Source organism: Chiloscyllium plagiosum, unplaced genomic scaffold (genome assembly GCF_037043375.1).
Source record: "Chiloscyllium plagiosum isolate Xiang-an unplaced genomic scaffold, Cpla_swu_hap1 HiC_scaffold_4, whole genome shotgun sequence".
In the NCBI taxonomy this organism is placed as follows: domain Eukaryota; kingdom Metazoa; phylum Chordata; class Chondrichthyes; order Orectolobiformes; family Hemiscylliidae; genus Chiloscyllium; species Chiloscyllium plagiosum.
This window is the reverse complement of record NW_028270142.1, coordinates 113,413,943-113,553,105: the sequence shown is the minus strand read 5'-3', so window position 1 is coordinate 113,553,105 and position 139,163 is coordinate 113,413,943. Positions and strand designations below refer to the sequence as shown.

General features: G+C 43.3%; 2 long non-coding RNA genes across 2 annotated transcripts in view; both read right to left on the bottom strand.

The window, feature by feature from the left end:
- The window catches only part of LOC148150469 (uncharacterized), a 15,773-nt gene extending 8,616 nt beyond the window's left edge, over window positions 1–7,157 (bottom strand). Inside the window, exons 1-2 of the long non-coding RNA XR_015757030.1 lie at window positions 6,958–7,157; window positions 1,397–1,487 (exon numbers count right to left, since the gene is read on the bottom strand). This is a non-coding gene — a long non-coding RNA (uncharacterized LOC148150469). The remainder of the gene's footprint in view (window positions 1–1,396; window positions 1,488–6,957) is intronic.
- Window positions 7,158–17,527: 10,370 nt separating this feature from the next.
- On the bottom strand, window positions 17,528–127,597 carry LOC122548930 (uncharacterized). The gene is made up of 4 exons (XR_015757029.1): window positions 127,509–127,597; window positions 108,685–108,819; window positions 54,228–54,346; window positions 17,528–18,330 (listed from the first exon to the last, which is right to left on the bottom strand). It is a non-coding gene; the product is annotated as an uncharacterized LOC122548930 (long non-coding RNA).
- Window positions 127,598–139,163: the final 11,566 nt, after the last annotated feature.

Here is a 139,163-nt window from a genome sequence, read left to right as displayed (position 1 = left end):
AGTGAAGTCAATGTTGATGCCTTGTGTTTGAAGCGTCCCAAGGAGGAAGATGAGGCGTCTTTCCTCCTGTCTGCCGGTGGCTTAGATTTGTCAGTGGAGGAGGACCAGGATTTTCATGTCCTTGGTGGAGTGGGAGGTGGAGTTGAAGTGGTCAGCCACAGGGCAGTGGGGTTGTTGGGTGTGTGCATCCCAGAAATGTTCCCTGAAATGCTCTGTGAGTTGGCGTCCTAAACAAGAATGAGAGAGGACATGTTTAAAGTGATCTACAGTTGAAGAAAGAGTGAGGTGAGAAACATTTCTTCCACACAGCAAGTTTTTATGGTATAGAATGAGCTGCCTGGAAATGTGGTGGAGGCAGGTACATTTGTGGCAATCAAGGGGACATTGGACTTTTTTGGGGTTTGAATGTTGATCTGGGAATATAAGGGAAAGGTAGGAGATTGGCACTACGTACTAGAACTGGACAAGGTAACACGGCTAGTACAAGAATGATGGCCTGAATGACCACCAATGCATGATAATAATTCTGATTCTGTGAAGTGGATTATGATCCATACAGTGTTCTCCATGATCATTGTCATGGAGAATGTAGCAGTCAATGATGACTGGCAGTTACCAACCCACATGTCTCCCTACATTAAATTTTAAACAAGGTAGGTTGACTCTGAATGGTCATAGCATTGCCCTGAGATTTTGTAATTGGACACCATTTGCAACATAATCCTGAAAAAGAATTATGCCGTCAATTGATTTCGGCTTGTCAGATGGTCTGACACTATGTAGCGACATTTAGTAATATACAGTGTTCTGTATTTTAAAAGCAGAAAGAAAATATACACACAATGAGCCTGTTTTAACTTACCAAAATAGGTGACAGCTATTCCCTGGTTAATTTATCAGGACAATGGTTTGACCGATCAAAGTTGGTTGGCATGCAGGATGTAAAGGGCAATGAGAGATGAGTGGAGGTCATGATGAGGCAGAGGGGTAGGGCATGGAGACTGCAATGGTGGAGTGACATCCAGGATGTCAGAGGTGGAATCTAGAGGACTGCTGTTTGTTTTATTGCTCTTTTTAATAAGTGTGACTAAACCCCACAGCACCAAGGGGCAGCCTTTGAAATATCTCACTTCCACAGCCAGCAGTCCTGAGGGTAGCTGTCTGGGTCCAGTTATCACACCTCTTCACCACACCCCTGGAATGAACAACTGCCTAATTCTCACCAATTATCCCTGAGCTCCACTGGGATTTACTGGTGGCTCAGGGATTTAATGGGTGTAACACAGATTTCCCATGCCTTTCATACACGCAGATGACCCCGTCAGGTTTGCCAGTGACCAACTAGGTCAGGGTTTGAGTGTGGAGGTGGCACAGGTGTGGGTGGCATAGGTCCTACCTTGTCAGTTGTTCTGTGCCCAATCGAGCTGGCATCTCCTGAGTTTCTCCTGAGTTGAGTTTGCGGAACCGGGGATATTCCTGAATGTGCTCTGAAATCAGTCGCAAAATTTCAGGCCAAGTTTTAACTTTCAACCAATCGCCAATAACATGGCTGCCATGCTAGTTATGTTTGAATAACATCAATTCCTTTAAACATTTCACTGACTCTGAAATGCATAATGATATAATCATACGGCTGTGAAAGATCCTATTCATTATGTCCAAAACTGTATGACACTATGGTATGGATTGAGTTACACCAGGGCACTAAACAACTCTGGACATGCAAGTTTGTTTTGTAGCTTTACTAATGGCCTTGCCCATCACTGTATCGCTAATTCCTCAAATTCCCAGTATTTACATATCACAACTTTAAAAGCGAGAAGAAATCAATCCAATTGCTGCTATTCTGGAAAATAAGTAAGGGTGTTACAGTAAATACTTGATAGAACTGATGGGAATGAAGCAGTCATGAGAGGTAGTAAGAGAAATGGAAGGATTGGACTGAATTGATATTCCTAAAAGAAAAGTTGGGAGCAAAATAAAGGGAGGATGCTGGGTATTGTTAAAATGTTATGTGGCCTCATTCTTTTGTATACAGTTCTGTGCCACATGACTATATTCCAGCACGGATGCAGAGAAGGAGGGAATCCATTTTCTACTTGATGCTGAGGCTCAGATTATGGTGCGAATTGGTTACCTTTAATAGGGACTGCCTGATTTTCATTTTGATTAAGGAGAGGAAAAGGAACAATTACAATTTGAACTGTGTGCGTGTGTGTCCAAATCCAAATTAAACTGAATCTATTTGAGCAAGATCACTTGATGTCACATTTTGCTCCTGGATCACTGCCCACTCCTTCAACAGATGGGCTCCTTGTCCAGCCCAGGCTACACATTTTCATGTAAAATGAATCCATTCATGCAGTTATGTTGTACTGGAGTTTCCCTACAGCTTGGATGAACATTTTGGCTTTGTCGGAATGCTTGTTAGCCTGCTTTCACACGCCTGTTTAAAAAATAAATAAATATAGTTGCTGAGAAAACAGGACTATAATATTTTGAAGGGAAGAAATTGATGACAGCTTCCTTTACTGGGCCTCTTAGTTAATGCAACTAATCCAACTGGGAGGTCCTCAAATTCAATTTTCTTATCTGTGCTGTCAGCTAATCATGGTAATGAGCTACCTTGTCACCAATTATCCCTGAGCCCCCCTGGGATTTAGTGGGGGCTCAGGGGTTTAATGGGTGTCACACAGATTTCCCATACCACTCATACACTCAGACTACCCTGTCAGGTTTGCCAGTGACCAACCAGGTCAGGGTTTGGGGATGAGGGGGCATGAGTCTTCTTTGTCAAGCACACTGTGTATAATCTAGAGAAGTGGCATCAATAAATGTTATGAGGAAGGGGAATGGGACACTTACCATCACGTTCCCAAACCTTGCCTACAATTCCTCTTCTGTCCCTCCTGCAAAGCCCAGCCACTCACTCAATCACTCACTCACTCAGAATCATAGAACATAGAACATAGAAAAATACAACGCAGTACAGGCCCTCGATGTTGCGCCGATCCAAGCCCACCTAACCTACACTAGCCCACTATCCTCCATATGCCTATCCAATGCCCGTTTAAATGCCCATAAAGAGGGAGAGTCCACCACTGCTACTGGCAGGGCATTCCATGAACTCACGACTCGCTGAGTAAAGAATCTACCCCTAACATCTGTCCTATACCTACCACCCCTTAATTTAAAGCTATGCCCCCTCGTAATAGCTGACTCCATACGTGGAAAAAGGTTCTCATGGTCAACCCTATCTAAACCCCTAATCATCTTGTACACCTCTATCAAGTCACCCCTAAACCTTCTTTTCTCCAATGAAAACAGCCCCAAGTGCCTCAGCCTTTCCTCATACGATCTTCCTACCATACCAGGTAACATCCTAGTAAACCTCCTCTGTTCCCTGTTCTCCTGTTCCCTGGATGCTGCCTGACCTGCTGTGCTGTTCCAGCAATAAAGTTTCAACTTAAACCTCCTCTGCACCCATTCCAGTGCCTCCACATCCTTCCTATAGTATGGCGACCAAAACTGCACACAATACTCCAGATGTGGCCGCACCAGAGTCTTATACAACTGCAACATGACCTCAGGACTCCGGAACTCAATTCCTCTACCAATAAAAGCCAGTACGCCATATGCCTTCATTACCGCACTATTTACCTGGGTGGCAACTTTCAGAGATCTGTGTACATGGACACCAAGATCCCTCTGCTCATCCACACTACCAAGTATCCGACCATTAGCCCAGTACCCCATCTTTTTGTTACTCTTACCAAAGTGAATCACCTCACACTTACCTACATTGAACTCCATTTGCCAGCTTTCTGCCCAGCTCTGCAACTTATCTATATCTCGCTGTATCCTGACACATCCTTCCTCACTGTCAACAACTCCACCGACTTTCGTATCATCTAAAAACTTGCTCACCCAACCTTCTAGCCTCTCCTCAAGATCATTTATAAAAATGACAACAGCAATGGTCCCAAAACAGATCCTTGTGGAACACCGCTAGTAATTGCACTCCAAGTTGAACCTTTACCATCAACTACTACCCTCTGTCTTCTTCCAGCCAGCCAATTCCTAATCCAAACCTCCAACTCACCCTCAATGCCATATCTCCGTATTTTTTGCAGTAGCCTACCATGGGGAACCTTATCAAATGCCTTACTAAAATCCATATACACCACATCTACCCCTTTACCCTCGTCTACCTCCTTAGTCACCTTCTCAAAGAATTCAATAAGGTTTGTGAGGCACAACCTGCCCTTCACAAAACCATGCTGACTATCCTTGATCACATTATTCCTATCCAGATGTTCATAAATCCTATCCCTTACAATTCTCTCTAAGACTTTGCTCACAACAGAAGTGAGACTCACCAGCCTATAGTTACTAGGGTTATCCCTACTCCCCTTCTTGAACAAGGGAACGACATTTGCTATCCTCCAGTCTTCTGGCACTATTCCTGTAGACAACGAGGACATAAAAATCAAGGAGGAGAAAAAATAAAGGCCAATGGCTCTGCAATCTCATCCCTTACTTCCCAGAGAATCCTAGGATAAATGCTTTCAGGCCCAAGGGACTTATCTATTTTCACCCTTTCCAGAATTTCCAACACCTCTTCCTTAGATACCTCAAAGCCATCCATTCTAATTCATTGTGACTCAATATTCACACCGGCAACAATGTCCTGTTCCTGAGTGAATACTGACGAAAAGTATTCATTCAGTGTCTCCCCAATCTCTTCAGCCTCCACACGCAACTTCCCACTACGATCCTTGACTGGACCTATTTCTACCCTAGTCATTCTTTTATTCCTGAAGAATCCTTGAAGAATTTCTGCTCCAAGTGACACTGTTGGCAATGGAGGGCAGGTGACCTCTGATTGGCTGCCAGCTCCTGCAAACTGGGATTGTAAATCCCAGAGGAGACCCAATGTTGGTCAGTTAAATGCCTAACACTTTGGTTCAGCTTCACCCATGCACACAAAGTGAGGTTCCCATTCATTCTCTGACTTGTGGTGAAGGCCTGTATTGACCACATTAAACCTGGCCCCATGTCTACGGTCAAATGATGTGTTTAGCATTCCAACCATGTATCTGATTGTTGATGGAATGGAGTCATGGAGGAAGAGTCAGTATTCCTTTGAGAACATTCTACCTAAAGGACAATGTTGCGGTAAATCTGGAAAGGCATACAGACACTGGAGGCACTGTAGTTCTGTATACTCACCGACAGTATTGGTAGAATAGTGCATGTTAGGTACAAGTTTCCCTGCAGCAGACAGCACAGTACAATATCATATTGTCTTCTGTCTGCAACCCATTACTGCATAGATCATTCAACACCACTGCCCAGTGTTCAGAAACTCAACAGACATCAATAGTAAGTAGTTGGAGGGAACTTTGATTCTCAATAACTGCAAATTGTTCTTGTGCCAGCACAAAATTGGAGTTATGTGATAGATTGAGATGTTGTTAAAATAGCTTCAGTAAATACAATGGTTTGGTGGTTAGCACTGCTACCTCACAGTGCTAAGGACCTGGGTTCAATTCCAGCCTTGGGTAACTATCTGTATAGAGTTTACACATTTTCCCCCGTGGCTGCATTTCCTTGATGTGCTCCGATTTCCTCCCATAGTCTAAAGATGTGCAGGCTAGGTGGGTCAGCCATGGCAAAAAATATGGGTAGGATACTCTTCAGAGGGTCAGTACAGACTCAATGGGCCAAATGGCCTCTTCTTGTACTATAGGGATTCTAAGTCATCACTGTATATTTTATTGACTATAATTATGACAAATGCAGCACACTAAGATGGTGACCGTTATGTCTAGGAGCATGTGTACATGAATAAAATGTCCTTTATTTTAATATTTTTCAACATAGATATAACTAACCAGATCCTCAAATCCATGTGAATGGGACAATGGGAAATGGAAGTCAGAGTAGACCACTGAAATAAACAAAAACAGACATTGCTGGGGAAACTCAGCAAATATGTCAGCAACTGTGGAGAGAAGACATAGTTAACATTTTGAGGCCAATGACCGACTGAACTGAAAACAGCTAGGAAAAGGGAAGATTTATGCTGATGATGGGTGGAAAGCTGAGACTGAACAGATAGGAGGAGACAGAGCCCAGAGAGAGAGAAAGGTAGAGGGTAGGCAAACAAAGTGGTTGTTGATTGTAAGCCAGAAAAGGAGAAGCTAGGTAGGTGATCATGGGAATTATTTGTAGTTGAAAATGGGTTGGCTGTCCTGAAAGCACAAGACTTGGGTTGTGGGAGTACACTATCAGGCAACTTCACCTTCACCAATCCACCTAACCTGCACATCTTTGGACTGTGGGAGGAAACCAGAGCACATCAAGGAAATGCAAACATGGGGAGAATGTGTAAAGTCCATGGAGACAATCACCCAAGGCTGGAATCAACCCCAGATCTCTGGCATTGTGAGGCAGCAGTGCTAACCACTGGCTACTTTGTTTACTGAAGTTGTCTTAACTACATCTCAATCTATCACATGTAAGCACAGAAGGGGGTATTCATGCTCTGAATTGGTAAACTCAGTGTTTTATCCTGAAAACTGCAAGATATCTAAGTGGAAGATGAGGTGTTGATCCTTCAGCTGTGGACCTCTTACCACTTTCCTAGCTGTGCCCATAAGCACTGGAAGCAGATGAACAGCTCATTGGTCCATTACAAATCAAGATCGATGATTTACAGTTGTACACTCCCTCAGGTCAAAATACAGGAAGCATTTCCATAAAAAGAGTCTTATAAGAATTGCTCTGAAAATTGAGAACTTTAGATACATGTTGTGTGGCCATGCAGAGATGAGCAGTGGCAGGGATATTAAACAATCGATCAGTAAAGTATAAATCTGTCAGCTTTATCCATAGTCACCTGCCCTCCTGTATTTTTTTTTAATCAACCTGTTCAGGGATGTATTCACACACCTTTAGAGTACACCAAGGTCTTTCTGATGTGGAGGTGCTGGTGTTGATCCGGAGTGGACAAAGTCAGAAGTCCCACAATACCAGAGATAATCCAGTAGGTTTATCTGAAATCATAAGATATCAGAGCCCTGCCACACGGTCAGGTGAAGGTCTTTCTCGTCCGGGGTTTGGACACTATAATTGCACCACAACAACCCCTCCTGCTAAACTGTATACAATGAATGTGAGTGATTAGTCATGGACATAAGGAAAAATCATAAGGAAAAGTGACAAAATTAATATCAATAAAACATTAGTTTTAAAAATGGGAGCTGAAAGGAGCAGATGAGTGACTAATGGAAACAGTTGTCCAATCAGCCTGTCAGCAGTATTCATAGAAATGTGACTGCAGTGAGCCACTGATTAAGTCGATCAGATTCTACTCCATCAGGAACTGCATGTGATATTACCCTGATTATCATTGCAAGCACATCATGGTATCTGCTGTTTCTGCCAGTATATGAATCAGAGTAATCACTGTTTGAAGTGGTGCACTGCCACCAAACCTCCTTCATCTTGGGCCTGACTGATGGTCAATGGTGGAGGATACACCACCACAGAGTCTTCACAGAAGGAACACTGTTCTTAGTTTATTAGCATGATAGCCTAAAGGTACAACCGTATTACAGGTCAGGCATAATTACCAAGACTCTCAGGAGTTGCACAGAATGCATCTTCTTCCTAAAAAGGTTACTGTAAAACCACCGTCTCCAGGCACAGACAGTATGTGATATCAACAGAATGGGTGGAGCCTAAGGCAACATCAACGTTAAATTCCTTCAGATTATTTACGTTATCATACCTCAGAGCATAGGGACATTGGCCTTGACTGCTTTAGCAGGAAAACATTGGCCATGCAGCTGTGTGGCTGGAGGGAAAATTGAAGGGCTATGTCAAAAAAGACACGCATAATTGGGCATTATTTAAATTTGGGACAACTCACACAGCAAGTTGGAGTGTCAGAGCTATTAATGTTTGAAGCCACTGTGCTCATTACACCAACATTTTGTTTCAAGTCAGCACTTCTGAAGCTCAGAAATGCCATCATCGAAACTGGTAGATATAAAACAACAGACGCACACAGAGAACTGCCTGAAGCCTTTAAGCTCCTCACTCATTGGTGCTGTTTTGCATACAGCTGGGTGTCAGTTTTGATATATATGTTACATTGCGTTTCTACACAATGAGCAGTGCCTAGCTGAACAGTGGAGACACGCAGGCTGATTTCAGAGAGAGAAAAATACTTTACTTCAGGAAACCTTTGTAAGCTGCAAGCCAACAGGCTCATCTGGAAATATCCCACATCCGGTCAATATTTTTTCAATCACCTCACCGGCTTTTGGGATGAAAAACTATTCTCATTCACTTCCTCTTCTATTTTTAACTTTGTTTCTTAGTACTGTGACTCTCACTGAAGCCAGTTAAACACTCTGAAGCTTTTGCTGTAATGTAAGAAGCAGTAGTCAGGTTGTATACTGTGAGATCCCACAAACAGCAATATGGTAATGCCCCGGATAATCTATTTTAGTGATGGCTGGTTGAAGGTTAAGTCTCAGTCTGTGGTTAGTACTGCTGCCTCATAATGCCAGGGACCTGGGTTCAATTCCACCCTTTTGAGTAACTGCTGGTGCCATTTGCATGCTCTCCCTGTGTTTGCATGGATTTCCCCCCATAGTCCAAACATGCGAAGGTGTAATGGCCATACTAAATTGCCCATAATGTGCAGGCTAGCTAGATTATCCTTGGGAAATGCAGGATTTTTGGGTAGACTGAGCTTTACAGGGTTGGTGTGGACTCAATGGAACAAATGGTCTGCTTCCACAGTGTAGGGATTCCAAGATACTTTCTTCAGTGTTCTGCAAAATATTTGTAATGGCAAGTTTTCCATCCACCTGAGATGACAATTGGCCATGGGTTTAACATCCCATCCAAAGGACAGTAATTTCAACGAGGCAGAATTCCTTGAGTAGTGATATGTCACATCTAGATTATGTGTTCAAATCTCTGACCTGGGACTTGAATCTATAGCCTTTATTGGGAGATGAGAATGCTGATGCAAGTGAGGAACTGTGCTATCTTCTCACACATTTATCTCTTATTTTGTTCTGCTCTGTATAAGACTATCACGGGAATGCAGACCTTAAAAAATGTACACTGTATTTACCCTGTATACCCTAATATTGGCCCTGCATTATTCAATTCCATGTTTTACCTCAGCCCTTAATAATAAAGATCCGATCTGACTTTCTGACTCTGGAGCAGTCTTCCCATCAATTATCAGAGGGGAATTACACTAAAAAAAATTACACTAGTAACACTGTGGTAGATCTTTCAACTAGTTTGTGTGATATTCTCTTCCATAATTCATACTGAAGGTTTAATTAGCTGCTGGACATAAAATAGATATTGTGAAGTATGCACCTGTAGAAAATACTGACTGGTTTTCACAACAATGACTTTATGACCAGAGGCCATGCTTGAAATCTATTCCAAAAGAGTTCTAAGATTTCATTTCCTGTAATCTCTTAAACAATGTTTAGTCAGAGAAGAATATATAGGAAAAAAAAACCATGTCAGTCCATCTACAAAGATCTAACATTCAAAAAGAGAAAATAAAGTTCATTACCAATGTTGCCTTAATTGATAGTCTTGTCAAATAATTGCCCACTTCATACATCTTCCTGGCTTGGATATGTTGCCAAGTTACAACTTGCCTTTGGGATACAGGTGCAAGTACTGCCAAGGGTTTTCACTCATGATCATTATTTCCTGTCTATAGTCCCTTGTGGAAAATGGCTCATTAAACAAATTATTTGTGGACAAGTGGAACTATTTTAATGTAGCAATTTTAACTAACCCGTACAGTTACACTATAACAAATACCTGGAGCAAGTGGGACTTAAACCCAGGCCTCCTGACCCAGAGGTAGGGTCACTACCTCTGCACCATCCTAGTTTTACTACAGGCTAGCATGAATTAGCCACTTTAAGGGAGGTGAGGAAAAAAATCAGAAAAGGAATAATTAGAGAACAATGTAATAATTATTTAGTTGGATTGTCATTCCATTTCCCAAACCATTTAATTTTATGTATCATTAAGGTGGGTCAAGTTTAATGGGGCATTATTAAATCAATAGTAGTAATCCTACAGTGTCTAAAAAGAAGTAGATTCCTCTCAGATATAACACCTTTGATGCACTGTTTCAAAACCGTCCTCTCTCATTATCAGGGCTGATCATTAATTACATTCTTAGCCAGATAACCACAAATGACACCCACTCTTATAATAAATAACATTCTGCATGAGGAAACACATTCTACTCATTTAAATATAATGAAATGCTTATTCACCAACAGTATTTTCTAAAAATCATTCTATGAAATCTAAAGGCTACTTTCTGCAGTCTGCCAGCCAGCTACACAGAGAGGCAAGTAACAAATGCACAGAAGAAAGAGGAAGACAAGTGAACACATGTCACACCAATTTGCTGAGGAAACAGCCTCTGGGGTTTGAGTTGGTACTGGGCAATGAATTGCAGGAAGTCCCTCCTCTGCCAGATGTATAAACCTAAATTCCATTTCCCGACCCTGGATGAAAACAATTCAGTTCACAGAGCACAGTACTGAATGTACTTCCTCAATTCAGTAAGAATATATTGAGACTAATCCAATGATCAAATTTCCACATACCATTGAGAGGACTCCCTCAGTCCTTTAAGTGTGCTCTCACCTGTATACAATACTTTGTATAAGTGTTTCCTAATACAAATGGGACTACTCTGGGAGTCATTTGTAACTTCTCTCAGTGCCACTGAACACTCAGCAAAATGATTTCAAGAGGCTCTCAACGTACTGAAGGAATAACTTAAACATTCTGAAGGAGCATGATACTGCAAGGGAATATTCACAGTGAGCGGATGGAGCTGCACTAGCACAGTACATGATCTGTGCACCTCAACCAGAGATGAAAGGTAAAAATAGACATTGAAAAAGCTGGAATTGCACAGCTGGCCTTCTGTGGACCATCTGTGAAGAGAGAAACAGAGTTTGAACTTCAGGTCGTGACCTTTCATCTGATAATATGCTGCCAATTTACAATTTGCCCTTGAGCTAAAGGGGAAAGTGCTGCTCGATGAAACATCATGACCTGATGCGTTGGGCTGAATCTTATATTTTTTATGGCTAAGTTCAAGTTGCATTAGGTTGTCTGAAGGGTTTCTTGCCATGAGGCTGAGTGAGTTCTTTCCCATATATTACCAACCTTCCATCCATTGACTCCATCTACACTTCTCACTGCCTCAGAAAGGCAGCCAATATAATCAAAGACCCCTCCCACCCTGGTTATCATCTCTTCCAACCTCTTCCATCAGGCAGAAGATATAAAAATTTAAACACATGTGCCAGTAGATTCAAGAACAGCTTCTTCCCTGCTGTTATTATGTTTCTGAATAGACCTCTCAAATTTCAAATTTAATGTTGACACCGCTATTTATGCATTTTCTCTGCAGCTGTAGCATTGTATTCCATGCTCCGTTCTATTACCCTAATGCACTTTGTATGATTTAATCTGCCTATACTGAATGCAAAACAAAACATTTCACTGTGCCTAAGTACGTGTGACAGTAATAAATTAAATTAAATCAAATTCATTTTATTAATTGTTTGACCTGTCCTTATGGCATCCCTCATATCCAACGTCCATCCCTTTTACCTCCCAGAATGAAACACAACTCAGCAGATACACCTGAATTCATCAGCATATCTTGCACCTGCCAGCAGTTGTGCACCCAGACAAGCACTATCAATTCAGAGCTTCTCAGTATGATTCCTGATCATGGCTGAAAGGAGGTAATTAGCATATTACCTTGTGGGCAGGATCCTGAAGGTCTTGCTCAATGGGGTAGTGCTGTCACAGGACTTCCTTCTCCCCCAGCAGTGGAGGCCACAACACCAGATCATAGCAAACTGGCCCAAGGTTATCAGTGCAGTCTTAGCTGTCTGAAGGAATGCCCAGCAGTGGAGGAAGAAGGTCGATGAGTTTCTCCAGTCTAACATGGTGGGTTTCAGCCCATTGATACTCTCACATTCACTATGGGTCAACTACTGTATTAAATTCCCACCAAGGTTCATGCTCTGCTACTCTCAGTATTGTCTACAACATCTTCCTCACTTGCTGTCCCCCTTCTCAATCCGAACATCACCAACTCTGCATGATCCCTGAGTTGTCTACTCATTTGCTCGGGACACTACCCATCTGCACCAATAGTAACAACTCTGACACCCACTTTCATATCCTCCAATAGCTGACTCTCTCTCATGCCTTGAGGAAAACAGCCCACAATAGGGCAGGTCAGGTGGTGTGCTGCCCTTCATTCAGTTCCTCATCACTTATGAGGAGAGCATCCTGACCCTGACTGCCCTGAGTAGGCCTGGACTATATTGGAGGCTGCCCTTGAGTTCATGCACTGGGACCCCATGAGTGACTGAAGGCTGCTGACAACTAAGATGAGCTCGCTGGCTTTACGTCTGCCCTAAACTAAATGGAAAGCTTGGTATCTCTAGCTGAGAGAACAAAATGCAGAAAGGCAAGCAACATAAATACGCTGTGAAGGTCTAGGTAGGCTAAGAATGTGGGAACTCTATGAGAGCAAGTGAACAGGCTGGAAATGCAGCCTGGCCCAGTCCATGAGCTGGGACCACGTCCCTGAGTACATTGTGTCCTTGCTACAGCATTGCAATGATAGCTGCTGGTGAAGTGCAGCATTTAAATGCAGAAGCATTCTGTAACTGAATCAGAAATGTGACATTAGGGTTCTTATAGGCTAGTGCTTGTACGATGCTAATGCCTGTGCATATGGAGCTTGCTTGAGATAATATTGGCCACTTTCCAATATGGAGGTCACTTGGTGAAAGCAGTGAGCTGAACTCACCAGGGGCTCACTCTGGGTCCTTGGTGAGTTGTACCAATGTCAAGCTTACTTGTATAAAGGTTTTCAAAATCACAAGCAAGTTGTACAGAGTAGATAGGAAGAAGCTGTTCCTTTAAAAGGGAAAGAGTCATACAGCACTGAAACAGACTCTTCTGTGCAACCAGTTCATGCTGATTATGTTCCCCAAACAACCTACCTGCCTGTGTATTGACCAAATCTCTCCAATTATTTCTTATTCATGTACTTATCTAAATGTCTTTTAAGCATTGTCACTGCACCTGCATCCAACACTTCCTCTGGAAGTTCATTCTACACATGAATCATTCTCTGCGTAAAATGGGCTTAGATTTAAATTGATGTGCAATGGAGCGAAGGTGATGTGAGATTGATATGGAGTGCACTGTCTGGAAATGTGGTGGAGGCAGATTTAACTAAGGCATTCAAGAGGGTACTGGCTAATTATTTGGATAGAAATGATATGCAAAGATATGAGGAAAAGGCAGAAGATTGCCACCAGGGGATAGAACCTGTGTATGATGGGCTAAATTGACCCTTTCTGCGTCATTACAGTTCTGATATTCTATTTGGCAAGTTAGATAAGATGGGAGGCTGAACATTAAGGAGTTGGATTGAGTTGTTAACAAGCAGTAATCACCATCAGTTAGTGATCCTCCACTCCCTAGCAAGAATCTCACCATGCTGTTTGTGAGAAACAAAAGATGGCATGTATTGCTCTCATGTTTGAGATGGGTATTTTCACACTTGTTGCCTGATTCTGCTACATGTCACCATCGCCCACTTCAGTCAAGCTCCTCTGGGAATCCACTCAGTGCCTTTGTTTCTGCCCACATCCACACTGTCAGACCTGCTGTCCATTTCCAGCATTTTCTGTGTTTAGCTGAAAATGTGTTGCTGGAAAAGCACAGCAGGTCAGGCAGCATCCAAGGAGCAGGAGAATCAACGTTTCGGGCATAAGCCCTTCTTCAGGAATGGCCCTTGGATGCTCCTTGGATGCTGCCTGACCTGCTGCGCTTTTCCAGCAACACATTTTCAGCTCTCATCTCCAGCATCTGTAGACCTCACTTTCTCCTCCATTTTCTGTGTTTACTTTGGCCTGCAGTACTTTCATTTTGTGAAGGAAATGTAAAAGAATAAAAGTTGACTACCTCATTTAAGTGACAAAATAGAAGCTGACAAAACTAAAGGAAAAGACTGGGGGGAAGGAATTAGTATTTCCCAGATTAGACCTGTACCATAGGGCATCCTCATTGATTCCAATGTCCATCCAACTCATCCCCCTCTCTCCTCTGAGTTCAGCAACTCCTGCCCTTATTTTGTCTCTTTCTCCTGTGACAATGCTGCTTCTTTAACAAGGCTCTTTTTTTTTCAGAGTTCATAAAAGCAGCGATTCTGAAAGGTCTAGGTTTGAAGGGTTTTAGGGCCAATTTGATTATAGCTAACAGATACGGTCTCAGTCGAAAGGCTTTCAAGTTTTAAAAAACCGTGTGCAATGAAAGTGAAGTGGCTAGTTCTCCCAGCTCGGCTTTTCTCTGGTTTGGATTTTAACTGTCTGGCTGTTCACTGAAAGCAGTCAGTCAGTTGTGAAACTGCTGGACCCAAAGATGCAGGTCCATGCTGATCCTCCTTTCTCTGATATCTCTCCCTGTAAGATCCTGTGTTTGATTTTACCTTTTGTGTCAAGGAATGTATATGGGATTGTTGTAAGTATTTGACACAGCATCATTAAGTTGGGATAATCTGTTGGGTCTTCAGATAGGTTAAGTTATTCTGTATTCTGCTGTCTTTTGTTTGTGTTTCATTCATAATATTGTAAATAAATTCTGTTTTATTTAAAACTAAGTGGTTTGACCAACTTCATCACTCCCGGAATATCCGTGTTACACCTGATTAAAACAACTAGCAAAGTTAAGGTCTGGGCTACTTTCTTGAAATGTTTGAGGGAGTCTGGTCTGGTCCATAACATTATATACCCCTTTTTACAGCTGGGTCTATCTGGTCTCAAGATATAGTGTTCAATTCCAGTCCAAGGCTTAAGCACAAAGATAACACTGACTCCAGTACAGCATTGAAGGTGTGCTGCCATGCCAGTATCTTGTTAAGTCAAGGCTCCATCTGCCTGCTCAAATGGATGTAAAATATCCTGAGGCACTTTTCTGAAGAGGAGCAAGGGAGTTACGCCTTAGTGTCCTCATCAATATTTATCCTTCAATCAACACAGAAAAATGATCTGGTCATTGTAACATTGCTGTGTGGGGGAACTTGATATGCACAAATTGGCTGCTGTGCTTCCTACATTACAATAGTGGCTACTTTTTAAAATTACTTCAGTTCACTTGAAGTATTTGGAGAGGTCCAGTGGTCATGACAAGTCCATTATTTTTACATTATCCCTGACCCTGCCGTTTTCCCCTAGCCTTGATAATATTCAGGTTAATCACAAGTAAGGCCATCTCTGAGCACTTTCTAATAACTCTCTTCATCCACATCACCCAAGACACTGTCACTTATTTCATCTTGTGTCTGTCCTTAGAAAAATAAACTCTCCCAGTACACTGTCAAAATCCTAACTGACTAGACTTTAGTCCTCCCTTCAACCCAATATTTCTACAATAATCTACTCAACATTATCCTCACCTACACTTGATGCCCTGGTTGACATTAAACCATTATTCTCTTTCTCTGTGGTCATGCACCAAGTAAGGCCAAGTCCTTTTGCTCTGCAGGCCAGGAATCACAGCCTTGAAGGTATATGGAAAATTACTGGAGAAACCTTTCAGTGCTGGATCTGCTAGACCACATAAAGCATAACCTGAGGTCCTGCTTCATACCATCAAAATATTCATCATTCCAGAGTCATCCTAGAATGCCAAGATAAATTTGGTTTATTTTCTTCATTACAAACCATCTTTTCAAATCTCTCCTCTGCCACCTCCACCATCCCCTTCAAAACTACAAAGGAGATCTTTAAAACACTAATATTGCAATCATCCATTCAGCCGCCTCTGCCACATCCTTCCCATCTCTGGTCATTGGATCATGTTTCCACTAAGGTTCCTTCTGCCCTAGTTTGAAATATTGTATCTTTCTTGAGCTTCTCTCCTCATTCCTGCCATCTCTGAGATCATCAGACTATCATCTTGCTCGTTCACTCTATTCCCACTAAACTGCTGACTAGCCAGCTGACCATCATGTCAACTGACCTTGTTAATGGTCCTTTCTTGTCAGATATTGTTCTCCTCTCATCTCAATCCATCATTCTCACACCCTCTTCAAAAAAAATCCTTCACGTCTCTGTCTTTGCAAACTACCATACCACCTCCAAATTCCCTCTCTTCCCTAAAGTCTGTGTACCAAGTTTTCAGTTTGAAGATCTGATTTTTAATATTTTGGACAAATTACCTATGTTTTCAGAAACTGAGTTACTGAAGGCAGATGGTACCTGTACATTTCGGGACCCAATGATGGTTCTACCAGGCATCAGCTCAGCTCTGTAAAATGCCCAGAAAGCAAAGACAGATTGAGCACTTGATAAAAGGCGTTCTTGATGCAGCATAGATGACAGGGTGCATAGTAAATTGGTAATTGGGCTACAAATGAGACCAATACCCACTGGTGTGGACCTTAAAGACTGTAAGGTCGTGGAGGGAGTCAACTCCCTGGTTGGCGGGGAGGGGGGAGCAGGAGATGTGAGAACATGAAGAAAAGGAGACAGAGGGAGAAGACACTGAAGGGAGAGGTACCACTGCTGTATGACGAGCCTCAGGAAGAGAACCTCCATGCTCCTTCTCAGGCCTTGAACATCAGCTCAATGAAACAAAGGCATGACATAGTAGCACAGTGCCAGGGACCGAGGTTCAGCCTTGGGTGACTGACTATCTGTGGAATTTGCACATTCATCTCAGGTCTGCATGGGCTTCCTCCTACAGTCTAAAGATGTGCAGGTTCAGTGACCATGGTAAATTGCCCCGTAGTGTCCAGGGATATGCAGGCTAGTTGGATTACCATGAGTAATGTGGGATTAGGCTGGGATTTCCTTCAGAAGGTCAGCACAGACATGATGGACTAAATGGCCTCTATGATTCAAACGTTTGCCCTGCTTAACGTGTCAGTCCATCAGCTCCTCTGTGACATTTCATTCCCTCTGCTGAAGTGAAAGATTTTCTGTGTCTCTCTCAGCTCATCCAGCAGCCTCGGTGATACTTCCTCTGGAAATTCTAAAATTCCTCTCACACTTCATCTGACCTACCCACATTTCTGCCCCCACTGGCTCTAAGTAGACAGGAAAAATCCATATCATTTCAGGCCTCACGCCTGAAATCTATTTCCCACTGGATGCAGGCTCCTAATTAAATAAGCTACCTATAACTGGGAGACAGAGAGCAACCAATCAAATTCTATTTCAATGCAATTGAACCCTGGTTACAAAGACAATAACATGCTGAGCTACTCTAAGTCCAAATGAGTGAGTGTATCTAATCTGGACTCATTGTATAGAATGTCGTTCATTGTTCAGAATAATTTTGATTGTTTAGAAATGTTTATGCCATTCTATTTTCTTACCTTCCAGGTGAAAGGTGGCAAATGAATCCTCAAAAGAAATATGGGTTCGATGTTGTTGTGTCTCAGTGCCCTGGGGATGCAGATGACATACCCTCTTGCCAGTGTTGCCCTTACCAAAGAATAATTCATTTCAAAATTAATATAAAAGGGGTGCAGTGGGACATGTTTGTTCATTCATTCAATCTGCTTCATCTACAGACCACAATGAGCGAGCTTGGTGGGTTGCATGGCTTTTTAATGTAATTACTACACTTTCTCTTTCAGCATTCGTTCCTCCCTCTTGAAGTACAACACAGAAGTCTTTGTTTTGGAAACAGCTTTTCACACTTGACTTTCACTAGCAGAGGAAGAAAATCCACTTACTTATCCGCGGCCCAGTCTAATTGCCAGTTTAAGAGATTATGTTTCCGCAGAGATTGAGAATGGGCCAATTAACACGTGAGTTGGCAGGGCTTCAGGACTATTAACGAGAGCCCAGTCTCCCGCAGTTCATTGCTGCTGCCTGCAGAAAAAAAACACCAGCTGACCTTTCTACCTCACCACAGACAGCTTTTTCAGATGTATGCCTATGGATTTAAGAAAAAGACTTGCAATGGATAAAATAAGCATCCAAAATCTGAACACAGTCCAGTGAAGAAATCAAACACGGGGAGGCAGTTGGTACAACACTAATCTGAATGTGTCCCGGTCATACAAGGCTGGCGAGGGGAGAGACAGCTGTTGCTGGACATCACAGTTGGCTTCAAAACTGAAGAAAAGGAGAATAAATCAAACCGACTTCCAGGCTTGCATTATTTGTCATCAATGTAGAAAATAGTAGCCATCTGGAAACAATAAAAAAGCACAAGGAGGTTCATTGTCAATTCAGTAGTGATTGAAGAGACAAGTCACTTATTCATCCGTTCAGGACAGGTTTTTAATGTTTTAAAAATCCAGCTCCCGATGCTTCCCCCATTACATATCCCAGTTTCTGAGTGCATGTTAACCCTTTCAAGGAGACGTCAGTGAATTATTTCTTGTTTAACATTATTTCATTTCAGGACACATTTTGCTCTTGATTCCCTAAAAAGCACAGCATCAATTTTTAAAATACTAAGCGTGAAGTTTCTCCACTCTCCTGAGCCCTCTCTCCACCCGACACATAGCATAACCCACTAACCTGCCTCAGATCAGCTGGTTAAAGAATGCACCTTCAGTCTGGTACTTAGTTCATACAGGTCCTAGGTTCCATTCAGGAACTGTTCTGTCTCTCTCTCTCTCTCAGGTCAGGTTTAGGCTCACCAATACTGACACTCAACCCTCAGGGATAATCATCAAATATAATCATAGAAATAAACTGTACAGAAGGAGGCCATTCAGCCCATTGTACCTGTACTTTTGAAGGAACTATCCAATTAGTGACATTCTCCAGGAATTGTGCTGTAGCCTTGCACATCTTTTCAAGAATATATCCCAGTTCACACTTGAAAGTTACTATTAGTTCTGCTTTCACAGCATTTTCATCAGCAATGCATCCAGTTCCTAACATCTATATGTCTACAAAGATCTCTCAATTCCCTTATCCAATCCACCTCAGTCATTTTTAACCAATTACATTTTTGTGCTTTCTGGTTACCAACTTCCTACCAGTGGAAACAGTTTCTTCAAATTTATTTCACAACTATAAGTTGCATTTGAATAGTGCCTAAAACATACTAAAATGTTGTCAAGTGCTTCATAGGAGTGTAGGATTACCATGTTTAATTTCTTAGAAAAGAATACTAAAAGCTTGGCGAAAGAGCAACATATTACAAAATGTCGTGAGAATGTAAAGAGAGATAGAGATGCTGAAAGGTTTTGGAAGTCAGTTTTAGTGCTTATGAGTTCAGCATCTTGATACAGTCACCAATGATTCAGCAACTAAAGTCGGGATGCAGAAAGGTCAGAATTAAGGGTGCACACATACATCAGAGAGTTGTTGAACTGGAGGAGATTATACAGAAAATAATTTAAAAATAGGAATGAGAATTTCCAAATTGAAGCATGTCTCAACTGGGAGCTGATAAAGGTGAGCAACTGTGGGGCTGATAGGTGAGCAAGTGAGGGGCTGATAGGTGAGCAAGTGTGGGGCTGATAGGTGAGCAAGTGTGGGGCTGATAGGTGAGCAAGTGTGGGGTGATAGGTGAGCAAGTGTGGGGCTGATAGGTAGCAAGTGTGGGGCTGATAGGTGAGCAAGTGTGGGGCTGATAGGTGAGCAAGTGTGCGAGTGATAGGTGAGCAAGTGTGGGGCTGATAGGTGAGCAAGTGTGGGGCTGATAGGTGAGCAAGTGTGTGGCTGATAGGTGAGCAAGTGTGGGGCTGATAGGTTAGCAAGTGTGGGGCTGATAGGTGAGCAAGTGTGGGGCTGATAGGTGAGCAAGTGTGGGGGCGATAGGTGAGCAAGTGTGGAGCAGATAGGTGAGCAAGTGTGTGGGTGATAGGTGAGCAAGTGTGGGGCTGATAGGTGAGCAAGTGTGCGAGTGATAGGTGAGCAAGTGTCGGGCTGATAGGTGAGCAAGTGTGGGCTGATAGGTGAGCAAGTGTGGGGCTGATAGGTGAGCAAGTGTGTGGCTGATAGGTGAGCAAGTGTGGCTGATAGGTGAGCAAGTGTGGGGCTGATAGGTGAGCAAGTGTGCGAGTGATAGGTGAGCAAGTGTGGGGCTGATAGGTGAGCAAGTGTGGGGCTGATAGGTGAGCAAGTGTGCGAGTGATAGGTGAGCAAGTGTCGGGCTGATAGGTGAGCAAGTGTGGGGCTGATAGGTGAGCAAGTGTGTGGCTGATAGGTGAGCAAGTGTGGGGCTGATAGGTGAGCAAGTGTGTGGCTGATAGGTGAGCAAGTGTGGGGCTGATAGGTGAGCAAGTGTGTGGCTGATAGGTGAGCAAGTGTGTGGCTGATAGGTGAGCAAGTGTGGGGCTGATAGGTGAGCAAGTGTGTGGCTGATAGGTGAGCAAGTGTGGGGCTGATAGGTGAGCAAGTGTGTGGCTGATAGGTGAGCAAGTGTGGGGCTGATAGGTGAGCAAGTGTGTGGCTGATAGGTGAGCAAGTGTGGGGCTGATAGGTGAGCAAGTGTGTGCTGATAGATGAGCAAGTGTGGTGCTGATGGGTGAGCAAGTGTGAGCGTGATAGGTGAGCAAGTGTGAGGTGATATATGAGCAAGTGCGGGCGTGATAGGTGAGCAAGTGTGGAGCTGATAGGTGAGCAAGTGTGGGGCTGTTAGGTGAGCAAATATGAGGCTGGTAGCTGAGCAACTGTGGGGCTGATAGGTGAGCAAGTGTGGGGCTGATAGGTGAGCAAGTGTGGGGCTGATAGGTGAGCAAGTGTGTGGCTGATAGGTGAGCAAGTGTGGGGCTGATAGGTGAGCAAGTGTGTGGCTGATAGGTGAGCAAGTGTGGGGCTGATAGGTGAGCAAGTGTGTGGCTGATAGGTGAGCAAGTGTGGGGCTGATAGGTGAGCAAGTGTGTGCTGATAGATGAGCAAGTGTGGTGCTGATGGGTGAGCAAGTGTGAGCGTGATAGGTGAGCAAGTGTGAGGTGATATATGAGCAAGTGCGGGCGTGATAGGTGAGCAAGTGTGGAGCTGACAGGTGAGCAAGTGCAGGCCTGATAGGTGAGCAAGTGTGGGGCTGATAGGTGAGCAAGTGTGTGGCTGATAGGTGAGCAAGTGTGGGGCTGATAGGTGAGCAAGTGTGGGGCTGACAGGTGAGCAAGTGTGTGCGTGATAGATGAGTAAGTGTGGGGCTGATAGGTGAGCGAGTGTGGGGTGATATATGAGCAAGTGCGGGAGTGATAGGTGAGCAAGTGTGGGGCTGACAGGAGAGCAAGGGTGAGCGTGATAGGTGAGCAAGTGTGGGGCAAATAGGTGAGCAAGTTTGGAGGTGATATGTGAGCAAGTGCCGGGCTGATAGCGAGTAAGTGTGGGGCTGGTAGGTGAGCAAGAGTTGATGTGATAGGTGAGCAAATGCGAGGGTGAAACGTGAGCAAATGTGGAGCTGATAGGTGAGCAAGTATGGGGCTGATAGGTGAGCAAGTGTGGGGGTGATAGGTGAGCAAGTGTGGGGCTGATAGGTGAGCAAGTGTGCGGGGGTGAGAGGTGAGCAAGTGTGGGGCTGATAGGTGAGCAAGTGTGCGGGGGTGATAGGTGAGCAAGTGTGGGGCTGATAGGTGCGCACGTGTGAGGGGGTGATAGGTGAGCAAGTGTGTGGCTGATTGGTGAGCAAGTGTGGGGCTATTAGGTGAGCAAGTGTGGGGCTGAAAGGTGAGCAAGTGTGGGGCTGATAGGTGAGCATGTGAGGGGCTGATAGGTGAGCAAGTGTGCGAGTGATAGGTGAGCAAGTGTGGGGCTGATAGGTGAGCAAGTGTGGGGCTGATTGGTGAGCAGGTTTGGGGCTATTAGGTGAGCAAGTGTGAGGGTGATAGGTGAGCAAGCGTGGGGCTGATAGGTGAGCAGGTGTGGGGCTGATAGGTGAGCAAGCGTGGGGCTGATAGGTGAGCATGTGTGCGAGTGATAGGTGAGCAAGTGTGGGTCTGATAGGTGAGCAGGTGTGGGGCTGATAGGTGAGCAAGTGGGGGTGATAGGTGAGCACGTGCGGGTTAATAGGTGAGCAAATGTGAGAGTGATAGGTGAGCAAGTGTGGGACTGATAGGTGAGCAAGTTTGGAGGTGATATGTGAGCAAGAGTTGGTGTGATAGGTGAGCAAATGCGAGGGTGGAAAGTGAGCGTTGGGCTGATAGGTGAGCATGTGTGCGTTTGATAGGTGAGCAAGTGTGGGGGTGATAGGTGAGCAAGTGTGGGGGTGATAGGTGAGCAAGTGTGGGGGTGATAGGTGAGCAAGTGTGCGGGGGTGAGAGGTGAGCAAGTGAGGGGCTGATAGGATGAGCATGTGTGCGTTTAATAGGTGAGCAAGTGTGCGGGCGTGATAGATGAGCAAGTGTGGGACTGATAGGTGAGCAAGTGTGCGGGGGTGAGAGGTGAGCAAGTGAGGGGCTGATAGGTGAGCAAGTGTGAGGCTGATTGGTGAGCAAGTGTGGGGCTGATAGGTGAGCAAGTGTGCGAGTGATAGGTGAGCAAGTGTGGGGCTGATAGGTGAGCAAGTGTGGGGCTGATAGATGAGGAAGTGTGCGGGTGATAGGTGAGCACGTGTGAGAGTGATTGGTGAGCAAGGGTGGGGGTGATAGGTGAGCAAGTGTGCGGGGGATAGTTGATCAAGTGCGGGGGTGACAGGTGAGCGAGTGTGGGCTGATAGGTGAGCGAGTGTGCGAGTTATAGGTGAGCAAGTGTGGGGCTGATAGGTGCACAAGTGTGCGGGTGGTAGGTGAGCATGTGTGAGGGTGATTGGTGAGCAAGGGTGGGGCTGAAGGTAAGCAAGTGTGCGGTTGATAGTTGATCAAGTGCGGGGGTGATAGGTGAGCCAGTGAGGGGGCTGATAGCTGAGCAAGTGTGGTGCTGATAGGTGAGCAAGTACGAGGGTGATAGCTGAGCAAGTGTGGGGCTCATATGTGAGCAAGTGTGCGTTTGATAGGTGAGCAATTGTGGGGGTGATATATGAGCAAGTGTGGGGCTGATTGGTGAGCAGGCCTGGGGCTATTAGGTGAGCAAGTGTGAGGTGATATATGAGCAAGTGCGGGCGTGATAGGTGAGCAAGTGTGGGCGTGATAGGTGAGCAAGTGTGGGGGTGATAGGTGAGCAAGTGTGGGCGTGATATATGAGCAAGTGTGGGCGTGATAGGTGAGCAAGTGTGGGGCTGACAGATGAGCAAGTGCTGGCCTGAAAGGTGAGCAAGTGTGGGGGTGATAGGTGAGCAAGTGTGAGGTGATATATGAGCAAGTGCGGGCGTGATAGGTGAGCAAGTGTGGGGCTGATAGGTGAGCAAGTGTGAGGGTGATAGGTGAGCAAGTGTGGGGCTGATAGGTGAGCAAGTGTGGGGCTGATAGGTGAGCAAGTGTGAGGGTGATAGGTGAGCAAGTGTGGGGCTGATAGGTGAGCAAGTGTGGGGCTGATAGGTGAGCAAGTGTGGGGCTGATAGGTGAGCAAGTGTGCGAGTGATAGGTGAGCAAGTGTGGGGCTGACAGGTGAGCAAGTGTGCGTTTGATAGGTGAGTAAGTGTGGGGGTGATAGGTGAGCAAGTGTGGGGGTGATAGGTGAGCAAGTGTGGGCTGATAGGTGAGCAAGTGTGGGGCTGATAAGTGAGCAAGTGTGGGGCTGGTAGCTGAGCAAGTGTGTGGCTGATAGGTGAGCAAGTGTGGGGTGATAGGTGAGCAAGTGTGGAGCAGATAGGTGAGCAGGTTTGCGAGTGATAGGTGAGCAAGTGTGGGGCTGACAGGTGAGCAAGTGTGCGTTTGATAGGTGTGTAAGTGTGGGGGTGATAGGTGAGCAAGTGTGGGGTGATAGGTGAGCAAGTGTGGGCTGATAGGTGAGCAAGTGAGCGGGTGATAGGTGAGCAAGTGTGGGGGTGATAGGTGAGCAAGTGTGGGCTGATAGGTGAGTAAGTGTGGGGGTGATTGGTGAGTAAGTGTGGGGGTGATAGGTGAGCAAGTGTGGGGGTGATAGGTGAGTAAGTGTGGGGGTGATAGGTGAGCAAGTGTGCGAGTGATAGGTGAGCAAGTGTGGGGCTGATAGGTGAGCAAGTGTGGGGGTGATAGGTGAGTAAGTGTGGGGGTGATAGGTGAGTAAGTGTGGGGCTGATAGGTGAGTAAGTGTGGGGGTGATAGGTGAGTAAGTGTGGGGGTGATAGGTGAGCAAGTGTGGGGCTGATAGGTGAGCAAGTGTGGGGGTGATAGGTGAGTAAGTGTGGAGGTGATAGGTGAGTAAGTGTGGGGGTGATAGGTGAGTAAGCGTGGGGGTGATAGGTGAGTAAGTGTGGGGGTGATAGGTGAGTAAGTGTGGGGGTGATAGTTGAGCAAGTGTGGAGCAGATAGGTGAGCAAGTGTGTGGGTGATAGGTGAGCAAGTGCGGGGGTGATAGGTGAGTAAGTGTGGGGGTGAGAGGTGAGTAAGTGTGAGGGTGATAGGTGAGCAAGTGCGTGGGTGATAAGTGAGCAAGTGTGGTGGTGATAGGTGAGTAAGTGTGGGGGTGATAGGTGAGTAAGTGTGGGGCTGATAAGTGAGCAAGTGTGGGGGTGATAGGTGAGTAAGTGTGGGGCTGATAAGTGAGCAAGTGTGGGGGTGATAGGTGAGCAAGTGTGGGGCCGACAGGTGAGCAAGTGTGAGGTGATATATGAGCAAGTGCGGGCCTGTTAGTTGAGCAAGTGTGGGGCTGATAGGTGAGCAAGTGCGGGGCTGATAGGTGTGCAAGTGTGGGGCTGACAGGTGAGCAAGTGTGAGCGTGATAGATGAGCAAGTGTGGGGCAGATAGGTGAGCAAGTGTGGGGCTGACAGGTGAGCAAGTGCGGGCCTGTTAGTTGAGCAAGTGTGGGGCTGATAGGTGAGCAAGTGCGGGGCTGATAGGTGTGCAAGTGTGGGGCTGACAGGTGAGCAAGTGTGAGCGTGATAGATGAGCAAGTGCGGGCCTGTTAGTTTAGCAAGTGTGGGGGTGATAGGTGAGCAAGTGCGGGGCTGATAGGTGTGCAAGTGTGGGGCTGACAGGTGAGCAAGTGTGAGCGTGATAGATGAGCAAGTGCGGGCCTGTTAGTTTAGCAAGTGTGGGGGTGATAGGTGAGCAAGTGCGGGGCTGATAGGTGTGCAAGTGTGGGGCTGACAGGTGAGCAAGTGTGAGCGTGATAGGTGAGCAAGTGTCGGGTTGATAGTTGAGCAAGTGTGCGTTTGATAGGTGAGCAAGTGTGGGGTGATAGGTGAGCAAGTGCGAGGTGATATATGAGCAAGTGTGTGAGTGATAGGTGAGCAAGTGTGGGGCTGATAGGTGAGCAAGTGTGGGGCTGACAGGTGAGCAAGTGTGAGCGTGTTGGGTGTGCAAGTGTGGGGCTGATAGGTGAGCAAGTGTGAGGTGATATATGAGCAAGTGTGCGAGTGATAGGTGAGCAAGTGTGGGGCTGATAGGTGAGCAAGTGTGCAGGTGATAGGTGAGCAAGCGTGGGAGTGATGTGTGAGCAAGTGTGGGGCTGATAGGTGAGCAAGTGTGGGATTGATCGGTGAGCATGTGTGCGTTTGATAGGTGAGCAAGTATGGGAATTATAGGTGAGCAAGTGTGCGGGTGATAGGTGAGCAAGTATGGGGCTGACAGGTGATCAAATGTGGGGCTGATAGGTGAGCAAGTGTGGGCCTGACAGGTGAGCAAGTGTGAGCGTGATAGGTGTGCAAGTGTGGGGCTGATAGATGAGCAAGTGTGAGGTGATATATGAGCAAGTGCGGGCGTGATAGGTGAGTAAGTGTGAGCGTGATAGATGAGCAAGTGTGGGACTGATAGGTGAGCAAGTGTGAGCGTGATAGATGAGCAAGTGTGGGGCTGATAGGTGCACAAGTGTGCGGGTGGTAGGTGAGCATGTGTGAGTGTGATAGGTGAGCAAGTGTGAGGGTGATAGGTGAGCAAGTGTGGGGCTGATAGGTGAGCAAGTGTGGAGCTGACAGGTGCGCAACTGTGGGGCTGATAGGTGAGCAAGTGTGGGGCTGATAGGAGAGCAAGTGTGGGGCTGACAGGTGAGCAAGTGTGAGCGTGTTGGGTGTGCAAGTGTGGGGCTGATAGGTGAGCAAGTGTGAGGTGATATATGAGCAAGTGTGCGAGTGATAGGTGAGCAAGTGTGGGGCTGATAGGTGAGCAAGTGTGCAGGTGATAGGTGAGCAAGCGTGGGAGTGATGTGTGAGCAAGTGTGGGGCTGATAGGTGAGCAAGTGTGGGATTGATCGGTGAGCATGTGTGCGTTTGATAGGTGAGCAAGTATGGGAATTATAGGTGAGCAAGTGTGCGGGTGATAGGTGAGCAATTGTGGGGCTGATAGGTGAGCAAGTGTGCGGGTGATAGGTGAGCAAGTATGGGGCTGACAGGTGATCAAATGTGGGGCTGATAGGTGAGCAAGTGTGGGCCTGACAGGTGAGCAAGTGTGAGCGTGATAGGTGTGCAAGTGTGGGGCTGATAGGTGAGCAAGTGTGAGGTGATATATGAGCAAGTGCGGGCGTGATAGGTGAGTAAGTGTGAGCGTGATAGATGAGCAAGTGTGGGACTGATAGGTGAGCAAGTGTGAGCGTGATAGATGAGCAAGTGTGGGGCTGATAGGTGCACAAGTGTGCGGGTGGTAGGTGAGCATGTGTGAGTGTGATAGGTGAGCAAGTGTGAGGGTGATAGGTGAGCAAGTGTGGGGCTGATAGGTGAGCAAGTGTGGGGCTGATAGGTGAGCAAGTGTGGAGCTGACAGGTGCGCAAGTGTGGGGGTGATAGGTGAGCAAGTGTGGGGCTGATAGGTGAGCAAGTTGGGGCTGATAGGTGAGCAATTGTGGGGCTGATAAGTGAGCAAGTGTGAGGGTGATAGGTGAGCAAGTGTGGGGCTGATAGGTGAGCAAGTGTGGGGCTGATAGGTGAGCAAGTGTGCGAGTGATAGGTGAGCAAGTGTGGGGCTGACAGGTGAGCAAGTGTGGGGCTGATAGGGGAGCAAGTGTGCGTTTGATAGGTGAGTAAGTGTGGGGGTGATAGGTGAGCAAGTGTGGGGGTGATAGGTGAGCAAGTATGGGCTGATAGGTGAGCAAGTGTGGGGCTGATAAGTGAGCAAGTGTGGGGCTGGTAGCTGAGCAAGTGTGGGGCTGATAGGTGAGCAAGTGTGGAGCAGATAGGTGAGCAAGTTTGCGAGTGATAGGTGAGCAAGTGTGGGGCTGACAGGTGAGCAAGTGTGCGTTTGATAGGTGTGTAAGTGTGGGGGTGATAGGTGAGCAAGTGTGGGCTGATAGGTGAGCAAGTGTGCGGGTGATAGGTGAGCAAGTGTGGGGGTGATAGCTGAGCAAGTGTGGGGCTGATAAGTGAGCAAATGTGGGGATGATAGGTGAGCAAGTGTGGGGCTGATAGGTGAGCAAGTGTGGGGGTGATAGGTGAGTAAGTGTGTGGGTGATAGGTGAGCAAGTGTGGGGGTGATAGGTGAGTAAGTGTGGGGGTGATAGGTGAGTAAGTGTGGGGGTGAGAGGTGAGCAAGTGTGGGGGTGATAGGTGAGCAAGTGTGGGGGTTATAGGTGAGTAAGTGTGGGGGTGAGAGGTGAGTAAGTGTGAGGGTGATAGGTGAGCAAGTGTGTGGGTGATAGGTGAGTAAGTGTGGGGTGATAGGTGAGTAAGTGTGGTGGTGATAGGTGAGTAAGTGTGGGGCTGATAAGTGAGCAAGTGTGGGGGTGATAGGTGAGCAAGTGTGGGGCTGATAAGTGAGTAAGTGTGGGGGTGATAGGTGAGTAAGTGTGGGGGTGAGAGGTGAGCAAGTGTGGGGGTGATAGGTGAGCAAGTGTGGGGGTGATAGGTGAGTAAGTGTGGGGGTGAGAGGTGAGTAAGTGTGAGGGTGATAGGTGAGCAAGTGTGTGGGTGATAGGTGAGTAAGTGTGGGGTGATAGGTGAGTAAGTGTGTGGCTGATAGGTGAGTAAGTGTGGGGCTGATAAGTGAGCAAGTGTGGGGGTGATAGGTGAGTAAGTGTGGTGCTGATAGGTGAGCCAGTGTGGGGCCGACAGGTGAGCAAGTGTGAGGTGATATATGAGCAAGTGCGGGCCTGTTAGTTGAGCAAGTGTGGGGCTGATAGGTGAGCAAGTGTGGGGGTGATAGGTGAGCAAGTGCGGGGCTGATAGGTGTGCAAGTGTGGGGCTGACAGGTGAGCAAGTGTGAGCGTGATAGATGAGCAAGTGTGGGGCTGATAGGTGAGCAAGTGTGGGGCTGACAGGTGAGCAAGTGTGAGCGTGATAGATGAGCAAGTGTGGGGCTGATAGGTGAGCAAGTGTCGGGTTGATAGTTGAGCAAGTGTGCGTTTGATAGGTGAGCAAGTGTGGGGTGATAGGTGAGCAAGTGCGGGGCTGATAGGTGAGCAAGTGTGGGGTGATAGGTGAGCAAGTGTGCGAGTGATAGGTGAGCAAGTGTGTGGGTGATAGGTGAGCAAGTGTGCGAGTGATAGGTGAGCAAGTGTGGGAGTGATGTGTGAGCAAGTGTGGAGCTGCCAGGTGAGCAAGTGTGCGTTTGATAGGTGAGCAAGTGTGGGAATTATAGGTGAGCAAGTGTGCGGGTGATAGGTGAGCATGTATGGGGCTGACAGGTGATCAAATGTGGGGCTGATAGGAGAGCAAGTGTGGGGCTGACAGTTGAGCAAGTGTGAGCGTGATAGGTGTGCAAGTGTGGGGCTGATAGGTGAGCAAGTGTGAGGTGATATATGAGCAAGTGTGCGAGTGATAGGTGAGCAAGTGTGGGGCTGATAGGTGAGCAATTGTGGGGCTGATAGGAGAGCAAGTGTGGGGCTGACAGGTGAGCAAGTGTGAGCGTGTTGGGTGTGCAAGTGTGGGGCTGATAGGTGAGCAAGTGTGAGGTGATATATGAGCAAGTGTGCGAGTAATAGGTGAGCAAGTGTGGGGCTGATAGGTGAGCAAGTGTGCAGGTGATAGGTGAGCAAGTGTGGGAGTGATGTGTGAGCAAGTGTGGGGCTGATAGGTGAGCAAGTGTGGGATTGATCGGTGAGCATGTGTGCGTTTGATAGGTGAGCAAGTGTGGAAATTATAGGTGAGCAAGTGTGCGGGTGATAGGTAAGCAAGTATGGGGCTGACAGGTGATCAAATGTGGGGCTGATAGGAGAGCAAGTGTGGGCCTGACAGGTGAGCAAGTGTGAGCGTGATAGGTGTGCAAGTGTGGGGCTGATAGGTGAGCAAGTGTGAGGTGATATATGAGCAAGTGCGGGCGTGATAGGTGAGCAAGTGTGAGCGTGATAGATGAGCAAGTGTGGGACTGATAGGTGAGCAAGTGTGAGCGTGATAGATGAGCAAGTGTGGGGCTGATAGGTGCACAAGTGTGCGGGTGGTAGGTGAGCATGTGTGAGGGTGATTGGTGAGCAAGGGTGGGGCTGATAGGTAAGCAAGTGTGCGGTTGATAGTTGATCAAGTGCGGAGGTGATAGGTGAGCCAGTGAGGGGGCTGATAGGTGAGCAAGTGTGGTGCTGATTGGTGAGCAGGCCTGGGGCTATTAGGTGAGCAAGTGTGAGGTGATATATGAGCAAGTGCGGGCGTGATAGGTGAGCAAGTGTGGGGCTGATAGGTGAGCAAGTGTGGGGGTGATAGGTGAGCAAGTGTGGGCCTGTTAGCTGAGCAAGTGTGGGGCAGATAGGTGAGCAAGTGCGGGGCTGATAGGTGTGCAAGTGTGGGGCTGACAGGTGAGCAAGTGTGAGCATGATAGATGAGCAAGTGTGGGGCTGATAAGTGAGCAAGTGTGGGGGTGATAGGTGAGTAAGTGTGGGGGTGATAGGTGAGCAAGTGTGGGGCAGCTACGTGAGCAAGTGTATGGGTGATAGGTGAGCAATTGTGGGGCTGATAGATGAGCAAGTGTGGGGCTGATTGGAGAGCAAGTGTGGGGCTGACAGGTGAGCAAGTGTGAGCATGATAGGTGAGCAAGTGTGGGGCTGATAGGTGAGCAAGTGTGCGGTGATATATGAGCAAGTCCGGGCGTGATAGGTGAGCAAGTGTGGGGCTGATAGGTGAGCAAGTGTGAGGTGATATATGAGCAAGTGCGGGCGTGATAGGTGAGCAAGTGTGGGGCTGACAGGTGAGCAAGTGTGAGCATGATAGGTGAGCAAGTGTGGGGCTGATAGGTGAGCAAGTGTGCGGTGATATATGAGCAAGTCCGGGCGTGATAGGTGAGCAAGTGTGGGGCTGATAGGTGAGCAAGTGTGCGAGTGATAGGTGAGCAAGTGTGGGGCTGATAGGTGAGCAAGTGTGGGGGTGATAGATGAGCAAGTGTGCGTTTGATAGGTGAGTAAGTCTGTGGGTGATATGTAAGCAAGTGTGTGAGTGATAGGTGAGCAAGTGTGGGGCTGATAGGTAAGCAAGTGTGGGGCTGATAGGTGAGCAAGTGTGGAGTGATATATGAGCAAGTGCGGGCATGATAGGTGAGCAATTGTGGGGCTGATAGGTGAGCAAGTGTGCGGGTGATAGGTGAGCAAGTATGGGGCTGACAGGTGAGCAAATGTGGGGCTGATAGGTGAGCAAGTGTGGGGCTGACAGTGAGCAAGTGTGAGCGTGATAGGTGTGCAAGTGTGGGGCTGATAGGTGAGCAAGTGTGAGGTGATATATGAGCAAGTGCGGGCGTGATAGGTGAGCAAGTGTGGGGCTGATAGGTGAGCAAGTGTGAGCGTGATAGATGATCAAGTGTGGGGCTGATAGGTGAGCAAGTGTGAGCGTGATAGATGAGCAAGTGTGGGGCTGATAGGTGAGTAAGTGTGGGGTTGATAGGTGAGCAAGTGTGGGGGTGATAGGTGAGCAAGTGTGGGGCTGACAGGTGTGCAAGTGCGGGTGTGATAGGTGAGCAAGTTTGGGGGTGATAGTTGAGCAAGTGTGAGCGTGATAGGTGAGCAAGTGTGGGGCTGACAGGTGTGCAAGTGCGGGTGTGATAGGTGAGCAAGTTTGGGGGTGATAGTTGAGCAAGTGTGAGGTGATATATGAGCAAGTCCGGGCGTGATAGGTGAGCAAGTGTGGGGCTGATAGGTGAGCAAGTGTGGGGGTGATAGGTGAGCAAGTGTGGGCCTGTTAGCTGAGCAAGTGTGGGGCAGATAGGTGAGCAAGTGCGGGGCTGATAGGTGTGCAAGTGTGGGGCTGACAGGTGAGCAAGTGTGAGCGTGATAGATGAGCAAGTGTGGGGCTGATAGGTGAGCAAGTTTGGAGCTGACAGGTGAGCAAGTGTGGGGCTGATAGGTGAGCAAGTGTGGGGCTGATAGGTGAGCAAGTGTGGGGGTGATAGGTGAGCAAGTGCAGACGTGGTAGGTGAGCAAGGTTGGGGGTGATAGGTGAGCAAGTGTGGAGTGATAGGTGAGCAAGTGTGGGGGTGATAGGTGAGCAAGTGTGGGGCTGATTGGTGAGCAAGTGTGGGTGTGATAGGTGAGCAAGTATGGGGCTGATAGGTGAGCATGTGTGCGTGTGATAGGTGAGCAAGTGTGGGAGTTATAGGTGAGCAAGTGTGCGGGTGATAGGTGAGCAAGTGTGCGGGCTGATAGGTGAGCAAATGTGGGGCTGATATGTGAGCAAGTGTGGTGCTGATAGGTGAGCAAATGTGGGGGTGATAGGTGAGCAAGTGTGCGAGTGATAGGTGAGCAAGTGTGGGGCTGATAGGTGAGCAAGTGTGGAGCAGATAGGTGAGCAAGTGTGTAAGTGATAGATGAGCAAGTGTGTGGGTGATAGGTGAGTAAGTGTGGGGGTGATAGGTGAGCAAGTGTGCGAGTGATAGGTGAGCAAGTGTGGGGCTGATAGGTGAGCAAGTGTGGAGCAGATAGGTGAGCAAGTGTGTGGGTGATAGGTGAGCAAGTGTAGGGGTGATAGGTGAGTAAGTTTGTGGGTGATAGGTGAGTAAGTGTGGGGGTGATAGGTGAGTAAGTGTTGGGCTGATAAGTGAGCAAGTGTGGTGGTGATAGGTGAGTAAGTGTGGGGGTGATAGGTGAGCAAGTGTGGGGCCGACAGGTGAGCAAGTGTGAGGTGATATATGAGCAAGTCCGGGCGTGATAGGTGAGCAAGTGCGGGCCTGTTAGTTGAGCAAGTGTGGGGGTGATAGGTGAGCAAGTGCGGGGCTGATAGGTGTGCAAGTGTGGGGCTGACAGGTGAGCAAGTGTGAGCGTGATAGATGAGCAAGTGTGGGGCTGATAGGTGAGCAAGTGTGGTGCTGATAGGTGAGCAAATGTGGGGGTGATAGGTGAGCAAGTGTGGGGCTGACAGGTGAGCAAGTGTGAGCGTGATAGGTGTGCAAGTGTGGGGCTGATAGGTGAGCAAGTGTGAGGTGATATATGAGCAAGTGCGGGCGGGATAGGTGATCAAGTGTGGGGCTGATAGGTGAGCAAGTGTGAGCGTGATAGATGATCAAGTGTGGGGCTGATAGGTGAGCAAGTGTGAGCGTGATAGATGAGCAAGTGTGGGGCTGATAGGTGAGCAAGTGTGGGGCTGATAGGTGAGCAAGTGTGGGGTTGATAGGTGAGCAAGTGTGGGGGTGATAGGTGAGCAAGTGTGGGGCTGATAGGTGTGCAAGTGCGGGTGTGATAGGTGAGCAAGTTTGGGGGTGATAGTTGAGCAAGTGTGAGCATGATAGGTCAGCAAGTGTGGGGGTGATAGGTGAGCAAGTGCAGACGTGGTAGGTGAGCAAGATTGGGGGTGATAGGTGAGCAAGTGTGGAGTGATAGGTGAGCAAGTGTGGGGCTGATAGGTAAGCAAGTGTGGGGCTGATTGGTGAGCAAGTGTGGGTGTGATAGGTGAGCAAGTGTGGGGCTGATAGGTGAGCATGTGTGCGTGTGATAGGTGAGCAAGTGTGGGAGTTATAGGTGAGCAAGTGTGCGGGTGATAGGTGAGCAAGTGTGCGGGCTGATAGGTGAGCAAATGTGGGGCTGATATGTGAGCAAGTGTGGTGCTGATAGGTGAGCAAATGTGGGGGTGATAGGTGAGCAAGTGTGCGAGTGATAGGTGAGCAAGTGTGGGGCTGATAGGTGAGCAAGTGTGGAGCAGATAGGTGAGCAAGTGTGTAGGTGATAGATGAGCAAGTGTGTGGGTGATAGGTGAGTAAGTGTGGGGGTGATAGGTGAGCAAGTGTGCGAGTGATAGGTGAGCAAGTGTGGGGCTGATAGGTGAGCAAGTGTGGAGCAGATAGGTGAGCAAGTGTGTGGGTGATAGGTGAGCAAGTGTAGGGGTGATAGGTGAGTAAGTTTGTGGGTGATAGGTGAGTAAGTGTGGGGGTGATAGGTGAGTAAGTGTTGGGCTGATAAGTGAGCAAGTGTGTTGGTGATAGGTGAGTAAGTGTGGGGGTGATAGGTGAGTAAGTGTGGGGCTGATAAGTGAGCAAGTGTGGGGGTGATAGGTGAGTAAGTGTGGTGCTGATAAGTGAGCAAGTGTGGTGGTGATAGGTGAGTAAGTGTGGGGGTGATAGGTGAGTAACTGTGGGGCTGATAAGTGAGCAAGTGTGGGGGTGATAGGTGAGCAAGTGTGGGGCCGACAGGTGAGCAAGTGTGAGGTGATATATGAGCAAGTCCGGGCGTGATAGGTGAGCAAGTGTGGGGCTGATAGGTGAGCAAGTGTGGGGCTGACAGGTGAGCAAGTGTGAGGTGATATATGAGCAAGTCCGGGCGTGATAGGTGAGCAAGTGTGGGGCTGATAGGTGAGCAAGTGTGGGGCTGACAGGTGAGCAAGTGTGGGGCTGACAGGTGTGCAAGTGCGGGTGTGATAGGTGAGCAAGTTTGGGGGTGATAGTTGAGCAAGTGTGAGCATGATAGGTCAGCAAGTGTGGGGGTGATAGGTGAGCAAGTGCAGACGTGGTAGGTGAGCAAGATTGGGGGTGATAGGTGAGCAAGTGTGGAGTGATAGGTGAGCAAGTGTGGGGCTGATAGGTGAGCAAGTGTGGGTGTGATAGGTGAGCAAGTGTGGGGCTGATAGGTGAGCATGTGTGCGTGTGATAGGTGAGCAAGTGTGGGAGTTATAGGTGAGCAAGTGTGCGGGTGATAGGTGAGCAAGTGTGCGGGCTGATAGGTGAGCAAATGTGGGGGTGATAGGTGAGCAAGTGTGCGAGTGATAGGTGAGCAAGTGTGGGGCTGATAGGTGAGCAAGTGTGGAGCAGATAGGTGAGCAAGTGTGTAGGTGATAGATGAGCAAGTGTGTGGGTGATAGGTGAGTAAGTGTGGGGGTGATAGGTGAGCAAGTGTGCGAGTGATAGGTGAGCAAGTGTGGGACTGATAGGTGAGCAAGTGTGGAGCAGATAGGTGAGCAAGTGTGTGGGTGATAGGTGAGCAAGTGTAGGCGCTGATAGGTGAGTAAGTTTGTGGGTGATAGGTGAGTAAGTGTGGGGGTGATAGGTGAGTAAGTGTGGGGCTGATAAGTGAGCAAGTGTGGTGGTGATAGGTGAGTAAGTGTGGGGGTGATAGGTGAGTAAGTGTGGGGCTGATAAGTGAGCAAGTGTGGGGGTGATAGGTGAGTAAGTGTGGTGCTGATAAGTGAGCAAGTGTGGTGGTGATAGGTGAGTAAGTGTGGGGGTGATAGGTGAGTAAGTGTCGGGCTGATAAGTGAGCAAGTGTGGGGGTGATAGGTGAGCAAGTGTGGGGCCGACAGGTGAGCAAGTGTGAGGTGATATATGAGCAAGTCCGGGCGTGATAGGTGAGCAAGTGTGGGGCTGACAGGTGAGCAAGTGCAGGCCTGTTAGTTGAGCAAGTGTGGGGGTGATAGGTGAGCAAGTGCGGGGCTGATAGGTGTGCAAGTGTGGGGCTGACAGGTGAGCAAGTGTGAGCGTGATAGATGAGCAAGTGTGGGGCTGATAGGTGAGCAAGTGTCGGGTTGATAGTTGAGCAAGTGTGCGTTTGATAGGTGTGCAAGTGTGGGGTGATAGGTGAGCAAGTGCGGGGCTGATAGGTGAGCAAGTGTGGGGTGATAGGTGAGCAAGTGTGCGAGTGATAGGTGAGCAAGTGTGTGGGTGATAGGTGAGCAAGTGTGCGGCTGACAGGTGAGCAAGTGTGAGCGTGATAGGTGTGCAAGTGTGGGGCTGATAGGTGAGCAAGTGTGAGGTGATATATGAGCAAGTGCGGGCGTGATAGGTGAGCAAGTGTGGGGCTGATAGGTGAGCAAGTGTGAGCGTGATAGATGAGCAAGTGTGGGGCTGATAGGTGAGCAAGTGTGAGGTGATATATGAGCAAGTCCGGGCTTGATAGGTGAGCAAGTGTGGGGCTGATAAGTGAGCAAGTGTGGGGGTGATAGGTGAGCAAACGTGGGGCTGACAGGTGAGCAAGTGCGGGCCTGATAGTTGAGCAAGTGTGAGCGTGTTAGATGAGCAAGTCCGGGCGTGGTAGGTGAGCAAGTGTGGGGCTGGTAGTTAAGCAAGTGTGGGGCTGATAGGTGAGCAAGTGTGCGAGTGATAGGTGAGCAAGTGTGAGCGTGATAGATGAGCAAGTGTGGGGCTGATAGGTGAGCAAGTGTGAGGTGATATATGAGCAAGTGCGGGCGTGACAGGTGAGCAAGTGTGGGCCTGATAGTTGAGCACATGTGGGGGTGATAGGTGAGCAATTGCAGGGCTGATAGGTGAGCACGTTTGGAGGTGATAGTTGAGCAAGTGTGAGCATGATAGGTGAGCAAGTGTGGGGCTGACAGGTGAGCAAGTGTGGGGCTGACAGGTGAGCAAGTGTGAGCGTGATAGATGAGCAAGTGTGGGGCTGATAGGTGAGCAAGTTTGGAGCTGACAGGTGAGCAAGTGTGGGGCTGATAGGTGAGCAAGTGTGGGGGTGATAGGTGAGCAAGTGGGGGGTGATAGGTGAGCAAGTGGGGGGTGATAGTTGAGCAAGTGTGAGGCTGATAGGTGAGCAAGTGTGGGGGTGATAGGTGAGCAAGTGTGGGGGTGATAGGTGAGCAAGTGTGCGAGTGATAGGTGAGCAAGTGTGGGGCTGATTGGTGAGCAAGTGTGGGACTTATTGGTGAGCAAGTATCAGGGTGATAGTTGAGCAAGTGTGAGGCTGATAGGTGAGCAAGTGTGGGGCTGATTGGTGAGCAAGTGTGGGACTTATTGGTGAGCAAGTATCAGGGTGATAGTTGAGCAAGTGTGAGGCTGATAGGTGAGCAAGTGTGGGGGTGATAGGTGAGCAAGTGTGGGGGTGATAGGTGAGCAAGTGTGGGGGTGATAGGTGAGCAATTGCGGGGCTTATAGTTGAGCAAGTGTGCGGGTGATAAGTGAGCAAGTGTGAGGCTGATAGGTGAGCAACTGTGGGGCTGGTAGGTGAGCAAGTGTGTGGGTGATAGGTGAGTAAGTTTGGGTGTGATAGGTGAGCAAGTGTGGGGCTGATAGGTGAGCAAGTGTGGGGCTGATAGGTGAGCAAGTGTGGGGGTGATAGGTTAGCAAGTGCCGGGCTGATAGGTGAGCAAGTGTGGGGGTGATAGGTGAGCAAGTGGGGGGTGATAGGTGAGCATGTGCGGGGCTGATAGGTGAGCAAGTGTGGGGCAGATAGGTGAGCAAGTGTGGGGCTGATAGGTGAGTAAGTATGGGGGTGATAGGTGAGCATGTGTGGGGCTGATAGGTGAGCAAGTGTGGGGGTGATTTTTGAGCACGTGGGGGGTGATAGGTGAGCAAGTGGGGGGTGATAGGTGAGCATGTGTGGGGCTGATAGTTGAGCAAGTGTGGGGCAGATAGGTGAGCAAGTGTGTGGGTGAGTAAGTTTGGGGGTGATAGGTGAGCCCTGTGGCACCTTATCAAAGGCCTTTTGGAAGTCTAGGTAGACCACATCCACTGGGTTTCCCTGGTCTAACCTACTTGTCACCTCTTCAAAGAACTCCAACTGGTTTGTCAGGCACAACAACCCCTTACTAAATTCTGAGGGAGGTGGCTGAGGAAATAGCGGAGGCGTTGGTTGAGATATTTCAAACGTCACTGCAGTCAGGGAAAGTTCTGAATGATTGGGGAATCAGAAGATTGGGAAGTCTACAAAAACAAACAGAGGATAACAAAGAGAGAAATAAGGAAGGAGAGGATCAAATATGAAGGTAGGCTAGCCAGTAATATTAGAAATGATAGTAAAAGTTTCTTTCAATACATAAGAAACAAACGACAGGCAAAAGTAGACATTAGGCCACTTCAAATTGATGCTGGAAGCCTAGTGATGGGAGATAAGGAAAAAGCAGGAGAACTTAATAAGTACTTTGCATCAGTCTTCACAGTGGAAGACATGAGTAATATCCCAACAATTAAAGGGAGTCAGGGGGCTGAGTTGAGTATGGTTGCCATTACAAAAGAGAAAGTACTAGAAAAGCTAAAAGGTCTTAAAATTGATAAATCTCCCGGCCCCCATGGGCTACATCCTAGAGTTCTGAGGGAGGTGGCTGAGGAAATAGCGGAGGCGTTGGTTGAGATCTTTCAAAAGTCACTGGAGTCAGGGAAAGTCCCGGATGATTGGAAGATCGCTATTGTAACCCCCTTGCTCAAGAAAGGATCAAGACAAAAGATGGAAAACTATAGGCCAATTAGCCTAACCTCGGTTGTTGGCAAAATTCTAGAATCCATCATTAAGGATGAGGTTTCTAAATTCTTGGAAGAGCATGGACGGATTAGAACAAGTCAACATGGATTTAGTAAGGGGTTGTCGTGCCTGACAAACCAGTTGGAGTTCTTTGAAGAGGTGACAAGTAGGTTAGACCAGGGAAACCCAGTGGATGCGGTCTATCTAGACTTCCAAAAGGCCTTTGATAAGGTGCCACACGGGAGGCTGCTGAGCAAGGTGAGGGCCCATGGTGTTCGAGGTGAGCTACTGGTATGGATTGAGGATTGGCTGTCTGACGAAGGCAGAGAGTTGGGATAAAAGGTTTTTTTTCGGAATGGCAGCCGGTGACAAGCGGTGTCCCGCAGGGTTCAGTGTTGGGGCCGCAGCTGTACACATTATATATTAATGATCTGGATGAAGGGACTGGGGGCACTCTAGCGAAGTTTGCCGATGATACAAAGTTAGGTGGACAGGCAGGTAGTACTGAGGAAGTGGGGAGGCTGCAGAAGGATCTAGTCTTTGAGGAGAAAGTGAGGTCTGCAGATGCTGGAGATCAGAGCTGAAAATGTGTTGCTGGAAAAGCGCAGCAGGTCAGGCAGCATCCAGGGAACAGGAAAATCCTGAAGAAGGGCTTATGCCCGAAACGTCGATTCTCCTGTTCCCTGGATGCTGCCTGACCTGCTGCGCTTTTCCAGCAACACATTTTCAATGCAGAAGGATCTAGACAGTTTGGGAGAGTGGTCCCGGAAATGGCTGATGGAATTCAATGTGGGCAAATGTGAGGTCTTGCACTTTGGAAAAAACAATACAAGCATGGACTACTTTCTAAATGGTGAGAAAATTCGTAAAGCCAAAGTACAGAGGGATCTGGGAGTGCTAGTTGAGGATTCTCTAAAGGTAAACATGCAGGTTGAGTCCGTGATTAAGAAAGCGAATGCAATGTTGTCAATTATCTCAAGAGGATTGGAATATAAAAACACCGTTGTGCTACTGAGACTTTATAAAGCTCTGGTTAGGGCCCATTTGGAGTACTGTGTCCAGTTTTGGTCCCCACACCTCAGGAAGGATATACTGGCACTGGAGTGTGTCCAGCGGAGATTCACACGGATGATCCCTGGAATGGTAAGTCTAACATATGAGGAACGGCTGAGGATCCTGGGATTGTATTCATTGGAGTTTAGAATATTAAGGGGAGATCTAATAGAAACTTACAAGATAATACATGGATTGGAGAGAGTGGACGCTAGGAAATTGTTTCCATTAGGCGAGGAGACTAGGACCCGTGGACACAGCCTTAGAATTAGAGGGGGTAAATTCAGAACAGAAATGCGGAGACATTTCTTCAGCCAGAGAGTGGTGGGCCTGTGGAATTCTGTGGGGTGATGGGTGAGCAAGTATGGGGTGATAGGTGAGCAAGTGTGGGGGTGATAGGTGAGTAAGTGAGGGGCTGATAGGTGAGCAAGTGTGGGGCAGATAGTTGTGCAAGTGTGCGGTTGATAGGTGAGTAAGTCTGGGGGTGATAGTTGAGCAAGTGTGGGGGTGAGAGGTGAGAAAGTGCGGGGGTGATAGGTGAGCAAGTTTGGGGCTGATAAATGAGCAAGTGTGCGGGTTGTAGGTGAGCAAGTGTAGGGGTGATAGGTGAGCAAGTGTGGGGATGATAGGTGAGCAAGTGTGGGGCTGAAAGGTGAGCAAGTGTGCGGGTTATATGTGAGCAAGTGTGGAGCTGATAGGTGAGAAAGTGTGGGGCTGATAGGTGAGCAAGTGTGGGGCTGATAGGTGATTATGTGTGCATTTGATAGGTGAGCAAGTGTGGGGGTGATAGGTGAGCAAGTGTGGGGCTGATTGGTGAGCAATTGTGGGGCTGATAGGTGAGCAAGTGTGCAAGTGATAGGTGAGCAAGTGTGGTGCTGATAGGTGAGCAAATGTGGGGGTGATAGGTGAGCAAGTGTGTGAGTGATAGGTGAGCAAGTGTGGTGCTGATAGGTGAGCAAATGTGGGGGTGATAGGTGAGCAAGTGTGGTGCTGATAGGTGAGCAAATGTGGGGGTGATAGGTGAGCAAGTGTGGGCTGATAGGTGAGGAAGTGTGGTGCTGATAGGTGAGCAAGTATGGTGCTGATAGGTGAGCAAGTGTGGGGTGATAGGTGAGCAAGTGTGGGGCTGATAAGTGAGCAAGTGTGGGGCTGATAGTTGAGTAGGTGTGTGAGTGATAGGTGAGCAAGTGTGGGGCTGATAGGTGAGCAAGTGTGAAGTGATAGGTGAGCAAGTGTGGGGCTGATAGGTGAGCGAGTGTGTGGGTGATAGGTGAGCAAGTGAGCGGGTGATAGGTGAGCAAGTGTGGGGCTGATAGGTGAGCGAGTGTGTGGGTGATATGTGAGCAAGTGAGCGGGTGATAGATGAGCTGGATTTGTCTCAATTCATGATGTGAGCAGAAACCAAACGAAAAATTGCTAACAAGGCTTAGCAGGTCCGGCAGCATCTGTGGTGTGAAAGTCGAGTTAATACTCTTCATGGGTGTAAACAGGAGTGTTTTTGATGATTATTAATTTAACAAAGCTCTTCTTAAGATAAGGGATAAGGGAGGACACACTTCAGCTTCTTCCTCCTGTAAATTAATCCCAGATCGAAGTCTACATGTGTGGACATGATAAACATTGTATCCCGGTACAATCAGTGCAGACAAAAACATGCATTTTGTTAGCCTCAGGGCAGAGAATTTACCCTTCATGTCCCTGAGAGGATTATCTCTGACAGATGTCTTGCTGCTCGTCCCTGGTTGTAGTTTATTCTCGAAACTGCAGCTTCATTCATGTATGACATGTAATGTGTGTAAACCTCCAGCTATACATCCTCTATTAGAAATCCCGGATGCATTTCCAAAGGTGTCATCATCATGTTATCGTGGTTCAGTTGGTAATAACCTCTGAATCAAGATGGTTGACCTGAACCCCACTAAGCATGTAACCAAAGCTGACACTTCATGTAGGGGTGAGGGACTGTTTACCTGGAGGAGGTGTCATCCTTCAAATATGAGGATAGTCTTGGTGTGAGCAAGAGGAAATGTTCTGGCAACATCTTTCTTTTCAGTAAATCCAAATACCATAATACAAAGCAAGTGATTGTAAAATGATTCCTTTATGAGATGCTTTGAATTGGTCCGTTTGGAGATAGAAGTATGAAAACAATATACAGGCCGAATCTTAAACATGCAAATTCAGTCAAATTCGGTGGAACGATTCTTGCTAGTGATGCCAAGTGGGTTTTCTCACCATATTTTCCTAAACTCACCACTTTCATCGGTGGTTATGGAGACTGTCCCATCCAATTTCCAGCCATCTTACTATACACTAAACTCAGAACTCGCCACTCACTGGTGATCTCAGATTGATTAGTATCTCTGGCACCAGTGCCATATTTAAAAGCCTGTTCAGTACCTGGGCAAGTACTGTCAGCTCCTGACATTTACCCCAGACATGGCAGACAGGAAGAAATCTGTGCCCCAATTTGTGGGTAGGGTCCCAGAGGTTCTGAGGGGTGATGCACGGCCGGGACGTCCTCTTACCCCAGGACCAGCAGTGGAGATCCTGATACCAGACCTTACCAGCCTGGTCCAAGGTAGCTGCCCCTATTGAAGCAGTCTCAGCCAGCGGGAGGAATGTCAAGCACTGGAAAAAGAAGATCAATATCCTTGTCCAACAGTGTAAACACCACTGATGTCTCACACTCACTCCATCTCTGGACTGTACCTACTCCCCAGCAAGGCTCATGTTCTTGCTAATGCATGCAACATTTTTCCCATTCATACTTGCCCACAGTTCAATACCATGAACCCTTCACCCCTTCCGCGCTGTCACCTCAATTGCTCGGGAAACTTAACCCCTGGCCGTATCTGCACTAAATAGTAAGGCAATATAGTTGTAATTTAAACCAGATAGCTTTGGCTGACAGGGCAATGCACAAAAGGCAGGGCTGGGATGCTATGAGCATTAAGGGACAGCTGGACCTAATTCTGGGAAATTAAGCCAGATAGGTGTTTGAGGCAGCAGAAGGGAGAGTATTTTAGTAAAGCCGACCACATCAAAGTTCATTTTTACTTTGCATGGAAAAGCAAAAAGGTGCTCTGTCCAGAGTTTTGGATTGGGGAAGTCAGATTTTATTAAAATAAGGCAGAATCTGACCAAAGTAGGAACTGGAAACAGTTACTTTTGGGGAAATCTATGTCCGAATAATGTGGGGGTATTCAAAATAGAACTGGCGAGAGTTCCAATGCTGGATCCACAACAGTAGCGAAAGTGGAGCTTGATACTGATCCAACTGAATTCCCAAGACAGAACACTCCTGCGTACTGGGGCATTAGAATACAAAAGTGATTGTGGGTTAGAAACACAGCCCTCATTCTTTGCATATCATGGCTTTGGAAAGGTTATTAAGAATGGTCAAAGACTTTTTGAGCTTAACCACGACCATGAGCTTTGCATAATTGACATTTTTTTCAGAAAAGAAACATGCCTCCAGTGGGAAGCCGCCACCAGACACATATTCCCCTCCCCTCCTTTGTCACGCTGTTCCATTGCGCAGAAGATACAGAATTTTGAAAACTCGTACCAATAGTTTCAAGTACCAATTCTTCTCCACAGTTATTAACCTTATGAATGGACCTCTCAAATTAGAATTAATCTTTCTTTGCACCTTCCCTGCAGCTGAAACATTATATCCAGCATTCTGTTCTATTATCCGGAAGTACTTATGTAAGATATGATTTGTCAGGATAGCACAAAAACAATACTTTTCACTGTATCTCGGTACATGTGACAATAATAAATCAAATCAAATCTATCAACATTCCACATTGTGATGCTGGAGGTTGTTAATAGTTTCAGTGCTGAAATCAATGCATCACAAAAGCCGTAGTTATTTTGTCCAAGTGGAATCAGAGAGACAGGACCAACAGCAACCTGACTGAGAACACCAAACTACAAATCTACTGAGACTGCATCCTCTGCACACTCCTCAACAGTGTGGAAGCCTGGACAACATGTGCTAAGCAGGAGAACAGGCCAAACAGTTTCTCTCGGTTCATTGTCTCAGATGCATCCCCAGCATCTCTTGTCCTGGCAGGGTCATGAACTCAGAGATTCTGAGATATATTAATTCTGTCAGCACCTACTCACTGCTTTGTGAATGATATCTGTGCAGGTGTGGTTATGTCCATTGGTGGATGCTGACCACATGACCAAAGATGTTCTGTACAGGGAACTAGCTGCCAGTTCACCTGCAAATAAGATATGAAGATTATGGATATTAGTACTGACAACTAGGAGACAAGTTGCTAGTGGCATGATATCTGGATGCTGACTGTTTAGAAGGGCATTGGAGGAGGTGAGGATAGACAAAAAGATCAGCTGACAAAGAGGTATCAGAAGAATTAGAATCCAGTGAATCCTGCACAATGTGTTCTTCTGCTGCAAATATAGCAGAGACTTCCATGCACAACCACACTAGGTGATGATTAAACACTGAACTGATTAACAATGGTGCAAACTATTGGTTTACATAGAGGAAATCACCACTGCAGTATTAAGATTAAACAACACTCAGAGTGAGGAATGGAATCTGAAGCTAGATGGGTCAGATGTCTGGATGAGGGCTTTGATCCTACTAGACCTGTACTGGAAGCAATTTTGGTTCAGCCACAAACTTAATAACATTCCAATTGAAAGATGACATCTGCATGAAATCAAAAGATTTTTAAGAATTAATTCATGGGATATAGCATCACTAATGAGATCAGCAAACATTGCAAGTTAAGGGACAACCATATTGCTGTGATCTGGAGTTACATGTAAACCATTCCAGTTAAGGGTAGCTGATTTCCTTCCTTAAAGAGCATTAATGAGTCAGATGGGTTTTTACAAATTTGACATGGTCATCATTCTGCTAGATTTTTATTCCAGATTTTTATTGAATTTAAATTTCACAGTCATTAACTTATCATTCTAGATTACTAATCCAATGATATTGCCACTGCTACCACCATCTCCCTTTTCCCTTATAGAGTTTTATAAAATCATGAGAGGCATGAATAGGATAAATAGACAAAACCAGATTTCCCTGGGGTGGAGGAGTCCAGAAATAGAGGGCATAGGTTTAGATTGAGAGGGGAAAGATATAAAAGAGACCTAAGAGGCAACTTTTTCACACAGAGGATGGTACATGCATAGAATGAGCTGCCAGAAGAAGTAGTGGAGGCTGGTGCAATTGTAATATTTAAAAGGCCTTTGGATGGATATATGAATAGGAAGTATTTGGAGAGAAATGGGCAGGGTGCTGACTTGTGGGACTAGATTATGTTGGGATATCTGGTTGGCATGGACGAGTTGGACCAAAGATCTGTTTCCGTGCTGTACATCTCTATGACTCTATGACTCAATATACAGTCTGGCCAAATTGCACAATATCAGTAGGTTGAAGTTTTAGTCATCTCACACACTTCCGACACACTAGACAGGAAAAGAAGGTTTTAATCCAATTGGTACCAATCAGATTTAAGACCTGGTTCCAGGCTTTAATGTTCATTTCATTTTGACTATACTGTTGACACTGTCAGTTGAAACATTGAGAGTTCGACTCCTTAAGAGTGATAGATCTCATACATATGTTAACTGTCCAGGGCAAAACTCAACATGCAACATTGTTAGAGGTACAGAGCATTGAGATAACTATGTTCCTGTCCATCTATTCCATAGCCTGATAGCAGTTAGGAATCTTTGAAAGTAAAGGTTCTGGATTACTGTGTTTTACAACTAAGGCCCTTTTAGTTCACAAGATGGTGCTATTGCATTTTAACTGCTGAAGGCATTTCTCCATCACTGGGAGCACTTTTATAGTGTCAAATCTGGTTTTGTTGTAACTAATTGATAAAGAATGATTACTGTATGATTAATTAACAGCTCCATTATCAGTGGATTATGTTACTACCAGGATGGTAAAAGTAAAACTAGATAAATCTTGGACAAATGCAGAGAATGCTGGGGAAACTTAGCCTCATCTGTGGAGAGAGAAAAAGAGTTAATGTTTCAAGTCTGGTTTGACTCTTCTTCAGAGATGTTCTTATAGTCTTTCCTGCCAAATTCAAAGATTTGGGTGTACAAACTCCAAACTTTCTCTCCTTTTAAAAGAGTCATAGATTAACTTATATTGCAATTCCTTACTTTTCAAACATAAAAATGTATTACTTTAAACTTCTCCATATTAAATTCCACTTGTCATGTGTTGGCCTATTTCACCTGTCTGCACTTGTCCTCCTAAAGTCTGTTACTATCTTCATTAGTAACTACAGTGTTGACTATTATGTCATCAGTAAATTTTTGAAAATATCCCTTTACTCTCAGATCATTAATATATACCAAAAGAAGCAGTGGACTTGATACCCTACAATGGGGCACATGTCATTACCCCTGTAATCCCATAAGCTCCGACTTTATTTCCAGAACAATATCACAATACATGCCATGGCCAGAGGAGACTAGGCTCACCTGCCTGAGAGAAAATAATGTACTGCCATCAGGGAGCTGGATTCATGGTGTGGTGAGTGTCAGTGCTGCAAGGTTTCTTCATCTTTTTATTGGCGTTTTACTTGTAACTCATTCTACACATTCTCATGAGCCATGGAAAATACAGTGCTACAGGGACTGGATAGCAGGAGTGGGTCTGGTTGGGATGCTCCTCGGAGGGTCAGTGTGGACCTGATGGGCTGAATGGCCTGCTTCCACACTGTTGGGATTCTATGACAAGTCAAAACTGTCCCTCCACTCACTCTGGCCACGCTTCACACAAAATGCTAATGATTATTCCCTTTCAACATTTTACATTGCTGTAACAAACAAAAATATCAAAAATTGTCTCATACATTGTAGCACAATTTCAGACTGTTGACCACGTGTTCCACCTGTAGTTTAACATGCTTGCTGACTGTTGAAGAATGATTGACCTCATCAGCATGATATTTTCCATTATTGTACAACATGTCATGTTAATAATCATGGTCTAATAATAAATGGTTTGCCAAGGACTGATTAACTCAAGGGTTTAATTTACTTGAAACAATGAAACACATTTCAAGTTTGTGAGAAGATTCGTAGCTCGGGTGCTCGTTGTTGTGGTTCTATTCACCGAGCTGGAAATCTGTGTTGCAGACGTTTCATACCCTGTCTAGGTGACATCCTCAGTGCTTGGGAGCCTCCTGTGAAGCGCTTCTGTGTTGTTTCCTCCGGCATTTATAGTGCTTTGTCTCTGCCGCTTCCGGCTGTCAGTTCCAGCTCCAGTTCCAGTTCCAAAAAAAAAGAGGAAGAAGAACACCCCTACAATGTATTTGCCAAAAATGGATACCCCCGCAATTTCATCAACAGAGGCCTAAGGGAAAGACAACTGAATGAGGACATGCCACAACCCAAAGGACTAGCCACGTTACTATACATCAAGAACATTTCTGAACTGACAGCCAGACTACTATGACCACTAGGACTCATAACAGCACACAAACCAACAGCAACTCTCAGACAACAACTCACCAGGACAAAGGACCTGATATGAAAATGTGTTGCTGGAAAAGCGCAGCAGGTCTGGCAGCATCTAGGGAACAGGAGAATCGACGTTTCGGAAGGGCTAATGCCCGAAACGTCGATTCTCCTGTTCCCTAGATGCTGCCTGACCTGCTGCGCTTTTCCAGCAACACATTTCCATCTCTGATCTCCAGCATCTGCAGACCTCACTTTCTCCTCAAAGGACCCGATACCCAGCATGAGCAAAACCAACATAGTGTACAAAATCCCATGCAAGGACTGCACAAAACACTACATAGGACAAACAGGAAGACAGCTAACGATCCGTATCCATGAATACCAACTAGCCACAAAACGACATGACCAGCTATCCTTAGTAGCCACACACGCAGATGACAAGCAACATGAGTTTGACTGGGACAACACTACTATTATCGGACAAGCCAAACAAAGAACAGCCAGGGAATTCCTAGAGGCATGGCACTCATCTACAGATTCTATCAACAAACACATTGACCTGGACCCAATATACCGACCACTGCAGCGGACAGCTGAAACTGACAACCGGAAGCGGCAGGGACAGGCCACTATAAATGCCGGAGGCTCCCAAGTACTGAGGATGTCACCTGGACAGGGGACGAAACGTCTGCAACACAAATTCCCAGCTCGGCAAACAGAACCACAACATTTCAAGTAATGAGGCAGATATTATAGCAAACCAACTAATTTCCGTGTGTATGTAATTTCGTGTGCAGTTTTCAGAACCACAGCAGACTAACTGCCAGGTAGAGTCATAACATTTTATACATACAGCACGCAGATTCTTAAATGGGAACTCTCTTAAAGATAAGGTAAACATACAACACTGACAGTATTAAGTCCCTGTGCTAGCTTAAGAAAAAGAGACCACTTTTCCTGAGAATGCAATTTTAAACTAAACAAGAGGCAGCTGATAGACTGGCATCAAATCTATTTCAGACAGTAATCTGAGAGAGGAGTCTCAGCATAATGAATTATTCTGCACACACGCAGAGGCTAGGACAGGGTCTTGGGTCACCACAGGAATCAGCACCCTGAAAGAAAATCATTTACCAATGAGCATAAATATTGACTTCAAGGTCAGAGGCTACTAAAGAAAGCTGATGAGCATCTGGCAAGAAATGCTGGCTCTTATGGATAGTTGCCAATGAGTTTGAAGGCAATTTTTTAGATTAGATTAATTACAGTGTGGAAACTGGCCCTTTGACCCAACAAGTCCACACCAACCCGCCCCCACCCAGACCCATTCCCCTACACCTAACACTACGGGCAATTTAGCATGGCCAATTCACCTAACCTGCACATTTTTGGACTGTGGGAGGAAACCGGAGCACCCAGAGGAAACCCACGCAGACACAGGGAGAGTGTGCAAACTCCACACAGACAGTTGCCTGAGGTGGGAATTGAACCCAGGTCTCTGGCGCTGTGAGGCAGCAGTGCTAACCACTGTGCCACCGTGCCGCCCAATGACTTAGACCATGAAGAATCTGACTACAACATAGGTTGGAGCTTCATGCAGACCACAAAAACCAATCTGTCCAACTAGGAATTAGCACATTCTTGCTGTCCATTAGTGCTATGACTTACTTTGTGAGTCTTCATGTGGTGATAGAGCTGGACAATTTCTCAGAAGGATCCTAAAGCACATGTAGGACAGCAACTTAGATATTACAATGAGTGGTTTCAATGTTTACATGGCTTGTTTTAGATGTTTACAGTAATGTACCATGGTGGGTCAACACACCTCTGTCGTCAAATCAGAATCTGTCATACTGAGCTTATAGGTGCCCATTCACTTCAAAGAAGGTTCACTTGATTGAGGTGACAGGTCTGTCCAATGAGACAAGGTCAGGCCTGTAGCCACTGAAGTTTAGAAGAATGAGATGTGAAACATATGAGATACTGAGACAGGTTGACAGGATGGACGCTGAAAGAATGTAGGATGGACTCAAACCAGGAGACACAGATTAAAAATAAGGAGTCTCCCAATTAAGATGAATATCAGGAGAAATATTTTCTCCTAAAGGGATATGAGTCTGTGCAACTCTTTTCCCTGAAGAGTGGCAGAGGAAGGGTTGTTGAATATTTTTAAGGCAAAGGTTAGATGAAGTAACAAGAAAGTCAAAGATTATTGTGGTAAGGCAAGGAAGTGGAGTTGAGGCCTCAGTCTGATCAGCTATCATCTTATTAAAAGGTCGAAAATTCCCCAGGGGCTGAATGGCCTATCCATCCTCCGAACTGGAAGTTTTATGTCTTTGATATGGATGCAGCATTGTTAAAGTATTAAAGCACATCAACTTTGAAAAATGTTCTACTTTTTAGCAACACAGGTCGCAAAAAAGAAATTCAAACTTTGCTTATGTAGTACAGTGTTGACCTCTGTTCATTGCCTTCAGTATATCTGCAAGATTAGTAAGTGTCAGGTGTCAATGAGCAATAGCTAACATTGCACAAGTACACTCTTAAAACACTCCCCTTGTAGAGAGTGAGAAGCTTCAAAGCGAACCACATTAAGAATATTAATCTCGTTTATCTGTATTCTATTATTATCAGCTTCAAATAGTAGGTTTAGCTCAATTATTGACAGGTGAAAATGTCCAAATGTAAGCTGTACTTTAAGGCAATGCATTGCAATTAAAAAGGTAATGCACTTATGTAAATCAGTCTATAGGATTTATGTACACAGGAGTTAAAGTGAACAAGCCTCAAGTAGAGTTGTAAAGGATTTCACTCATCACAGAGTAGACACTAAGAAAAGTGGAAGTAATATCTGAAACAAGGTTACCCCTTTCAAAAAGGAATTGTATCAGGTTCTGACTGGGAATAGTGTCAGTTATTTTGTGGATTAGTATAAACTGAGATACTTGATGCATGGGACATTATGGAACATAAAGGGATATTGACTGTTGGGGTTGAGCTGTGTAGTCATGAGGATGGATTATTATTCTAGCTGGAGTCTTTTCTGATTGATACAATGGAAGATAAAATAACATTCAGAAAAATCTACCATTCATCCAATGTCACAAAATACTTCCTCAAGAGCAAATAATGGATATAATGCCTTTAATATTCCTGTCTTTAGAGCGGCTTGTTTTCAGATTAGGTTACTTTGTTATTATTTACATTGAAATTTTCTTTCATCTGATTCTCTCCTTACTTAGTGCATGAGGCCAATTTCGAATTCGTAACTCAGTGTTATATTTATCAGATTCAAACCCAATTAAAATTTCTGCTCACATTATTAACATTTGATAAACTCAGGTTGATCACAAGGCCTTAAAATGAGAAGAACCTATTTAAATGTCAGCTCTAACCATATATTCAGGGTTCATGCTCAAATACAGTAGTAAACATGTGATTCACTAACGAAGACACGACTCATGGAAGTATGGAACTAAAGGAAAATTATTACACAGAAAGAGGTCAGTTGCCCATTATGCCTGTGTCAGCTGAATAAATTAGCCATCCATTATAATTCAGCACCAACTATGTGGGTTACAGTGCTTCAATTATAAATCCAGGTTCTTTTCAAATGAATTGAAGATTTTTGTCTCAACCACAAAACTGAGCAGTGAAATTCAGACAGTCACCAATGGTCCCTCGGATGTTTTATCTGCCGTGCAGACCTCCGAGATCCTAAATCCTAAACGGATTGTGGACACTTACCACCTTCTGGGTGAAAAATAATTTCCTTGTATCCTGTCTAATCCTTTTATAAATCACTTTAATTTTGCGACCCCTAGTAATTGACTTTTGAGGGAAAGAGAAGTGGATCGTTTTAAAACTTAAATGAAGGTAGATATGAGGGCATGAAAGACGATCTGGCTAAAGTGAATTGGCAAAACTAGGTTAATGGAAAAATCCAACAGAGATGCAACTGCAGACATTTCCGATTACAGACAACACATGCAGTTCAACAAATGAGAAAAGATCCAAGGGACAGAACAATTAGCTGAGGTTAGCTAGCACAGTGTCAAATGTAGATAGAAAGCAAAGACAGAAGGTAGGTCAGAAGATTGGACAGTCTATACAAAAAAAGCAAAGAATGTGTCTGAAAGGGAAGTTGTGTTTAACCAATCCACTGGATTTGTTTTCAAGAAGTAGCATGTGGTGTAGATAAAGGGGAGCCTGTAGATATAATATACTTAGATTTCCAGATGCCACTTGATACCATGCCACATTAAAGGTTATTGCAGAAAATAAAAACTCATGGTGGAGAGAAAACATTTTGACACAGATAGAAGATTAGTTTACAGGAAACAGATCGGTAGAATGGGAATGTTGCAGGTTGCAAAATTATAATGAATGGTGTGCCATTGGGTCTTCAATTACTTACAATTTATATGAATGCCACTGATGGTTCAATATCCTCATCTTCCACCTCAGAAGACTACTCCCACTCTCCCAGCTTGTCAGCCTCAATCACATCCTCTGACTCTCTAGTCATGCAGAGCACAGCATGCTAGGATGATGAGACACATTCTGCCTGAATTATTCCATAAGCCCCCTGCTTGGGACCAAATGAAGCATCAGAAACACATCTTCAGCAGGCCAATCATCTTCTCCAACATGATCCTGGTTAAAGCATGGACTGGATTGTATCTATGTTTGGCCTCAGACAGGGTGTTATGAAATGGAGCCATCAGTCATGGTTGCAGAAAGTAGCCATTGTCTTCCATCCTGTAAGGAATCTGACCCCTCAAATACAGCAGGAACATAAAAGTTCTCAAGGACATAGGCAGCTGAAAGGAACCTGACTTCTAAGAATGATCATAAATAACTTTCTCATTAATGATATGGAATCCTTTTCTTTTAATGAAAGCAGCTTCATTATGATCTCGGACTCTTTCCTTTCTATTTTATTTTTATATTCATTCACGTGATGTGGGACTTGCTGGATGGGCTGGCATTTATTGCCCATCCTTAGTAGCCTTTGAGAAGGCAGTGGTGAACTGCCTTCTTGAACCACTGCAGTCTATGTGCTGTTAGAAGATCCACAATGGAGTTAAGGGCTGAGGTCCAGGCAGAAGCCAGTGATGCTGCTGAAGCCAACAGCTCGTGTTGCAACATTGACTTTGTCACAGAGAAATGAGATGAATTGGTGTGATCTGGCACAAATGGCTTTGGTAACAGCCTTGATACTTTTATAGGTTGAGGGTTCATGTTGATTACCATCAGAATAGAATGGCCAATCTCTCCTTCACATAGCAAGTCCCACTCCAACAGTTGACATAGTCCTACTCTCCCATCCAACGTATCTCTATTAAAACAGATAATCTGCTCTTTGAAAAATAAACTATGGCAAATGCTGGAAATCTAAAATAAAAGCAAAATTTTGAATACTCTCAGCAGTTCAGGCAGCATTTGTGAAGAGATGAAGTCAGTTAATACTTCAGGTTGAAGACCTTTGATCAAATCAGACCTCTCACTAAAGGTCATTGAACCAAAGCGTTGGATTGAAATTTCGTAGCTAAGATGCCTTTTTCTGGACAGCGGGACTATTTTCCAGTTATCCTCAACCTGACTGGGATTGTCTATGTAATCTTCCAGGATGAGGCTATTAAGAAGCCTACATTGGTATTGCTATCCAGTTAGGGCAGGTGGAGAAGACAGTGGGTAATTCGGTGTTCATGTGTGTAAGACTGGCCAGCAGCCACCATTGTGTATCCAGTGAAGATTGCTGCCGAGATGAATGGACAAAGGGTAGGATAAATTAGAGAATCAAAACAGTTGGCAGTAATAATAGCCGCTTCTTCATAGCTGGCACAATGACATCAGTCTCTGGGAGATTATCATTGAATTGCAAGCCTCTGTGTGCTGATGACCTCAGGTTTATTTGTTTACATCTTAAAAATGCAGATATCATATTAATTTCATGGCAGTCCCAAACCTTAACCCCTACCTCACTCATGCAATGTAATGTTAAGCTGTATGAGTGAATAAGCTGCAGATACTATGGGGGCAGTGGGAACTCTGTATGCTGGAGGTAAAATTCCATTGCCCTTGAAAAATGCCTGTTCATTGGGCAGCCTGGCAGCTCAGTGGTTAGCACTGCTACCTCACAGTATCACGAACCTAGGTTCAATTCCATCCTTGGGGGACAGCCTGTGTGGAGTTTGTACATTTTCTCCGTGTCTGCTTGGGTTTCTTCTGGGTGCTCCGGTTTCCTCACACAGTTTAAAGACATGCAGGTTAGGTAGATTGGCCATGTTAAATTGCACTGTAGTGTCCAGAGATGAGCAGGCTAGGTGGATTAGCCATGGGAAATGCAGGGTTACAGGGATAGGGTAGAGGGTTCCGTTTGGGTGGGTTGCTCTTTGGAGGGCTGGTGTGGATTCAATGGGCCAAATGGCCTACATCCACACTGGAGGGATTCTACAATTGTCTCATCAGCAACTACAATTGCCATGTTGCTGCTGAAGTTGCCTTCAGGAAAAGCATAGGGAGCAGCAACAACTTATAATTCTTGTACAGTACAACATTTCTAATTTTCTTCACTATATATCTCCCAACAACTGATAAATTTTAACGTCCCCCCACCATCCCTCAACACTCCACCAACTTACATTTATTTCCCTGTCCAGAATTTGATGCCTGAGCTGCCAAGCACTTCCCGCATTATTGTTTTTCTTTCATCTCTTCATTCACTCATTTACTATTGTGGAGTTTTTATTGTGCACAAGTTGGCTGCCACAAAACTGACTGCACTTTGCAAATGGAAATGCTTTGGGCTATCACGGAGGTAATTTAATGCATCATACAGATGCAAGTTCTTTCCTTTATTCCCATCAAGAGGTGGGCATTGAACAGCAAATAAGTGAACCAGAGATGGTCTAAAGCAGTGATCTGAAACATTGCACCAGAGGGCATAAGGGTGAAAGATCAGCTTCCAATATTATGGAAGCTTTGAAGGGAAGTGGTCATGGGGGAGCAAGGATCAGTCTGTGCAAGACTTTATGGACGGTGGTCATCCACTCCCAACTGGGGAAGAAGCCCTACCCTAAGAGATGCCAGCCAATCTGGGCATCAGGAGAAATGCTGGGATGCCATCCAGTCCAGGAGATAGCCAGGAGCCTGGTGATCGTTAAGCTGTGGGATGAGGCTCCTGGCAGGGCCAGGAGAGGAGGAACTGAAAGGATTGGGACTCAAGGTGTAATGGCCTGGAAGGAAGGAGACAGGCAGAAGGCAGGCAGGCCGGAGAAATGGGCTACTTATTGGAAAAAGCAACCTGTAATGCACCCATCCTTTCCCAGCTAAAGCTCTAGTGGCCTTATCCACCAGATTCCCAATCATTGCTGACCTGCTCCTACAGCTCAAAAATCGCAGTCAGGTGGGATGTAGTGCATAAGTGGCTACTAATTTGTCTTAATTGGCATAAGGGCATGCAGGCTGCCAAAGACCTTGCCAACTGCCGATCATGTCATGGTCAGGTTAGGAATGGATGAGTAGGCAACAGGAGGCACCCATAGGATTTCATGCCCTCACCTCCACTGTCTACAAGAAAACCCACAAGTGACCACCAAATTCTGGCCTTTATAGGAAATACTGGACATATATGTTTTTGTATTTATTCCCTATTGTTCATCCCAAATTCCCAGAGGGCAGTTAACCACATTGCTGTGGGTCTGGAGTCATATGAAAACCAAACCAGGTAATGATAACAGTTAATTACAGTTTCCTTCTCTGAAGGATATTAGTGAACCAGATGAGATTTCACAACAACTGGCCAGGGATTCCTGGTCATTATTAGATTCTTAATTCCAAATGGTTATTGAATTCAAATTCCACCATTTGCTGTGGTATGATTCAAACCCACGTCATCAGAATATTAGCTGGATCTCTGGATTAATAGCCAGGTCTTAGTTCTGTATGATCCTAAACTGTTTTGCCACTTCCCCACCCAGGTTCTTACAATATCATCAGATCAGGTGGAGTTTAATGCAGTATCCAATCTGAGCCCTGGGGAACCATTATCTGATACAACATAACCCCCACAGTTAACATTTACACTTCTATGCATGTAATTATATTTACCATAACTCCATTTCGTTGCAAGTCTCTGGCCTCACACAGTCAGATAGTTTGGAGGTTTCACACTGTATCGAACCTATCCTCTTTGGAATTGAAGGGTTGATGAAGCTTTGGGTTTCCAACTTATGTTTAAGAAAAGGAGAGAAAAATAGACCAGTAAACTAAACACAAACTGAAGACTTTACCATCACTTTACAGACCGGAAACACTCACTAGTCCTATTCATCAATCAGCTGCTTTCTCTGCATTCACATCATGTTGTCATTCATGACTTCATTCTGTAACTGGTACCAGTGCAGGTAGTCCTTTTGATTTACATCTTTATCCTCTCCCATTCTCCTTTTTTTACTGGAGACTTTAGTTCTTACAGTAAGCCTTACTTAAAGCACCCGTTCTCCCATTGCTTAGAATTCCCAAGTTGATTCAAATTTCCAGGTATACCATCTCGGCCTCTGTCTTGCTGAGGCAAAGTCTCTCTCAACAATGACTGTGCTCCTCACTAGTCCAGTAGAAAGATGGTTGATGAACATTGGTAAACGTTCAAGAAACTTATTGGTGACTCACAACAAAGATCTATCTCTGTGAGCAAGCAGGGTTCTATAAAGGGGATAATCAAATTCCAAGGTTAGCCAAGGAGGGTAAGGATAGTATCAAATTGGAAAAATAAAACGTACAATGTGGTAAAGATTAGTTGTAATTCAGAAGATTGGGAAAGATTTCAAACCAACAAAACAATAAACTTTGAGGGTAAACCAGTACATAGTGTGTATACTCAGAGCTTCCTTAAATATAAAAGAAGGAAGAAAGAGGCCAAAGTGAACATAGGCTCCTTAAGCAATGGGGCTGGATAAATAATAATGGGGACTTAAAAATGTGTTGCTGGAAAAGCACAGCAGGTCAGGCAGCATCAAAGGAACAGGAGAATCGATGTTTCGGGCATAAGCCCTTCTTCAGGAATGATTCCTGAAGAAGGGCTCATGCCCGAAACGTTGATTCTCCTGTTCCTTGGATGCTGCCTGACCTGCTGCGCTTTTCCAGCGACACATTTTCAGCTCTGATCTCCAGCATCTGCAGTCCTCACTTTCTCCTTGTAATTTTGTAATCTTTTGTATTTTTATCTTGTGCTGTTTTGTTAAGTATATCTAGGTGATAGTGTAGGGGGGTGGGTGGGTCATGCACTTTTAATTTCTGTTTTATAAGATACTGGAATTGATTTATTTTATTTTGTAATGCCTGTGCTGAGGCAAGAGCTCTAGCTAGGAGACATTATGGTGGGGTTATTGGAAGGTAGTAGCACCCCCTGTGAGCAAGGGGGAAAATCCTCCTTTAAATTTATGTTATTTTTATTTAGGAGTAGTTCTTAGTTGTTTTGATTTAACTGTTATAAGGAGTTTTTTAAAATGTGAATTGCTTTTTGGACTGTATTCAATGTTTTTTGGGTGGGGTTCTTCCTTCTGGGGGGTCTCGGGCTTGCCTGGATGATCATGGCTAGCCATTCATTTAGGTGGTGCACCTGGAATGTCAAGGGGAGCCGCTTTCCAATCAAAAGGAAAAAGATATTATCACATCTTAAAAAAGAAAGGATTGATGTAGCTCTCTTACAGAAGACACATCTACTTGATAAGGAGCACTCAAAGCTGCAACAGGGTGGGTTTGGCCAAGTGTTCTTTTCCTCTTTCAGCTCAAAAAGTAGGGGAGTAGCCATTCTTATTCGGAAGATTCTTCCCTTCCAAATGCTAAGCCAGATAAAAGATGAGTCTGGGCAGTATATATTGATTAAAGCCCTAATATATAGAGAGGAAGATGGGATTTTGAATCTTTATTGCCCTCCGGCACACCCTTTTGAATTTGTAACAGAAGCGTTCTCTAAGTTGATGGCTCTTGGGGTCCACCATACAATTATAGGGGGAGATTTTAATTGTATTATTGACCCAGAGAGGAACAGGATACCTAGGAGATCTGAGGGCATGTTTTTGAGGTCTAGGCAGCTGGCAGATCTGAATAGGGATTTGGGGCTGGTAGATGTGTGGGGGTGTCTCCATCCCGAGGGTAGAGACTTTATTTTCTATTCTAGCCCACACAAGTGCCATACCAGAATCGACATGTTTTTTTGTCCCCTTGACCCTCTTGAACTCGATATTGTCCGGGTAAAATGGGTAATATAACTATTTCTGACCATACTGCAGTATATACGGAGGTTAAGATTAGTGATGATGGGATAGGTCCCCGACATTAGTGTATGGACCCATTTTTTTATTGAAGGATAGCAAGTTCGTAAAATATTTTTCACAGGAATTTAAAAACTTCTGGGATATCAACGCAGACATGGCCAGTAACCCTTCGACGATGTGGGAGACTGCAAAGGCATATGCGCGAGGCCTGGTCATCTCATATTCTGCGACCCAGAAAAAACAAAAGGGAGAGCAACAGCATCTGTTCGAGGCTCACCTAAAGGCAGGTGAGACAGCGTATACTGATAGGCCATTCATTACTAAACTACAGCAGATCACAGCCCTTAGGGCAATCTTGAATACCACACTTACTCAAACAGCAAAGAAGGAGATATTATTCACGAAGCAAAGACTATTCAAATACGGTGATAAGCCTGGCAGGTATCTAGCGCATATTGCCAGAAAGAAAAAGGCTCCCCAAGCCATTACATCTATTAGAGAGAGTACTGGTACCCTGACTTGTAATTGTAAAAAGATCAATGCAGTCTTTAGAATATACTATTTTGAATTGTATAAGTCACAGGACTGTGAGGACAGAACGAGGAAGATGGAGTCTTTCTTTAAAAAACTGGCCCTCCCGGGCCTAACCTCAGAGCAGGTGTCATTCTTGAATGCCCCCCTGACAACCCATGAAGTACAGGAAGCGGTGAGGCAGCTTCAGAGTGGCAAAGCGACTGGACCAGATGGATTCCAGGCTGAGTTTTATAAACAATTTGGAGGGGAACTGGCCAGCCACTTATAAATATGTATAACTATTCACATAGCCAGGGCTGCCTCCCGCCTTCGCTGAGAGAAGCAAATATCTCTCTCATTCTTAAGAAGGGAAAGACCCCAGAAGACTGCTTCTTATACAGACCCATATCCCTGTTAGATGTGGATTTTAAAATTCTCTCAAAAATGTTACCATTAAGCCTGGAGAGGGTCTTACTATTCATTATAAAAGAGGACCAGACGGGGTTTATAAAGGGTCGCAGATCAACTAATAACATTAGAAGAGTCTTAAATATGGCACAAGCTTGCCAGTAAGGAGTGATACTGAGTTTAGTTGTCTCCCTTGATGGCATTCGATTGGGTAGAATGGCCATATCTTTTTTATACGCTGGAACGGTTCGGCATTGGAGAGCTCTTTGCTAAATGGGTTTCAGTATTATATAATGGTTCCAAAGCATCGGTGATCACCAACGGCTTAAGTTCGGATGGCTTTAGTGTCGACAGAGGCTGTCATCAGGGATGTCCTCCCTCACTATTATTATTTACACTGGTGATTGAGCCGCTGGCGGAAGCTATACAAACTGACCCTAACATAACGGCTCCGAAAGTTGAATCGGGCAAACACAAAATTACTCTCTATTCAGATGATGTCTTTCTTTTCTTAAGTAATCCTTTGACATCTGTGCCCCGCCTAATTCAAGTGGTCAATTTATTTGGTATGTTCTCAGGCTACAAAATCAATTTTGTGAAATCGGAGGCCATGCCATTGAGAGGCCTTGCCAGTATATTCAATTTTCCGGACAGATCCTGTTTTCCATTTCAGTGGTCACTAGAAGGTTTTCTGTACTTAGGTATTTTCATTACTCCGACATTTGGTCAGTTATATAAAGCCAATTATACACACATATTAGAGAAAATAAGACAGGACCGTCAACGCTGAGAAGATCTCCCTATATCTTGGTTAGGTAGACTAGCCTTAGTTAAGATGAATATTTTACCTCGTCTTTTATACCCTATGAGAATGCTCTCTTTGAGGCTGCCGAGACAGGCATTGAGTAAGCTTTATGGTTGGCTCGGCTCCTTTATTTGGAATCATAGACAGCCCCTTATCAAATTAGAAAAGCTGCAGCTTCCAAAAGTAAGAGGAGGGCTGGACTTTCCGGATTTCAGGAGGTACCAATTGAGCTCCCTATTATCTTATGTAGCTGATTGGGTTTCTTCTGACTCACAATCAATCTGGTTAGATATTGAGGCTTCCCAAGCAAAATGTCCCCTCATCAATTTACTATTTATGGACAAGATGAGAGTTATTATGGATTATTGTAAAAACTCTATTGTATTAAATACAATCAAAGCCTAGAGGATAATGTGACAAGATGAGGGTAACCTGCAAAAAAACCTCCCCTTATGCCCCTATAATGGGAACATTAGGATTCAGCCAGGGCTGACCAATGCTATATTCAAAATCTGGGAGTCCAGAGGTATCCCCTGTTTAGGAGACTTGCTCAATGAGGAGGTCATGATGTCCTTTGAGCAATTACACCAGATGTTTGGGCTGCCCAGCAGGGACCTCTTTTTGTATTTTCAAATATGAGACTTTATACAAAAGAAGACCACATTGATAATCAACCCTTATAAATCGAATAGGGAAAGGAGAGTGCTTCGGCCGATGGGTCTGCCCTCAGTCAGTACTCTCTACAACTTACTATGTAATAAGATGTTGAAGGACATGGAATGGTTATATAAAACCTGGAATCAAGAATTAGGATTGGAAATCTCCTTAGAAATGTGGGAGGACATCTGGGAAAATGCCAGCAAGATCTCTATCTGTAACAGAACTCAGGCTACTCAATTGAAGATATTTCACAGGGCTCACATGGCAACCGATCGACTTGAAAAGTTCAAGGCAGGAGCATCTCCGATGTGTTCTAAATGCAAAATCGAAGTTGGTACTCTCACGCATTGTCTGTGGACATGCCATAAGATCTGCAGGTATTGGGACAGAGTAGCGAATGCCTTGACAAAGATTTTGGGTACGGTGATTGGATTGGACCCAGTGTCCCTACTCTTGGGCTCCCCAATTTTCCCCTCTTTGGATGTATACGGGAGGAAATTATTCACTATCCTTTCCTCTTGTGCGATGAAAAATATTTTAGTGATTTGGGTATCCGAATGTCCCCCGGGACTTTCAAACTGGTACAGGATAGTCATGGCAGCTCTTTTTGAACTATACTGACACAGATATTTCGGCCATATTGTCCAGGGCCTTTGTTTAGCCGTGGTAATGGTTCTGGCTGGTTCGGGGGCCCCTGGGAGGAGGAATCCTGTATAAATACAGGTTTTGTTGTGACTTGATATAAATCTCATTTTGTGTATGTATTTAGTTATTTATTCACCTATTTGTTTATTGTTAGTAATGTATGATACCTTATTTTATGGTTTGGTTGTTTGTAGAATAGATTAGTAGTTAGTTTTTTAAAACATTCTCATATTGGTGTGTTATTATATTGTAAAGTGGAATATACTAGTTTGTATTATTTTTGTAATTTTGTAAAAAATCTTAAAAATCTTCTTTTTCAATAAAATATCTATAAAAAAATCTATCATTCGAGAAGAAGTCCTAGAGTATTTAATGGGGCTAGAGGCCAATAAATCCCATGAATCTCATAGCTTGCATCTTAGCTTATCAAAGGAAGCAGCTACAGAAACAATGGATGAACAGGTAGCAATCTTCCAAGAATCTTTATTTCTGGAAAGGTCCCAGAGGATTAGAAAGCAGCCAATGTGACCTTCCTACTCAAAAAAAGGGATGGTTACACAAAACAGGTCAGTTAGCTTAATATTGTCATTTGGAAGATGTTAGACTCTATTATTAAGTATGTAATAGTAAAGCATTTTGAAATAGATAGTATAATCAAGCAGAATCAGTGTGGTTTCATGAAGGGGAAATCATGCCCAACAGATTTATTAGAATTCTTTAAGGAGGTAACAGGCAGGGTTGGGAAAGGGGAACCTGTGGGCATGATACATTTGGATTTCCAAAGGACACTCAATAAGATGCCATACATAATAATTTTTTAATAAGATAATAGCCCATGGTGTTGGAGGTAATATGTTAGCATGGATAGAGAATTGGCTAACTAATAGAAGACAGTGATTTGGCATAAGGAGGCATTCTCAGGATGGCAAATTATAACTAGTGGATTACCAAAGATTCAATTCTGGAGCCTCAATTATTTACAATATATGTTAATGACTTGGAAGAGGGAATTTAATGTACTATGATCAAGATTGCAGATGTTACAAAGATTTGTGGGAAAGCAAGTAATGAGGATGGCACAAAAGTGTACAGAGGTAGACAGGCCGCCTACTTGCGGAACGTTTCAGAGAACACCTCTGGGACACCCGCACCAACCAACCCAACCGCCCTGTGGCTGAACACTTTAACTGCCCCACCCACTCTGCCAAGGATATGCAGGTCCTTGGCCTCCTCCATCGCCAGACCATGGCAACACGACGCCTGGAGGAAGAGCGCCTCATCTTCCGCCTAGGAACCCTCCAACCACAAGGGATGAATGCAGGTTTCTCCAGCTTCCTCATTTCCCCTCCCCCCACCTTATCTCAGTCCCAACCCTTGGACTCAGCACAGCCTTCTTGACCTGCAATCTTCTTCCTGACCTCTCTGCCCCCATCCCCTCTCCAGCCTATCACCCTCACCTTAACCTCCTTCCACCTATCTCATTCCCAATGCCCGTCCCCCAAGTCCCTCCTCCCTACCTTTTAACTTAGCCTGCTTGGCACACCCTCCTCATTCCTGAAGAAGGGCTTATGCCCGAAACGTCGATTCTCCTGCTCCTTGGATGCTGCCTGACCTGTTGCGCTTTTCCAGCAACACATTTTTCAGCTCTGATCTCCAGCATCTGCAGTCCTCACTTTCTCCCAGATTAAGTGAGTAAGCAAGAACTTGGCAAATGGAATATTATATGAGATGATGCGCTTTGACAGGAACAATAGAAAAGGTAAATATTATTTAAATAGGTGAAGACTGTAGATTTGAGGTCCTTTTGCATGAATCACAAAAAGCCAGCATCCAAGTTCAGCATACTAGGGAAGGCAATTAGAATATTTGGCTTTATTTCAAGAAGAATGGTGCAGAAAAATTAGGAAGTCTTGTTAAAACCATACAAGGTATTAATTTTGACTCCACCTAGAATTCTGTGAAGTTTTATCTAAAGAAAGATATCCTGGTGTTGGAGGGATTCTAAATAAGGTTCATTCGGCTTATCCAAGGCATGGAGGAATTTTCTTGTGAGAAGAGGTTGAGTGAATTGAGCCTGTACTCACTGGATGAGAGGAAGCCATATTGAAACCTTTTAGATTTGTTAGGGTAAATGCTGAAATTGTTTCCCTTTGTTTTGGGGCAAGACAGCAAAAACTCAGAGTAAAGGGTCCCCCATTTAAGATGCTGATATTTCTGTGGATTTTTTTTTACATCTAATGACTGTAGAGGCTGTTGTTAAGAATGTTCAATGCTGTGATTGACAGATTTTTGATACTTAAGGGGGTCAAGAGATCTTAGGAAAAGGCAAGAAAGTGATGTTGAGGATTATCAGATCAGTCACGATCTCATTGAATGGCAGAGCAGGCACAATGGTCCAAATTGTTCTTAAATGCTCTTAAAACTGTCTTATTATAAACCACTGGCCATCAGCACATTCCACATCATTCCCTAGCTTCTGCACTTATGGGCAATCAATCATTTCTGTTGCTTCTAAATATTGTCTACTGACCACTAATGGAAAGTCTATATAAGTAACCTTGGAACAAATATGACCACAATACTCATTCAATGCTCAAGTATTCTTGTCAATGCTCTCTACCCAAATTGAAGAGTGTTCATTACAGACAAGATTACATTAGAGCCAAGAGTGTGGTGCTGGAAAAGCACAGCCGGTTAGGCAGCATCTGAGGAGCAGAAAAAATCTATGTTTCAGGCAAAAGTCCTTCATCAGGAATAAGGCTGGGAGCCTCGGGGTTGGAGAGATAAATGGGGGGGTGTGAGTTGTTGGGCTGGTGGGAAGGTAGCTGAGAGTATGATAGGTGGATAGAGGTGGGGGTAAGGGTGACAAGTTGAAGAGGAGAGTGGAGCAGATAGGTGGGAAGGAAGATGGACAGATGGGACGGGTCATGAAAATGGTGCTGAGCTGGAAGGTTGGAACTGGGGTAAGGTGGGGGGAGGGGAAATGAGTAAACTGGCGAAATCCCACATTGATGTCATGCGGTTGGAGGGTCCCAAGGTGGAAGACGAGGTGTTCTTCCTCTAGGCATTGAGTGGTAAGGGAGCGGCGATGGAGGAGGCTCAGGACCTGCATGTCCTCAGCAGAGTACGAGGGGGAGTTGAAATGTTTGGCCACGGGTCGGTGGGTTTGATTGATGCAGGTGTCCCGGAGATGTTCTCTAAAGTGCTCTGCGAGAAGGTATCCAATCTCCCCAATGTAAAGGGGACCACATTGGGAGCAACGGATACAGTAAATGACATGTGTGAAAGTGCAGGTGAAATTTAGATGGATGTGGAAGGCTCCTTTGGGGCCTTGGACAGAGGTGAGGGGGCAGGTGTGGGCGCAGGTTTGGCCATTCCTGCGGTGGCAGGAGAAGGTGCCGGTAGGAGAAGGTGGGTTGTTAGGGGGCGTGGACCTGGCAAGGTAGACACAGAGGGAACAGTCTTTATGGAAAGTGGACAGGGGTTGGGAAGGAACTATACCTCTGGTGATGGGGTCCATTTGTAGGTGGCATAAATGGCGATGGATGATGCAATGTATATGAGGTTGGTGGGGTGAAAAGTGAGAACCGGGGGTTCTGTTCTTGTTGCAGTTGGAGGGGTGGTGTTTGAGGGCTAAGGTGCAGGATGTGTTTCAAGGGCAGAGGGAGGAAGAATGCCTCATGCTCCGCTTCAGGACATTCCAACCCCATGGATTTCACCAGTTTCCTCATTTCCCCTCCCCCCACCTTACCCCAGTTCCTACCTTCCAGCTCAGCACCATCCGCATGACCCATCCCATCTGTCCATCTTCCATCCCAGCAATCAGCTCCATCCTTTCCTCTGACCTATCATCTTTACCCCACCTCCATCCACCTATTGCACTCTCAGCTACCTTCCCCCCAGCCCCAAACCCCTCCAACCCCCGAGGCTCCCAGCTCATTCCTGATGAAGGAACTTTGCCCGAAATGTCGATTTTCCTGCTCCTCGGATGCTGTCTGACCGGCTGTGCTTTTCCAGTACCAATCTCTCAACTCTGATCTCCAGCACCTGCAGTCCTCACTTTCGCCTATAAGGTTACAGTCGACTTTTATGCAAAGTCGATCGGAAAGTGGAGTAGAGAATTAGATTAGATTAGATTAGATTACTTACAGTGTGGAAACAGGCCCTTCGGCCCAACAAGTCCACACAAAGGAAACTCAATGTAACCTTCTCCAAAACTTAAAACTCAATGCTAATTTCCACTGGTTTCTCAAATGTAAGAGGGCAGGCAGCTTTAACTGAGTAAAGCATACTCCTGTCGTCAGCTCATTGAGTACCACTGATATAAATAGCTGCAGGGCTGCCTATTTCAAGTCAACGAAGCTGAGTATTTTTAGACTGCACCTGCAGACAAAGCAGTATCAGTAAATACAATCTGGCTCATCTTCAGCCATGAAATCAATAGCCCACTATACCATTCCCATCAAAAGGTGGACTAGAATATTATATTGGCCACAGATAAAGTAATGGAATTATTGTGAACCTAACCTGTAGAGAGAAATCTACAATTTAAAAATTTTTGTATTTTTGAATAAAAAGCAGTCACTGGCTCCTTGGGATAATCATAGTAACTCAAATATCAATGATATTACCTGTCAATAGTCTATTTCTCTATTTAAAAGTACTGGCTGTCGCTGTTTTTTAAAAACTTTTGTGTTCTATACTTTATTTAATGAGTAGCTCGTTAAAGGAAATTTAGACCCAAAAGAACACATTTTCTCTAACAATCGAATGGAATGCACAAAGTTGTTAGGTTGTCAGTGTTACTGTTTTGATGGCTACAATTTTGCTCATCATTAAGGGTTGAGTCTTTAGTTCCCGATGTAATAATCTGAACATTTAACATGCAAATAATACATTTTCTGCTCTGCTGATATTTTAATGAAGTAGAAATTGTTTCATTGAATTATTGAGAAGTGGAACTGTGTGAAATATTCACACAGAAACTGCTTAACAGTAGTTTCGACTCTTTTTTTATTGGACTGCCAGATTGTGAGGAACAATAATTGCATTTTGGAGAAGTGTAAGTTTTAGAACTGAGCAGTAGAGAGCTTAGTCAAATGTAAATGCAAATTAGAACAATGTGCTTCTTTTGTCACTGTTAAAAATACTCTTCCATCCATTCATCTTTCATATCAAAGATGACCTTCCAAGGACGAAACCCTGAATCATGCTCCTGTCACATTAAGAATGTTAGAAGAATGTAAAATTTTAAAATCTGTCCTGTATAACTTCATCATAGCTCTCAGTATAGTTCCAAAGCATTATGCATCTAATTGCTCATATCAAAACAATCACTGTCATCAGACAATTTGAACTCTATAATGTTCCTACAGACCAAAATGAGATGAATGACCAAAATGCAAGAATTCCTCAGTTGGTATATCGGAATTGTGTCCAGTGATGGGTCTCTTAGCTGGCACTATTAATTCACCCTTATGCCGCAGTGAAGCTTGCACAGACAGGACACCAATGAGATAAGCAAGCACAACAGTCAGTCAACACTTGTCTGCTAAAATACTCAGGTGGCCACCTATCAGAAATTGACAGATTGCCCAGACCAAAAGCCTCAAGCTAAAATGCATGGGATGCGGGCTGGGAAATCATAGAAGAAAAATTTGATAACCACATAAGAGTGTCAAGCAATTTCAACAGTTGCTCAAAATCTCTCTCTCATTTTATTATTTTATGCATCCAGGCTCCATTGATCAATGTGCATAACAGACTGCCCATTGTCTTTTAGTTGAGGTAATTAACTTTTACCTATCTCAACAATTATTTTGGATGGTTCTCATTGACAAGTTGTAGTGACATATAAATAGCTATAGCTCCAGGGGAACCATTGTCAGGGAGTCTGTTTACTCATGGAAATGTTTATTGAGTTTCAAAAGGATCTCTTGTGATTTTTTTTCCTTGAAATTGTACAGTTTGATTTCAGTACCAGCTAGGTCCATTGGTGTAGTCATGCGACTTTTCTGGGAGCCATTTTATGAGATTCTGTGTACATTGCAGAGATAGATTAGCTTTTTAAACAGAATACATTATATCATAATTACATAGTCATGACAAAAGTGACATTCATGTAACAAAAAAGATACATTGACCTGGGATTCATTTGGATGAACCACTGAGTGATCAAGTCGAAAGGTATGGTGCTGGAAAAGCACAGCAAGTCAGGCAGCATCCGAGGAGCAGGAAACAACGTTTCAGTTTCACCTGCCATGCAAGAGGCCCAGGTTCGATTGCCAGCCAATGCATGCTGTTCTTTTCGGTCCACTGAGTATTAAAGTCACGAAAATCTTGTGTCATAGCAGAATAACTAAACCCTCTTCTTAAAAAAAATCCAAAAGTTATTTGGTGGATGTTTATTCATGTGTATTGTCGTTATTAAAAAATAACATGGCGTCACAATTAACGGATGGCACGGTGGCACAGTGGTTAGCACTGCTACCTCACAGCGCCAGAGACCCGGGTTCAATTCCCGCCTCAGGCGACTGTCTGTGTGGAGTTTGCACATTCTCCCCGTGTCTGCGTGGGTTTCGTCCGGGTGCTCCAGCTTCCTCCCACAGTCCAAAAATGTGCAGGTTAGGTGAATTGGCCATGCTAAATTGCCCGTAGTGTTAGGTGAAGGGGTAAATGTAGGGGAATGAGTCTGGGTGGGTTGCTCTTCGGAGGGTCGGTGTGGACTTGTTGGGCCGAAGGGCCTGTTTCCACAATGTAAGTAATCTAATCTTAAAAAAAGAATTACATGGTCAATGATGTCCCAACTCAATTAATGAACTTTGCTTTGCAGTTGAACAAATCTACAGATTTGGTATACTTAGATCACCTTCTGCTATGCAAAAAGCACATCTACGAAGTGGCAATATAGGAAGGCATTTTGTTTTGCCAAATGATGCCTACCCAAACATCCATTGGTTTCCTGTTTACTTGACAACCTCATAAATCAACATGATATCTTCAGGTCACAGTGTACTGACAGCTGGACAGATGCAGAAAAGTCAATGACTGATAGGAACAGGGGAACAGTGATGCACACCCATTATTATCAAAGCATTGTGGATGCATCATAGTAAAAATAATGAAGCATTCTTGGCCAAAAGCAATCCTATCAACTTGGAGGAAGTTCTACAAAAGTTCTACAAATTAACTTTATCAAAAGTTGATCCCTTGGATTAAAGAATATTTTTTGATATATGAAATGAGATGGGAAATGTTAATTTATTGTTGCATCTGCAGGTTAAATGGCTAACAATTGGCAAGGTAGAGACAGATTCAGAGTCATATTGCACAGAAACAGGCCCTTTGGCCCAACTCATCCGTGCCAACTAGATTTCCTCAACTGAACTAGTCCCTTTTGCTTGTGTTTAGTCCATATCCTTCTAAAACTTTCCAATCCATGTACCTGTCCAAGTGTCTTTTAAACGTGGCAATTATATCCGCCTCTACCTCTTCTTCTGGCAGCTCATTCCATATACACACCACCTTCTGTGTGAAAAAGTGTTTCTTCTTTTCTCCTTCATGTTATTATTACATTAAATCCTTTTAATTTGCTTCTCAACGATCCTGCCACTTCTTTAGACAGAGACAGTAAATAAGCTACATGATTCCAGACTTCCACTAATACTAATCAGAGCTAATACAGTAAATGCAAATAATAACCTTGACTAGGAATCTGAAAGGCGATGAAATATGCTAAACACAAAAGAGTTGTTTATGAGGTGCTTCAAGCAACTAATGAGGCAAACTAAATAGATAATCTTATGTTACAAATTTTGGATCATAAACTACAGGTCTTTACATATTTCTTTCAACTTCAGTCTGTGGTCAAGTTATTCTTTACATCGATTCCTATTGCGTCTGTAGTGGATGGTCTACCTCCAAGGTTGGACTACTTGTCAGATGACTTTTGAAGATTAATCACTTCAGCCTCAGGACATCACTGTCAGAGGATAATGTCCTAGGCTTGAACATCTTCAACTGCAACAAAACGTTGGAGACATGACCACCCTCAAAAATATCTATCAATCCTCACACCATGCTGTCTTGGCACCACGTGGCTGCTCCTTTACTTCCACTGGGTCGGAAACCTGGAACTCCCTTCTAAACACCAGTGTCGTTATCCCTAAACAGTAGGTGAAAGGAGATTGCTCAGCACCACCTTCAGGATGGAGATTAAGCCATGCATACATTCCATTCATGAATAAAGACAAACTTTGGTCTGAATGAGCTACAGTTCAGACTGGAAGAGCTAAATACAACCACACATACGAACATGTGAAACAGGAGCAGAAATAGATGCTTCAGCCCATTGTGTAAGATCATGGCTCAACTGTGCTTCAAATTCCATACTTTCATTCTTCAATGATAACCATTGATTTCACAGCTCCCTGTCTCTCTCTCTCTCTGTCTTAAAAATATTCAATGACCTCATTTCCATCACTTTCTGAGACAGAGAGTTCCAAAGTCACATAATCCTCTGAGATGGAAAAAAAAATCATTCTTCTCATTTCTGTCTGGAATGAGCAAACCCAATTTTAAAACAGTGCCCTCTAGTTCTGGACTGCCCATCAAGAAGAAAGGGCCAAATCCACTTCATTCAAGTCTCTCTTCTAAACTCAGCTGGAAGAAAGCCCAGTCTGTTGAACCTATGGTCAGAAGGAAACCCAATTTGTATGCCTCTTCCCTGGACCCAATGTTATCTCTAATTTTCCTCGATAGCCATAGTTTGGCCGCCTTTCCCATTGCACTTTTGCAGCTGACAGGAATGAACATTTATTCTAGTTCACTCAAGCGCATGTTGAATGCCTTTCCACGGTCATCCCCTTATGTAATGTTCTGCAATCCATCACAGCCTACTACTAATGTAGTTTCCTATCAGTCCAGTCAAATAAAACAAAGAACTGAGACAAAAAAAACAAAAAAACTGAGGATGATGGAAATCTGAAGCAAAAACAGAAATTGCTAGAGAAAGTCAGCAGGTCTGGAAGCATCTGTGGAAAGAAAGCTGAGTTAATGTTTCAAGTCCAGTGACCCTTCCTCAGAACAATCAGAACTGTCTAGAAAACCTCCTCTTAACCACTTTCAATGCATTTATACCCATCCTTAAATAGGGAGACCAAAACTAGAGACAGTATTCAAGATATGGTCTCAGCAGTGTTCGATATAACAAATGCATCCTTAAATTTAGGTTCAGTTCCCTTCTACTAAAGGAAGAATCCCATTAACCTTCTTGATTACATACTATGCCTACATAGTAACATTTGTGACTTATACTCCAGAACAGCTAAATCCCTTTGCTCTTCAGAATTCTGCAGTCATTGTACATTTAAGTCATGAGTGCAGATCCAACACTCAAGATGGTGGCGGAGTAGCAGCACAACACAGCAAGCTCCTGGTCACATGTAGCTCGTCTGCTCTGTCCACTTTACTTTTATTTCATTCACTTTTTCTCCTTTTCATTCATTACTTTTCTCATAGTCTAATCTACTTACTTTCTGTGAAATGCAAGTCCATGGTAAGAGAGGACCCCGACATTGTTGGCAGCCATTGCAGCAAGAACAGGCAGGTCTTGTGGCTGGGATGAGAGAGAGGGCAGACAGACTGAGATGGCTGGGGCAAGAGGAAGGGAGCAGGCAGACTGAGGTGGCTGGGGCAAGAGAAAGGGAGCAGGCCGACTGAGGTGGCTGGGGTGTGAGAGAGAGGAGCAGGCAGACTGGGGTGGCTGGGGTGTGAGAGAGAGGAGCAGGCAGACTGGGGTGGCTGGGGTGTGAGAGAGAGGAGCAGGCAGACTGGGGTGGCCGGGGTGAGAGAAAGGGAGCAGGCAGACTGAGGTGGCTGGGGTGTGAGAGAGAGGAGCAGGCAGACTGGGGTGGCCGGGGTGAGAGAGAGAGAGAGCATGCAGACCGGGGTGACTGGGGTGAGAGAGAGACAGCTGGCAGACCGGGGTGACTGGGGTGAGAGAGAGGGAGCAGGCAGACCGGGGTGGCTGGGATGAGAGAGAGGGAGCAGGCAGACCGGGGTGGCCGGGGTGAGAGAGAGAGAGCAGGTAGACCGAGGTGGTTGGGGTGAGAGAGAGAGAGAGAACAGGCAGACTGAAGTGGCCAGGGTGAGAGAGAGAGCAGGCAGACTGAGGTGGCTGGGGTGAGAGAGAGAGAGCAGGCAGACTGAAGTGGCCAGGGTGAGAGAGAGAGCAGGCAGACCGAGGTGGCTGGGGTGAGAGAGAGAGGGAGCAGGCAGACCGGGGTGACTGGGGTGAGAGAGAGAGAGCAGGCAGACCGAGGTGGCTGGGGTGAGAGAGAGAGGGAGCAGGCAGACCGGGGTGACTGGGGTGAGAGAGAGAGAGCAGGCAGACCGGGATGGCTGGGATGAGAGAGAGGGAGCAGGCAGACTGGGGTGGCTGGGATGAGAGAGAGGGAGCAGGCAGACTGAAGTGGCCGGGGTGAGAGAGAGAGAGAGAGAGCAGGCAGACTGAGGTGACTGCGGTGAGTGAGAGAGAGCAGGCAGACTGAAGTGGCCAGGGTGAGAGAGAGAGCAGGCAGACCGAGGTGGCCGGGGTGAGAGAGAGTGAGAGCAGGCAGACCGAGGTGACTGCGGTGAGTGAGAGAGAGAGCAGGCAGACTGAAGTGGCCGGTGTGAGAGAGAGAGAGAGAGCAGGCAGACCGAGGTGGCTGGGGTGAGAGAGAGAGAGAGAGAGCAGGCAGACCAAGATGACTGCGGTGAGAGAGAGGGAGCAGGCAGACCAGGGTGGCTGTGGTGAGAGAGGGGAAGCAGGCAGACTGGGGTGGCTGGGGTGAGAGAGAGAGAGAGCAGGCAGATTGAGGTGACTGAGTTGAGAGAGAGGGAGCAGGTGGACAGAGGTGACCGGGGTGAGAGAGAGAGAGCAGGCGGACAGAGGTGACCGGGGTGAGAGAGAGGGAGCAGGCAGACAGAGGTGACCGGGGTGAGAGAGAGAGAGCAGGCAGACTGAGGTGACTGGGGTGAGAGAGAGGGTGCAGGCAGACCAAGGTGACTGGGGTGAGAGAGAGGGAGCAGGCAGACCGAGGTGACCGGGGTGAGAGAGGGGAGCAGGCAGATCGAGGCAGCAGTGGTGATGAGGCCATGCCCTTGTCAGGAGTGTGAGCCCAGCATGGCCAGGCACTTACAGACTGTGATGTTGAACTGTGATTTGAACTATTAACTGTGTTTCTTTGTTTTTATACCTTTTAGTAAGAAGGACTATAATGCTTAACTTCTTGCTTTCTTTATTTTTCCGTATTTTGCCAAATTTCTGTGCCACTTATAAACTTTTCACTGCACTCCTGCGAGTGAATATACTTGACAATAAAAACCAATTGCAATTCTAATGCTGTTTTGTCAGAAAACAGGATGACTATGATGATAACTGAATTCGAGGGGTGTCCGATACTTAGGAATGCCTGGCAAAAAGAAAAAGGCAGTATATTGCTGGTTAAAGAAGAAATTAACTTGATAGTGAGGAAGGATATTAGCTGTGACAATGTGGAATCTGTATCGGCAGAGCTGAGAAAAAGCAAGGGACAGAAACATTACTGGGGGTTGTGTATAAACCCCCAAACTGTATGGGCGATGTTGGCAATGACATTCAAGTCGAGATGCACGCAATAAAGGAACATTTGTAATCATGAAGGACTTTAATCTGCGTATCCATTGGAGAAAATCAAATTAGTAACAATATCATAAAGGAAGACCTACTGGAGGTGTACAAATGGTCTGCTGGACCAATGCGTTGAGGAACAAACAAGAGAACAGTCTGTTGCAGAGTGGTCATTGCAAAATGAGAAAGGAATAATTGGCTGTCTAGTTGTGTGAGATCCCTTGGAGATGAGTGTCCATAGCATAATAGAATTAGTTTAGGCCACAGCTAAAGTACAGTTCTTGAATCCACATTATAGGAGGGACATGAATATACTGGAGAGGGTACAGATATTTAGCAGGATGTTGCCTGAGCTGCAGTGTTTTAGTTAAGAAGGAACTTGGTCAGACTGATATTGTTTTCCTTGAAGCAGAAGAGACTGAGGGGAGACATGATTGAAATGGAGAAAATTATCCAAGGCTCAGACGGTGTTGATAGAAATAAACCTTTCCCCTTGGTAGGGGCGGATCAATGACCAGGGGGCAGAGATTTAAGGTAAAGGAGTTGGGGTTGAGAGGGGATGTGAGGAAAAGTGTTTTCATCCAGAAGGTGATGGGAATCTGGAACTCAATGCTTATTGGGGTGGTAAAGGCAGAAACACTCAGAACATTTAAGAAGTAATTAACTGTACACGTGAAATACCAAGGCATACAAGGCTATGGGCCAAATGCTGGACGTGGGATTAGAGTATTTAGTTGGTTATTTTTGACTGGTGAGCCTAAAGGCCTTTTTTGTGCTATATACCTCTCTCTGACTCTATGACTCTAATTCCTCATCAAATGGAGTGACGTAGTTTATTCGTTAACTGGGGTTCTGCAACTAAGCAGGAAAAACGATAATGGTAGTAGGCTGCGATGGATTTCAGAACATCACAAAAAGGGATGACAGTGGAAAGGCAATAGCAAGCATTCAACAAGTCTATGAGTGAACTACAATAGTTGTTCATTCCTGCCTGGTGCAAAAGTGAAATGGGAAAGGTGTCTGAACCATGGGTATCAAGGGAACTTAGAGATAGTATTAGATCCAGGGAAGAGGGATACAAATTGATCAGAATGAAACAACAGATCTGAGGAATGCAAGCTGTTTAGAATTCAGCACCGCTTTCTGAGAATTCAGCAAAGGAGGACAAAGGGATTAAGGAAGGGAAAATAGAGTATGAGAGTAAGCAAGTGGGAAACATAAAAACTGACTGTAAATGTTTCTATAGGTATGTGAAGAGAAATAGCTTGGTGAAGATCAGTGTAGGTCCCTTACAATCAGAAACAGGGGAAGTTATAATGGAGAACAAAGAAATGGCTGACCAACTAATTATATACTTTGGTTCTGTATTTGCAACAGAAGTTACAAATAACCTCTCAGAAATGTTGGAGAATAAAGGGTTTAGTGAGAGCCAGGTACTGAAAATAGTCAGTAATAGTAGAGGAATTTGATGGGAAAATTGATGGGATTGAAGATTGATAAATCCCCAGATCCTGGTGATCTACACACCACTTAAGGAAGTGTTCCTAGAAATAATGGATGCATTGGTGATCATCTTTCAAGATTCTATTGACTCGGGAACAGTTTGCATGAATTGGAGGGTAGCTAATGTCACCCTTGTACTTAAAAAGGGTTAGAAAAAAAACTGGGACTTATAGACCAGTCAGCCTGATGACAGTGGGGTAAGATACTAGGGCCCATTAAAAATGAGTGAAAAGTAGTGGCAGGATTGGACAATTCCTGATGAAGGGCTTATGCCCGAAATGTCGATTCTCCTGCTCCTTGGATGCTGCCTGGCCAGCTGTGCATTTCCAGCACCACACTTTCGACTCTGATCTCCAGCATCTGCAGTCCTCACTTTCTCCGAGCAGGATTGGACAAATCAACATGGATTTATGAAAGGGAAATCATACTTGACAAATCTACTGGAATTCTTCAAGAATAAAATTTAGAGTTAATAAAGGGGAGCCAGTAGAGCTAATTTGTTTAGATTTTCAGAAGGCTTTCAACAAAATCCCTCCTCAGAGATTAATGTGTAAAATTAAAGTGCCTGGGAATGTGGCTAGTATATTGACGTGGATAGAAAATTGGTTAGCGGACTGGAAACAAAGAGAAGGAATAAATAGTTCCTTTACCGAATGACGGGCAGTGACTAGTGTTAGAACCCCATCTATTTACAATATACATTAATCATTTAATTGGAGTAACTAAATGTAATATCTCCAAATTTCCAGATGACACAAAGCCAGGAGGGAGGGTGAGTGCAGGAAGAATACAGAGATGCTCTAGTGTGATTTGGACAAGTTGAATATGTGGGCAAATCTATGGCAAATGTGAATAAATGTGAGGTTATCTAATTTGGTAGCAAAACCAGGAAGGCTGATTATTATCTGAATTGTTATAAATTGAGAGAAAGGAATGCAACAAGACCTGGGTGTCTTCGAACAAGTTGCTGAAGGTAAACATGCAGGTGTAGTAGGCATAAAGAAAGCAAATGGTACCTTCATGGTGAGACAATTGTACAAGGCCTTCGTGAATCCACACACACAATATTATGTGCATTTTGGATCTCCTTATTGAAGGATTTTCTTGCTCTAGACTGCAATAAAGGTTTATGAAACTGATCTCTGGCCGGATGGGTGGGGGAAGGTGGGGGGGAAAGTTGGGGAGTGGGATGTGGGTGCTGATGCGTGAAGAGAGGTTGAACGACTTAGTATTATGTTCACTGGTGTCTGAAGAATGAGAAAGGATCTCATTAAAACCTATTAAATTCTAACCAGATTAGACATGATAGACTCAGGAAGGATGACAGGGAAGGCCAGAACCAGAATCAGTCTAAGGATATGGATTGAGCCATTTAGGAACAAGAAGAGGAGAAATTTCTTCATCTAGAGAGATGGTGAGCCTGTAAAATTTGCTACCACAGAAAGCATTGGAGGTCAAACCATTGTGTGATTTCAAGAAGGAGATGGATACAGCACTTGGGTCTCAAGGGATTAAAGGATATGGAGGAAAATCAGGAAAAGCCTACTGAATTGGATGATCAGCCATGATCATAACAAATGGCAGAGCAGGCATTTACAGGCCGAATGGCCTACTCCTGCTCTTATTGTTTTATTTCCTGCTTCATTCTTCCTGCCAAAGTGAACAACTTCAAATTTCCAACTTTATATGTCATCTGACAGAATTTTGCTGACTCATTCAACCTATCTATATCTGTTTGCAACTTCCTTATTTCTTTTTCACAGCATACTTTCCCTATCCATTTTGGTGACATCTACGAATTTAACTCTTATTTTGTTGCTCTCATCATCTAACTCACTGATGTAAAGTGCAAAAAGTTGACATCTTAACACAGACCATTGTAGAGGTGTATGGTGCATATGAAACAATGTTATTTCTTAGCGACATTGAGTCCAGACCGGTTGTCACCATTAGTTATGGGCAGCACGGTGGCTCAGTGGTTAGCATGGCTGCCTCATAGCACCAGGGACCCAGGTTCAATTCTCATCTCAGGCAACTGTCTGTGTGGACTTTGCACATTTTCCTCATGTCTATTTCCTCCCAGAATCTAACGATATGCAGGTCAGGTGAACTGACCATAGTGTTAGTTGGGGGGAATGGGTCTGGGTGGGTTACTCTTCGGAGGGTCAGTGTGGACTTGTTGGGCCATACTATAGGGAATCTAATCTACTCAGCACAATTGACTAAAAACTTCTTTATGCTACTTTCTGTTTTGTGCCAGCCAGCCGATCATCTATTAATGCTAATATGTTACCTCTACAGCATGAACTTTTATTTACCACAATGTCATTTAATGTCGTACCCTCCTGGAAAGCCTAGTATAATACATCTATGAGCTCCCCTTTACCAACAGTGCATGTTACTGCTTCAAAGAACTCCAATAAGTTTGTTAAATTTGACTTCTCTTTGAGAAAACCATACTGACTTGACCCGATTACCTTGAGTGTCTCTAATTGCATCCTCAATGATCACTACAAAATTAAGTCAATCATTAAAAAAGCTGCAATTCTTGATTGTATTCCTGTTAGGGTGAAAGGAAAGGCTGGTAGGTATAGGGAATGCTGGATGACTAAAGAAATTGAGGGTTTGGTTAAGAAAAAGAAGGAAGCATATGTAAGGTATAGACAGGATAGATCGAGTGATTCCTTAGAAAAGTATAAAGGCAGTAGGAGTATACTTAAGAGGAAAATTAGGAGGGCAAAAAGTGGACATGAGATAGCTTTGGCAAATAGAGTTAAGGAGAACCCAAAGGGTTTTTACAAATACATTAAGGACAACAGGGTAACTAGGGAGAGAATAGGGCCCCTCAAAGATCAGCAAGGCGGACTTTGTGTGGTGTCACAGGAGATGAGGGCAATACTAAACGAGTATTTTGCATCAGTGTTTACTGTGGAAAAGAACATGGAAGATATAGAATGTAGGGAAAATGTCCATATTACAGAGGAAGAAGTGCTGGATATCTTGAAACGAATATAAGTGGATAAATCCCTAGGACCTGATCAGGTGTACCCTAGAACTCTGTGGGAAGCTAGGGAAGTGATTGCTGAGCCAATTGCTGAGATACAGAGGAACCTTGATTATCTGAACAATATGGGCAGGCAGTATTTCGTTTGGATTATTGATTATTCAGTTAATTTATTCAATGCCTCTCCTCTGGGGCTCGGAGTTTCCTGAAGTGTCCTCTTTCCTCGCTCTGTCTGTGTTGGTCCCTCTCTCTGGCTCAGGGATTGTTTCTAAACAGACACACACTTGTGTGTAAGGGAACTGCAGCATTGCTGGAGCCTCCCGCACCACCACCACCCCACCCTCCCCTCCCCCATCAGTTCAATGGGATTGACACAGCACTTGCTAAGCCCGCTCCCCATTCAGGAGACTAGGCAGCAGCACACCGTGCGCGAGCCTGTGCCCACCCCCGTCTATCCCTGACCCCGGCTGCCCCCTCAACCCCGTCCATTCCTGCCCCCATCTGCCCCACCCCCACACTGGTCCGCCCCCCCCCCCCCCCCCATGGTGGTGGGCAAGTTATTGGAGGGAATCCTGAGGGACAGAATGTACATGTACTTGGAAAGGCAAGGACTGATTAGGATCATCAACATGGATTTGTGTGTGGGAAATCCTGTCTCACAGACTTGATTGAGTTTTTTGAAGAAGCAACAAGGATTGATGAGGGCAGAGTGGTAAACGTGATCTTTATGGAGTTCAGTAAGGCGTTTGACAAGGTTCCCCATGGGAGACTGGTTAGCAAGGTTAGAAATCAGGGGATACAGGGAGAACTAGCCATTTGGATACAGAACTGGCTCAAAGGTAGAAGACAGAGGGTGGTGGTGGAGGGCTGTTTTTCAGACTGGAGGCTTGTGACCAGTGGAGTGTCACAAGGATCGGTGTTGGGTCCACTACTTTTTGTCATTTATATAAATGATTTGAATGTGAGCATAAGAGGTATAGTTTGTAAGTTTGGAGGTATAGTGGACAGCGAAGAAGGTTACCTCAGATTACAATGGGATCTTGATCAGATGAGCCAATGGGCTGAGGAGTAGCAATTAGAGTTTAATTTAGATAAATGAGAGGTGCTGCATTTTGGGAAAGCAAATCTTAGCAGGACATATACACTCAATGGTAAGGTCCGAGGGAGTGTTGCTGAACAAAGAGACCTTGAAATGCAGGTTCATAGCGCCTTGAAAGTAGAGTCGCAGGTAGATAGGATAGTGAAGAAGGCGTTTGGCATGCTTCCCTTTATTGGTCAGATTATTGAGTACGGAGTTGGGAGGTCATGTTGCGGCTGTACAGGTCATTGGTTAGGCCACTTTTGGAATATTGCATGCAATTCTGGTTGCCTTTCTATCGGAAAGATGTTGTGAAACTTGAAAGGGTTCAGAAAAGATTTACAAAGATGTTGCCAGGGTTGGAGGATTTGAGCTATAGGGAGAGGCGGAACAGGCTGGGGCTGTTTTCCTGGAGCGTCGGAGGCTGAGGGGTGACCTTATAGAGGTTTTTAAAATCATGTGGGGCGTGGATAGGATAAATAGACAAGGTCTTTTCCCTGGTGTGGGGGAGTCCAAAACTAGAGGCCTTAGATGTCGGGTGAGAGGGGAAAGATATAAAAGAGACCTAAGGGGCAACTTTTTCATGCAGAGGGTGGTACGTGTATGGAATGAGCTGCCAGAGGAAGTGGTGGAGGCCCTTACATTTGCAACATTTAAGAGGCATCTGGATGGGTATATGACGTGGAAGGGTTTGGAGGGATATGGACCGGGTGTTGGCAGATGGGACTAGATTAGTTTGGGATACCTGGTTGGCATGGACGAGTTGGACTGAAGGTTCTGTTTCCATGCTGTACATCTGTATGATTCTATGATTCAATATGCTGTAGATATTCATCGGTGTTCCTTCAACAGCATCTTCCAAACCCATGTCCACTGCCATTTAAATGACAAGGACAGCAGATGGAAATAATACCACCTGCAAGTCCCATGCAAGATACTCATAATCCTAGATCATTGTTCTTTCAGTATCACTGGGTCAAAAACCCATAACTCTCTCCTTTATGGTACTGTGAGAGTACCTCCACCAAATGATCTGCAGCAGTTCAAGAAGGTAGCTCACCACCACCTTCTCAAGTGCAACTAGGGATGTGAAGAGATCTGTAGTCATGATGATTTCTTTTAACCCACAGCATGAGAGGGAGAGAAAGAGACTTCATAGTAAGTAATGGAGTTTTGTTTACATTGGGTGTATTTTACATGTAAACAGAGTTAACAGTTGTGCATTAGACTTCAGGAAGAGGATACTGGAATGCAATTTTGTTTTGTCTTGGTGGAAACATCTACAACTTCAAGAAAGCCCTTTTGCTTTCGGGTTTACTAGCATCTTGGCAGAAGCTAGATGTGCAAGATAATTGCTCCTGAAGTAAGTGGATACTTTAAAAGTGTTAAGAAATTGGTTACCTCAATTTAAAGTGTTTAATTTGAAAATTCCCGATTAGATGTGTTTGGTTGAAACCCTGAAGATGTTACTTGAAGGTAAGAAATTATAATCTCAGTTCTGTGAAGACTCCAGAACAATGCTATCATGTTCTTAGGACTGGAAATTGAAGCCATTGTTAAAATAAGGTGACAGAGAAGGGAATGCGCTCCCATATGAGTACAGTAAACGAGTATGTTTGGAACTAATAGTATTGTAATTTACCCTCTGCTTCAAAATCTTCAAGATGGTATTATATGTAAATAGTTTATTCTATTTTAGTTTTCATCTCTTGTGTGTAGTAAGCTTCTGTTTCATTGTTCAAACTCAATCTACGCTCTTTCATGGAAGAAAGTGGGGACTGCAGATGCTGGAGATCCGAAATGTCGATTCAGATTTTTCCTGAAATGTTGATTCTCCTGCTCCTCGGATGCTGCCTGACCTGCTGTGTTTTTCCAGCACCACACTCTCGATCCATGCACTTTTTCAAGCTTATATTTCTGTGAAGATAGTCTTGTTGAGACAAAAACGAAATAAAATATAATCTATGGAGCCAGATTTCAGCCTTGGATCTGATTTGTCCAATAATACCAGTTAATAATACCATTAACTGAGAACATAACGATAGCCGATTGATTTGGAAGGGGGTTATACAATAAGTAATGTCTGAGAAGCTCTGCTATAGTCAGTACTTGCTGTCACTATTTGTAATATGAGCATGATGCCAAGATCAAGCTTTGCTGTGGCAAAGCTTCCCCCATCGTCAAAGTGCCTGCTAGCACTCATTATCAGCACCTGCCCATGAACAGCAGACACTTGGGAGAGAGCCCAGAGGTCTACGTAACATCATTGAGGAGTTCACATCACAGAAGAAGGTTGAACTGGCATAATAAAATTATGAAACTAGAATTTTACTGGAAACTCAAAGCAAAAATTTGTACACAAATCGGCAACCAATGTTTTTCACTACAATCACATTTTATAGTGACCTTGAGGAAAGAAATATATAAATATATTAATGCATTGTACAAGATCTGTGTGCTGTTTTGTCATGCAAATATCCATCAAGCAGATTTCTCAAAGGGAATGACACACAGCTGCTCCCAGGCATATGAAATGAATCCCTCAGCCGATCCATACCAAGATCCTAACACTGCATCAGCTGAGCAACACAGTATGTTTCCTTTGATCAGATACTGAACCGAGGAATGCTTTGCATAATATTAGCCTGGGAGGCAATCTTGTGCAGTCTTAAGAGCACAGTTTGAGTTGGCTGTGAGAGATTAAGAAAGGTTCACAAAAGTGCTGTTGCCCATAGTGAAAAGTGGTTATGTTGGAAACTGCCAGGGTAGTGGCACTGTGCCATGAACTGGTTAGGAGTGTCTGCCTCCCAAGTAGGGCTGTGGAGTCTTATCATGTGGATTCACATCTGTGACTTTTTTTGTTATGGTTTACACTGCTGCATACTGCCACTAATGAACAAGAAGGCTTTTTTGTCCCCTTTGTCTTGTTTGGAATCAAAATTGGGCCTGGAGGTAAAACTACTTTTTCAATGCTGTTGCTCGTAATGCTCCAGTTATGAGTGATTCGTTCTTCATTTTCCCCTCCTATTCTTCTTGAAGCATCTTCAGACAAAAGCATTGAGTTCCACAGATAACTTCAGGCAGGCTTAACAATCTGTATATGGCCTATAGGTTAAACAGCCTAGCCCCAGTCATGTTGCTACCAGGATTCGCATACAGTGGATAGTGACGACCAGAGAATTCCAGCTGATTTTCACTTTCTAACTGATGGTTGCTGAGCTTGGTTACCCTGGCTAAATTGCTGGGACATTTTGGTTGGGTTGGAGGGACTGGAGAGGATGGATATGTTGGAGCTAAAAAGGTTAATTGAATGATAGTACTGTTGTTCACAATCATTCAGTCAAAATCCTTGAACTGCCTCCCTCACAGCATTGTGGGTATCTCTCCACAAAATGGACTGCAGCAGCCCCAAAATACAGCTCACCACCACCTTCTTATAAGCTATTAGGGATGAGCAATAAATGCTGACTCAGCTGGTGATGCCCAAATTCCAATAAAAAGTATAATTAAAATGTTCCTATTAGTAGAGGTGTTGTTAACAAAACAAACACAGGTTTGAGGCTAGAGAAAACAAATGAACCAGAGGCAACATTAACAAATGTTTTCACACAAATTATGATAATCTGGAATGGACTGGCTGAAGGCTTTGGAAAGAGATTCAGTAATGATAATTTTAACAAGTTCACAAGGTCAATTCCTGGAATGGCGGGACTATCGTGTGTTGGAAGATTGGAGTGTTTGGGCTTGTAAACACTTGAGTTTAGAAGGATGAGAAGGGATCTGATTGAGACACATAAGATTATTAAAGGATTGGACACTCCGGAGGCAGGAAGCATGTTTCCATTGATGGGTGAGTCCAGAACCAGAGGACACAGTTTAAAAATAAGGAGTAGGCCATTTAGAACAGAGTTGAGGAGAAACTTCTTCACCCAGAGATTGGTGGATATATGAAATCTCTGACCCAGAAGGCAATGGAGGCCTAGTCTCTGGATACTTTCAAGAAAGAGAAGGATAGAGCTCTTAAAGATAGTGGAATCAAGGGTTATGGGGATAAGGCAGGAACAGGATACTGAGTGTGGATGATCAACCATGATCATAATGAATGGTGGTGCTCGAAGGGCCGAGTGGTCTACTCCTGTACCTATTGTCTATTGTCTTTAAAAAGTGAATTAGATAAATAAAATGTAAATAGTTCTATGGCTATGGAAAATGTGGAGGCAAGTTGGATTAATTTGATAGCTTGACCAAAAGACTATAAAATACCTTGAACCTTGGCAATGATAGGCTAAATTATCTCTTTCTGTTCTATATTTCTAGGTGGTTTATTGAATTACCTACTGGGGAGAACTAGTTATAGCTTTATTGCGCAACAAATCTGGGCATAAAAATATAGAAATTGTATTAAAGTTATGAAGATTATCAGGATGATAATAGGGGTTGGACACCAAGGAATGGCCTGTAGCCTAGGAGAAGGACTAATAAAGATTTTTAAACACGCTGTCATGTCAGAGATGTTAAAAGAAGACATCTTTGGCCTGAACAGGTGAAAGTGACAGATTGAATGGCAATATTTTGAAGTCTAGGAAATTCGCCCTCATGTCCTGGTCAATATTTATCCACCAATCAGTGTCACAGAAAACAGCTCATCTCATTATTATCTAGAATGGACCATTCCACAACTGCCATTTGTGGGAACTTGCTGAGTGCATGTTGATTGCTATGTTTTCTACATGACAATGGTGACCATTGTTCAGAAATGGTTTAGTTGCTTGAGACTTCTAATGGCCACGAAAAGTGCTATATAAGTGCCGGGATTTGTTTTCTTTCATCAAATTTTGATAGATTGCAAAGTATAAAAGTAAGAGTTTATGCCTGAGTGGGAAGGTTTGTAACCCAAAGGGCTACAAATTTTTAAGTATTAGCTTGTCCTAGATATTACCACTCTCACCTTGAAATTTGAAAATTAAGCATAGCTCCAGGTCATGAATATGACTGACAATTTAATGTACTTATCTTGAATGGGCAAATGTGACATTAAAGCCAATTAGTTTTTGTCCATTCATGGAATGTGGGTATGGCTGGTGAGGCCAGTATTTATTGCTCATCAATAGATTCCCTTTGAGAAGATGTTAGTGAGGGTGTTCCAGGATTTTAACCCAGCGGTAGTGAATTAACAGCGATGCATTTCCAAATCAGGATGGTGAGTGGCTTGGAAAGGAACTTGCAGGTGGTGACATTCCATGTATCTGCTGCCCAGTTTGCTGTAATTTGGCCCAGTTTCTACAGCACAGACACTGTTACTTTAAGACAGTTATATGACGTTACAACAGTGACATTCCTGTATATAAGTATCCGCCTCATCTGCAGTTGTTTTGTGCAGTGAAGTCATCAGATAGGTATGCACTATACTGCAACATCAATAAGAACAGAACTCAAACTATATGTGGAAACATATGATATAATAGCCTTGTAAATAGTTAGTGCTGTTCTGCTATCTGCACTAAGAGGAACCTGACTCGCTGGAGAATATGTAATATACATTTAATAAATCACAAAAAGGCATCATGGTTCATCTTCTCTGAGGGACATCATTTTTTTGAAGAAAAGCTTTGTTTTTCCAATATTCCTCTCACAGTTAACAGCATTAAAGAAAACAGCTTGGTTGTTCATTCATCTCATTTGCTGTGGGGCCTTGCCTCAGGAAAATTTGGCAGCTACATTTAACTACTGTAATGGTAACTGCATTTGTAGGTTAGTTAACTGTGTGGGAAGTGCTATGAGACATCCTGAAGAATAAATTGCTAAGCAAATGCAAATTCCTCAATGTCATAATGCTGCAGAAAGGGGTAACATGTAATTTTGCAGAAAAAGGGAATCTTGCATTTGTACAGCAGAATTCACAATCTCAGAATGTCCTAACATGCTTCACAATCAATTCAAAAACTAGCCATGATTGTAATGTAGGAAACTCAGCAATGTACATGGCAAGATCCTGCAAACACCACTGGGACGAAGTAAAGGCCTTCTGTTTTTAGTGACGTGTTGAAGGATAAATAAGAGGACAATGGACAGATTTCTTTTGCAATCTTTTAAAACAGTACCATGGACAATCCTTTGAAGACAAGTGGAATTGACCGACATCATTGTCTTTCTTTGGATTTCTTCAGTTCAGAGATCTGAAATCAATCCCTTTTAGTTGAATTCAAGAGCCTTTTTCATTGAATTACTTCATAAATCTCTGTCTCTACGCCATACAGGGTTTGGTGATGCTAAGATTAGTCTTAGTTTATCAAATCAAGGCATAAAACAAATTAAATTCAGTGTGAAGCTCTCCCTATCTGTTGCTATTGAGGACACCCAGAATGGTTGTATACTATGTTTGATGTAGATTAATGTCCTTTCTTCATTGCTTCATCAAGTTCTATTAAAGTTCATACAGTATCAAAACTCCCTTTACACAGCCATGTTGGGTATCTCATAGATCAGTTAAAGTACAGATTAGGGGGATAAAAAAAGATAAAATTTGCATCTATGTATCATTATTCATATACTTAGGAAGCCCCAAGTAAAGCAAAGTCAATGTGTTAATCTCTGAAGTGTAGTTAAGGTTGTCCGTACCATCCCATCAAGGACACACTAAACTCACAGACAATGGGCTAAGTGAAGATTGACATTAATACCAGCTCCAAAGTGTGTTGGAACTTCAACTGCAGTAGGGTTCCATCTTTATCTCACACACAAGCTGTGTTTATAAGAAAAACTATTGTATTGTAGACAAACGTGGCAATCAATTTGCACACAGCAAGAATTACCAATCAGAAGGTGAGATAAATAACCCATTACCTGTTTAGAATAGGTTGGTTAGTTGATTGAGGGGCAAATGTTGAAAGAGGCATTAGGCGAGCTTCCTTGCTGTTCTTCAAGCAAATCAGTCAGAGCATTAGTTTCTCTTTTTCAAAGGACAGCACCTTCAACAATGCAACCCATTATAGAATCATGGAATCAAAAATCATAGAATTACAAAGTGATGCTCATAATTGTACTTGTGTTAACACTGCTTTTTTAAAGGCAGAATCTTCCCAGGTGTCCCCCATTGATCTCAAAATAGTCTTTTACAAGATATTTAAAATCTCTTATATAGTACCAAATCGCAACCGTTGGGGAGTACTCACACCAGAATACCTTTCTCTAACACATTGATAGGTTTAAGCTAACTGTGCCTTCACTCCTACACTGAAACTTCTGACAGCATGTCCAGTTTTACTATATTCTTCCCTTCTCAGGAACACTGCTCTTCATTTCCACTCAAGAGCTTACTGGAACTACTGAAAAGAAAGTATAACTGAAACAAACATCTCCCTGTCTGAACTCTTGCTTGCTTTCCTTAGGCTTAAAAGAAATCTCACAGTACAGAAATTTCTAACAGAAACCTATAGGTACAATTGCTAGGTTGTAAAATCATGACATAAGCAAAACCCATTTACTTGTCAAAATGTCCCTCACAAACTGTTTAATAATAAGTCACCATGGCTACAAGAATACTCAAAAGTTCATTATTAACTTCAGACATACAGAAAACCCATAAGTTACTAACTCAAAATTCAAAACCTAAGCTTAAAATAAATGGCATTAAAATATACATAAAATCAGACAGTTTTTCTCACAGTAGTCAAGACATTATTCATTGTGGGATGCTGAACAAACTGAAAATAGCACTCATCATGTCAGCACTGACCACTGTGTTGCTAAATCATTGAATAATAAGAGACTTAGAGATGCAATTCACCACAAAGATCTCATCTACCTGTACCCTGACTATAGCTTGTTTCTACTTTAATCTAAGTTGATGATAGAACATCATGTGGATGCATAGCCTCCTTCCTCTGTTGGCATTGATGTTTAGCAAACCTCACATCCATTCACAAGTCATTGAGTATCCTAATTCATCTCTGGTCAGTTCATAGATTCATGTAGTAGCTTTTTTGTGTTTTCATTATCCTTATATCCCTAATGTAACGCAGACACTATATCTGGATGTGCTGTTTTTGGTATCAGGGCTTGTTTACCTTGAAAATGACTTGTTGTAATACACCATGTTCATCTCTTTGTGGCCAAAATGAACAAATCTTCTCAGATACTTCATTCATACTGTTAGACCATCCCAGGATAATGAGCTTTCTCAACTCTTGAGGTCGCTTATCTTCAGCCGTCTCTGATTGTGACTGTTCACACTGTCACCGAACAACTTGGAGAATATCTTCAACTTTGTAGTTTGAAGCATCAACACATAGATCGAAGGAAATATCTTGGACTTAGTGTGGGTTGGGTAATCTGCTCAAATGTCAGATGTAACCAGCCTAGTACCAGCTTTCTATCTCATTTCACTTAATATTCTTATATATTGACAAGCCAATGTTGTAAACATGGCTGTGCACTTATTAACAGTTTATGGCAGATCATTTGTAATTGATTATGATCTATTTCATCCTGATGAAATGCTTATATTTCACTTCAAATATATAGTCTTAAGCGAGATCATTGACAGATTTGATTGCATTTTATGGTGGTCTGTTCAGACACAGTTTGAATCTCATGAATTGTGACAATATTAAGACCCGTGCATACCAGTAGTCCTGGCACAACTTAGCCATAGGTACCTTTCAGTAAGGAGAATTTGGAAATCCAACATGAGCTCATATACGAACACTAATGTGTGATTTTTCTCATGTATGGAATTGGTGTCCGTTACATCATGGTCTTGGAAGAAGTAAACAGCATGATACAAACCTCCATCAGTTCATGGCACTGGCAAAGGTAAAGGTAGAGTATACAAGCTTGTTTCTGACAGTAAAAATGTCAAATTAACAAGAGCCAAATCAATTTCTTAATTCAATCTACTCATCAACCAGTATTAAACCTGATCCTGATCAAAATGTACAGAATATGCCTAAACCACAAGACAACAGTGACTTGCAAAGGATTTTTTGTTTCTTTAAATTTTATCCCCGCATATTCCTAATTTTATAAACAAGTTATCTCCTTTTTTTGAGACTACATCTGCAAAAACACCCATCAGACACCGGTGTATTTTTCAATCTTTCAAAAATGCTCCTCCAGTAATAAGCCAGGAGGCGTGTATTTCAATATTATGATCCTTCTAAGCTCAATACATTGGAAGTAAATGAATCTCTAAAAAGTCATGGAGTATGCTTAATAAAGGATGACAAGCTTATTGCATTTGGTTCTACAATAGCTCAAGCAAATGACTCCAACATTGAAAGAGAAATTCTTGCTCTCGTTTTCAGCATATGATTGTTTCAAATGTATTTGTTCAGCAAGCATTTCAGTGTCCATACCATTAGACAGATCTGTTGTGAACCTCTCCCAAATATACCTCCATTGCTACAAAATTGGAAAAATCCAAGGCTATGACTTCTAACTACAATATAAGCTAAGTTTTCAGATGACCATCTCTAATGCTCTTAGCTAACTTTTAAATGTCATTAAAAGCAAAGATATTCTTTTATACCTACAGGCAGATACTGTTGGTATGAACTGAAAGGTCATCTTAACACCAATCTCAAATACTATGGTCGCAGCCAAGCAGAGCAGATTCAGCAAGTTACGTCAGATGAGGATGAGCTGCAACAACTCAAAACAAGAAAAGTGCCAGGAGTAGATCAAACAGGTCCCCCAAGTTTGTACATTCTTTTTTGTCATTCCGATCTGAACTAGTACTCTCCAAGAATGTAACCTTCAAAGGCAAGCAAATCATAATGCTGAAATTTCTATGTCACAACATGCTAAACCATATAAATTGAAATGTTCAGACCCTCAGTGGGATAAAATGCAATCAAATCTGTCAATGATCTCGCTTAAGACTATATATTTGAAGTGAAATATAAGTACATTGGCTTGTCAATATATAAGAATATTAAGTGAAATGAGATAGAAAGCTGGTACTAGGCTGGTTACATCTGACATTTGAGCAGATTACCCAACCCACACTAAGTCCAAGATATTTCCTTCGATCTATGTGTTGATGCTTCAAACTACAAAGTTGAAGATATTCTCCAAGTTGTTCAGTGGGGTTCCCCAAATTATTACAATTCCAGATAAGATATTCTAAATTGTTAAACTCCTAGGTGAGAAGTGATAAGTGGCTCCCCTTCTTTATTTGCCCCACTCCTCGGTTGGTTGCAACAAGGTTAATTTAAAAATTGATCCTCTTATCTCACAGATCCAAATGAACTTATGTTTTAAAAAAGAGCTAATTTAACCAGGCTTTCTTGAGCTAACAAATTGTGGGTTTATAAACTACTAAATGTCAGAAGTAATAACATGCAAACATTAAAAAAAAGAGGCAAGTTGAAAAATAATAAACGTTAAAAAGGCAGACAAACTGATCAGTCTGTAAATTATTCAAAAAAATCAGATGGTTGAACGTTATGGCTGTTGCAGTGGAAATTACTGCTAGCATTGACATTGGTAGTTGAAGTCAATTTCAAGATTTTTAGTTTTGCAGGTTAATTAAGATTCTGTGGTTCTCATTAATTTTGACCATGGCTGATTTCCAGTATTCAGGGCAAGACAGAGCCATTATGATGTCCTACTTCCTTTTATCCAGCTTCCTAGCTATCTGGCTTTTAGCAGTCAGAGTAAAAGCATCTTTTTACCTGCAATACAAGGATGATTAGGGGATAATGCTTTGACTGGGATCTTTGTAACACACTAACATTCAAATCCAGGTTAGTACAGACGTGTACCTTAGCTTCCTGCATGAGAATTTCAATCTGACAAGCACACTACAACAGAGTTGAAACTAGTTTTTTAACCCTGTCTCTCTGAATTCTTCAGAGCAAGAAACACATAATCCACAGGTGGTACCTTGCTACTGAGCAGGGAGTCATCAGTTCTTTGTTATGCTTTTGGTCAAAAGAAATCACAGCACAATCTGTTCTTACTTATTTCATATTGAAGGGTTGTTAATGGAAGTTCCTTTTGCACCTTAGATGTGATTCTCTCTTTCAAGATTGCCACTCAATTTATATCGACAGCCTAATTCTGACTGTATTAGCCCTCTTTTAAAAACACATTATGGAATTACAACATAGGGACACAGAACACAGGAGCAGAAGTAGGCCATTCAGCCCTTCAAACCTGTTCCTCCATTCATTATGAACATCTAACTCAGTAGCTTGTCCCCACTGTCCCCCATATCGTTTGATCTGTATATCAAATTCCTTCTTGGAATCATAAAAAGCTTCAGCCTTGAACGATTTCTGTAACAGAGAATTCCGCAAGCTTACCACTCTCTGGGTGAAGAAATTTCTCCTCATCAGAGTCCTAAATGGTTTACCCAATATCCTTATATGCTGACTTCTGGTTCTGGACTCCCTCACTATTGGGAACATCCTTCCTATATGTACCCTGTCTAGATAGAGTCATAGAGTCATAGAGATGTACAGCATGGAAACAGACCCTTCAGTCCAACCTGTCCATGCCAATCAGATATCCCAACCCAATCTAGTCCCACCTGCCAGCACCCTTCCTATTCATATACCCAGGTAAAAACAATGACTGCAGATGCTGGAAACCAGAGTCTAGATTAGAGTGGTGCTGGAAAAGCACAGCAGTTCAGGCAGCATCCATGGAGCAGTAAAATCGATGTTTCAGGCAAAAGCCCTTCATCAGGCCTCTATTCATATACCCATCCAAATGCCTCTTAAATGTTGCGATTGTACCAGCCTCCACCACTCCCTCTGGCAGTTCATTCAATAATGTACCACCTTCTGTGTGAAAAAGTTGCCCCTTAGGTCTCTTTTATATCTTTCCCCTCTCACCCTAAACCTATGCTCTCTAGTTCCTATCCATGCCCCTCATGATTTTGTAAACCTCGATAAGGTCACCCCTCAACCTCCAACACTCCAAGGAAAACAGCGCCAGCCTATTCAGCCTCTCCCTATAGCTCAAATCATCCAACCCTGGTAACATCCTTGTAAACCTTTTCTGAACCCTTTCAAGCTTCACAACAACTATCCGATAAGAAGGAGACCAGAATTGCACACAATATTCCACAAAGCCATGTTCACTATCCCTAATCAGTCCTTGCCTTTCCAAATACATGCACATCCTATCCCTCAGGATTCCCTCCAACAACTTGCCCACCATCAACATCAGGTTCATTGGTCTATAGTTTCCTGGCTTGTCCTTACCACTTTTCTTAAACAGTGGCACCATGTTTGCCAACCTCCAGTCTTCTGGCACCTCACCTGTGACTATCGATGATACAAATATCTCAGCAAGAGGTCCAGCAATCACTTCTCTAGCTTCCCACAGAGCTCTAGGGTACACCTGATCAGGTCCTGGGGATTTATCCACCTTTACCCATTTCAAGACATCCAGCGCTTCCTCCTCTGTAATATGGACATTTTGCAAGATGTTACCATCTATTTCCCTACAGTCCCTATCTTCCATATCTTTTTCCACAGTAAATACTGATGCAAAATACTCATTTAGTATCTCCCCCATTTTCTGTGGCTCCACATAAAGTGATATTTGACGGGCCATATTCTCTCCCTCGTTACACTTTTGTCCTTAATGTATTTGTAAAAACCCTTTGGGTTCTCCTTAATTCTATTTGCCAAAGCTATCTCATGTCCCATTTTTGCCCTCCTGATTTTCCTCTGAAGTATACTCCTACTGCCTTTATACTCTTCTAAGGATTCACTCGATCTATCCTGTCTATAGCTAACATATGCTTCCTTCTTTTTCTTAACCAAACTCTCAATTTCTTTAGTCATCCAGCATTCCCTATACCTACCAGCCTTTCCTTTCACCCTAACAGGAATATACTTTCTCTGGATTCTCGTTATCTCATTCCTGAAGGCTTCCCATTTTTCAGCCGTCCCTTTACCTGCAAACATCTGCCCCAATCAGCTTTTCAAAGTTGTTGCCTTATACCGTCAAAATTAGCCTTTCTCCAATTTAAAACTTCAACTTTTAGATCTGGTCTATCTTTTTCCATCACTAGTTTAAATCTAATGGAATTATGGTCACTGGCCCCAAAGTGCTCCCCCATTGACACCTCAGTCACCTGCCCTGCCTTATTTCCCAAGAGTAGGTCAAATTTTGCACCTTCTCTAGTAGGTACATCTACATACTGAATCAGAAAAACTTCTTGTACACATTTAACAAATTCCTCTCCATCTAAATGCTTAACACTATGGCAGTCCCAGTTGATGTTTGGAAAGTTAAAATCCCCTACCATAACCACTCTATTATTCTTACAGATAGCTGGTACAATCCACTGGTTCCTATTTATCCACAACACAAACTACTTCTTCAAAGAACACTAAGAAAATAGTTAAAAATGCTTTCCTTTTGTCCATTAACATGTTGGCTCTACCTAATTGCCTTCCACTTATCCAAGTGCCTTGTTACAATGTCTGTAAATACCAACTTCTAACACTTTCCTTATGATAGATGTTTCCTACTTTCTGCCTCTCTCCAATTTCCCAAAATAAAGCAGCTCCATTAGCTATTTTCCAATTTAAAGGAACATTCCCTGAATCTAATGAATTTGGAAAATTATAACCAATGCATCAACTATCTCGCTTTCTACTTCTTTTAACACTCTAGAATGAAATCCATAATAAAAACAAACATCTCCTTGAAGAGTTTCTGAACATGTTAAAAGATAACTGCAAATTGTTTTGCTGTCTTTAAATACCATTTTTATATTTTGTATTATATTGTTGACATATTTTAACACATTATACAGATCTGGCCTATAAAAATAAATTGATCCTTATATTGAACTCACTTTGTAAGTGCATGCATTATAGTACTTGCTATTCTAGTAATTACTGCACCATCTTGAAAGCCTTGGCATTTTATTGAAAGCCTTATACCTATGAATGAATACAGTACTCTAGATGGGGCCTAACCAATATAGGTTTAGCATAATATCCTCACATTTTTTGTCTCATTCCAGAGCTACGCAAGCACCTACTTTTTTTCACTGAGTTATCAAGATTAAATCACCAATGACTTATAGCATGAAACAAGGCCATTCAGCCTGTTGCATTTCTGCTGGCTCACTGGAAGAGCTACTCAGTTGTCACGAATTCCTTGCAGCCTCACCACTCCCTCTCCCTATCACTGAACAAACTCACTCCCATTGTCCTTGCTGTGTCTCTGTGTGAAGCTTGGATATAGCTTTACAGCGTTTGCAACCTGCTTTCATTGGAGAGCTCTGTCAGCAAATGCAAGAGGTAATATGGGCACAACAGGTTCGCCAGCTTGGTTCAAAATCTGGGCATTTGGGGATGCTAGAACTGGCCTCAGTGCTCTTGTGTGAAAAAGACACAGGCCAACCTGCTCTGAATCACCACCTCCAGGGACAGCTGATATAAAATCTGTGTGAAGGTATGGAATAAGATTGGGCATGGCTTTGGTGTTCCCCATGGTCAAGTATCATGTACTGTCAGTCACTGTTAATGTTTAAGGCATGAATAATGACTCACTAGACAAGTTACCAACGCCGGAGGAATATTAGATGACTCTACTTGCTCCTAATAAAATACAACGCCATTAACTGAGGACAAAAGGCGAGCAATATCCAATATCAAAATTCCACCTTGGTTCCCCCGTAGAAAGGTGTTGATAGCACAGCCAGCTTATCAAGGCCACAATTTAGTTTGTACAACAGGGCTATCTTGTCCCTTTACATCGATTGGAGAACCAATGGGAGAACTATATTGATTTTCTTCATCAGGCTTGATGTCATTTAAATGCAATCAAGCATTTACCACAGGCCCGATCAGATAAAAATCCAGCACTTGAGAGCTGCCAGCCAGTCAGGTGTCTAATGTCTGCAGTACCACCAGGAGTCAAGGCTTCTGCTGGCAATGTTCCGAAGCCTTTACCAGTGATCATCACTGGGTGTCCAGAGTTAGGTAAATGGAGCAGGAAAGGGATCACACAGAGGGCATTGGTGGGACCAGGGGAGTGGAGTGTCAGATCTGAGGCCAACAAGCCTTTTTGATGCTGGATGACTTGATCGTGTATTGAGTTCCTGTGGAATGCCCACCAGATAGGTCTCTGGCAAACCCAACAGAGTTTCTTTGGGTCGCTTTTGGGAGACTTTTGAAAGACATGCACGCCCCGAAAGCCCTGAGCTACAATTACAAATACATCAATTAGGAGCAGGAGTAGGTAATTTGCCCCCTCAAACCTGCTCTACCTTTTGGCAATGACATTGCTGATCAGGTTGCCCAACAAGCAGAGCTCACGTCCTGTAAAGGAATAAAAAATACACAATCAAATCCACTCTTTTTGTTTGTGTCATCAACAAATCATTTATCTCAGTTCCTTCATCTTATTCATGAGACTTAGTTCCCTCTATGAAATCCTATTTGGTTTTGGGCTAATTGCATTTAAGTGACTCATTAATGAGTCTAATTGACATGTTACGAATTTTGGGTGGGATTTCCATGTCAAATCTTTCTTCTTCAACCACATGAGAGACACCTCTCCACCTCAAGATTTGGATGAGTACTCAGTGCTGCCTGCTTTTCCTGCCATCCTGTCCATTTAACTCCAGCAAATTCCATCCCGTCATTTAGTTTAACGCATACAGTTCACACAGGGATCTGTCCTGGGACAATGATAGCTCCTTTGAGCAGTAGGGTTTTGAGCACTAATGAGGTGCTGCAATGTAGGAGATGCTGTATTTTCGATCGGAGATTTATCATTGCAGCCCTATCTGCCCTGATGCCTGGGCGTTCAAAATTCCGTGAGTTGCGTTGAAAATGGGAGTTTTGTCCAATCAATATTTAGCCCTGAACCATAGTCGCTGAAATAGATTATTGTTGGTTTGTGGGAGACTGCTGTTTGCTACCTTACTGCCACTTTTCCTGCATTACAACAGGCTGCATTTCAAACAGTTCTTCAATCGCTAGGAGACATGCTGAGGTCAAGAAGGGCGCTATTTAAATGCATGTGTTTTCTTTACACTGGGGGGGGGGGGGGGGGGGAGGTTCTGTCTGAGAATATTTCCTGCCAGCAGCAAAAGCTACAATCTGTTGTGCGCCTGGAACTGCTCTCGACCAGAGTCTGTTTTATTGAAAAGAAAATCCTCCGAATCAGCAAAGAGAGACAGGGCGCAGCGCACGGGATGTGAGCTGAATTAATGATCACTCGGCTATCTGCCTGAATGGCTTCAAGCATGTCAGATTCCCCAGTTACTTAGCAGCAGAAATGTCACAGTTCTTCCAGCAGATAGTTACCATAGCAACTGTGACATCATCGTAGACATAGTGATGCATGAAAATCTGAGTGACTCGGACTCGTTGCTAGGATGTAAACTTGGAGAAGTCACTGGGCACTCTGTCAAGTGAACGACATCCACTGAACACTCTGTACTTTCATTGTGGTGTTTCTCACTGGGAGGGCCGCCTGTCCTGTGGGCTCCGTGCTCTGTGAGCCGGCACCAGTCCCACTCACACTCATTTCTTGAACGTCAGAGGATTGTAATAGCAGCTGCGCTGGAACGGAAGGTTTTGTTTTTTTTTCTGCCACCCCTCCCGCCCCCCAAAAGGGAAAGCTGTCTGTCAAACCTTATTTCCCTGTAAGCAACAACGTCTTTGCAAAAGAGCAGGGCACTAACGCGCAATATTCTCTAAGAGCTGTTTTTGAATGAGGGATGGAGTTAGGAGAAACTTGAGCGATGAGTTCTGCTCCTTGTGTTGAACTGGGGTTTGGGGGAACATAGTGTCCATATGACCTGAGGTGGTGCAGTAAAGTTTGGTTCATCGGGACAATTTTATTTTTTGGAGTTGAAATATATTGATAGAGTTAGTTCTCCATTAAGTCAGCCCCACTAAAACTGATTTAAGCACTGTAGAAATTAACTGCTACCTGGCGCAACATCTCCTATGAATTGAGGTTCCTATAACCATCCCTTTATTATTGTCTCAATTTGGTGTGGAATCAATGAACATTATGCTTCCCATATAAACTTAGTGCTGTACTACATACTGTTGTAATGTGGGTCCTGTAATTACAAACAACACTGTCATCTACACAGTGGCAGTGCAGCAGTTTTTAAGTATTAAGATGGTATTGTCACAGTGTACTGACCGGATCAAACTGGCTCAGTTGCAAGCTAGTGGGCAGACCAGTTTTCCACTTGGCGAGACCCCAGGTAGGTACAACATATCACAGGTGTCCTCTGCCTCACCCACAATTTTTGACCCAGGACATTTTCATGAGCCACTCCTTCTCCCAACCACAACATCAGTGTTTTGCATTCAAACAGTGGGTCAGATGTAAAAGTGCAGCATTAGGTTTCAAAGACCTACAACTGAACTGAGAACTATGAGATTTAGAGGCAGCTGAAGCTACAAACAAAGGTCAAACTTTATGTGGGAAGAGCTAAAGTACTTATTTAGTTAGAGCCACTGTAGATGTTCAGTATGTTCTAAGAATACCCCACCAACACCACTGGGTATGCATCTCAAAGGCAGAAATGCTCACTTCTGCCTCAAATTTATATTTTCAAGCAAGTTCCAGCCACTACACACATCCCACTGCTCACAAATTCCAAGTCAATGTAGTAAGGCAGTGGTCTAATGTTACAGGTCTCTGATCACGTCTCGGTTTCCTGAACCCTGAAATGGAACTTGCCCTCATGTTCAGTCAAGAGGCACGTTTTCCTTGACTTCATGTGTCAGGATTCAATGAACTGTTCAGCACCACAACAATTTTAACTTCTGGTGCACTTCAAGTTTTAATAGCTCTCTACCTGTGATGCCTGTATCATCGGCTGTCAAATTATCCTAAGCTCTGCAATCTCCTCCCTCATCCATTCCACTTCTGAACCTCTCTTTAGTCTTTTAAGTGACTCTCTAAGACTCTTCTTAAAGCTGAGTGCTTTGAGGAAGAGTTTAGTCATTTCTCTAATACCTCCATCTCAAACTCTGTTTGATAACACACTTATGAATCACATTGAGACCTTTTTCTAAGGTAACAACACTACATAAATACTAATTATTGTACTTGTTGACTATGCTAAAATATAAAATGGCCCAAAATGTCAGTTATTATAGTGAATCACCCAGCATGCCTCTGCACCATGCAGAACTTGAAGGAATTCTGCTCTGTCACTGGCCATACTGAGTTCATTCCTCTCAGTTACTGCAGCAGCCAACATGCTACACTTGGCTTCAGCACTGCTGGGGAAGACTAAGGTATCAGCTTCCAGTAACTCATCCAAAAAAAGAAATGGACAAGAATTAAATGTTATGCCAACAGTCAGAGGACACTGAACATTTGGCTCACAATGACTATCACTTGGCTGAACTAAGGGAAGGAGGCCAGTCACTAGGGAATGGTGTTGTCCAGAGCAACTGGGTAAAGGGGATAAATAGAAGGTTCGGTAGGCACTTGAGTGACTTGATAAAAATGAATGAATCCTTTCGAGTGATTGAATTGAAACATTGGAATGGTAGACAACAAATACTGTACTTCCAAATATATTTGGCTTATCACTTAAAGATTTTCATGCCCATGTTGATGAAACTGAAAGCTAAAACCTATTAAGTGGCTCCATGATACCAAAGGCCAGTCATTTTGAGTGTGAAAGATGCCAAAACAGTAACAAAATTTACAAAATTGGTGACCTAATGGTAATTTTCAGTGAAAACATCATTCAGAAGTCCAGATTATGGAGGGTCATAGAGTCATAGAAATGTACAGCATGGAAACAGACCCTTTGGTCCAACTCATCCATGTCAACTAGATATCCTCAATTATCCTAATCCCATTTGTCAGCACTCGACCCATGTCCCTCTTATTTAAATACCCGTCCAGATGCTTTTTAAATCTTGTAATTGTACCAGCCTCCACCATTTTCTCTGGTAGCTCATTCCATGCACTAACCACTGTCTGTGTGAAAACATTGCCCCTTCATGGGCTCAAATCCTACCTCAGAGGCTAGTGCAATTTAAATTCATTGTATACTCAGTCACTGAATTGCTTTACCATCAATCGCTGCAGAAACCTAACAAGTTCATTGGATAATGTCCTTTAGGGGTTTGGGCATTGCGGGCTATGGTGACTTATCTGGTAGTATTGGGCATAAAGTCAAGCAAGGCCCATTTTGATATTGGGAGCAACTCATGCCACCTTTTACACTTTTCATTGTGATACAATGAGATTCTTGCTGGGGGTAGCAAGTTGCCAATTGGCAGTAGTTATTGCTTGTTCAACACTTTGTTGACTGCACAACTTGATATTCAGCCTCGTATCTTATCAAACTCTCCAAACAAGCGAGACCTCAGGAAATCCTGACTTGAAAATCAGAGCACACTTGGCAAATTCACTGCTTGCTCCAAACAATCTCCATGTTATCTACTACCACACATTAACCTAGAAAACAATCTACACGCACCAGCCACATACAGCCCTCCTCCATACACATTGGCATGCAGCATTCAGCAATCTCTCATATCATCCAGGTATTTCCTCAGTACACTGACAGTGCGATTTGGAAGGACCGACTTGCATTGCGGGGTGCACCCTGAACTAGCATTGAAAGGCTGTAGTGGGAACACTTTGCACACAGGCACAGGCACCCAGCTCACACACTGGACTAAGCTGAATCTCAGGGACACTCACTTAATGCCTACCTGCAAGATCATAACATTCACGCCTTACCTTGCCTTGCCAATGAGCATAGGCACACAATCAAGCAGCTTGCTTTCCTGCTTCAGCAGTCTAAGGGTGCAAAATGAAGCAGCACATGGCACTCAGAACAATCTCACCTGCTCCACGTACCAGCACAACCATCACACTGCATATGTAGCCTGCAAGCAACCATATCTCAATGACTGAGGGAAGTAGCCCTCACTGAAGTCCATGGGGACACGCATTAGTTGAGGTCCAATCAAGAGCAGCCTACCATAGTATTCTAGGAAATGGGCCACAGTCAGACATCTGGTCAGGACTTTAATGGTCAGGGGTCTGTGTCTTTGTAAAAGGCCATGGTCAGTCCTTTGTCTTTATAGTGACTAGTCCAGAGGGTAAGGTTGAAACAGTTGCACAGGTATATAGGAAGCAGTCCAGGGATCTAAACATGACTTATCCATAGCTGTCTTTGGTCGAGAGGCTGAGCCACAGTCAGTTTATTGGGTCTGTCCACAGAAAGTAAGAGAAAGGTGGGGAATGTTGGGGGTGGGAGGGGTTGGTGGGTGTGGTGCTGTAAAGGGCAGCCATTGCTATGGGGCTGAGCCTTGGTAGGTTATCCTTCAGCACTGGGCCTTCAGGCTCTGGTGAAGGGCACAGCACCATTGTGAAAGGTGGGGGATGGAAAGGTGGAAATGGCAGGAACTGCAAGGGTTGGAGTACTCTAATTGCTGAGAAGGATGTAATGCTAGAAGTTGATGCTCATGGTCAGCAGCCCTGTGGCTCCAAGGGGGAAGCAATGTGTGACCAATGTTCCCTCCGCTTCAGAGATGAGCCTCCAAATATTAAGCACCACACACTCGCACAGGCTCAGTCTTCCCTATTATAGGCTATCTTCTCTTGTAAGATCAGAATAGGGTGACCATTAAAGTCTTGACCAGATATCTGACTGTGGCCTATTTCCTAGAATACTATGGTAGGCTGCTCTTGACTGGATGAATGGATGAGGTGCAGTAAGTGGCACAGCTATTGGCATTGGTGCACATGGGAAAAAGGTGGTGATGTGTTTCAAGGCACTAAGGGAAGAGCGTGGAGAGCATTCAGGGTTGGTGGTATGAGAGGTTCGGGGGACATGGGAAAATGTTGCATGTATTAGTCAGGTTGACAGAACCTGAGCCTTGGTGGAAGGTGGGTGTAGTAGCTGATATGCAGTGAATGTACAAACATACAAAAAAGAACACTCAACCCTTTGATCCTGCTCCACCATTTAATAAGATCGTGACTGATCCTGAGGCAACAGAGAGAGGAATGTGGCACTTACCCTAGCAAAGAAGGTTATTGATCAGCTTGCAGCATTGCTGGCTATTTGTCTGCAGTTTAGAGGGCACTGACATAGTTGACATCTCAGACCAGGCTGGCAGAGTCTGGTGGTGTGGTCTACACTACTGATCCTCTGGAAAGAATCCAGCTCTCTTCTCGTGATTTCCATCCTCCAAGACTTCCTAGTACCTGCAGAGAATCATGGTATTGTCTAACCTTTCTCTGACATGTTTTTACTTCATCCTTAACAAAGGGCCACTTTGAAATGCCAATGCTCATCCAAATGCACAGTAGCCTTTAAGAGGATGGCATAGATTCAAGGGAGATTGGCTGTTGGGTAGATATCCATTGGGTGGCGAGTTGTTCTGCAAATGATGTGATAAGATTGAGCGGTCATTGGAAGTGAAATGTGTCATAAAGGCATGGTTGGTAATTAATAAGGTGAGGTTGGTAAGTTCTGATAAGAGAACTTGCTAGGCCTCGTGGCAAATAAAATCCTCCTAAAAACTTAACTTGGAACTAGCCAAAAAAAAGCAAGCTTTAGTCAATTCATATCTTTAATGGAAGTAAATATGCCATAAATATCTGGCACTCCATGCCTACAGCAATGTGGTTGACTCTTCGCAGCTCTCTGAGATGGCCTAACAAGCACTCAGTTTAAGAGAATTTGAATGGGGTAACAAATGCTAGACTTTCCAGCGATTAACAAAATAAGATGAAAACAAATCAATGTACAAGCAGTAATGGAATTCAAAAACAAATTTCTTCGACAGCTAGTGCCTTAGTCATTCAAGTTGTTTGTCAATAATGATGATAAGAATAGGGCTGTGGACTACCATAATGGTTGATGAATGATTTGTGCTTACAATTTCTCATTCAATACATCAGTAATTTCACACGAGCATTCAAACATCTTTAATATAAAAAATCATCCACCCTCTCTCATACAGAAATCAAATAAAGGAAACAGAAGAGTGAGTGGTGAGTTATGATCAGAAATATAAGGAGAGATGGCCATAAGCTAAACTGGTGGAATTGATTGCTTTCAACCATCTTGACTCAGAGAACAGTTTTATTCCCCATGATATACTTTCCTCTATTACCAGTATACTGCTTTATGCTCTCCCAGTCAAATGGCTTTCTGCACAATGGTGCCTTGGTCAGTTAGCTCCTCCACACTGCATTTCTCACTCCCATTCAAATAAACTGAAAGAACCAGCCCTTACCTGCCTCACACTAATACTCACACTCACACCCTCCTTTCCATGACCAGCAACCAATGATGAGGCTGAAGGTTATACAAACAACAATGGGGTTGAAGGTTATACAAACATTGAAGTTAAAGGTTATGTAAACAGTGGTATTGAAACTGCAAGCAATGATAGGGTGAAGTAATGGAGGGCAGATTGCATTTCATTCACAAGACAGTGAAGATAAGTTACCCTGCTTTTGGCAAAGTCCTTGGAAGGATTAAAATTTTCCAAAATCAGCTGATCAGATTAATTGCCACTTGCAATTCAAGTAAAGATAAACCATTGTTATCTTAAAGACCTAACAATGAGTAACTCGGAGTAAGCCTTTTGGAAAGAATATTGTATTGCAATACAGTTGACTGCCACTAGATGTCTGTGTTATGCTATGTCAACAAAGGAGGCCATGATTTGGAGGAACTGTTGTTGGACTGAGGTGGACAAAGTTAAAAATCACACATCAGATTATAGTCCACTGAGTTTGTTTGGAGGTATTAACTTTAGAAGTTAAAAATCACACAACACCAGGTTATAGTCCAACAGGTTTAATTGGAAGCACACTAGCTTTCGGAGCGACGCCCCTTCATCAGGTGATAGTGGAGGACTCAATCCTAACACACAGCTATGATGAAAGAGCGTCGCTCCGAAAGCTAGTGTGCTTCCAATTAAACCTGTTGGACTATAACCTGGTATTGTGTGATTTTTAACTTTGTACACCCCAGTCCAACACCAGTATCTCCAAATCTTAACTTTTGAAGCGCTGCTTTCTTCATCAGGTCATCAGAAACAGCGCACCGAAAGCTAGTGCCTCCAAATAAACCTGTTGGACTATGACTGGTGTTGTGTGATTTTTAACAAATGAAGTGACATCTTGCAGCAAAAGATTTTATAATATTTAGGTGTAAACTTGGGAAATATTTGAGCAGCAGTCCATAATTCATTGAATATTGTGCCTTCCAAATTTGCTTCTGTTTAACAGACCTCCCTAATTGCTATTTTAAAGGCAAATCTTGTGCCACAAGCAACTTATCTAGCATTAAGTTATTTACATTCATGATGAAGAAATGTAGAAAGCTATGAGCAACACTATCCTTTTCCAAAAAGTGAGGAAACTACACACCAGTGAGCCTGATATCAGTGGAGGGTAAATTATTGAAGGACATTCTGAGGGACAGGATTTACATACGTTGGAAATGTAAAGGCCAACTTAAGAAATAGTCAGCATGGCTTTGTGCATTGGAAATCATGTCTGATTAACCTGACTGAGTTTTTTGAAGAGATGACAAAAGTATTGATGAAGGCAGAGTGGTAAACTTTGTCTATGTGGACTTCACCAAGGCATTTGACAAGATTCTGCATGATAGACTCATTAGCAAGGTTAGGTCACATGGAGTCCAAAGGGAGCTAGCCAATTGGATGCAAAATTCGCTTTAAGGTAGGAGGCAGAGAGTGATGTTGGAGGATTGCTTTTCACACTGGAGGACTGTGACCAGCAGTGTGCCACAAGGATCGGTGCTGGGTCCACTGCTTTTTGTCATTTAAACAAATAATTTGGATGTGAATATGTAAGGTATGATTAGTAAGTTTGTGGGTGATATCAAAATTATTGGTGTAACGAGCAGTGAAGAAGGTTATCTCAGGGTACAATAGGATCTTGATCAGATGGGCCAATGGCCTGAGGAGTGGCAGATGGAGTTTAGATAAACGTGAGATGTTGTATTTCGGTAAAGCAAACCAAGGCAGGTCTTACACAGTTAATGGTTGGACACTGGGGAGCGTTGCTAAACAAAGAGACATAAAAGTGCAGGTACATACTTGCTTGAAAGTGGACTTGCAAGTAGACAGAATGGTGAAGAAGGCATTGACGTGCTTGCCTTCATTGTTCAGTGCACTGAGTGTAGGAACTGGGATGACATGTAGCAGCTGTACAGGACAGGTGTGGCCACCTTTAGAATACTGCGTTCAATTCTGGTATTCCTGCTATAGGAAAGATGTTGTTAAACTTGAAAGGGTTCAAAAAAGATTTTCAAGACCTTTGCTGGAATTGGAGGGTTTTAGCTATAAGAAGAGTTTGAAAGAACTGGGGCTATTTTCCTGGGGTGGCAGAGGCTTGAGGGGTGACCTTATAAAATCATGAGTGGCATGAATAAGCTGAATAGTCAAGGACTTTTTCCAATGGTGGGGGTGTCCAAAACTAGAAAGCATAGATTTAAGTTCACAGGGGAAAGATTTTAAAAGGACCTGAGGGATTACTTTTGCACACAGAGGGTGGTGTGTGTATGGGACAAGCTGCTAGAGATGGAGGCTGGTACAATTACACCATTTAAAAGGCATCTGGATGGGTGGATGAATAGGAAGGGTTTAGAAGGATATGAACCAAATGGTGGCAAATGGGACTAGGTCAGACTGGGATGTCTGGTTGGTGTGGACGAGTTGGACTGAAGCATGTTTCCATGCTGTCTAACACTATAACTCTAGACAGTTTGCAACACTATTTTTATTCATGACAGTAACAACCTCTTTAAGCAGAATTTTTGAGTGGGAAGCAAAGAACTGGATGAAAATGACCGAAAAATAATTTTCTCAGAGTTATTACGTAGAAACTAGCTACATTTTCATTTGCAAGGTTACGAAGATTTTAGTTCAGAAAAGCACACAACTTATTGTTAATTACTTTATAATTTTGTCTAGCTTGAATATGATACGTTTAGTCAGCAAAACATTGGCAGTCAGCTCGCAGCACAACTGGTTCAGCCTGAGGAGGTGCCTACCAGAGGCAGCATGCTCGGCTGGAATTTGAGAGTTAAAGAACAAACGTAGTGTTTACCATCATGACATGACTCTGATTCAATGGAGAATGCTTCAGGTTCCTGGCAGCAGTCATGATTTTCTCATCCAATGCCAATGGTCTGGTGCTTCTTATTGCTGCCAGACTGCATAGGCTGGTCACTTGGCCAAAAGCTGATCTGGCTCATGTCTCCTGTCAGCAAACCAAGCACTGCCCCAGATATGCCATACTGAGGAGAAACGTGTCATCGGTTAAAACAAAATCAGTAAAAAAGCATCACGATTTCAGGATTTCCTCAGTTGCTTCATAAATGGCCTTCATTCTATCTTAATGTCAGGGGCCCATTTAATTATAATTGCAGAATTCTCAGCACCTTCTCATGATTCCCCAGATACAGAAACAGTCTGTCTCCATATGCGGCATGACCTGCATAACGTCCAGTACAGGGCTGGTAAGCAACAAGTAAAATTCACACCACACAAATGCCACAGAATGATGATCTCCAACATTGTTGTTTTCCCCTGATATTCTCTACAACATTCAATCCTGCACTATCAACAGCCTGGGGCTTTGCCATTGACCAGAATCTGAACGGGACCAGCTGTATAAATACCATAACTACAAGGGCAGACCAGAGGCTGGGAATTCTGCAGTGAGTTAAGAAACGCTATGGTGCAGAAAGAGGCCTTTTGGCCCATTGAGTCTGTACTGACCTTCTGAAGTGCATCCCACTCTCACCTAAATCCCTACTCTGTTCTCATAACCCCACCAATCTACCTAGCCTGCACATCCCTGGACATTATGAGGCAATTTGCATTGCCAATCCACCTAACCTGTACATCTTTGGACACTGGGAAGAAATTGGAGCACCTGAAGGAAATCCACGCAGACCCAGGGAGAAAGTGTAAACTCCACACAGACATTCAGCCGAAGCTGGAATCAAACCTGGTTCCCTGACCCTGTGAGGCTACAGTCGAGCTCTCCAAATCCTGATTTGGCTCAAGTCAGAAGTGTGATGGAATATTCTCCAATTGCCTGGATGGGTGCAGCTGCAACAATACTGAAGAAGCTTGACACCATGCAGGACACAACAGCCTGCTTAACTGACACTTCATCCACCATCTTCAACATTCACTCCCTTCACTACTGATGCATTGTGTACCACTAATAAGATGCTCTGCAGCAAATCACCATGGCTCCTTAGAAAGCACATTCTAAACCTGTAAATTGTACCACCTAGAAAGATAAGAGCAGCAGGCATGTGAGAGCACCATGCCTGAAAGGCATAAATGATCCTGAATATATCACCATTCTTTCATTATTGCTGGGCCTAAACCCTAAAATCCCTTGCTAGCAGCTCTGTGGGTGAACATCCCTCTTCATTTGGTCGCAAAAAGCATTTATCAAATGACTGTTGGAAGCCAAAATACATTGCATCTATTGGTTCACTATTTTGCCCTACTGATTATACCCTCAAAAATTCTAATAAAATTATCAAAAGGATTTCATTTCATTAAACCATGTTGACTTGTTCTAATCATATAGTGCTTCTTAAGAGCATTGTTAAGACACCCATAATAAGAGATTCCAGCACTTTTCTAGACACTGAAAATTATGACAGATAAAGAGAATCTTAGAAAATCAAATGCAGTGTGTTCACAATCTCTACAGTTGTCTTCATTAGGTACCCTAGGATGTAAACTATCAAGTCCTGAAGATTTGTATTTTAGCTCTTAACATACCTCTACTGATACCAATTATTTTAATGTTCTCAATATGTACCTTCTATTGTGATGATAAATAGAAAAATGTTTCTTTATTGTTTGCCATTGCCTCTTCTACCATAACTAATTTCTCCTATCTTTGTTCTAAGAGGCCAACATTTACTTTGGCTACTCTCTTCCTTTCTATATACTTGCAAAGCTCTTACATTCTATTTTCACATTCCCAGTTCATTTACTCTCTCATTTTGTTCCTTTTTTGTTTCCCTTTAATGTTTTTCTTTTAAAACACTCAAAGTTAATCTAATACTATTCTTCACCTGCTTAATAAGCCACAGATGAATCTTTCTCATTGTTTTTGATTTTCAATTACATATATTTTTCATTGGATATTTTGATTAGTTTCTTTAAATGTTTCCTATCCCTTATTTAGCTCCATACACATTTAGACTACTAATCCAACCAGCCTTAGTCAGCTCTCATACCTATGTAATTGGCTTAGTTTAACAAGATTCTTGTTAAAGAGGAGTAGCATCACAAATTACCAGTGCACCTGGCAGCCAGTAGCAATAGAGAGCACATCATCCATGAATGTTTCATGTGAACCATTCATCCATTCCCCGAGATGCAATCTTTCCCACAATCTATCACCACCATTTTTACTACCAACCTCCCAGTGCATTCCTTCAATCCAGCCATATGGGTCTTGCCCTTACTTTATTCAAAGTGTTAACAACAGAAATTCAGAATGAAGAATATATATTTACTTACTAAATTCCATTTGTTTTTAATACTTAACAAAAACAACAAAGAATAGCCCATGTAAAATGGGCTTCCTGTCTGATGTGTTCATTTATCTACCCAATTCTCCTATGAAAACTATCCACAGTGGCTACAGGAAGTATGCTCAGCTCCAATTGAGGACAATTCAATGGCCATGACAAGAGCTCTCTGAGTCTCTAGAACCTGACTGTAGGTTACTCCATTTCAGTGCAGGCAAGGGAGGACAGGTTTAGCTGGCTCTGTAACACTAATGATGAGGATTGAGTCTTAAGTATGCAGTTTTCCTAAGATATTTCTCCAAGGGAACAAATACGCTTTAACATGAGCATATAAAATAGGACCAAAAGTAGACCATTCAGCCCTTTGAGCCTTTTCCAGCATTTATTAATATCATGGATTATCTAATTGTGCCCTCAACACTATTTGCATTAATATGTCTCAAAAATATTCAATGTCTCTGAAGACCCTCTGAATCTTGAATTTCTGAGAGAATACAAATTCTTTTCACTTTTCCTGGAACAAATCTCAGTTTGTGTGTGGTCTGTGAGTCACTATATAAAAACGTTTCTGTTAATATCTTCTAAGTTACACATGCTATCATTCTCTGAGCTGGTACTTGCTGAAGTGGTGTTAAGTCATCAGGAAGACTGGCCTCTTATTTCTGAAGGGGCAGAGATACGCCCACATGTGCAGCCCCTGAAATAAACATGAGAGATGTTTGTGGCTAAGGGAGAACAGACTAAGTGACTGGAGAAAGAGAAAGGGGAGTTAGATAAAAGGAGATAAAAAATAGGGGATAAAGGTGTGAGGAAACCTGCAACATTGCAATGCCTTTCCCCTATTGATCAGCACACTTTTCTCCATGGGGAAGCAGTTGTGCAGGTGGTCTCCAGGTCTTCCAATGGTTCCCTCCTAGCACAAGCTGTACATGACTTAGTTCAAAGAAGAAGTAAGTTTGCATGTGATATGGGGAGATTGGTTAGCTTAGGTGGCTGGACAGTTGGTTTGCAATGCAATGATGTCAACAGCGTGAATTTAATTTCTATACTGGCTAATGTTACCCTGAAGGACTGTCCTTCTCAATCTCTCCCCTTGTCTGAACCATGATGACCATTAGGTAAACCTACCACCAGTCATTTTTCTCTATAGAGACAGTAGCCCTATAGAACTATGGTGACTTGGGAATATTAAAGGTATTTAGAGAATATGCCTATTGTAGGTCGTAAACTGTACAGCATGGAAACAGACCCTTCTATCTAACTCGTCCATTTTGACCAGATATCCTAAATCAATCTAGTCCTATTTGCCAGCATTTGGCCCATAGTCCTCTAAACCCTTCTTATTCATATACCCATCCAGACGCCTTTTAAATGTTATAATTGTACCAGCCTCCAATACCTCCTCTGGCAGCTCATTCCATATGTATGCCATCCTCTGTATGAAAATGTTGTCTCTTAGAAACCTTTGAAATCTTTCCCCTCTCACCTTTAACCCATGACTTCTAGTTCCCCTACTCTGAGAAAAAGACCTTGGCTATTCACCTTATCCATGCCGCTCATGATTTTATAAACCTCTATCAGGTCACCGCTAAATCCTTCAACGCTCCAGGGAAAATAGCTCCAGCCTATTCAGCCTCTCCCTATTGGCTCAAACCTTCCAACTCCAGCAACATCATTGTAAATGTTTTCTGAACCCTTTCAAGTTTAACAACAACTTTCCTAGAGCAGGGAAGACCAGAATTGATCACAGTATTCCAGAAGTGGCCTAACCGATGTCTTGCATGGCTGCAACATGACATCACAACTCCTAATGCACTGATTAGTGAAGGCAAGCATATCAAATGTCTTTTCACAATCCTGTGTACCCGTGACTCCGCCTTCAAGGAACCATGAACCTGAACCCCAATGTCTCTTTGATCGGCAACACCCCCCAGGATCCTACCATTAAGTATATAAGCTCTGCCCTGATTTGGAAAATACTACACCTTTCATTTACTAATTTAAACTTTATCTGTCACTCCTTGGCCCAGAGGAGTGGCAGATGAACTTGTACTCTGAGATAATGTTCTTCACTGTCCAGTGCAGCACTAAGTTTGATGGTGTCTGAAAACTTACTAACCATTCCTCTTGTTTTCGCATTCAAATCTTTTATATAAATGACAAAAAGCAGTGGACTCAGCACTGATCAAAGTTAAGTAGTGAATCTTGCAAAGGTCATAAACTTATGAGCCTTCCTGAGGAGAAGCCCACCCTGATGATTATTGGTATTTTACTCAGTCATGATTTAAATACATTGTAGATGTTCTTTTAGCAGATACTTTCCAATGGCTGAGTATCAAGAACTTTGTCAAAAATACAGAGACCAAATAGAAATATCCCACAGCCATGATCAATCAAATCAGCTAATTCAATGCAGACTTGTTGGCCCTGAGCGCTCCTTAGTATGTCCTTTATAGTCATGGGATAATCTATCCACATGAGTCATTAAGTTTTATAATGTGAACACTACTTATGATATTATATTAAAAGTTATAATTTTCATGCCGCCTATTAACCAACAATGTAACTTTTCCATTGCATTGTCAATCGCATCACTGCCTGAACATCAAATTATCCCACATGGAGACTAGGCCTTTTTAAACATGTTCCTACAGTTACATTCTGGCATGCTTGTGATCTCTGGAATATTACCAAATATTACCAAGGCAAAAAAAAGAGTCTGTAGGCTATAAGGTATAAAGCTCCTTTGTATTGTAACTCACAGTTAGAAATTTTGAATAGATGATTATATCTTATTAAACATTTCATTTTATACAGCAACTTCTCCGTTTCTTATGTTGTTGGAGGTTGCAAGTTTCCAATGTGAAAGCAAGGACTGAAGGATTCAAATAAATTGAAGAAAAAAAAAAGGCTATATATATTGCAGTTTTCACAGCCACAGGATCTTCCGAAGTGAAGTCTTTCTCGAAGTACAGTCACAATTCGAATGTAGGAAATGAAACAGCTATTTCCTCATATCATGCTTCCATGAACAGAGCTGTGAGGATGGATAAATAATCTGTTTTTGGTGGTGTTGGCTGATGAATAAATATTGGCCAGGTCACCAACTACCCTTCTTTTCTTCCAAATGATGTTGTGCAATATTTGACATTAACCCAAAGGGAAAATGGGATCTCAGTTTAAGAGTTAATCAAAAAGACAGCAGCCCCAATAGTGTGGCATGGTGGCTCAGTGATTAGCACTGCTGCCAGGTACCTGGGTTTGATCCCACCCTCGGGTGACTGTCTGTATGAAGTTTGTACATTCTCCCTGTGTCTGTGTGGGTTTCCTCCCATAGTCCAAAGATGTGCAGGTTAGGTAGATTGGCCACGTTCAGTTGCCCATAGTATCCAGAGATGCACATGTTAAGTGGATTAGACATGCAAGATGCAGGTTTATGGGGATAGGGTGGGGGGTGTTGGGGGTGGGTGTCTGGATGGGATGCTCTTCAGAGGGTTGATGTGGACTCAATGGGCTGAGTAGCCTGCTTCCGCACTATAGCGTTTCTATGAACAGTGCAGCATTTCCATATTACTGGGCTGGAGTATCAGCCTGGAGTTTTGTGCTTAATAGTCTCTGGAGGTGAATTTCTAAGTCACAGATGAGATTGTCTCAGTTGTTGGCAATGACATTAGACAACTGAGGAGGATGTCACAAGTCTGCTTAATCGTTGCCACAGATAACACTTACAGCAGAGACAGATGTCACGGCCCCATGGTAGGCCAGCCAGGTAATGAGTGTAAAATTGTATTTCTCCAAAAATCCCACTTCTCATTTTAAAAAAAAAGTTGCATGTGGAATAATTTGCATTTAAAAGTTACCCAACATACATGGCCATAAATAACGTTATCATTCGTTAACAAGGCAGTATGATATCTCAAGTCAATTCTATTTTTGTCAGTCTCTGCAAATGTATTGCATTCTACAGGGAGAATCTTATAAGGGTGAGTGGCCTGAGTAATGGTGAGATTTCTGGAAGAATGGGTGAAATATTGTATGATTGGGAGCAGCTCACATGTTTTATGTATTTGTAAGGTGCCAGTTAAAGGGAATTATAGCTTGTTAAACACCTGACCAGTGCCCCAACCTCTCCTATTAATATTCTGCTTCTGATCATACTAAATGCATCCAACAAGCTAGATGTTGAGAATTCTCATCATGGACATCAGAACAGGTACTTGGTGACTTAATCTTGCTGCTAGCTGTGAGGAAGCTTCATATTGCTCAGCCCAAAACAAAACCCCAAGATCGACAGCCATTAGCTGTCAACAGCTGTACCTATCCATCATCCTGACACCTCTCCGATCCACTTTCAGGCCTGAAAGGCTGCTGTGAGGACAGTATACACTCAGGAATATGGACCAGCTCACACATTGGACCAACATGTATCTCAGGGCTGCACATTTTCTTTCACTGCACTCACTTACTCACCTGCATGCTCATGGCATCCCTGCCTTGCCTCATCAATCAATGTATGCACTTAACCAATTGCCTCGCTGATCAGCAATCCTTGGTCAAGGGGGAATAACTCTTGTCGTGCAGCAGTGTGCCATGTCAATCTCACACCTGTTCAGTAAATAGAAAAGCATGGATGAGAAAGAGATCACATGGAGGGATATTTGTCCATGGACTGGTGCAACCTGGCTTCAAGGAGTTGGGTAAGAGGGGAGCAGAGGTGAAAGCCAGGCAGGAGCAGGCTCACATAGAGTTGGGACTTGGGAAGACATTGCAGACAATAGTGAGAGTGACAGAGCATGAATCTTAGTGGGAGATGGGTGCGGTAGCTGAGATACTGTGAATGAGAGATACCAGACCAAAGAGTGCGGCACTTACCCTGATGGGGCGGAAAATGTCGTTGATCTACTTATGACACTGCTGGTGTTCCTCTGGACCATGATATCCCCCTGACACAGTGGTTATCTTGGACCAGGCTGCCAGGGTCTGGTACCATGGCCATTTCTGACAATCCTCAGGGAGGGGAACACACCTCTTTCACACTGACCCATCCATTCGGACTTCCAAGTCCCTATCGGAGAATCATGGTGCCATCTCCACTTTCTCCGACAAGTTAAGAATCTATCCATCAATGAGGAGGGCAGCTTCAGAATGTGCTTATCTAGGGCCTTTAAATTTGGCATTGGTGCTAAACTGTCAGTGGACATTCGGGGGATTGGCGGATCGTTCCAGGGATGTTGCATGGTAAGTTTGGGTGAGATTCAAACATGACAGATGCCATGGGGTGAGGTATGTAGTTAATAAGGCAAACTTGGTAAGAATCGATGAAAAATCTGAAGAAGGGTCACTGGACTCGAAACATTAACACTCTACTTAGATGCTGTCAGCCCTGCTGAGTTTCTCCACCAATTTCTGATTCTGTGTGATGGGAAACCTTGCTAGGCCTTATGGGAAAGAATCCAATGGATCTCACACACACAAAAAAAAATTCAACCATAGTCTTTAATTTTGCAGGTGTCTTCATGCAGTAACTATTCCTCTTGTACCTGTTCATCTTAAGGCACCAAAGGTGAAGTGTTGTTCTCGTGGTAAGTGCTGTTGCTGATCTTTTGCTGTTACTAAGGAGCAGTGATCATTCTGTAGACCATGACATGATCTCTTCCTGATCTACTGCCTATAGTGAAGGCACAATTTTCCCAGATTTATGTTGATGTCTGTTCTCGTGATGATATATCTGAATATTCACCATGCACACTGCAGGTGCTCCAAACGGAACCTAGGTTTCCACCTGGCCTGGTTTTTATTGAGGTCAGAAGTCACTCAACACCAGGCTATAGTCCAACAGGTTTATTTGAAATCATAAGCTTTTGGAGCACTGGAAATAAACCTGTTGGACTATAACCTGGTGTTGTGTGACTTCTGACCTTATCTACCCCAGTCCAATGCCAACATTGGACTGGGGTTGGTACCTGGGACTTCGATGTTGTGGCTATTACGGAGACATGGGTAGAACAGGGACAGGATTGGCTGTTGCAGATTCCAGGGTTTAAATGTTTTAGTAGGGTCAGAGGTGGGGGTAAAAGAGGGGAAGGTGTGGCATTGCTTGTCAAAGATAGTATTACAGCTGTGGAAAGGACGATGGATGAAGACTCGCCATCTGAGGTAGTTTGGGCTGAGGTTAGGAATAGGAAAGGTGAGCTCACCCTGTTCGGAGTTTTTTACAGGCCTCCTAATAGTCCTAGAAACGTAGAAGAAAGGATTGCGAGGATGATTCAAGAGAAGAGTGAAAGTAATAGGGTGGTTGTTATGGGGGACTTTAACTTTCCTGATATTAATTGGGAAAGCTATAGCTCAAGTTCGTTAGATGGGTCAGTGTTTGTCCAATGTGTGCAGGAGGGTTTCCTGACACAATATGTAGATAGGCCAACAAGAGGTGAGGCCATACTGGATTTGGTTCTGGGTAATGAACCAGGCCAGGTGTTAGAATTAGAGGTAGGTGAGCACTTTGGGGACAGTGACCACAATTCGGTGACCTTTACTCTAGTGATGGAGAGGGATAAGTGTGCACTACAGGGCAAGAGTTATAGATGGGGGCAGGGAAATTATGATGCTGTGAGGCATGACCTAGGATGTGTGGCCTGGAAAAGTAAGCTTCAAGGCAAGGGTGTAATTGATATGTGGAGCTTGTTCAAGGAGCAACTATTGAGTGTCCTTGATAAGTATGTGCCCGTCAGGCAGGGAGGAAAGGCTCGTGTGAGGGAGCCGTGGTTTAATAAGGAATTGGAATCCCTTGTTAAATGTAAAGATGAGGCGTGAAGGTTCAATTGGGGCGATTGAGAGTTATAAGGTAGCCAGGAAGGACCTGAAGAGAGAGCTAAGAGCAGCAAGGAGGGGACATGAAAGGTCCTTAGTTGGTAGGATTAGGGAAAACCCTAAGGCTTTCTATAGGTATGTCAGGAATAAAAGAATGACTAGGGTAGGAATAGGTCCAGTCAAGGATAGTAGTGGGAAGTTGCGTGTGGAGGCTGAAGAGATTGGGGAGACACTGAATGAATACTTTTGTTGTCAATGTGAGTACTGAGTCACAATTAAGTAGAATGGATGGCTTTGAGGTATGTGAGAAGAGGTGTTGGAAATTCTGGAAAGGGTGAAAATAGATAAGTCCCTTGGGCCTGATGGCATTTATCCTAGGATTCTCTGGGAAGCAAGGGAGGAGATTGCAGAGCCATTGGCCTTGATTTTTATGTCCTCGTTGTCTACAGGAGTAGTGCCAGAAGATTGAAGGCTAGCAAATGTGGTTCCCTTGTTCAAGAAGGGGAGTAGGGATAACCCTAGTAACTTTAGGCCGGTGAGTCTCACTTCTGTTGTGGGCAAAATCTTAGAGAGAATTGTAAGGGATAGGATTTATGAACATCTGGATAGGAATAATGTGATCAAGGATAGTCAGCATGGTTTTGTGAAGGGCAGGTCGTGCCTCACAAACCTTATTGAATTCTTTGAGAAGGTGACTAAGGAGGTGGACGAGGGGAAAGCAGTATATGTAGTGTATATGGATTTTAGTAAGGCTTTGATAAGGTTCCCCATGATAGACTACTGCAAAAAATACGGAGGTATGGCATTGAGGGTGAGTTGGAGGTTTGGATTAGGAGTTGGCTGGCTGGAAGAAGACAGAGGGTAGTAGTTGATGGCAAAGGTTCATCTTGGAGTGCCGTCACTAGCGGTGTTCCGCAAGGATCTGTTTTGGGACCATTGCTGTTTGTCATTTTTATAAATGACCTGGAGGAGGGGTTAGAAGATTGGGTGAGCAAGTTTGCGGATGATACGAAAGTCGGAGGAGTTGTAGACAGTGAGGAAGGATGTGGCAGGTTACAGCGGGATATAGATAAGCTGCAGAACTGGGCAGAAAGGTGGCAAATGGAGTTCAATGTAGCTAAGTGTGAGGTGATTCACTTTGGTAAGAGTAATAAAAAGATGGGGTACTGGGCTAACGGTCGGATACTTGGTAGTGTGGATGAGCAGAGGGATCTTGGTGTCCATGTACACAAATCTTTGAAAGTTGCCACCCAGGTAAATAGTGCGGTGAAGAAGGCATATGGCGTACTGGCTTTTATTGGTAGAGGAATTGAGTTCCGGAGTACTGAGGTCATGTTGCAATTGTATAAGACTCTGGTGCGGCCACATCTGGAGTATTGTGTGCAGTTTTGGTCGCCATACTATAGGAAGGATGTGGAGGCATTGGAACGGGTGCAGAGGAGGTTTACCAGGATGTTGCCTGGTATGGTAGAAAGATCGTATGAGGAAAGGCTGAGGCACTTGGGGTTGTTTTCATTGGAGAAAAGAAGGTTTAGGGGTGACTTGATAGAGGTGTATAAGATGATTAGGGGTTTAGATAGGGTCGACAGTGAGAATCTTTTTCCTCGTATGGAGTCAGCTATTACAAGGGGGCATAGCTTTAAATTAAGGGGGGGGTAGGTATAGGACAGATGTTAGGGGTAGGTTCTTTACTCAGCGAGTCGTGAGTTCATGGAATGCCCTGCCAGTAGCAGTGGTGGACTCTCCCTCTCCCTCATTATGGGCATTTAAGCGGGCATTGGATAGGCATATGGAGGATAGTGGGCTAGTGTAGGTTAGGTGGGCTTGGATCGGCGCAACATCGAGGGCCGAAGGGCCTGTACTGCGCTGTATTCTTCTATGTTCTATGTTCTATCTCCACATCGTGGCTTTTATTGTAATCATAGAATATTTGCACTCTGACTATTCAGCTCAGGCAATTTCTCAGCAATTTTATCAAAGTGAAATTTTGTTTTCTATTGTTTCACCTTGACTTTGTCACTCACACCTCTTGCTACTTTATTTTTTATTGAGAAGTTCAGTAATGTATTTTACTATTATAAAAGCTGCTTGAATGCAGTGTGACATTAGCCTTTGGATTGGACTACGTTCCATGCTTTCAATAGGTGTATTTCATTACTCAAGAAATGCCTTGTATAAGTCTGTGCTGGATATGCTCAATTCTTCATGATCCCTTTGTTGATTTTTATTGTCACCTCAGCCTTTCCATTTGACGGGAAATAGTATATGCATGCGATGATGTATAGTATTGAATTTCCAACTGCTTGATGAATCAGCTGAATTCTTCACTTGTGACTTGAAGGCAATTGTCACTTATCAAAAAGTTTGAAATTCCATCCGGATTGATTCAACAACAAGATACCAGAATAGTAGTCAACGTTGAGAAGACAATCAGTTCTAAATAGATAGATGAGGTCTACTGCCAGCTTCAAGTAGCTCTTTAGCTTGCTTCATATGGTATTTGATGTGATCCTTGATCTCATTGTTCAAATTTTGGCTAGTAGAGCACTTTCCTTGCCTTCCTCAGAGTAGAATAAGCTGCAAGATGGCTTGAATGTGTACACTTTTACATCTGTTTCCTGGTCGCTTTATGTCTCCTTAGGAATGATGATCATCTCTCCTTTCTGCAAGGTATCATCTTGGGTAATCACTTCATCTCTGTATGCCCAACACTCCCTTGTACCTCTAAGTGCATGTTCTTTGAAAGATCATCCTTTCATCACTATTTCTGTAGCACTTGAAATTTACATTCTGCGTCATTTACATGATTTGAGCAAGATACGTCGCTTTCAGATTCAGTGTCTCAAATGAGTTCGTGACCTCCAGACCTGTTGAGCTATTATTACGTTTTATTGAATCTGAAAGGTTTCACACACTGCCTTAACATCCTCAACTTTCTTCAAAGGGAGTGAAGCTCTTGACAGCAGATTAGCAATGCAGATCTGCTTCCATGGTATGCATGTCACAACCAGATGATATCACGCAAACAAAATAAACACCTTTGCAGTTGTTTCGAAGCAGGTAGAAACGGTTGAGGAAGATGCTTTGAATCATTTGTAGTTAGACTGTCACTTTGTCTCTCCCAGACAGGTAATCGTAGATCTGTACAGATTGGAAACAGACTGTTTGGTCCAGCTCATCCATGCTGACCAGATATCCTCAATCAATCTAGTTGCCAGCATTTGGCCCATATCCCTGTAAACCATTCATGTATCTATCCAGATGTCTTTTAAATGTAATTGTACCAGCCTCCACCACTTCTTCTTGCAGCACAATCCATACACGCACTACCCCTTAGCTCCCTTTTAAATCTTTGCCCTCTCACCTTAACCCTAAGCCCTCTAGTTTTGGACACCCCTATTCTGGGAAAAAGACTTTGACAATTCACCCTATTCATGCCCCTCATGATTTTATAAACTTTATAAGGTCATCCTTCAACCTCTAACGCTCCAGAGAAAACAGACTCAGCTTGTTCTGCCTGTCCCTGCAGTTCAAACCCTCCAACTCAGGCAACAGCCTTGTAAATCTTTTCGGCACCCTTTCAGATTCAACAACATATTTCCTACAGCAGGGAGCCCAGAATTGTGCGCAAGATTCCAAAAGTCGCCTAACCAATGTAGAGCTGTAACATGACATTCCAGCTCCTATTTTCAATGCACTGACCAATAAAGGCAAGTGTACCAAATGTCTTCTTCACTTCACTTCAAGGAACTATAAACCTGCACCCAAAGGTCTTTTTCTTCAGCAACACTCTTTAGGACCCTACCATTAAGTGTCTAAGTCCTATGCAGATTTGCCTTACCAAAATACAACAACTCACATTTATCTAAATAAAACTCCATCTGCCAATCCTTAGCCCCAACTGATCAAATCCTGTTGCATCCTGAGATAACTTTCTTTACTGTCCACAGCACCACCAGTTTTGGTGTCATCTGCAAACTTCCTAACCATTCGTCCTATATTCAAATCCAATTTATTTTGTTAAAATGCTGACACAAATATCTGCAAAGCATAAGGAGCCAATATCTATGTGATATTTCACATTTACTTGATGTTCCCCTTCAGGAGCAATTTTTCCAAAAGTCAGAAATTACACATCACCTTTAGACTTGACGTTGCCACCCTGTTTTATGGTGTAGATTGTATAAATCATCAGAACTCCCATTTCTCCAGTAGACATTTTTAAAGGCTTATTTTGATTCTTTCTAGCTCATCCCTTGCTTGGAAACTGATTCAGTTGGAGCTGTGACAATATAAACTTCAGAACTTTAACAACTTCATGGATTGAAAGAATCAGCAAGAACTGTTTCTGGAATAAAGTGTTTTCTGAGAATGAAAAGGACAAGGAGAAACTGCTATCAAAGAATTAAAAACAACATGCTTATTAACCATCTCTGGAGAAAAGGAGTCAAAGCGACATAAACAAGCTGTTTCCAGGGAGAGAGGAGGTAACACTGCTTGATAAGTTGTTGCCTCTTGACAAGTGGGCAATTAAGAATGCCTGCAGAGGTAATGCCTGCCTGAAGCAAATGTACTAATTGCAGGACAGGCTGCTTCAGACAGCTAATACCAAATGTAACAAGGTACAGAGGAACTGCACCTGATAAGGCAAGTTACAGACTTGAGTTGTCCAAATGTGCAGTCATTGTTGGAATGAAAGAATCTAAAGAATCATCAATAATGTCACATCAAACTTGAAAGAGAGAAAACTATACAAGGATACAACACCTGAATAATTCAGCAGCAGAACTTTGAAGAACAACACTGCACAAAGATCATATCTTGGACTCATCCAGAGACAGATACTGTTGGTAGAATTATGGCTAAATGCCACCATTAATTGGGTAATAGTCAAGTTAAGTTGTGAGGCTTAATTTGCTTACTTCAGGGATCTTATTTGGGTTACTATACTTAGTAAATTTAAACTTGATTATCTGTGAGATTTCTTAATAAGTAGCCCAGTTAAAGGTAACTTGTGGTGATTTACCCAGATCAGAGCTGTGTCTTCCTCATGCTGGACATGTTTAATTTTCTTTTATATGATGTCCTGCGTAATATTTATACCCTGCCTTCCAGCATTGAACATTTTGCTACAAATGTTTCTTGCTTTTTTCCAATATGTTACTGTCATTACTGAACTGAATTGAATAATTTATTATCACTTGTATTTTACAGTGAATAATACAATAAAATACAATGAAAAGCTTCAACCATCACCACAATCTATTGCCATTTTAAATATTTTAAGAATTAAAAAAAAACTGAAAGAGAGTCTATCTTCATTCCTCCTCCATGAGTCCTGACCGGAGCCAGCTCACCAACAACACCAATGCCTTCACTCCTCCTCTCTGCTTCACCAACATTTGCGTTAGAACCACCAATTGTGCCACCATTTTAAGAGAGTCCGGAATGTCTCTCAGCAGAATGCAATGCCTCATCTGGTCTTCCAGAATGCACTGTAGCTGATTATTCACAAACATAACCCTTTTGCACATGTTGATAGCTTTCTTGAACATAAGTTTCTCTTCTTTCAGCAAAAGAACTCTCACAATCAGACCTTGTATATCTAGGACAATCATTTCTCTGATGACATTACCTTTCATTTGCCAAAGTTTACAGAATTAAGCTAGATGTATCACCCAAGTCACAAACTGGTCAATAATCACTTTCTCCCTTTGAGGTTTAATGTTGTACATTTACCAGACACAGATAATGCTAAAATCAGGTTCAGGAGTTTTAGATCTAAATTGCAATGTAGCTTGTAGAATCTTTTCCCCAGCACCAATAACAGGACCTCAATGGTTCAAGTTTTTTTGTAACTATGTTATTGTTTTGTCAGCAAAAATGTAAAGACTCCAATTTTGTCTCATATCTCCTTTCATTTCCAGTACAGCAGGGAATTGAAAATGTGCATCCAGTGATTCAAACAGGCCTGTTTTTCTTTACTTCTTCCTTGCTGTTTCTTTCAGTAATCTTACAGGAGATAGGGGCATCCTGAGTTCAGGACTTATACACTTAATGGTAAGGTCCTAGGGAGTGTTGCTGAACAAAGAAACCTTAGAGTGCAGGTTCATAGTTCCTTGAAAGTGGAGTCACAGGTAGATAGGATAGTGAAGAAGGCGTTTGGTATGCTTTCCTTTATTGGTCAGAGTATTGATACAGGGGTTGGGAGGTCATGTTACAGCTGTACAGGACATTGGTTAGGCCACTGTTGGAATATTGCATGCAATTCTGGTTTCCTTCCTGTTGGAAAGATGTTGTGAAACTTGAAAGGGTTCAGAAAAGATTTACAAGGCTGTTTCCAGAGTTGGAGGATTTGAGCTATAGGGAGAGGCTGAACAGGCTGGAGCTGTTTTCCCTGGAGCGTCGGAGGCTGAGGGGTGACCTTATAGAGGTTTACAAAATTATGAGGGGCATGTATAGGGTAAATAGGCTTTTCCCTGGGGTCAGGGAGTCCAGAACTAGACGGCATAGGTTTAGGGTGAGAGGGGAAAGATATAAAAAAGACCTATGGGGCAATTTTTTCACACAGACGGTAGTACGTGTATGGAATGACCTGCCAGACGAAATGGTGGAGGCTGGTACAATTGCAACATTTAAGAGGTATTTGGATGAGTATATGAATTGGAAGGGTTTGGAGGGATAAGGATGCTGGCAGATGGGACTAGATTGGATTAGGATAGCTGGTCGGCATGGACGTGTTGGACTGAAGGGTCTGTTTCCATGCTGTAAATCTCTATGACTCTATGACTCAATGAGTAGAGGAGCCTCAGCTTTTGACCTTATCCAACAGGTGTGAGATTCTTGCTCCCTGTGTGGATGAGAAAAAGGGATGTGGGGAGAATTAACCAACTGACCATGGCACCATGGTGCAGAAGGCCATTCAAGAGGGGATAGCAATATGGAATTCTATAATTAGGGGAGCATATAATGTCATTTGCAAGCTATATTGGGAGTCCGGTAGAGTGTGTTGCCTGACTGGTGCCAGGGTGCAGGAGATCTCTCACCGCCTTGAGAGGATACTGGAGCGGGAGGGGGATGATCTGGTTGTTGTGGTCCATGTTGGGACTGACAACATAGGCAAGGGTTGGATGGAGGACCAGTTTGGTGATTATCGAGCACAAGGAATGAAATTAAGGAACAGGTCCTCCAGGGTCATAATCTCTGGATTACTGCCCGAGCCACATGCAAATTGGCTTAGGGACAAGAAAACACATAGCTAAGGGACTGGTGTGGGAAACAAGGACTTCCATTTCATGGGGCATTGGCTTCAGTTTTGGAACCAGTGGGATCTGCACTGATGGGATGGTCTCCACCTGAACCGATCTGGAACCAGTGTTCCTGTGAAAAGGATAAATAGGGTGGTCACTCAGACTTTAAACTTATGAGTCAGTGGAGGGGAAGGAAAAGGGAAAGCAACAGAAAGTATGGTGATAAATGAAAAAGTAAGCAGCAGGTTAGCATGTATGCAGGAGGGTTTAAGTTCAAGGCAGACTATGAAAGAAGTAAAAATGAAAGATACCTCGGGAGATATTAGAGAAGTTGTGAATCATGACGGTAAGAAAGCTAGCATAAAGGCACTTTACCTGAATGCTTGTAGCATTCGTAACAAGGTTGATGAGTTAATGGCACAAATCATCATGAATGAATATTATTTGGTACCCGTCACGGAGATATGGTTGCAGAATGGTCATGACTGAGAATGAAATATCCAGGGGTACCAGACTATTTGGAAGGACAGGCAGGAATGCAAGGGAGGTGGTATAGCTCTGATATTCAAGAATGACATCAGGGTGGTGCTGAGAGATGATACAGTTCTATGAAGCATGAGGTTAAATCCATTTGGAGTGGAAATTAGGAATTCCAAGAAGAAAAAGTCACTGATAGGCGTAGTCTATAGGCTGCCAAATAATAACATCACATTGGGATGGGCAATAAACAAGGAAATAACTAATGTCTGCAATAATGGTACAGCTATTACCATGGGGAATCTTAATCTGTATGTAGATTGGTCAAACCAGCTCGGTCAGGGTAGCCTTGAGGAGCAGTTCGTTGAGTGTATCTGTGATAGATTTCTTGAACAGCATGTAATGGAACCAACGAGGGAGCAAGCTATTCTAGATCTGGTCCTGTGTAATGAGACAGGAATAATTAATGACCTCACAGTTAGGGATCCTCTTGGAATGAGCGATCACAGTATGGTTGAATTTAAAATAAGGCTGGATAGCATGAAGATAAAATCCAAAACCAGGGTCCTGCGCTTGAATAAGGGGGACTATGACAGAATGAGGGAGGACCTGCCTAAAGTAGACTGGAACAGAGACTTTTTGGTGCAACAGTTGACGAGCAGTGGGGGACCTTCAAACACATGTTTCAAAGTGCCCAGCAAAAGTGTATTCTGATGAGAAGGAAGGACTGTAAGAGGAAGGGTAATCTGCCATGGGTGTCAAAGGAAATAAGGCAGGCTATCAAAGTGAAAGAGAAGGCATACAAAGTGGCCAAAAACAGCAGGAAGATTGGGCACACTAAAGGTCAACAGAAAGTCACAAAAAGAGCTATAAAGAAAAGTAAGATAGAGTATGAGAGAAAACTAGCATAGAATATAAAGACAGATAGTAAAAGTTTCTATTAATACATAAAATGAAGAAGAGTGGCTAAAGTAAATGTTGGTCCTTTAGAGGATGAGAAGGGGCAGTAAGCTATGGGAGATGATGAAATGGCTGAGGCATTGAACAGATACTTTGCATTAGTCTTAACAGTGGCGGATACTGATAACATGCCAGTAAGTGACAAAGAGATGAAGGTAGGTGAGGACCTGGAAACAATTATTATTACAGAAGAGTTAGTGTAATAACTAACTCTTCTGTAATAGATAAGTCTCTTGGCCCTGATGGAATGCATCCCAGGGTACTAAAAGAGATGGCAAAAGAAAAAGCAGGTGGACTGATGATAATTTTCCAAAATTCGCTGGACTCTGGGGTAGTCCTAGCAGATGTGGTGCCACTATTTAAAAAGGGAAGTAGACAAAAGTTGAGGAATTATAGACCAGTGAGCTAAATCTATGTAGTGGGGAAGATGCTTGAGTCTATTATCAAGGAAGAAATAGCAGGGCATAATGAAATAAATTGTCCCATTGTACAGATGTGGCATGGGTTCATGAAGGGCAGGTCATGCTTCAGAAATCTTTTGGAATACTATGAAGACATTTCCAGCAAGGTGGGCAACAGTGGATGTGGTATACCTAGATTTCCAAAAGGCCTTTGACAAGGTGCTGCACAGAAGGCTGCTGCATAAGATAAGGAAGCATGGTGTTCGGGGCAAAGTATTAACTTAGATAAGAGGATTGGTTGACTGACAGAAAGCAAAGAGTGGGCATAAAGGGACTGACAATCAGTAACTAATGGTGTGCCTCAGGGATCAGTGTTGGGACCACAATTATTTACAATTTATATCGATGATTTGGAGTTGCGCACCACGTGTATGATGTCAAAATTTGCTGATGACGCTAAGATGAGTGGCAGAGCAAAGTGCGCAGAGGACTGTGAAACTTTGCAAAGGAACATTGAGTGAGTGGACAAAGGTCTGTCAGATGAAATACTATGTTAGTAAATATGAAGTCATACATTTTGGTGGGAGTAACAGTACAATAGATTAATACTCGAATGGCAAAACATTGCAGCATGCTGATTTGCAGAGGGACCTAGGTGTCCTTGTGCATGAATCGCAGAAGGTTGTCTGCAGGTACAACAAGTAATTAGGAAAGCAGATGGAATTTTGTCTGTCATTGCTAGAGGGGTTGCGTTTAAAAGCAGAGAGGTAATGTTACAGCTGTACAAGGTGCTGGTGAAGCCACACCTGGAGTACTGTGTGCAGATTTGGTCTCCTTGCTTAAGAAAGGATGTACTGGCACTGGTAGGGGGTGCAGAGGAGGTTCACTAGGTTGATTCTGGAGTTAAAGGGTTTGGTTTATGAGGAAAGGCTGAGTAGATTGGAATTATATTCATTAGAATTCAGAAGAATTGGGGGGGGGGGCATCTTATACAAACATTTAAAATTATGAAGGGAATCGATAAATTGGAAATAGATAGGATGTTTCCACAGGTAGGTGAGACTAGGACAAGAGGGCATGGCCTCAAGATTAGAAAGAGCAGGTTTAGAACTGAACTGAGAAGGAACTTCTTCACCCAGAGGGTTGTTAATCTGTGGAATCCCTTGACCAGAGAAGCAGTTGATGCTACTTCAGTAATCGCCTTTAAAGCTAAGATAGATACTTTTTGAAAAATAAAGAAATTAAGGGATATGTTGAAAATATGGATAAATGGAGCTGAGTCCACGAAAAGATCAACCACGATCTTACTGAGTGGCAGAGGAAGCTCAAAGGAGCAGACGCCTACTCCTGCTCCTAGTTGTTATGTTCTTACAGCTCTGAAAATCCACCCATTCTCTGCCACCGTGTTACAAGTGATGCCTGTTAATGACTGCTACAGACTGCGCACAAAGACACATACAACAGAAGTAGAGGTCACATGACTGGTTATTCAGCCAGTTCATTCAGGGTGCAATTGCATTTCTCCAAACAGATGACATGGGTGATGAAAGTATCTAATGACACTCAGACATATTTTACGCAAGCACACTATGAAATAACTTCACCATGATTTATCACAACTGCTTGTAAGTTTGCCAATGTACTTTGGTGTGGAGGTGCCGGTATTGGGCTAGGGTGGACAAAGATAAAAATCATGCAACACCAGGTTATTGTCCAGCAGGTTTATTTGAAAGTACAATAGTCCCCCATACCCGCAGGGGATACATCCCAAGACCTACTGGGGAAGCCCGAAACCGCAGATAGGAGCAAACCCATTCATTTAAATGGGACATTTACCTTCTGGCAGCCCCCTGGTCCCTGGTTCTGGAACGTTCTATGTAATATGTTCGGTCCGTGGTAAATCATGGGTTACGGAAATCGCGCACGGAAATGGAGGTTGGCCTGTATAAGCTCTCAGAGCACTGCTCCTTCATCAGAAGCTGGTGGAGCAGGATTTATAGTAAATTCTGTGTCCTGTAATCCTGCCCCACCAGCTACCTGATGAAGGAGCAGCATTCCGATAGCTTATACTTTCAAATATAACCTGATGTTGAATGTACTTTGGGTCGGCTCAGCCTTGAAACTGTTTGTAAACAATAGCAATAATTTACATAGTGTCTCTAACTCAGTAAATTATCCCAAGATGCTTCATGGGAGAATTATAAAACAAAACATGACATTAAGTCATATAAGAAATTCAGCCAGATCTCCAAACATTTGGTTAGACATAGATTATGAGGAACATCTTAAATGAGGTGAAAGAATCAGAGACTGAGAAATTTAAGGCGAGATCTCAGAGATTAGTTCCTCAGCATAATAAGACACAGCTGTCAACAGTAGAATAATAAAAATCGGGTTGCTCAAGAGGCTAGAATTAAAGTAGCACGACTAATAAGCCAAGAACATTTATTTATCTTTCAAAACTTAATAGAAATGTGAAAATACCTTTTATGAGTTTGTCCAATGTTTTTGCCTTGGTCACTTTCCTTGAAGGAATTAGAAATAATAACTTAGCAGGAGAAGAATATGAGGATTGGAAGCTTAGGAAGCTGCAATGAAGAAGGGCTAGTGGCTCAAGGAAGAATGGTGTTGCTGGATATTAGAGGTGGGAATAATAATTGGGAGATTGGTTTGTAGCAAACCTGCAGAGAATTTAAGGATAATATATTTTCAGTGATGGGAGATTTGTGAGGATGTAAGGAAGCATGTGGCTGTGAGATGGAAAGAACAAAAAGAGAGGTTTAGAAAAGATAGACAGGAGACAAAAAGAAAGACAGCCAAAATGATAAGCACGTTGGATCAGACTGAAGTAAACGTGGCAGACAAAATTTGCTTAGATCATTTTTGGAATTTTTGTGACTTGCAAATGTTAGAAGGAAATTTCAGAAATTGTATAGAAAGGAACCTAAGGATATATCTACAAATTTCAGTATTTGAAAACTTTTCATGGTAAATCAGTTTAAGTCTTTTCTAAATTTTGTTGGGCTTGGAGAGTTTCTGGAAATAAATTGTAACTGACTGCAGAACTGAGGGATCCACGAAGTTGTCCATATGCATGCTGAATATAAGATGTTTCAGGTACCACTTAACAATCTGAAACCTATTTATACTGTCCAATTATATTATACCTTTCCTGGTAACACTCATAATTCTAATATTATTTGAATAAACTATCTCTCCCTGGCCCAGGGCATTTTGTGACATTAAAGTTGCTTAGTTTGTCTGTCTGTCTCTCACTCTCTTGCTCTCTCTCTCACTATATATATAACATATATATTATTTATCACATACGTACATGTTGATGTTGAATAGAAAAGTTCTCCTTTACATTCTTCTCTTGCTCCTCACTTGCTTTTATTTATAACTTGAACCCCTTAATGTTGGAATCATTCAACTATTCTTTGTAAAACAAGTCATCATTTCCAAGTAGTGTAATGACATTGGATGCATTTCAAAAGGCTGATTCACTAGGCTGATTCCTGGGCTGGAAGTGTTGATTTATCAAAAATGACTAAACAGATTAGGCCTTCATTCATTAGAGTTTAGAAGAATGAAGTGGGATATTATTGAAATAGACAAGATTCTGAGGAGGCTTGATGGGGTAAGTGTTGAAGTACTGTTTCCACTAGTGGGAAAATCTGGATCTATGGAACATAGTTACATAATAAGAGTACACTCATTTAAAACAGACGAGAAGGAATTACTTCAACAGAGGGTAGTGAATGTAAACCCAAAGACTCAGAGATTTACAACACAAGATGAGGTCATTTGGCCCATCATGTCCATGCCAGTCAACAAAGATCTGACGGCACTAATCCCATTTTCTAGTTTTTGGCCCATAGTGGAAACACAAGGGAAGATCTAAATGGTACTTATATGTTATATATTCAACCACCCTTTCAGACAGTGATTTCTAGACTCCAACAACATCTAAGTGGAAATATTTCTCTTCAATTCTCTTCGTAGCCTTTTACATCCTATTCTAAGTCTATGCCTCCTGATTATTGCCTCCTCTATGAATGAAAAAAGTGCTTACCTATCCACCCCATCTATGCCCCCCATATACCTCAATCAGATCCCCTGTCAAGCTCCACAGCTCCAAAGAAAGCAACCTCAGCCTATGAGTGAATATCTGGAATTCTCTAACCCAGAAAGTGTGGAGGCGGGATCACCATTTGAAATGGAGGTAGGTAGATTTCTGAAATTATCAGGGAGTTGAGGGCTATGAGGAGCTGGCACAAAACAGAACTTGAGGCCTGGGACAGACAGACCATGATCTAGAAGAAAGGTGGGCAAGCTTGACGGGCAAAATGGCCTTCTCCTGTTCCCATTTGTTATGTTCTTGTGACTAGATAATAAGTATCTGCTGGTGATTTAAAATAAAACAGGCAATGGATTATACTTGTTTAAGTTAGTATCCTTCTTTGCTCTCCATTTTCTTTTTCCCAAAGGTCAACCCTCAGCTTTGCGTGTTTGATTTTCCTCAGTCTTGTTGCAATAAAGGGTTTATTTTCTGAAATTTACCTTGAAAGAGATTGATTATTTACCACAGTGTTACATTTGGATTGCTCTATTTAACCCAACACTGGAACTGGAAGCATATGTTTCCTAGTGTTTATTTTGGAATGGTCTATTTGACACAATTTCTTTAATTGGAGGGGTGTGTTTATCTTAGTGATGGAATTGGAAGGGTCTGTTTAACTCCATGTTGTTATTGGAAGGGTCCGTTTGCCACCAGCTTGCAATTGGATAAGTTAATTTCTCCATTGCCACAATTTTTACGATGTTGCTCATGTCCATAATACTGCATAAATCATATGAAATTGTCATATTCCTGGTTTCAGCATACTCTTTGGAAGTTTTCAGGTCCAGTGATAGCTTTTGGAACCCAGGTGAGAAATGGAACAAGACTATTTGTCAGAAGAAGGCCTTTCCTTTTTTTTAACAACAGTTCTGCGGCTACATGATGTCTCCTCAGTGCTCCTTCCAGAAATTTGCAGAATCTCAATGCGGCAGTGTTGATGTATATTGTGGAAATTCTTGTTTTTTTGTTCTCAAGGATGTAAATGAAGCGAGCAGGACCGAATCTGCAGTGTGACTTAAGATAAAGCAGAGCTTTGAATATCCTCAAGCGTAAATAGAGTAAGATATGGGAGACCAACTAGGAATACATTGGAAATGGCATGCTCAGAGGACTGCACAGGCATATACATGAGAGTCAGCAGCAGGTGAAATGAGTCTATGTTAAGTAAGGCAATGGTGACGTGGTAAAAGCTTTTAGTAATGGAGCAAAAATGAGCTCAGAAGCTCAACTCAAGATCAAATGTGTTACTAAATCAGAAATAGACTGGCTTAATCTCAGACTGTAGCTATTGAAGAGAGATTGAAACAGGGGTCAAAATCGATAGCTTCAATCTGGCCAGTATTTAATTTGAAGTGATCTCTGCTCATCCAGTATGCTGTATAAACAATCTGATAAATTAGCAATTGTGGAGGAGTCAAGGGAGATGGCGGTGACATAGAGCTGAGTGCTGTGTTAAGATATTAATGGATATTAGCCAAAGGCAGATGTATGAAGTCAGGCTACAGACCAGACATGATCTCATTAAATATCAGAACAGGCTGGATGGGCTGAATGGCTGACTCCTGTCCCTATGTTGCAATTCTTGGAGGGGAATGTGTAAGTGGTAGTGTTCCCATACATCTGCCCTTGTCCTTCAAGGTGGTAGAGTTCATAAGATGTGTCAGTGGAGTCTTGGCAGATAGAACACAATGCTGTTGCAGTCCATAGTGAATATTGCAGGTGGTGGGTGAAATGCCAATCAAATGAGATGATTGGCCCTGCATGTTAAGCTTCCTGAATGATGAGTGGGAGCTGTACCACCTTGGCAAGTGAGTATGTGTTCCATCACGTTTCTGACTTGTATCTTTCATTGGAGAATAAGGAGGTGAGTTAGTTGTTGCAGTCTTCCTAGCCTCTGACCTTCTCTTCTCTATGTATATTGCTAATTGCCAGGTGTGTGCCTCTTACATAAGATCAAGTACTATATCTGAAATACCTGTATGTCGATGGGGCTGAAGTTAATTGGGAAGCTGAGCTAATTTTAGAGAGTAGTGCAATTAATGAGGTAAAAATACATGTAAATGTGGTTCTCAATACCTGCTGGTGAGAAGATCAACTTACATTTGTGGAGGGGAGTTCTTGAGGTACAGTGGAGTGTCACTACCTCTGACCCAGGAGGGCTGGGTTCAAGTCCCATCTACTCCTGATGTGTGTAATAACATCTCTGAACAGGTTAATGAGAGTTTATCTACCTTTGAGAAGGGTGGACTTAATTGCTAAAGTTTGCCTTAACAGTGGTAATCTGATTTTGGACTCCAATCCAATTAAATTCGCACCTCTTCTGGGAGCAGACAGTCATGCCCTAAAAGTCAACCATTTGAAATAGAGGCATATGTAGGACAGATTTGTGTGATTAATCTAACTTTAGTCTGAACAATTTCTTTAGCACCATTTCTCTTGAATAAACTCCATCCTCTATGATCATCTCTGGTGCTGTGCAATCTGTGTATCCTGTTGCTTTTTAAAAACTGAGGCAATTTAATTCTATAAATCTTTGTCTGTTCTCACTCCCACCACACGTTTATTTTGATTATCTCTTTATGGGTCTGCCCTATTGTATAAGGCAATGGTTCTGAAGGGATTAATGTCCATATTACTTTGGTACCTGATGTCTTATAGTCTGTGTGTGAGACAAAGCATGCTCCAAAGCTTTCAAAGAGAGCAGATGTATCAGTACAAGCTCTCTGATGTCCTAGTAATATTGCCTAATCAAACATAGTAATAGTGATTGCTGTCATGCAATAAAAGTAAATTAATCATAGTCCTGCTCTCTTGTTAGAGAGAGACAATTGGTGGTGGTTTAACCTGACAGTACCAGGCAAGGGGGAGAGGTTGAGAAGAAGGGACCTTCATTGTAACCAGAGCCTGTACAGGATTTGAACCCACCCACTTGGCATTGCAAGTCAGCCATTTAGCCAATCGAGCTAACCATCACCCACTATCATACAATAAAACTTCTAGTTATCGAAGAACAGCACCTCTTCTATAAATACTCAATCGTGTATTAGCTACCTTTTTTAATTTCGAAAGTATACTTTATTCATAAGAAGTCTTTGTACATATACATTGTCACAAAAGCAGTTCGGTTCTGTACAGTTGCATATCAAGTAAGTAAACAAAACATTGGACTTTGACTCTATACAAAGGACGAAAGACTTTACTTACACATACAATATTAAAAGTTACATATATTTGAAGCACTAGGAGGGTCCAGTAACTGAATGGACCCCCATTTACCTTGAGCAGGTCGACCTCAGACAGTGGTCTTTCCCCACTGCGCCGTGGTGGCAGCTGTCCCAAGCTTTAGTACGTTCCTCAGCACGTAGTCCTGGACTTTGGAATGTTCCAGTCTGCAACACTCAGTCAGGGTTAACCCCTTGTTATGGTGTATTATCCACTACGACTCACTAGGTAGGTCCAAGACAAAGGATTGGCGGCAGCAAATATTTTCAACAACCCTCCCCACCATATGCTTGGTAGAGGTGACAAATATGACAAGGTGGTCACTTAGGAGAATACTACATGCCCATCTTGACTAACCTCTTGTTGACAAGCAGAGTATATGTTTCTCCTGATTTTGTTTAATTGATTTTTCTTTTAAAATTGCAACCTCTCTTTCTGCATATTTTATATATTTTGTATATTTGGTTTAAGCTTCCCACTTGATTATTTTCCTATGAATGCTAAATACTTTACATAAGTATCATATGTGGAATCCTGGACTTTAATCCTTCATTTCTGAATGGAATATAATTTATTGGTACCCTTTCCATTTCCAATGTAAATATTTTGAATTCCTAATCTACGATTCCGATTGGCCTATATTTTTAGACTCAATGAGAAGCACAAAGAACGTATGCTGGTTGTACTACCTTTGTAATCTTAGCACAGATCTCCTGAAGTCACACTGTATCACTGACTGTGCTGTTTTCTCAGGAGAGAAATATCAACCTGTGGTAGACACAATGGCTCCAAAAGCTCATTGGCCACAATCCAGCAGTAGTCCCAGGATCATATTTACTGTTGCTCCAAAGTGTTAAAAGTTTTTGGAGTGCACAGGGTTAATGGGAGGCACCTTATTTGACATTCAGCCCAATTCATAAGCGAGCCAATAATTAGTAATTATTGCATATTTAGCATTTCCTTCCCTGTACATTCCAGTGGGACAAACTTGCATTGTTATAAACATTGTCATGGCTCATTTCAGCTCACGTATAGGCCTTTAAACCTTTAACTTTGAGGCCAGATACTGAGGAACTTGAATCTTTAGACAATTTTATGTAACACATGAACAAAGTTAAAGCATCTTTAAAATTCCAAGCCAAGATGCTGGCCTATATTTAGGAACTCCTGCTGTGCCTAATGAAAATGTGATGGGAGTGTCCGGGAAGGTCTCCTTAATTTTGTAGTCAGCATAAATTACTGACCCCCTAGGGCGACAAATTAAACATTCAGCAAATGCATTCAAATCTCACCTGCTTTTCATGCAGTATATTGCTGGGTGTTTAGCAATTCCTCAGTTTTAAAATTCTTTGTTTTCAAATCCCTCCAGGTAAGTAATTTGGGTGGGGGAATGTTTTATTGCGGGTTGGTGGTGGGTGGGAGAGGGGACCAGGCATTTCAGAGGCAAGGAGAAAGTGAGGTCTGCAGATGCTGGAGATCAAAGTTGAAACTTTATTGCTGGAACAGCACAGCAGGTCAGGCAGCATCCAGGGAACAGGAGATTCGACGTTTCGGGCACAGGCCCTTCTTCAGGAATCAGATTCCTGAAGAAGGGCCTGTGCCCGAAACGTCGAATCTCCTGTTCCCTGGATGCTGCCTGACCTGCTGTGCTGTTCCAGCAATAAAGTTTCAATTTCAGAGGCAAGGGCAAGGGAATGAATCATAGCAGGAATTCCCCTCCCTTTCCCAATGTCCAGTCCCTGGGTCAGGATCTGATCACCTTGAGCAAGGAACCATCCTCACTGCGTTCCCATCCCTAATGGTGACAAGTGGCCCACGCAGTTACGCTCAGGCATAATGGGGAACAGGCCCATGTGCCATCTGTAATGGCAGGGTGAAGTTCTTCAGTGGTCATAAAGTGGAGGTGGGCCAGAAGAGGTTGAACATGGGTCTTCCTGCTCTGTACTTTATTTAATGGAGTCTGGAAAGCAACAGGGTTTATGTGTGTCACCCCTCCATTTAATTACATGCTCTTCCTGTCTCCAAGATCGCCACTACTAGTGACAGTAGCAAATTCTGCCTACTGGCATTGCTGTTGAATGTTAATTAAGAAGAAGCAGTCGTCATGGCTCCAGTAATTTAGGTTCTTACAGGGATCCTGTGTGAGTTCCAAAATGCCTTTTATCACTTTTTTTTAAGAGTATCACACAATAAGTGCGACAGACAAGGCATGTTAAAGGCAGGAATCACACACAAGTGCAGACTACTTTAAAATCTATAAATGCATTACAAGCTTTAAGTTCAGCACAAACATTCTGTAAATATTACTCAGTTTTTTTCTTGCACACTTTCCCTGTCACAGTTTGTTAATCATATCCTTGTTGTGGTCAAACAGTGTATCTTCCTTCTTGCAATGAACACCACCATTGAAGATCTGGTAGATAAAAATAGTTTTTTTGAAACTAAATGAATTACTCAGCACTGAAGGGGTTGAGAACAAGTTGCCTGTGTTTGTTTTCAAGGTCAGTCATTGAAGTGGATTCTTCTTTATTCACTGTGTCCAATTTTTTGATTTGGGTGTAGTTTGTAGCCTTTCTGGTGACGTTACTACAAATTGTTTGACTGTAAAGTACAGAAAAACAACATCCTATGGAAAATACCATACTCCAGTCAGACTTAAAGCTTTGAGAGAAACACATTCTTATTTATTCTCAGCAAAGGTGTTGAATTGCTGATTGGATTTTATCAATGACTGCATCATGTTTGATCAATGTTCTGGAGTTTTGGACCAAGTACAAACATCTCTATGTTAATGGCTTTCATAATTTTAAGGGCTTTTATCAGGTCACCCCTCAGCCTTCTCTTTCTTGTAGAAAATGCTCCAACTTATTTTCAGTTCACTTCTGTTGCCACCTTTGCAATTTTTGCATTTTATTCTTTCCTTAGTCTCCTCTTTTTCTCTTCTGCTTTCTTTACTTTGCACAGATTTTGGACTGCTGAACCAGGCTTCTGTAGAAAACAGCATGGAGATGATAAAGGGCAAATGTCCTTGTTAAGATGAAAAAAATGAAAAGCTGGTGCATACTACATGTTGCTCAGGGCTTTTTCAAGCATTCCACATAGTCACCTGCTTTCTAAATGAATGAGCTTCCTTTTATGGTCAGATTGTGTGTTATCAGCATGGGATTGCATCCATCAAAGTGGATTGTAGAAATCCCACGATGCCCATTGAAAATTTACTTTAAAAACAGAATATGTTTTCAAATTTTTTTTAAAAGCCCATTCCTAAATCAAACTTTCAGGTCCAAAATGGGCAGAAACCCATCTCACAGTGTTGAACTTAAAAAATCTGTTTCAGAGTTACCAATTTCATTGATTTTCTCGATTCCCAGCATCTAACTTACATACACAGGAGAGAAACCACAGAAATAGACCACTTATCCAAATATCCAAAGAGTTCTGAAGAAGGTACAATAGGGGCATTTAAGGGATTTTTAGATAAGCGCATGAATATGCAAGGAATAGAGGGATATGGACCAAGGGTGGGCAGACGAAACTAGTTTAATTTGGTGTTATGTTCAGCGCAACATCGTTCCTGTTCTCAGAGTCATTGGCCTCAAAGCATTAATCCTGTTTCCATTTCCACAGATACTGCCAGACATGCTGAGTTTCTCAAACACCTTTTTTTTTAAATTTCAGATCTCCAACATCTGCAGTATTTTGCTTTTTTTTCTGTGACAATGCTGGCACTCCACATCCCTCATCAGTGTCAACCATGGCTCAATTAGAGTCATAGACTCAAAGAGTCATAGAGATGTACAGCACGGAAACAGACCCTTCAGTCCTACTCGTCCATGCTGACCACATATCCCAACCCAATCTAGTCCCACCTGCCAGTACCTGGCCCATATCCCTCCAAACCCGTCCTATTCATATACTCATCCAGACGCCTCTTAAATGTTGCAATTGTACCAGCCTCCACCACTTCTTCTGGCTGCTCTTTCCATACACGTACCACCCTCTGTGTGAAAAAGTTGCCTCTTAGGTCTCTTTTATATATTTCCATTCTCACCCTAAACCTATGCCCTCTAGTTCTGGACTCCCCAATCCCAGGGAAAAGACTTTGTCTATTTATCCTCTCCATGCCCCTCATGATTTTATAAACCTCTATAAGGTCACCTCTCAGCCTCCGACGCTCCAGGGAAAACAGCCCCAGCCTTTTCAACCTCTCCCGATAACTCAAATCCTCCAACCCTTGCAACATCCGTGTAAATCTTTTTTGAACCCTTTCGAGTTTCACAACATCTTTCTGATTGAAAGGAGACCAGAATTGCCACCAGACCTCCCAACTCCTGTACTCAATACTCTGACCAATAAAAGAAAGCATACCAAACGCCTTCTTCACTATCCTATCTACCTGCGAACCCACTTTCAAGGAGCTATGAACCTGCACTCCAAGGTCTCTTTGTTCAGCAACACTCCCCAGGACCTTACCATTAAGTCCTGCTAAGATTTGCTTTCCCAAAATGCAGCACCTCACATTTATCTAAATTAAACTCCATCCGCCACTTCTCAGCCCATTGGCCCATCTTTTCAAGATCCCATTGTAATCTGAGTTAACCTTCTTCGCTATCCACTATACCTCTAATTTTGGTGTCATCTGCAAACTTACTAACTATACCTCTTATGCTCACATCCAAATCATTTATATAAATGATGAAAAGCAATGGACCCAGCTCTGATCCTTGTGGAACTCCACTGGACACAAGCCTCCAATCTGAAAAACAACCCTTCACCACCACCCTCTGTCTTCTACCTTTGAGCCAGTTCTGTATCCAAATGGCTAGTTCTTCCTGCACTCCATGAGATCTAACCTTGCTAACCATTCTTCCCTGGGGAACCTTGTTGAAGGCCTTACTGAAAGATGAGAGACTTAACAAACATTCGGGTCTTTTCCAATATATAATTTCAGTTACATCACACTGCAAGCTTTTGCTCTAAATACGGTGTCTTACAATCTTATTCTCCACAATCGCTTGATGAAGGAGCAACGCTCTGAAAGCTAGTGCTTCCAAATAAACCTGTTGGACTATAACCTTGTGTTGTGTGTTTTTTACCTATGTTTCACAAAGGTCCTGTCTGCTTGTTCAATTGATGTAAATGAACTGGAACACTCAGATTTTGCTGTTTTGCAAACTTGCTGCTGTGTTTCCCACATTATAACACTGAATAATTTTCAAAAGTATTTCATTGATTGTAAAGCACTATGAGACATTCACTGACTAAAGTAAAAGCGTAATTTAAATGCAAGTCTTTGCTTTTTGATTCTCCCTTTCTATCCACTTCAGTTCAGCATCTGTTGTGGAGAAAATATAGAGAACCACCAGGAGACGCAGTGATTTCTTCAAGAAGTAGATTTTCTATTTTCAACCAAAAAAACCGTGACACTGAGAAAGCAGATTCTCGAATGCCATGAACCTCAGGGTCCATGGATTTTTTTTTTTATCATGTTTCTGTTAGCTTATCAGCATGTCCAACTATATTAATCAAAGTACCTCACACTAGCTACACAATAAACCAGTGATGTTAGTTCCCATTATCTCTTTAGTTGTACATTCTACTTAATGTTATTCTAATGTTACACGTAGATATTCATTGCTAACTCTACTACAGTGATTTTTCCATTCCAGACTAACCTGTTATGATAGATATTTAGCTATTCCATCTATTACAATAGTCTCCTGTCTCAAACTGACTCTACTAACTATTAATTAGACATTTCAATGTCATGTCCCAAATATTTATGGTCCCAATCCTGTCATAATAACACTTAACAGAGAAACTTGCTTTATTACTTGTGTTATCTCATCTCGCCATAGTGACCTTTCAGCCTTAACCTTACTCAGCTAATTGGTGTAAGAGCATTCCACAATTCTTATCCCATCCTGCCTTCCACAGACCACAGATTGCCAGTGGTCTTCATGCTTTAACCCTTCCCATGCTTTCATGTTCTTTATTTTCCATACATCCCAGGATAACTTATTGTCTTTACTCCCAAGTACTCATCAGATTTTCTGTTGAAAGTATCTAATCTATTTGACTGAACCAATTCTTGTGGTAACAAGTTCCATAATCCAACCACTCTCTGAATAAAGCATTTTTTTCTTATTTCCCTATTAAATTATTTGCAATTACCCTTGTATTTGCAGCCTCTCGATTTGGAGTTTTCCACAACTGGAAGCACTTATGAAAGGGAAATTGTGATTGTCAAGTTCATTGGAGTTCTATGAGGACATGAGGGAGAATAGATGAGGGAAAACCAGCTGAAGTGGCATATTTGGATTTTCAAAACATTTTTGATACGGTTGAACATAAGGATGCAACATGTAAAAGCGAATATCTGCCTGGCTGAAAATACAAAATTGAAGGTGCAGAACCTTACCATCCTTAGCACTACACACTGCTTTATAATCCAACATGTAAAGTGAACAGCTCCTGCAGATTAGGTGAATTGGCCACTCTAAATTGCCTATGGCATTCAGAGAAGTGTAGGTGAAGTGCACGAATGGCCATGTTGGAGTCTAGTTTGGGACCAGTCCTCAGCCCAGTCAAAAGTTCACCCGCTATCTGGCTGGGGTCCCAGTACCATTAATCCAGGGGCTTGGCTACACTCTGTCATACCTTAGGTTGCTTGAGGTCAAAGGGTCTGTCCAGGAAATGAGAAACAGTCAGCCCTGCTGAGCTAACGTAAACTCAGGAGAGGGGGGAATCTCAAATACTCAGGGGAATCGCATATCCTTTCTCAGGGAGCTCCAAAGATAGTGATCAGGGGTCTGGTCAGTTACATGAAGGATCTGCTCGTCAAAGTTAGTCAGACGCCTAGTCCTGGGTGTCTGTATATTCATCATTAAGGATGGTGCAAGGTGGCCTTTTGGGCTACTGGGGTGTCACTGCCAAAGGGCTGAGGAAGCTCAAAGCATGGGAGAGAAAGAAGAGGCATTTCTGAAGGAGGAACAGGACAATGGCAGTGAGGGATAGAGGAGGGGGTGCAGGTAACAGTTTCAAGATGTAGGAGGTAAGGTGGAGCAGCATCAGAGATCATGGGAACTACAGGAGGTAGTGACCACCACTGTGTCTTTCACACGGTATAGAATCTCATTAAGGTGTAATGCTGGGGGGTGGTTTTGGGGACAGGAAAGAGAAGGGGGGTTTTGAGTAATGGTACCTGGTGACCACACAGAGCCTGAGGCTGGCAGTGCTCACCATCAGCCCCCTTCACTGCCATCACTTGTCGTTCTCTCGAAATAAAATGCCCACAGCTCCAACAAATTTACTCAGTCCTGTTTCCGTGATGATTGTGGTTTACCCCTGTCCCATTTCCTGCTGTCGCTGAGAGGTCACGTGTATCCTCTGCAGTGAGGATTGAAGTAAAATACCTGTTTGATTTATCTGCCATTTTGGATTTTCCATTATTAATAACCAGGTTCACTTTTCAGAGGCTAATACTCATTTTGTTAACTTCTTTCTTCTTGAAAAATTTATATGAACTCTCACTATTTTTTATATTTCTAGCCAGTTTTCTCTCATACTTTAACTTCTGCCTTTTTTCAAAGTTTTGGTTTTTTTAAAATATTCTGTCCAATCTTCTGACCCACCACACATCTTTACACAATTATATATTATTTTTTTTATTTTAATAATATCTTTAATATTTCAAGTTAACCACTTTATGGTGGATCTGAAACTTAACCTTATTTACCTATTGGAATATATCTATTCTGTATATTCTGAAGTATCCTCTTAAATGTCTGCTATCGAATCTCTCTTGACCTATCCTTTAATCTAATTTGCTTATTCACATTTGCCAGCTCTGCTCATGACCCCATAATCAGCCTTATTTCAAACTTTTTGAAAAAGTCTCAGACTCTTTCCTCTCTCCCTCAAACTGAGTGTAAAATTTAACCATATTTGCTTGATATTGACAGTCTTAAGAACGAACAGTAAATTGTCAGAAAACTAAGTCATAATTTAATAAAGGATAATCTTGCTGCAGAAAGGCAACAGAGATGTTCAAAGAGTTAAAAGTCACATTTAGCTTACTATCTGAAAGAGAAAGGATTGCTGTTTCCTGTGTTGGTCTTATCTCCCTCTCACACAAACACATTGCATTCATGTGAAACTTAATATCCTGCCCTAAAGTTCATTACCAGCAGCAAAGCAAAGCTTCGACTTGAGGGATCACATATTTAAATTCTCGTTCCCCAGCTGACATTTTGACTATGTGTGCACTAACCGGGCACATTGTGCCACTTCCGGACTCCAGTCAGCTGGGTACTGTCCCTGGCAAAGTTTCTGGGTTTTTTTAAGTGCTTTACAAACTTGTACTCAAAGACTTCTGGTGTTTAGAAAGTGGAACCTGATAACAGTTACAGCACAGTCCAGCTGTAGCATAAAACTCCTTCTGTTCCTCCAAGGTAACAGGCCAGAGCACCAAGTTTTGAACTCTGGACACCCACCTACTGAGTGAAATCTGCCTACAATGCTTGATATTTCCTGAAGACAAGAGACGACCTTAAACCATGAGTCCAAAGCAGATCATAAAGCAACAAACATAAGAACTAGGAGCACGAATAGGCCATCCGGCCCTTCAAGACTACTCCGCCATTCAATAAGATCATGGCTGATCCTTTCATGGACATAGATCCAATTACCTGCGCTCTCACAGGAAAGTAAGATGAACAGTGGAGTGTGAGCATGCATTGACGGGAAATGCAGGAAATTCTACTTGTTTGCACTATTGGGTGGAGTCTTGTGGAGCTACAGAAGGCAAAAAAGGAGACAGGAGGCCTGGAAAATTTGGTGGTGCCAACACCCAAACTTCCCTGTCTCAGACCCCAAAGTATATGAGAATGCTCATGGGCAATCTTCCTGCATTACCTACATGAGGGACTAAATGGTCAATTAATGGTCACTTTAAAACCTCTTCCTGCATAGGTTGCAATTTTCTGATCTCATGGCAGCCCAGCCAATATGGGCTGAGTATTGGATGGTGAATCTACCCAAACCCCCATAACAATGCCTAGATTTGTCATTGAATCATTCTTCCATCCTGAGACTTTTTAGGATGCAGAGCAGGCAACAGCCATGGCATCAGCCACAGTGATACCGAGTGTGAGAGATGTGGTTCTCTGTGGCAAACAGCTCTAAGCAGACAGAATATCAGGTCCCAAGGTCCTGAGGGGGAAGGCCCACTTTTTAAAATTCACTTGTGGGATATGGCCATCACTGGCTGGACCAGCATTTATTGCCCACACTTGGTTACCTTGAGAAGGTGTTGCTGAGCTGCCTTCTTGAACCACTGCAGTCCATGTGCTGTATTACATCCACAATGCTCTTATGGAGGGAATTCCAAGATGTTGACTGAGTGACACTGAAGGAACAGCAATCTATTTCCAAATCAGGATGCATGAATATATTGGAGCGAACTTACAGGTGATGGTGTTCCTATGTTTCTTCTGCTATTCTCCTTCTCAAAGGAAGTTGTCAGAGATTTTTAGCATGTTAACTAAGGAGCCTCCTGAATTTCTGCAGTGCATCTTGTAGGCACTGCTACTGAGCATCGGTAATGGAGGAGTGTATGTGATGCCAATAAAGCAGGCTGCTTTGTCCAGAATGGTGTCAAGCTTCTTGAGTGTTGTTAGAGCGGCACCCATCCAGGCAACTCGGGAGTATTTCATCACACTCTTGACTTGTGCCTCATGTTTGGTGGATAAGTTGTGGGGAGTTAGGAAGTGTATTATGGACTGCAGCATTCCAAACCTGTGAAGTCCTGTTGTAGCTACAATATTCATATTACTAGCTCAGCTCAGTTTCTGGTCAATGTTCAGCCATAGGTTGTTGATTGAGGGATATTCACTGATGGTAACACCATTGAATGACTAGGAATGATTGCTAAATTTTGCCTTCTTGGAGATGGTCATTTCCTGGCACAAATGTTCCTAGCCATTTGTCAGCCTACATCTCAACATTGTCCAGATTTTGCTGTATTTGCATATGGACTGCTTCATTCTTTGAAGAATCACAAATGCTACTGAACATTGTGCCATCAAAAATGAACATCCCCACCTTATGATGGAAGGAAGGTCATTGATGATGCAGCTGAAGATGGTTAGGCCTAGGATCAATCCTGAGGAACTCCTGCAGAGATGTCCTAGGGCTGAGATGACTGACCTCCAATAACCACGACCGTCTTCCACTGAGCTAGGTATGACTCCAAAAGCAGACCGTTTACCCCCGGTACCTACAGTTTCCAGTTTTGCTCAGGCATCTTGATGCCACAGTTGGTCAAATGCAGCCTGTTGCTTTACCTCTTGAATTGAACTCTTCTGTCCATGTTTGAATCAAGACTGTAATGAGCTCAGGAGCTGAGCAGCACTGACAGAACCCAAACTGGGTGTCAGTGAACAGATTATTGCTGAGCAATTATTGCTTGATAGCACTGTTGATTACATATTCTGTTACTTTATTGATGATTAAGGGTGGACTGATTGGCCAGTAATTGATTGAGTTAGATTTCTTGTGCTTTTTCTCAAAGCTCATCTCGTTTGCAGTATCTAGTGCCTGATTCTTGATATCACATGCAATGCATCAAATTGGCAAAAGACTGACATCTGTGATGCTTGTGACCTCTGGAGGAGGCCGAGATGCATCATCCACTTGGCATCACTGGCTGAAGATTGTTGCAAATGCTTCAACCTCATTTTTTGCATGAATATGCTGGGCTCTCCCAAGATGGCGATTTCTATGGAGCCTCCTGCTCCAACAAGTGTTCAGTTGTCCAACATCATTCTCGATTGAATGTGGCAGGACTGCCGAACTCAGTTCCAATCCTTTTGTTGTGGAATTGCTTAGCTCTGTCTATACAATTGGCTGCTTATGCTGTTTTGCATGCAAGTAGTCCTTTATTTTAATCTTTAGTAAGTTGCCAGCTCATTGTTAGGTAGAGTGGGGAAATGCTGGAAGTTGTTCAATTTATCTCATTTAACATGATGAAAGTGCTACACAAAACAGTGCAAGGTATTCTTGATGTTAAGACAGAACTTCATCCATACAAGAACTGTGTGGTGGCCACTCCTACTATCATTGAACGGCAGGAAGATTGGTGAGCATGAAATCAAATATGTTGTTTCTCTTGTTGGGCTCCCTCACTACGTAGCCCAGACCCAGGCTAGGAGCTATACTTTTTAATCAGTGGTGGTGCTGCTGAGCCACTTTTGGTGAAGAACATTGTAGTCCCTAAACCATAGCACTTTGTATATCCTTGCTACCCTCAGTGCTTCCACCAAGTGCTGTTAAACATAATTCAAGATGTTGGGGGTTTGGGGATGGTGGTGATATGTGATCTATCAGGAGGTTGCTTTACTCATGTTTTACCTGAAGCCATGACACTTCATGGGATTTGGGGCTAATGTTGAGGAATCCTAGGGGAACAGTCTTACAGCTACTTTGCCACCACCTCTGCTGAGCCTGTCCTGTTGGTGGTGGCAATGGTGTAAGGTATGTCAGGGCTATCACTTGACTAGTCTTTGAAACAGCACTCCCAACTTTGTCACTAGCCCTCAGGTAGAGTGGTTTATATGTACAGTGAGGGCTTAGGGGTTGATCATATTAACAGTGAGGTGTCTGCATTTTTTTTACGTTGATGGGCATATTGACTGGATCAGCTCTAGT